This window comes from Pleurodeles waltl, chromosome 2_1 (genome assembly GCF_031143425.1).
Source record: "Pleurodeles waltl isolate 20211129_DDA chromosome 2_1, aPleWal1.hap1.20221129, whole genome shotgun sequence".
Classification (NCBI taxonomy): Eukaryota; Metazoa; Chordata; class Amphibia; order Caudata; family Salamandridae; genus Pleurodeles; species Pleurodeles waltl.
In genome coordinates this window covers 670454617-670598795 of record NC_090438.1, presented here as the reverse complement: position 1 = coordinate 670598795, position 144179 = coordinate 670454617, and positions in this window count along the sequence as shown.

Below are 144179 nucleotides of genomic sequence, written 5' to 3'. Positions count from 1 at the left end.
CCTCACATTTCTGTGGCAGAAAGTTCTGGAATCTGAGAGGAGCCACGAATTTCCTTCCACCCAGCGTTCCCCCAAGTCTTCCGTTAAAAATGATACCTCACTTATGTGGGTAGGCCTAGCGCCCGCGACAGGCAATGCCCCAAAGCGCAACGTGGACACATCCAATTTTTTGAAAGAAAACAGAGGTGTTTTTTGCAATGTGCCTACCTGTAGATTTTGGCCTCTAGCTCAGCCGGCACCTAGGGAAACCTACCAAACCTGTGCATTTTTGAAAACTAGAGACCTAGGGGAATCCAAGATGGGGTGACTTGTGGGGCTCTGACTAGGTTTTGTTACCCAGAATCCTTTGCAAACCTCAAAATTTGGCTTAAAAAAACACATATTCCTCACATTTCTGTGGCAGAAAGTTCTGGAATCTGAGAGAAGCCACAAATTCCCTTCCACCCAGCGTTCCCCCAAGTCTCCCGATAAAAATGATACCTCACTTGTGTGGGTAGGCCTAGCGCCTGCAACAGGAAATGCCCCAAAGCGCAACGTGGACACATCCAATTTTTTGAAAGAAAAGAGGTGTTTTTTGCAAAGTGCCTACCTGTAGATTTTGGCCTCTAGCTCAGCCGGCACCTAGGGAAACCTACCAAACCTGTGCATTTTTGAAAACTAGAGACCTAGGGGAATCCAAAATGGGGTGACTTGTGGGGCTCTGACCAGCTTCTGTTACCCAGAATCCTTTGCAAACCTCAAAATTTGGCTAAAAAACACATGTTCCTCACATTTCTGTGGCAAAAAGTTCTGGAATCTGAGAGGAGCCACAAATTTCCTTCCATCCAGCGTTCCCCCAAGTCTCCCGATAAAAATGATACCTACCTTGTGTGGGTAGGCCTAGCGCCCGCGACAGGAAATGCCCCAAAGCGCAACGTGGACACATCCAATGTTTTGAAAGAAAACTGAGGTGTTTTTGGCAAAGTGCCTACCTGTAGATTTTGGCCTCTAGCTCAGCCGGCACCTAGGGAAACCTACCAAACCTGTGCATTTTTTAAAACTAGAGACCTAGGGGAATCCAAGATGGGGTGACTTGTGGGGCTCGGACCAGGTTCTGTTACCCAGAATCCTTTGCAAACCTCAAAATTTGGCTTAAAAAAACACATATTCCTCACATTTCTGTGGCAGAAACTTCTGGAATCTGAGAGGAGCCACAAATTTCCTTCCACCCAGCGTTCCCCCAAGTCTCCCGATAAAAATGATACCGCACCTGTGTGGGTAGGCCTAGCGCCCGCGACAGGAAATGCCCCAAAGCGCAACATCCAATTTTTTCAAAGAAAACAGAGGTGTTTTTTTGCAAAGTGCCTATCTGTAGATTTTGGCCTCTAGCTCAGCCGGCACCTAGGGAAACCTACCAAACCTGTGCATTTTTGAAAACTAGAGACCTAGGGGAATCCAAGATGGGGTGGCTTGTGGGGCTCTGACCAGGTTCTGTTACCCAGAATCCTGTGCAAACCTCAAAATGTGGCTAAAAAAACACATGTTCCACACATTTCTGTGGCAGAAAGTTCTGGAATCTGAGAGGACCCACAAATTTCCTTACACCCAGCGTTCCCCCAAGTCTCCCGATAAAAATGATACCGCACCTGTGTGGGTAGGCCTAGCGCCCGCGACAGGAAATGCCCCAAAGCGCAACATCCAATTTTTTGAAAGAAAACAGAGGTGTTTTTTGCAAAGTGCCTACCTGTAGATTTTGGCCTCTAGCTCAGCCGGCACCTAGGGAAACCTACCAAACCTGTGCATTTTTTAAACCTAGAGACCGAGGGGAATCCAAGATGGGGTTACTTGTGGGGCTCTGACCAGGTTCTGTTACCCAGAATCCTTTGCAAACCTCAAAATTTGGCTAAAAAAACACATGTTCCTCTAATTTCTGTGGCAGAAAGTTCTGGAATCTGAGAGGAGCCACAAATGTCCTTCCACCCAGCGTTCCCCCAAGTCTCCCGATAAAAATGATACCTCACTTGTGTGGGTAGGCCTAACGCCCGCGACAGGAAATGCCCCAAAGCGCAACGTGGACACATCCCATCTTTTGAAAGAAAACAGTGCCTACCTGTGGATTTTGGCCTGTAGCTCAGCCGGCACCTAGGGAAACCTACCAAACCTGTGCATGTTTGAAAACTAGAGACCTAGGGGAATCTAAGATGGGGTGACTTGTGGGGCTCTGACCAGGTTCTGTTACCCAGAATCCTTTGCAAACCTCAAAATTTGGCTAAAAAAACACATGTTCCTCACATTTCTGTGGCAGAAAGTTATGGAATCTGAGAGGAGCCACAACTTTCCTTCCACCCAGCGTTCCCCAAAGTCTTCAGATAAAAATGATACCTCACTTGTGTGGGTAGACCTAGCGCCCGCGACAGAAAATGCCCCAAAGCGCAACGTGGACACATCCAATTTTTTGAAAGAAAACAGAGGTGTTTTTTGCAAAGTGCCTACCTGTAGATTTTGGCCTCTAGTTCAGCCGGCACCTAGGAAAACCTACCAAACCTGTGCATTTTTTAAAACTAGAGACCTAGGGGAATCCAAGATGGGGTGACTTGTGGGGCTCGGACCAGGTTCTGTTACCCAGAATCCTTTGCAAACCTCAAAATTTGGCTAAAAAAACACATGTTCCTCATATTTCTGTGGCAGAAAGTTCTGGAATCTGAGAGGAGCCACAAATTTCCTTCCACCCACCGTTCCCCCAAGTCTTCCGATAAAAATGATACCTCACTTGTGTGGGTAGGCCTAGCGCCCGCGACAGGCAATGCCCCAAAGCGCAACGTGGACACATCCAATTTTTTGAAAGAAAACAGAGGTGTTTTTTGCAAAGGGCCTACCTGTAGATTTTGGCCTCTAGCTCAGCAGGCACCTAGGGAAACCTACCAAACCTGTGCATTTTTGAAACCTACAGACCTAGGGGAATCCAAGATGGGGTTACTTGTGGGGCTCCGACCAGGTTCTGTTACCCAGAATCCTTTGCAAACCTCAAAATTTGGCTAGAAAAACACATGTTCCTCACATTTCTGTGGCAGAAAGTTCTGGAATCTGAGAGGAGCCACAAATTTCCTTCCACCCAGCGTTCCCCCAAGTCTCCCGATAAAAATGATACCTCACTTGTGTGGGTAGGCGTAGCGCCCGCGACAAGAAATGCCCCAAAGCGCAACGTGGACACATCCAATTTTTTGAAAGAAAACAGAGGTGTTTTTTGCAAAGTGCCTACCTGTAGATTTTGGCCTCTAGTTCAGCCGGCACCTAGGAAAACCTACCAAACCTGTGCATTTTTGAAAACTAGAGACCTAGGGGAAACTAAGATGGGGTGACTTGTGGGGCTCTGACCAGGTTCTGTTACCCAGAATCCTTTGCAAACCTCAAAATTTGGCTAAAAAAACACATGTTCCTCACATTTCTGTGGCAGAAAGTTCTGGAATCTGAGAGGAGCCACAAATTTCCTTCCACCCACCGTTCCCCCAAGTCTTCCGATAAAAATGATACCTCACTTGTGTGGGTAGGCCTAGCGCCCGCGACAGGCAATGCCCCAAAGCGCAACGTGGACACATCCAATTTTTTGAAAGAAAACAGAGGTGTTTTTTGCAAAGGGCCTACCTGTAGATTTTGGCCTCTAGCTCAGCAGGCACCTAGGGAAACCTACCAAACCTGTGCATTTTTTAAAACTAGAGACCTAGGGGAATCCAAGATGGGGTGACTTGTGGGGCTCTGACCAGGTTCTGTTACCCAGAATCCTTTGCAAACCTCAAAATTTGGCTAAAAAAACACATGTTCCTCACATTTCTGTGGCAGAAAGTTCTGGAACCTGAGAGGAGCCACAAATTTCCTTCCACCCAGCGTTCCCCCAAGTCTCCCGATAAAAATGATACCGCACCTGTGTGGGTAGGCCTAGCGCCCGCGACAGGAAATGCCCCAAAGCGCAACATCCAATTTTTTCAAAGAAAACAGAGGTGTTTTTTTGCAAAGTGCCTATCTGTAGATTTTGGCCTCTAGCTCAGCCGGCACCTAGGGAAACCTACCAAACCTGTGCATTTTTGAAAACTAGAGACCTAGGGGAATCCAAGATGGGGTGACTTGTGGGGCTCTGACCAGGTTCTGTTACCCAGAATCCTGTGCAAACCTCAAAATGTGGCTAAAAAAACACATGTTCCACACATTTCTGTGGCAGAAAGTTCTGGAATCTGAGAGGACCCACAAATTTCCTTACACCCAGCGTTCCCCCAAGTCTCCCGATAAAAATGATACCGCACCTGTGTGGGTAGGCCTAGCGCCCGCGACAGGAAATGCCCCAAAGCGCAACATCCAATTTTTTGAAAGAAAACAGAGGTGTTTTTTGCAAAGTGCCTACCTGTAGATTTTGGCCTCTAGCTCAGCCGGCACCTAGGGAAACCTACCAAACCTGTGCATTTTTTAAACCTAGAGACCGAGGGGAATCCAAGATGGGGTTACTTGTGGGGCTCTGACCAGGTTCTGTTACCCAGAATCCTTTGCAAACCTCAAAATTTGGCTAAAAAAAACACATGTTCCTCTCATTTCTGTGGCAGAAAGTTCTGGAATCTGAGAGGAGCCACAAATGTCCTTCCACCCAGCGTTCCCCCAAGTCTCCCGATAAAAATGATACCTCACTTGTGTGGGTAGGCCTAACGCCCGCGACAGGAAATGCCCCAAAGCGCAACGTGGACACATCCCATCTTTTGAAAGAAAACAGTGCCTACCTGTGGATTTTGGCCTGTAGCTCAGCCGGCACCTAGGGAAACCTACCAAACCTGTGCATGTTTGAAAACTAGAGACCTAGGGGAATCTAAGATGGGGTGACTTGTGGGGCTCTGACCAGGTTCTGTTACCCAGAATCCTTTGCAAACCTCAAAATTTGGCTAAAAAAACACATGTTCCTCACATTTCTGTGGCAGAAAGTTCTGGAATCTGAGAGGAGCCACAACTTTCCTTCCACCCAGCGTTCCCCAAAGTCTTCAGATAAAAATGATACCTCACTTGTGTGGGTAGACCTAGCGCCCGCGACAGGAAATGCCCCAAAGCGCAACGTGGACACATCCAATTTTTTGAAAGAAAACAGAGGTGTTTTTTGCAAAGTGCCTACCTGTAGATTTTGGCCTCTAGTTCAGCCGGCACCTAGGGAAACCTACCAAACCTGTGCATTTTTGAAAACTAGAGACCTAGGGGAAACTAAGATGGGGTGACTTGTGGGGCTCTGACCAGGTTCTGTTACCCAGAATCCTTTGCAAACCTCAAAATTTGGCTAAAAAAACACATGTTCCTCACATTTCTGTGGCAGAAAGTTCTGGAATCTGAGAGGAGCCACGAATTTCCTTCCACCCAGCGTTCCCCCAAGTCTTCCGATAAAAATGATACCTCACTTATGTGGGTAGGCCTAGCGCCCGCGACAGGCAATGCCCCAAAGCGCAACGTGGACACATCCAATTTTTTGAAAGAAAACAGAGGTGTTTTTTGCAATGTGCCTACCTGTAGATTTTGGCCTCTAGCTCAGCCGGCACCTAGGGAAACCTACCAAACCTGTGCATTTTTTAAAACTAGAGACCTAGGGGAATCCAAGATGGGGTGACTTGTGGGGCTCTGACTAGGTTTTGTTACCCAGAATCCTTTGCAAACCTCAAAATTTGGCTTAAAAAAACACATGTTCCTCACATTTCTGTGGCAGAAAGTTCTGGAATCTGAGAGAAGCCACAAATTCCCTTCCACCCAGCGTTCCCCCAAGTCTCCCGATAAAAATGATACCTCACTTGTGTGGGTAGGCCTAGCGCCTGCAACAGGAAATGCCCCAAAGCGCAACGTGGACACATCCAATTTTTTGAAAGAAAAGAGGTGTTTTTTGCAAAGTGCCTACCTGTAGATTTTGGCCTCTAGCTTAGCCGGCACCTAGGGAAACCTACCAAACCTGTGCATTTTTGAAAACTAGAGACCTAGGGGAATCCAAAATGGGGTGACTTGTGGGTCTCTGACCAGCTTCTGTTACCCAGAATCCTTTGCAAACCTCAAAATGTGGCTAAAAAACACATGTTCCTCACATTTCTGTGGCAGAAAGTTCTGGAATCTGAGAGGAGCCACAAATTTCCTTCCATCCAGCGTTCCCCCAAGTCTCCCGATAAAAATGATACCTCACTTGTGTGGGTAGGCCTAGAGCCCGCGACAGGAAATGCCCCAAAGCGCAACGTGGACACATCCAATGTTTTGAAAGAAAACAGAGGTGTTTTTTGCAAAGTGCCTACCTGTAGATTTTGGCCTCTAGCTCAGCCGGCACCTAGGGAAACCTACCAAACCTGTGCATTTTTTTAAACTAGAGACCTAGGGGAATCCAAGATGGGGTGACTTGTGGGGCTCGGACCAGGTTCTGTTACCCAGAATCCTTTGCAAACCTCAAAATTTGGCTTAAAAAAACACATATTCCTCACATTTCTGTGGCAGAAAGTTCTGGAACCTGAGAGGAGCCACAAATTTCCTTCCACCCAGCGTTCCCCCAAGTCTCCCGATAAAAATGATACCGCACCTGTGTGGGTAGGCCTAGCGCCCGCGACAGGAAATGCCCCAAAGCGCAACATCCAATTTTTTCAAAGAAAACAGAGGTGTTTTTTTGCAAAGTGCCTATCTGTAGATTTTGGCCTCTAGCTCAGCCGGCACCTAGGGAAACCTACCAAACCTGTGCATTTTTGAAAACTAGAGACCTAGGGGAATCCAAGATGGGGTGACTTGTGGGGCTCTGACCAGGTTCTGTTACCCAGAATCCTGTGCAAACCTCAAAATGTGGCTAAAAAAACACATGTTCCACACATTTCTGTGGCAGAAAGTTCTGGAATCTGAGAGGACCCACAAATTTCCTTCCACCCAGCGTTCCCCCAAGTCTCCCGATAAAAATGATACCGCACCTGTGTGGGTAGGCCTAGCGCCCGCGACAGGAAATGCCCCAAAGCGCAACATCCAATTTTTTGAAAGAAAACAGAGGTGTTTTTTGCAAAGTGCCCACCTGTAGATTTTGGCCTCTAGCTCAGCCGGCACCTAGGGAAACCTACCAAACCTGTGCATTTTTGAAACCTAGAGACCGAGGGGAATCCAAGATGGGGTTACTTGTGGGGCTCTGACCAGGTTCTGTTACCCAGAATCCTTTGCAAACCTCAAAATTTGGCTAAAAAAAACACATGTTCCTCTCATTTCTGTGGCAGAAAGTTCTGGAATCTGAGAGGAGCCACAAATGTCCTTCCACCCAGCGTTCCCCCAAGTCTCCCGATGAAAATGATACCTCACTTGTGTGGGTAGGCCTAACGCCCGCGACAGGAAATGCCCCAAAGCGCAACGTGGACACATCCCATCTTTTGAAAGAAAACAGTGCCTACCTGTGGATTTTGGCCTGTAGCTCAGCCGGCACCTAGGGAAACCTACCAAACCTGTGCATGTTTGAAAACTAGAGACCTAGGGGAATCTAAGATGGGGTGACTTGTGGGGCTCTGACCAGGTTCTGTTACCCAGAATCCTTTGCAAACCTCAAAATTTGGCTAAAAAAACACATGTTCCTCACATTTCTGTGGCAGAAAGTTCTGGAATCTGAGAGGAGCCACAACTTTCCTTCCACCCAGCGTTCCCCAAAGTCGTCAGATAAAAATGATACCTCACTTGTGTGGGTAGACCTAGCGCCCGCGACAGGAAATGCCCCAAAGCGCAACGTGGACACATCCAATTTTTTGAAAGAAAACAGAGATGTTTTTTGCAAAGTGCCTACCTGTAGATTTTGGCCTCTAGTTCAGCCGGCACCTAGGAAAACCTACCAAACCTGTGCATTTTTTAAAACTAGAGACCTAGGGGAATCCAAGATGGGGTGACTTGTGGGGCTCGGACCAGGTTCTGTTACCCAGAATCCTTTGCAAACCTCAAAATTTGGCTAAAAAAACACATGTTCCTCATATTTCTGTGGCAGAAAGTTCTGGAATCTGAGAGGAGCCACAAATTTCCTTCCACCCACCGTTCCCCCAAGTCTTCCGATAAAAATGATACCTCACTTGTGTGGGTAGGCCTAGCGCCCGCGACAGGCAATGCCCCAAAGCGCAACGTGGACACATCCAATTTTTTGAAAGAAAACAGAGGTGTTTTTTGCAAAGGGCCTACCTGTAGATTTTGGCCTCTAGCTCAGCAGGCACCTATGGAAACCTACCAAACCTGTGCATTTTTTAAAACTAGAGACCTAGGGGAATCCAAGATGGGGTGACTTGTGGGGCTCTGACCAGGTTCTGTTACCCAGAATCCTTTGCAAACCTCAAAATTTGGCTAAAAAAACACATGTTCCTCACATTTCTGTGGCAGAAAGTTCTGGAATCTGAGAGGAGCCACAAATTTCCTTCCACCCAGCGTTCCCCCAAGTCTCCCGATAAAAATGATACCTCACTTGTGTGGGTAGGCGTAGCGCCCGCGACAAGAAATGCCCCAAAGCGCAACGTGGACACATCCAATTTTTTGAAAGAAAACAGAGGTGTTTTTTGCAAAGTGCCTACCTGTAGATTTTGGCCTCTAGCTCAGCCGGCACCTAGGGAAACCTACCAAACCTGTGCATTTTTGAAAACTAGAGACCTAGGGGAAACTAAGATGGGGTGACTTGTGGGGCTCTGACCAGGTTCTGTTACCCAGAATCCTTTGCAAACCTCAAAATTTGGCTAACAAAACACATGTTCCTCACATTTCTGTGGCAGAAAGTTCTGGAATCTGAGAGGAGCCACAAATTTCCTTCCACCCAGCGTTCCCCCAAGTCTTCCGATAAAAATGATACCTCACTTGTGTGGGTAGGCCTAGCGCCCGCGACAGGCAATGCCCCAAAGCGCAACGTGGACACATCCAATTTTTTTAAAGAAAACAGAGGTGTTTTTTGCAATGTGCCTACCTGTAGATTTTGGCCTCTAGCTCAGCCAGCACCTAGGGAAACCTACCAAACCTGTGCATTTTTTAAAACTAGAGACCTAGGGGAATCCAAGATGGGGTGACTTGTGGGGCTCTGACCAGGTTTTGTTACCCAGAATCCTTTGCAAACCTCAAAATTTGGCTTAAAAAAACACATATTCCTCACATTTCTTTGGCAGAAAGTTCTGGAATCTGAGAGTAGCCACAAATTCCCTTCCACCCAGCGTTCCCCCAAGTCTCCCGATAAAAATGATACCTCACTTGTGTGGGTAGGCCTAGCGCCCGCAACAGGAAATGCCCCAAAGCGCAACGTGGACACATCCAATTTTTTGAAAGAAAAGAGGTGTTTTTTGCAAAGTGCCTACCTGTAGATTTTGGCCTCTAGCTCAGCCGGCACCTAGGGAAACCTACCAAACCTGTGCAGTTTTGAAAACTAGAGACCTAGGGGAATCCAAGATGGGGTGACTTGTGGGGCTCTGACCAGGTTCTGTTACCCAGAATCCTTTGCAAACCTCAAAATTTGGCTAAAAAACACATGTTCCTCACATTTCTGTGGCAGAAAGTTCTGGAATCTGAGAGGAGCCACGAATTTCCTTCCACCCAGCGTTCCCCCAAGTCTCCCGATAAAAATGATACCTCACTTGTGTGGGTAGGCCTAGCGCCCGCGACAGGAAATGCCCCAAAGCGCAACGTGGACACATCCAATTTTTTGAAAGAAAACAGAGGTGTTTTTTGCAAAGTGCCTACCTGTAGATTTTGGCCTCTAGCTCAGCCGGCACCTAGGGAAACCTACCAAACCTGTGCATTGTTGAAAACTAGAGACCTAGGGGAATCCAAGATGGGGTGACTTGTGGGGCTCGGACCAGGTTCTGTTACCCAGAATCCTTTGGAAACCTCAAAATTTGGCTAAAAAAAAACCATGTTCCTCACATTTCTGTGGCAGAAAGTTCTGGAATCTGAGAGGAGCCACACATTTCCTTCCAACAAGCGTTCCCCCAAGTCTTCCGATAAAAATGATACCTCACTTGTGTGGGTAGGCCTAGCGCCCGCGACAGGCAATGCCCCGAAGCGCAACGTGGACACATCCAATTTTTTGAAAGAAAACAGAGGTGTTTTTTGCAAAGTGCCTACCTGTAGATTTTGGCCTCTAGCTCAGCCGGCACCTAGGGAAACCTACCAAACCTGTGCATGTTTGAAAACTAGAGACCTAGGGGAATCCAAGATGGGGTGACTTGTGGGGCTCTGACCAGGTTCTGTTACCCAGAATCCTTTGCAAACCTCAAAATTTGGCTAAAAAACACATGTTCCTCACATTTCTGTGGCAGAAAGTTCTGGAATCTGAGAGGAGCCACAAATTTCCTCCCACCCAGCGTTCCCCCAAGTCTCCCGATAAAAATGATACCTCACTTGTGTGGGTAGGCCTAGCGCCCGCGACAGGAAATGCCCCAAAGCGCAACGTGGACACATCCAATTTTTTGAAAGAAAACAGAGGTGTTTTTTGCAAAGTGCCTACCTGTAGATTTTGGCCTCTAGCTCAGCCGGCACCTAGGGAAACCTACCAAACCTGTGCATTTTTGAAAACTAGAGACTTAGGGGAATCGTAGATGGGGTGACTTGTGGGGCTCTGACCAGGTTCTGTTACACAGAATCCTTTGCAAACCTCAAAATGTGGCTAAAAAAACACATGTTCCTCACATTTCTGTGGCAGAAAGTTCTGGAATCTGAGAGGAGCCACAAATTTCCTCCCACCCAGCGTTCCCCCAAGTCTCCCGATAAAAATGATACCTCACTTGTGTGGGTAGGCCTAGCGCCCGCGACAGGAAATGCCCCAAAGCGCAACATCCAATTTTTTGAAAGAAAACAGAGGTGTTTTTTGCAAAGTGCCTACCTGTAGATTTTGGCCTCTAGCTCAGCCGGCACCTAGGGAAACCTACCAAACCTGTGCATTTTTTAAAACTAGAGACCTAGGGGAATCCAAGATGTGGTGACTTGTGGGGCTCGGACCAGGTTCTGTTACCCAGAATCCTTTGCAAACCTCAAAATTTGGCTAAAAAAACACATGTTCCTCATATTTCTGTGGCAGAAAGTTCTGGAATCTGAGAGGAGCCACAAATTTCCTTCCACCCAGCGTTCCCCAAAGTCTTCAGATAAAAATGATACCTCACTTGTGTGGGTAGGCCTAACGCCCGCGACAGGAAATGCCCCAAAGCGCAACGTGGACACATCCCATCTTTTGAAAGAAAACAGTGCCTACCTGTGGATTTTGGCCTGTAGCTCAGCCGGCACCTAGGGAAACCTACCAAACCTGTGCATGTTTGAAAACTAGAGACCTAGGGGAATCTAAGATGGGGTGACTTGTGGGGCTCTGACCAGGTTCTGTTACCCAGAATCCTTTGCAAACCTCAAAATTTGGCTAAAAAAACACATGTTCCTCACATTTCTGTGGCAGAAAGTTCTGGAATCTGAGAGGAGCCACAACTTTCCTTCCACCCAGCGTTCCCCAAAGTCTTCAGATAAAAATGATACCTCACTTGTGTGGGTAGACCTAGCGCCCGCGACAGGAAATGCCCCAAAGCGCAACGTGGACACATCCAATTTTTTGAAAGAAAACAGAGGTGTTTTTTGCAAAGTGCCTACCTGTAGATTTTGGCCTCTAGTTCAGCCGGCACCTAGGGAAACCTACCAAACCTGTGCATTTTTGAAAACTAGAGACCTAGGGGAAACTAAGATGGGGTGACTTGTGGGGCTCTGACCAGGTTCTGTTACCCAGAATCCTTTGCAAACCTCAAAATTTGGCTAAAAAAACACATGTTCCTCACATTTCTGTGGCAGAAAGTTCTGGAATCTGAGAGGAGCCATGAATTTCCTTCCACCCAGCGTTCCCCCAAGTCTTCCGATAAAAATGATACCTCACTTATGTGGGTAGGCCTAGCGCCCGCGACAGGCAATGCCCCAAAGCGCAACGTGGACACATCCAATTTTTTGAAAGAAAACAGAGGTGTTTTTTGCAATGTGCCTACCTGTAGATTTTGGCCTCTAGCTCAGCCGGCACCTAGGGAAACCTACCAAACCTGTGCATTTTTTAAAACTAGAGACCTAGGGGAATCCAAGATGGGGTGACTTGTGGGGCTCTGACTAGGTTTTGTTACCCAGAATCCTTTGCAAACCTCAAAATTTGGCTTAAAAAAACACATGTTCCTCACATTTCTGTGGCAGAAAGTTCTGGAATCTGAGAGAAGCCACAAATTCCCTTCCACCCAGCGTTCCCCCAAGTCTCCCGATAAAAATGATACCTCACTTGTGTGGGTAGGCCTAGCGCCTGCAACAGGAAATGCCCCAAAGCGCAACGTGGACACATCCAATTTTTTGAAAGAAAAGAGGTGTTTTTTGCAAAGTGCCTACCTGTAGATTTTGGCCTCTAGCTTAGCCGGCACCTAGGGAAACCTACCAAACCTGTGCATTTTTGAAAACTAGAGACCTAGGGGAATCCAAAATGGGGTGACTTGTGGGTCTCTGACCAGCTTCTGTTACCCAGAATCCTTTGCAAACCTCAAAATGTGGCTAAAAAACACATGTTCCTCACATTTCTGTGGCAGAAAGTTCTGGAATCTGAGAGGAGCCACAAATTTCCTTCCATCCAGCGTTCCCCCAAGTCTCCCGATAAAAATGATACCTCACTTGTGTGGGTAGGCCTAGAGCCCGCGACAGGAAATGCCCCAAAGCGCAACGTGGACACATCCAATGTTTTGAAAGAAAACAGAGGTGTTTTTTGCAAAGTGCCTACCTGTAGATTTTGGCCTCTAGCTCAGCCGGCACCTAGGGAAACCTACCAAACCTGTGCATTTTTTTAAACTAGAGACCTAGGGGAATCCAAGATGGGGTGACTTGTGGGGCTCGGACCAGGTTCTGTTACCCAGAATCCTTTGCAAACCTCAAAATTTGGCTTAAAAAAACACATATTCCTCACATTTCTGTGGCAGAAAGTTCTGGAACCTGAGAGGAGCCACAAATTTCCTTCCACCCAGCGTTCCCCCAAGTCTCCCGATAAAAATGATACCGCACCTGTGTGGGTAGGCCTAGCGCCCGCGACAGGAAATGCCCCAAAGCGCAACATCCAATTTTTTCAAAGAAAACAGAGGTGTTTTTTTGCAAAGTGCCTATCTGTAGATTTTGGCCTCTAGCTCAGCCGGCACCTAGGGAAACCTACCAAACCTGTGCATTTTTGAAAACTAGAGACCTAGGGGAATCCAAGATGGGGTGACTTGTGGGGCTCTGACCAGGTTCTGTTACCCAGAATCCTGTGCAAACCTCAAAATGTGGCTAAAAAAACACATGTTCCACACATTTCTGTGGCAGAAAGTTCTGGAATCTGAGAGGACCCACAAATTTCCTTCCACCCAGCGTTCCCCCAAGTCTCCCGATAAAAATGATACCGCACCTGTGTGGGTAGGCCTAGCGCCCGCGACAGGAAATGCCCCAAAGCGCAACATCCAATTTTTTGAAAGAAAACAGAGGTGTTTTTTGCAAAGTGCCCACCTGTAGATTTTGGCCTCTAGCTCAGCCGGCACCTAGGGAAACCTACCAAACCTGTGCATTTTTGAAACCTAGAGACCGAGGGGAATCCAAGATGGGGTTACTTGTGGGGCTCTGACCAGGTTCTGTTACCCAGAATCCTTTGCAAACCTCAAAATTTGGCTAAAAAAACACATGTTCCTCTCATTTCTGTGGCAGAAAGTTCTGGAATCTGAGAGGAGCCACAAATGTCCTTCCACCCAGCGTTCCCCCAAGTCTCCCGATGAAAATGATACCTCACTTGTGTGGGTAGGCCTAACGCCCGCGACAGGAAATGCCCCAAAGCGCAACATGGACACATCCCATCTTTTGAAAGAAAACAGTGCCTACCTGTGGATTTTGGCCTGTAGCTCAGCCGGCACCTAGGGAAACCTACCAAACCTGTGCATGTTTGAAAACTAGAGACCTAGGGGAATCTAAGATGGGGTGACTTGTGGGGCTCTGACCAGGTTCTGTTACCCAGAATCCTTTGCAAACCTCAAAATTTGGCTAAAAAAACACATGTTCCTCACATTTCTGTGGCAGAAAGTTCTGGAATCTGAGAGGAGCCACAACTTTCCTTCCACCCAGCGTTCCCCAAAGTCGTCAGATAAAAATGATACCTCACTTGTGTGGGTAGACCTAGCGCCCGCGACAGGAAATGCCCCAAAGCGCAACGTGGACACATCCAATTTTTTGAAAGAAAACAGAGATGTTTTTTGCAAAGTGCCTACCTGTAGATTTTGGCCTCTAGTTCAGCCGGCACCTAGGAAAACCTACCAAACCTGTGCATTTTTTAAAACTAGAGACCTAGGGGAATCCAAGATGGGGTGACTTGTGGGGCTCGGACCAGGTTCTGTTACCCAGAATCCTTTGCAAACCTCAAAATTTGGCTAAAAAAACACATGTTCCTCATATTTCTGTGGCAGAAAGTTCTGGAATCTGAGAGGAGCCACAAATTTCCTTCAACCCACCGTTCCCCCAAGTCTTCCGATAAAAATGATACCTCACTTGTGTGGGTAGGCCTAGCGCCCGCGACAGGCAATGCCCCAAAGCGCAACGTGGACACATCCAATTTTTTGAAAGAAAACAGAGGTGTTTTTTGCAAAGGGCCTACCTGTAGATTTTGGCCTCTAGCTCAGCAGGCACCTATGGAAACCTACCAAACCTGTGCATTTTTTAAAACTAGAGACCTAGGGGAATCCAAGATGGGGTGACTTGTGGGGCTCTGACCAGGTTCTGTTACCCAGAATCCTTTGCAAACCTCAAAATTTGGCTAAAAAAACACATGTTCCTCACATTTCTGTGGCAGAAAGTTCTGGAATCTGAGAGGAGCCACAAATTTCCTTCCACCCAGCGTTCCCCCAAGTCTCCCGATAAAAATGATACCTCACTTGTGTGGGTAGGCGTAGCGCCCGCGACAAGAAATGCCCCAAAGCGCAACGTGGACACATCCAATTTTTTGAAAGAAAACAGAGGTGTTTTTTGCAAAGTGCCTACCTGTAGATTTTGGCCTCTAGCTCAGCCGGCACCTAGGGAAACCTACCAAACCTGTGCATTTTTGAAAACTAGAGACCTAGGGGAAACTAAGATGGGGTGACTTGTGGGGCTCTGACCAGGTTCTGTTACCCAGAATCCTTTGCAAACCTCAAAATTTGGCTAACAAAACACATGTTCCTCACATTTCTGTGGCAGAAAGTTCTGGAATCTGAGAGGAGCCACAAATTTCCTTCCACCCAGCGTTCCCCCAAGTCTTCCGATAAAAATGATACCTCACTTGTGTGGGTAGGCCTAGCGCCCGCGACAGGCAATGCCCCAAAGCGCAACGTGGACACATCCAATTTTTTTAAAGAAAACAGAGGTGTTTTTTGCAATGTGCCTACCTGTAGATTTTGGCCTCTAGCTCAGCCAGCACCTAGGGAAACCTACCAAACCTGTGCATTTTTTAAAACTAGAGACCTAGGGGAATCCAAGATGGGGTGACTTGTGGGGCTCTGACCAGGTTTTGTTACCCAGAATCCTTTGCAAACCTCAAAATTTGGCTTAAAAAAACACATATTCCTCACATTTCTTTGGCAGAAAGTTCTGGAATCTGAGAGTAGCCACAAATTCCCTTCCACCCAGCGTTCCCCCAAGTCTCCCGATAAAAATGATACCTCACTTGTGTGGGTAGGCCTAGCGCCCGCAACAGGAAATGCCCCAAAGCGCAACGTGGACACATCCAATTTTTTGAAAGAAAAGAGGTGTTTTTTGCAAAGTGCCTACCTGTAGATTTTGGCCTCTAGCTCAGCCGGCACCTAGGGAAACCTACCAAACCTGTGCAGTTTTGAAAACTAGAGACCTAGGGGAATCCAAGATGGGGTGACTTGTGGGGCTCTGACCAGGTTCTGTTACCCAGAATCCTTTGCAAACCTCAAAATTTGGCTAAAAAACACATGTTCCTCACATTTCTGTGGCAGAAAGTTCTGGAATCTGAGAGGAGCCACGAATTTCCTTCCACCCAGCGTTCCCCCAAGTCTCCCGATAAAAATGATACCTCACTTGTGTGGGTAGGCCTAGCGCCCGCGACAGGAAATGCCCCAAAGCGCAACGTGGACACATCCAATTTTTTGAAAGAAAACAGAGGTGTTTTTTGCAAAGTGCCTACCTGTAGATTTTGGCCTCTAGCTCAGCCGGCACCTAGGGAAACCTACCAAACCTGTGCATTGTTGAAAACTAGAGACCTAGGGGAATCCAAGATGGGGTGACTTGTGGGGCTCGGACCAGGTTCTGTTACCCAGAATCCTTTGGAAACCTCAAAATTTGGCTAAAAAAAACCATGTTCCTCACATTTCTGTGGCAGAAAGTTCTGGAATCTGAGAGGAGCCACACATTTCCTTCCAACAAGCGTTCCCCCAAGTCTTCCGATAAAAATGATACCTCACTTGTGTGGGTAGGCCTAGCGCCCGCGACAGGCAATGCCCCGAAGCGCAACGTGGACACATCCAATTTTTTGAAAGAAAACAGAGGTGTTTTTTGCAAAGTGCCTACCTGTAGATTTTGGCCTCTAGCTCAGCCGGCACCTAGGGAAACCTACCAAACCTGTGCATGTTTGAAAACTAGAGACCTAGGGGAATCCAAGATGGGGTGACTTGTGGGGCTCTGACCAGGTTCTGTTACCCAGAATCCTTTGCAAACCTCAAAATTTGGCTAAAAAACACATGTTCCTCACATTTCTGTGGCAGAAAGTTCTGGAATCTGAGAGGAGCCACAAATTTCCTCCCACCCAGCGTTCCCCCAAGTCTCCCGATAAAAATGATACCTCACTTGTGTGGGTAGGCCTAGCGCCCGCGACAGGAAATGCCCCAAAGCGCAACGTGGACACATCCAATTTTTTGAAAGAAAACAGAGGTGTTTTTTGCAAAGTGCCTACCTGTAGATTTTGGCCTCTAGCTCAGCCGGCACCTAGGGAAACCTACCAAACCTGTGCATTTTTGAAAACTAGAGACTTAGGGGAATCGTAGATGGGGTGACTTGTGGGGCTCTGACCAGGTTCTGTTACACAGAATCCTTTGCAAACCTCAAAATGTGGCTAAAAAAACACATGTTCCTCACATTTCTGTGGCAGAAAGTTCTGGAATCTGAGAGGAGCCACAAATTTCCTCCCACCCAGCGTTCCCCCAAGTCTCCCGATAAAAATGATACCTCACTTGTGTGGGTAGGCCTAGCGCCCGCGACAGGAAATGCCCCAAAGCGCAACATCCAATTTTTTGAAAGAAAACAGAGGTGTTTTTTGCAAAGTGCCTACCTGTAGATTTTGGCCTCTAGCTCAGCCGGCACCTAGGGAAACCTACCAAACCTGTGCATTTTTTAAAACTAGAGACCTAGGGGAATCCAAGATGTGGTGACTTGTGGGGCTCGGACCAGGTTCTGTTACCCAGAATCCTTTGCAAACCTCAAAATTTGGCTAAAAAAACACATGTTCCTCATATTTCTGTGGCAGAAAGTTCTGGAATCTGAGAGGAGCCACAAATTTCCTTCCACCCAGCGTTCCCCCAAGTCTCCCGATAAAAATGATACCTCACTTGTGTGGGTAGGCCTAGCGCCCGCGACAGGAAATGCCCCAAAGCGCAACGTGGACACATCCAATTTTTTGAAAGAAAACAGAGGTGTTTTTTGCAAAGTGCCTACCTGTAGATTTTGGCCTCTAGCTCAGCCGGCACCTAGGGAAACCTACCAAACCTGTGCATTGTTGAAAACTAGAGACCTAGGGGAATCCAAGATGGGGTGACTTGTGGGGCTCGGACCAGGTTCTGTTACCCAGAATCCTTTGCAAACCTCAAAATTTGGCTAAAAAAAACCATGTTCCTCACATTTCTGTGGCAGAAAGTTCTGGAATCTGAGAGGAGCCACAAATTTCCTTCCACCCAGCGTTCCCCCAAGTCTTCCGATAAAAATTATACCTCACTTGTGTGGGTAGGCCTAGCGCCCGCGACAGGCAATGCCCCGAAGCGCAACGTGGACACATCCAATTTTTTGAAAGAAAACAGAGGTGTTTTTTGCAAAGTGCCTACCTGTAGATTTTGGCCTCTAGCTCAGCCGGCACCTAGGGAAACCTACCAAACCTGTGCATGTTTGAAAACTAGAGACCTAGGGGAATCCAAGATGGGGTGACTTGTGGGGCTCTGACCAGGTTCTGTTACCCAGAGTCCTTTGCAAACCTCAAAATTTGGCTAAAAAACACATGTTCCTCACATTTCTGTGGCAGAAAGTTCTGGAATCTGAGAGGAGCCACAAATTTCCTTCCACCCAGCGTTCCCCCAAGTCTCCCGATAAAAATGATACCTCACTTGTGTGGGTAGGCCTAGCGCCCGCGACAGGAAATGCCCCAAAGCGCAACGTGGACACATCCAATTTTTTGAAAGAAAACAGAGGTGTTTTTTGCAAAGTGCCTACCTGTAGATTTTGGCCTCTAGCTCAGCCGGCACCTAGGGAAACCTACCAAACCTGTGCATTGTTGAAAACTAGAGACCTAGGGGAATCCAAGATGGAGTGACTTGTGGGGCTCGGACCAGGTTCTGTTACCCAGAATCCTTTGCAAACCTCAAAATTTGGCTAAAAAAAACCATGTTCCTCACATTTCTGTGGCAGAAAGTTCTGGAATCTGAGAGGAGCCACAAATTTCCTTCCACCCAGCGTTCCCCCAAGTCTTTCGATAAAAATTATACCTCACTTGTGTGGGTAGGCCTAGCGCCCGCGACAGGCAATGCCCCGAAGCGCAACGTGGACACATCCAATTTTTTGAAAGAAAACAGAGGTGTTTTTTGCAAAGTGCCTACCTGTAGATTTTGGCCTCTAGCTCAGCCGGCACCTAGGGAAACCTACCAAACCTGTGCATGTTTGAAAACTAGAGACCTAGGGAAATCCAAGATGGGGTGACTTGTGGGGCTCTGACCAGGTTCTGTTACCCAGAGTCCTTTGCAAACCTCAAAATTTGGCTAAAAAACACATGTTCCTCACATTTCTGTGGCAGAAAGTTCTGGAATCTGAGAGGAGCCACAAATTTCCTTCCACCCAGCGTTCCCCCAAGTCTCCCGATAAAAATGATACCTCACTTGTGTGGGTAGGCCTAGCGCCCGCGACAGGAAATGCCCCAAAGCGCAACGTGGACACATCCAATTTTTTGAAAGAAAACAGAGGTGTTTTTTGCAAAGTGCCTACCTGTAGATTTTGGCCTCTAGCTCAGCCGGCACCTAGGGAAACCTACCAAACCTGTGCATTTTTGAAAACTAGAGACTTAGGGGAATCCAAGATGGGGTGACTTGTGGGGCTCTGACCAGGATCTGTTACACAGAATCCTTTGCAAACCTCAAAATGTGGCTAAAAAAACACATGTTCCTCATATTTCTGTGGCAGAAAGTTCTGGAATCTGAGAGGAGCCACAAATTTCCTCCCACCCAGCGTTCCCCCAAGTCTCCCGATAAAAATGATACCTCACTTGTGTGGGTAGGCCTAGCGCCCGCGACAGGAAATGCCCCAAAGCGCAACATCCAATTTTTTGAAAGAAAACAGAGGTGTTTTTTGCAAAGTGCCTACCTGTAGATTTTGGCCTCTAGCTCAGCCGGCACCTAGGGAAACCTACCAAACCTGTGCATTTTTGAAAACTAGAGACCTAGGGGAATCCAAGATGGGGTGACTTGTGGGGCTCTGACTAGGTTTTGTTACCCAGAATCCTTTGCAAACCTCAAAATTTGGCTTAAAAAAACACATATTCCTCACATTTCTGTGGCAGAAAGTTCTGGAATCTGAGAGAAGCCACAAATTCCCTTCCACCCAGCGTTCCCCCAAGTCTCCCGATAAAAATGATACCTCACTTGTGTGGGTAGGCCTAGCGCCTGCAACAGGAAATGCCCCAAAGCGCAACGTGGACACATCCAATTTTTTGAAAGAAAAGAGGTGTTTTTTGCAAAGTGCCTACCTGTAGATTTTGGCCTCTAGCTCAGCCGGCACCTAGGGAAACCTACCAAACCTGTGCATTTTTGAAAACTAGAGACCTAGGGGAATCCAAAATGGGGTGACTTGTGGGGCTCTGACCAGCTTCTGTTACCCAGAATCCTTTGCAAACCTCAAAATTTGGCTAAAAAACACATGTTCCTCACATTTCTGTGGCAGAAAGTTCTGGAATCTGAGAGGAGCCACAAATTTCCTTCCATCCAGCGTTCCCCCAAGTCTCCCGATAAAAATGATACCTCACTTGTGTGGGTAGGCCTAGCGCCCGCGACAGGAAATGCCCCAAAGCGCAACGTGGACACATCCAATGTTTTGAAAGAAAACTGAGGTGTTTTTGGCAAAGTGCCTACCTGTAGATTTTGGCCTCTAGCTCAGCCGGCACCTAGGGAAACCTACCAAACCTGTGCATTTTTTAAAACTAGAGACCTAGGGGAATCCAAGATGGGGTGACTTGTGGGGCTCGGACCAGGTTCTGTTACCCAGAATCCTTTGCAAACCTCAAAATTTGGCTTAAAAAAACACATATTCCTCACATTTCTGTGGCAGAAACTTCTGGAATCTGAGAGGAGCCACAAATTTCCTTCCACCCAGCGTTCCCCCAAGTCTCCCGATAAAAATGATACCGCACCTGTGTGGGTAGGCCTAGCGCCCGCGACAGGAAATGCCCCAAAGCGCAACATCCAATTTTTTCAAAGAAAACAGAGGTGTTTTTTTGCAAAGTGCCTATCTGTAGATTTTGGCCTCTAGCTCAGCCGGCACCTAGGGAAACCTACCAAACCTGTGCATTTTTGAAAACTAGAGACCTAGGGGAATCCAAGATGGGGTGGCTTGTGGGGCTCTGACCAGGTTCTGTTACCCAGAATCCTGTGCAAACCTCAAAATGTGGCTAAAAAAACACATGTTCCACACATTTCTGTGGCAGAAAGTTCTGGAATCTGAGAGGACCCACAAATTTCCTTACACCCAGCGTTCCCCCAAGTCTCCCGATAAAAATGATACCGCACCTGTGTGGGTAGGCCTAGCGCCCGCGACAGGAAATGCCCCAAAGCGCAACATCCAATTTTTTGAAAGAAAACAGAGGTGTTTTTTGCAAAGTGCCTACCTGTAGATTTTGGCCTCTAGCTCAGCCGGCACCTAGGGAAACCTACCAAACCTGTGCATTTTTTAAACCTAGAGACCGAGGGGAATCCAAGATGGGGTTACTTGTGGGGCTCTGACCAGGTTCTGTTACCCAGAATCCTTTGCAAACCTCAAAATTTGGCTAAAAAAACACATGTTCCTCTAATTTCTGTGGCAGAAAGTTCTGGAATCTGAGAGGAGCCACAAATGTCCTTCCACCCAGCGTTCCCCCAAGTCTCCCGATAAAAATGATACCTCACTTGTGTGGGTAGGCCTAACGCCCGCGACAGGAAATGCCCCAAAGCGCAACGTGGACACATCCCATCTTTTGAAAGAAAACAGTGCCTACCTGTGGATTTTGGCCTGTAGCTCAGCCGGCACCTAGGGAAACCTACCAAACCTGTGCATGTTTGAAAACTAGAGACCTAGGGGAATCTAAGATGGGGTGACTTGTGGGGCTCTGACCAGGTTCTGTTACCCAGAATCCTTTGCAAACCTCAAAATTTGGCTAAAAAAACACATGTTCCTCACATTTCTGTGGCAGAAAGTTATGGAATCTGAGAGGAGCCACAACTTTCCTTCCACCCAGCGTTCCCCAAAGTCTTCAGATAAAAATGATACCTCACTTGTGTGGGTAGACCTAGCGCCCGCGACAGAAAATGCCCCAAAGCGCAACGTGGACACATCCAATTTTTTGAAAGAAAACAGAGGTGTTTTTTGCAAAGTGCCTACCTGTAGATTTTGGCCTCTAGTTCAGCCGGCACCTAGGAAAACCTACCAAACCTGTGCATTTTTTAAAACTAGAGACCTAGGGGAATCCAAGATGGGGTGACTTGTGGGGCTCGGACCAGGTTCTGTTACCCAGAATCCTTTGCAAACCTCAAAATTTGGCTAAAAAAACACATGTTCCTCATATTTCTGTGGCAGAAAGTTCTGGAATCTGAGAGGAGCCACAAATTTCCTTCCACCCACCGTTCCCCCAAGTCTTCCGATAAAAATGATACCTCACTTGTGTGGGTAGGCCTAGCGCCCGCGACAGGCAATGCCCCAAAGCGCAACGTGGACACATCCAATTTTTTGAAAGAAAACAGAGGTGTTTTTTGCAAAGGGCCTACCTGTAGATTTTGGCCTCTAGCTCAGCAGGCACCTAGGGAAACCTACCAAACCTGTGCATTTTTTAAAACTAGAGACCTAGGGGAATCCAAGATGGGGTGACTTGTGGGGCTCTGACCAGGTTCTGTTACCCAGAATCCTTTGCAAACCTCAAAATTTGGCTAAAAAAACACATGTTCCTCACATTTCTGTGGCAGAAAGTTCTGGAATCTGAGAGGAGCCACAAATTTCCTTCCACCCAGCGTTCCCCCAAGTCTCCCGATAAAAATGATACCTCACTTGTGTGGGTAGGCGTAGCGCCCGCGACAAGAAATGCCCCAAAGCGCAACGTGGACACATCCAATTTTTTGAAAGAAAACAGAGGTGTTTTTTGCAAAGTGCCTACCTGTAGATTTTGGCCTCTAGTTCAGCCGGCACCTAGGAAAACCTACCAAACCTGTGCATTTTTGAAAACTAGAGACCTAGGGGAAACTAAGATGGGGTGACTTGTGGGGCTCTGACCAGGTTCTGTTACCCAGAATCCTTTGCAAACCTCAAAATTTGGCTAAAAAAACACATGTTCCTCACATTTCTGTGGCAGAAAGTTCTGGAATCTGAGAGGAGCCACAAATTTCCTTCCACCCACCGTTCCCCCAAGTCTTCCGATAAAAATGATACCTCACTTGTGTGGGTAGGCCTAGCGCCCGCGACAGGCAATGCCCCAAAGTGCAACGTGGACACATCCAATTTTTTGAAAGAAAACAGAGGTGTTTTTTGCAAAGGGCCTACCTGTAGATTTTGGCCTCTAGCTCAGCAGGCACCTAGGGAAACCTACCAAACCTGTGCATTTTTTAAAACTAGAGACCTAGGGGAATCCAAGATGGGGTGACTTGTGGGGCTCTGACCAGGTTCTGTTACCCAGAATCCTTTGCAAACCTCAAAATTTGGCTAAAAAAACACATGTTCCTCACATTTCTGTGGCAGAAAGTTCTGGAACCTGAGAGGAGCCACAAATTTCCTTCCACCCAGCGTTCCCCCAAGTCTCCCGATAAAAATGATACCGCACCTGTGTGGGTAGGCCTAGCGCCCGCGACAGGAAATGCCCCAAAGCGCAACATCCAATTTTTTCAAAGAAAACAGAGGTGTTTTTTTGCAAAGTGCCTATCTGTAGATTTTGGCCTCTAGCTCAGCCGGCACCTAGGGAAACCTACCAAACCTGTGCATTTTTGAAAACTAGAGACCTAGGGGAATCCAAGATGGGGTGACTTGTGGGGCTCTGACCAGGTTCTGTTACCCAGAATCCTGTGCAAACCTCAAAATGTGGCTAAAAAAACACATGTTCCACACATTTCTGTGGCAGAAAGTTCTGGAATCTGAGAGGACCCACAAATTTCCTTACACCCAGCGTTCCCCCAAGTCTCCCGATAAAAATGATACCGCACCTGTGTGGGTAGGCCTAGCGCCCGCGACAGGAAATGCCCCAAAGCGCAACATCCAATTTTTTGAAAGAAAACAGAGGTGTTTTTTGCAAAGTGCCTACCTGTAGATTTTGGCCTCTAGCTCAGCCGGCACCTAGGGAAACCTACCAAACCTGTGCATTTTTTAAACCTAGAGACCGAGGGGAATCCAAGATGGGGTTACTTGTGGGGCTCTGACCAGGTTCTGTTACCCAGAATCCTTTGCAAACCTCAAAATTTGGCTAAAAAAACACATGTTCCTCTCATTTCTGTGGCAGAAAGTTCTGGAATCTGAGAGGAGCCACAAATGTCCTTCCACCCAGCGTTCCCCCAAGTCTCCCGATAAAAATGATACCTCACTTGTGTGGGTAGGCCTAACGCCCGCGACAGGAAATGCCCCAAAGCGCAACGTGGACACATCCCATCTTTTGAAAGAAAACAGTGCCTACCTGTGGATTTTGGCCTGTAGCTCAGCCGGCACCTAGGGAAACCTACCAAACCTGTGCATGTTTGAAAACTAGAGACCTAGGGGAATCTAAGATGGGGTGACTTGTGGGGCTCTGACCAGGTTCTGTTACCCAGAATCCTTTGCAAACCTCAAAATTTGGCTAAAAAAACACATGTTCCTCACATTTCTGTGGCAGAAAGTTCTGGAATCTGAGAGGAGCCACAACTTTCCTTCCACCCAGCGTTCCCCAAAGTCTTCAGATAAAAATGATACCTCACTTGTGTGGGTAGACCTAGCGCCCGCGACAGGAAATGCCCCAAAGCGCAACGTGGACACATCCAATTTTTTGAAAGAAAACAGAGGTGTTTTTTGCAAAGTGCCTACCTGTAGATTTTGGCCTCTAGTTCAGCCGGCACCTAGGGAAACCTACCAAACCTGTGCATTTTTGAAAACTAGAGACCTAGGGGAAACTAAGATGGGGTGACTTGTGGGGCTCTGACCAGGTTCTGTTACCCAGAATCCTTTGCAAACCTCAAAATTTGGCTAAAAAAACACATGTTCCTCACATTTCTGTGGCAGAAAGTTCTGGAATCTGAGAGGAGCCACGAATTTCCTTCCACCCAGCGTTCCCCCAAGTCTTCCGATAAAAATGATACCTCACTTATGTGGGTAGGCCTAGCGCCCGCGACAGGCAATGCCCCAAAGCGCAACGTGGACACATCCAATTTTTTGAAAGAAAACAGAGGTGTTTTTTGCAATGTGCCTACCTGTAGATTTTGGCCTCTAGCTCAGCCGGCACCTAGGGAAACCTACCAAACCTGTGCATTTTTTAAAACTAGAGACCTAGGGGAATCCAAGATGGGGTGACTTGTGGGGCTCTGACTAGGTTTTGTTACCCAGAATCCTTTGCAAACCTCAAAATTTGGCTTAAAAAAACACATGTTCCTCACATTTCTGTGGCAGAAAGTTCTGGAATCTGAGAGAAGCCACAAATTCCCTTCCACCCAGCGTTCCCCCAAGTCTCCCGATAAAAATGATACCTCACTTGTGTGGGTAGGCCTAGCGCCTGCAACAGGAAATGCCCCAAAGCGCAACGTGGACACATCCAATTTTTTGAAAGAAAAGAGGTGTTTTTTGCAAAGTGCCTACCTGTAGATTTTGGCCTCTAGCTTAGCCGGCACCTAGGGAAACCTACCAAACCTGTGCATTTTTGAAAACTAGAGACCTAGGGGAATCCAAAATGGGGTGACTTGTGGGTCTCTGACCAGCTTCTGTTACCCAGAATCCTTTGCAAACCTCAAAATGTGGCTAAAAAACACATGTTCCTCACATTTCTGTGGCAGAAAGTTCTGGAATCTGAGAGGAGCCACAAATTTCCTTCCATCCAGCGTTCCCCCAAGTCTCCCGATAAAAATGATACCTCACTTGTGTGGGTAGGCCTAGAGCCCGCGACAGGAAATGCCCCAAAGCGCAACGTGGACACATCCAATGTTTTGAAAGAAAACAGAGGTGTTTTTTGCAAAGTGCCTACCTGTAGATTTTGGCCTCTAGCTCAGCCGGCACCTAGGGAAACCTACCAAACCTGTGCATTTTTTTAAACTAGAGACCTAGGGGAATCCAAGATGGGGTGACTTGTGGGGCTCGGACCAGGTTCTGTTACCCAGAATCCTTTGCAAACCTCAAAATTTGGCTTAAAAAAACACATATTCCTCACATTTCTGTGGCAGAAAGTTCTGGAACCTGAGAGGAGCCACAAATTTCCTTCCACCCAGCGTTCCCCCAAGTCTCCCGATAAAAATGACACCGCACCTGTGTGGGTAGGCCTAGCGCCCGCGACAGGAAATGCCCCAAAGCGCAACATCCAATTTTTTCAAAGAAAACAGAGGTGTTTTTTTGCAAAGTGCCTATCTGTAGATTTTGGCCTCTAGCTCAGCCGGCACCTAGGGAAACCTACCAAACCTGTGCATTTTTGAAAACTAGAGACCTAGGGGAATCCAAGATGGGGTGACTTGTGGGGCTCTGACCAGGTTCTGTTACCCAGAATCCTGTGCAAACCTCAAAATGTGGCTAAAAAAACACATGTTCCACACATTTCTGTGGCAGAAAGTTCTGGAATCTGAGAGGACCCACAAATTTCCTTCCACCCAGCGTTCCCCCAAGTCTCCCGATAAAAATGATACCGCACCTGTGTGGGTAGGCCTAGCGCCCGCGACAGGAAATGCCCCAAAGCGCAACATCCAATTTTTTGAAAGAAAACAGAGGTGTTTTTTGCAAAGTGCCCACCTGTAGATTTTGGCCTCTAGCTCAGCCGGCACCTAGGGAAACCTACCAAACCTGTGCATTTTTGAAACCTAGAGACCGAGGGGAATCCAAGATGGGGTTACTTGTGGGGCTCTGACCAGGTTCTGTTACCCAGAATCCTTTGCAAACCTCAAAATTTGGCTAAAAAAACACATGTTCCTCTCATTTCTGTGGCAGAAAGTTCTGGAATCTGAGAGGAGCCACAAATGTCCTTCCACCCAGCGTTCCCCCAAGTCTCCCGATGAAAATGATACCTCACTTGTGTGGGTAGGCCTAACGCCCGCGACAGGAAATGCCCCAAAGCGCAACGTGGACACATCCCATCTTTTGAAAGAAAACAGTGCCTACCTGTGGATTTTGGCCTGTAGCTCAGCCGGCACCTAGGGAAACCTACCAAACCTGTGCATGTTTGAAAACTAGAGACCTAGGGGAATCTAAGATGGGGTGACTTGTGGGGCTCTGACCAGGTTCTGTTACCCAGAATCCTTTGCAAACCTCAAAATTTGGCTAAAAAAACACATGTTCCTCACATTTCTGTGGCAGAAAGTTCTGGAATCTGAGAGGAGCCACAACTTTCCTTCCACCCAGCGTTCCCCAAAGTCTTCAGATAAAAATGATACCTCACTTGTGTGGGTAGACCTAGCGCCCGCGACAGGAAATGCCCCAAAGCGCAACGTGGACACATCCAATTTTTTGAAAGAAAACAGAGATGTTTTTTGCAAAGTGCCTACCTGTAGATTTTGGCCTCTAGTTCAGCCGGCACCTAGGAAAACCTACCAAACCTGTGCATTTTTTAAAACTAGAGACCTAGGGGAATCCAAGATGGGGTGACTTGTGGGGCTCGGACCAGGTTCTGTTACCCAGAATCCTTTGCAAACCTCAAAATTTGGCTAAAAAAACACATGTTCCTCATATTTCTGTGGCAGAAAGTTCTGGAATCTGAGAGGAGCCACAAATTTCCTTCCACCCACCGTTCCCCCAAGTCTTCCGATAAAAATGATACCTCACTTGTGTGGGTAGGCCTAGCGCCCGCGACAGGCAATGCCCCAAAGCGCAACGTGGACACATCCAATTTTTTGAAAGAAAACAGAGGTGTTTTTTGCAAAGGGCCTACCTGTAGATTTTGGCCTCTAGCTCAGCAGGCACCTATGGAAACCTACCAAACCTGTGCATTTTTTAAAACTAGAGACCTAGGGGAATCCAAGATGGGGTGACTTGTGGGGCTCTGACCAGGTTCTGTTACCCAGAATCCTTTGCAAACCTCAAAATTTGGCTAAAAAAACACATGTTCCTCACATTTCTGTGGCAGAAAGTTCTGGAATCTGAGAGGAGCCACAAATTTCCTTCCACCCAGCGTTCCCCCAAGTCTCCCGATAAAAATGATACCTCACTTGTGTGGGTAGGCGTAGCGCCCGCGACAAGAAATGCCCCAAAGCGCAACGTGGACACATCCAATTTTTTGAAAGAAAACAGAGGTGTTTTTTGCAAAGTGCCTACCTGTAGATTTTGGCCTCTAGCTCAGCCGGCACCTAGGGAAACCTACCAAACCTGTGCATTTTTGAAAACTAGAGACCTAGGGGAAACTAAGATGGGGTGACTTGTGGGGCTCTGACCAGGTTCTGTTACCCAGAATCCTTTGCAAACCTCAAAATTTGGCTAACAAAACACATGTTCCTCACATTTCTGTGGCAGAAAGTTCTGGAATCTGAGAGGAGCCACAAATTTCCTTCCACCCAGCGTTCCCCCAAGTCTTCCGATAAAAATGATACCTCACTTGTGTGGGTAGGCCTAGCGCCCGCGACAGGCAATGCCCCAAAGCGCAACGTGGACACATCCAATTTTTTTAAAGAAAACAGAGGTGTTTTTTGCAATGTGCCTACCTGTAGATTTTGGCCTCTAGCTCAGCCAGCACCTAGGGAAACCTACCAAACCTGTGCATTTTTTAAAACTAGAGACCTAGGGGAATCCAAGATGGGGTGACTTGTGGGGCTCTGACCAGGTTTTGTTACCCAGAATCCTTTGCAAACCTCAAAATTTGGCTTAAAAAAACACATATTCCTCACATTTCTTTGGCAGAAAGTTCTGGAATCTGAGAGTAGCCACAAATTCCCTTCCACCCAGCGTTCCCCCAAGTCTCCCGATAAAAATGATACCTCACTTGTGTGGGTAGGCCTAGCGCCCGCAACAGGAAATGCCCCAAAGCGCAACGTGGACACATCCAATTTTTTGAAAGAAAAGAGGTGTTTTTTGCAAAGTGCCTACCTGTAGATTTTGGCCTCTAGCTCAGCCGGCACCTAGGGAAACCTACCAAACCTGTGCAGTTTTGAAAACTAGAGACCTAGGGGAATCCAAGATGGGGTGACTTGTGGGGCTCTGACCAGGTTCTGTTACCCAGAATCCTTTGCAAACCTCAAAATTTGGCTAAAAAACACATGTTCCTCACATTTCTGTGGCAGAAAGTTCTGGAATCTGAGAGGAGCCACGAATTTCCTTCCACCCAGCGTTCCCCCAAGTCTCCCGATAAAAATGATACCTCACTTGTGTGGGTAGGCCTAGCGCCCGCGACAGGAAATGCCCCAAAGCGCAACGTGGACACATCCAATTTTTTTAAAGAAAACAGAGGTGTTTTTTGCAAAGTGCCTACCTGTAGATTTTGGCCTCTAGCTCAGCCGGCACCTAGGGAAACCTACCAAACCTGTGCATTGTTGAAAACTAGAGACCTAGGGGAATCCAAGATGGGGTGACTTGTGGGGCTCGGACCAGGTTCTGTTACCCAGAATCCTTTGGAAACCTCAAAATTTGGCTAAAAAAAACCATGTTCCTCACATTTCTGTGGCAGAAAGTTCTGGAATCTGAGAGGAGCCACACATTTCCTTCCAACAAGCGTTCCCCCAAGTCTTCCGATAAAAATGATACCTCACTTGTGTGGGTAGGCCTAGCGCCCGCGACAGGCAATGCCCCGAAGCGCAACGTGGACACATCCAATTTTTTGAAAGAAAACAGAGGTGTTTTTTGCAAAGTGCCTACCTGTAGATTTTGGCCTCTAGCTCAGCCGGCACCTAGGGAAACCTACCAAACCTGTGCATGTTTGAAAACTAGAGACCTAGGGGAATCCAAGATGGGGTGACTTGTGGGGCTCTGACCAGGTTCTGTTACCCAGAATCCTTTGCAAACCTCAAAATTTGGCTAAAAAACACATGTTCCTCACATTTCTGTGGCAGAAAGTTCTGGAATCTGAGAGGAGCCACAAATTTCCTCCCACCCAGCGTTCCCCCAAGTCTCCCGATAAAAATGATACCTCACTTGTGTGGGTAGGCCTAGCGCCCGCGACAGGAAATGCCCCAAAGCGCAACGTGGACACATCCAATTTTTTGAAAGAAAACAGAGGTGTTTTTTGCAAAGTGCCTACCTGTAGATTTTGGCCTCTAGCTCAGCCGGCACCTAGGGAAACCTACCAAACCTGTGCATTTTTGAAAACTAGAGACTTAGGGGAATCGTAGATGGGGTGACTTGTGGGGCTCTGACCAGGTTCTGTTACACAGAATCCTTTGCAAACCTCAAAATGTGGCTTAAAAAACACATGTTCCTCACATTTCTGTGGCAGAAAGTTCTGGAATCTGAGAGGAGCCACAAATTTCCTCCCACCCAGCGTTCCCCCAAGTCTCCCGATAAAAATGATACCTCACTTGTGTGGGTAGGCCTAGCGCCCGCGACAGGAAATGCCCCAAAGCGCAACATCCAATTTTTTGAAAGAAAACAGAGGTGTTTTTTGCAAAGTGCCTACCTGTAGATTTTGGCCTCTAGCTCAGCCGGCACCTAGGGAAACCTACCAAACCTGTGCATTTTTTAAAACTAGAGACCTAGGGGAATCCAAGATGTGGTGACTTGTGGGGCTCGGACCAGGTTCTGTTACCCAGAATCCTTTGCAAACCTCAAAATTTGGCTAAAAAAACACATGTTCCTCATATTTCTGTGGCAGAAAGTTCTGGAATCTGAGAGGAGCCACAAATTTCCTTCCACCCAGCGTTCCCCCAAGTCTCCCGATAAAAATGATACCTCACTTGTGTGGGTAGGCCTAGCGCCCGCGACAGGAAATGCCCCAAAGCGCAACGTGGACACATCCAATTTTTTGAAAGAAAACAGAGGTGTTTTTTGCAAAGTGCCTACCTGTAGATTTTGGCCTCTAGCTCAGCCGGCACCTAGGGAAACCTACCAAACCTGTGCATTGTTGAAAACTAGAGACCTAGGGGAATCCAAGATGGGGTGACTTGTGGGGCTCGGACCAGGTTCTGTTACCCAGAATCCTTTGCAAACCTCAAAATTTGGCTAAAAAAAACCATGTTCCTCACATTTCTGTGGCAGAAAGTTCTAGAATCTGAGAGGAGCCACAAATTTCCTTCCACCCAGCGTTCCCCCAAGTCTTCCGATAAAAATTATACCTCACTTGTGTGGGTAGGCCTAGCGCCCGCGACAGGCAATACCCCGAAGCGCAACGTGGACACATCCAATTTTTTGAAAGAAAACAGAGGTGTTTTTTGCAAAGTGCCTACCTGTAGATTTTGGCCTCTAGCTCAGCCGGCACCTAGGGAAACCTACCAAACCTGTGCATGTTTGAAAACTAGAGACCTAGGGGAATCCAAGATGGGGTGACTTGTGGGGCTCTGACCAGGTTCTGTTACCCAGAGTCCTTTGCAAACCTCAAAATTTGGCTAAAAAACACATGTTCCTCACATTTCTGTGGCAGAAAGTTCTGGAATCTGAGAGGAGCCACAAATTTCCTTCCACCCACCGTTCCCCCAAGTCTTCCGATAAAAATGATACCTCACTTGTGTGGGTAGGCCTAGCGCCCGCGACAGGCAATGCCCCAAAGCGCAACGTGGACACATCCAATTTTTTGAAAGAAAACAGAGGTGTTTTTTGCAAAGTGCCTACCTGTAGATTTTGGCCTCTAGTTCAGCCGGCACCTAGGAAAACCTACCAAACCTGTGCATTTTTGAAAACTAGAGACCTAGGGGAAACTAAGATGGGGTGACTTGTGGGGCTCTGACCAGGTTCTGTTACCCAGAATCCTTTGCAAACCTCAAAATTTGGCTAAAAAAACACATGTTCCTCACATTTCTGTGGCAGAAAGTTCTGGAATCTGAGAGGAGCCACAAATTTCCTTCCACCCACCGTTCCCCCAAGTCTTCCGATAAAAATGATACCTCACTTGTGTGGGTAGGCCTAGCGCCCGCGACAGGCAATGCCCCAAAGCGCAACGTGGACACATCCAATTTTTTGAAAGAAAACAGAGGTGTTTTTTGCAAAGGGCCTACCTGTAGATTTTGGCCTCTAGCTCAGCAGGCACCTAGGGAAACCTACCAAACCTGTGCATTTTTTAAAACTAGAGACCTAGGGGAATCCAAGATGGGGTGACTTGTGGGGCTCTGACCAGGTTCTGTTACCCAGAATCCTTTGCAAACCTCAAAATTTGGCTAAAAAAACACATGTTCCTCACATTTCTGTGGCAGAAAGTTCTGGAACCTGAGAGGAGCCACAAATTTCCTTCCACCCAGCGTTCCCCCAAGTCTCCCGATAAAAATGATACCGCACCTGTGTGGGTAGGCCTAGCGCCCGCGACAGGAAATGCCCCAAAGCGCAACATCCAATTTTTTCAAAGAAAACAGAGGTGTTTTTTTGCAAAGTGCCTATCTGTAGATTTTGGCCTCTAGCTCAGCCGGCACCTAGGGAAACCTACCAAACCTGTGCATTTTTGAAAACTAGAGACCTAGGGGAATCCAAGATGGGGTGACTTGTGGGGCTCTGACCAGGTTCTGTTACCCAGAATCCTGTGCAAACCTCAAAATGTGGCTAAAAAAACACATGTTCCACACATTTCTGTGGCAGAAAGTTCTGGAATCTGAGAGGACCCACAAATTTCCTTACACCCAGCGTTCCCCCAAGTCTCCCGATAAAAATGATACCGCACCTGTGTGGGTAGGCCTAGCGCCCGCGACAGGAAATGCCCCAAAGCGCAACATCCAATTTTTTGAAAGAAAACAGAGGTGTTTTTTGCAAAGTGCCTACCTGTAGATTTTGGCCTCTAGCTCAGCCGGCACCTAGGGAAACCTACCAAACCTGTGCATTTTTTAAACCTAGAGACCGAGGGGAATCCAAGATGGGGTTACTTGTGGGGCTCTGACCAGGTTCTGTTACCCAGAATCCTTTGCAAACCTCAAAATTTGGCTAAAAAAACACATGTTCCTCTCATTTCTGTGGCAGAAAGTTCTGGAATCTGAGAGGAGCCACAAATGTCCTTCCACCCAGCGTTCCCCCAAGTCTCCCGATAAAAATGATACCTCACTTGTGTGGGTAGGCCTAACGCCCGCGACAGGAAATGCCCCAAAGCGCAACGTGGACACATCCCATCTTTTGAAAGAAAACAGTGCCTACCTGTGGATTTTGGCCTGTAGCTCAGCCGGCACCTAGGGAAACCTACCAAACCTGTGCATGTTTGAAAACTAGAGACCTAGGGGAATCTAAGATGGGGTGACTTGTGGGGCTCTGACCAGGTTCTGTTACCTAGAATCCTTTGCAAACCTCAAAATTTGGCTAAAAAAACACATGTTCCTCACATTTCTGTGGCAGAAAGTTCTGGAATCTGAGAGGAGCCACAACTTTCCTTCCACCCAGCGTTCCCCAAAGTCTTCAGATAAAAATGATACCTCACTTGTGTGGGTAGACCTAGCGCCCGCGACAGGAAATGCCCCAAAGCGCAACGTGGACACATCCAATTTTTTGAAAGAAAACAGAGGTGTTTTTTGCAAAGTGCCTACCTGTAGATTTTGGCCTCTAGTTCAGCCGGCACCTAGGGAAACCTACCAAACCTGTGCATTTTTGAAAACTAGAGACCTAGGGGAAACTAAGATGGGGTGACTTGTGGGGCTCTGACCAGGTTCTGTTACCCAGAATCCTTTGCAAACCTCAAAATTTGGCTAAAAAAACACATGTTCCTCACATTTCTGTGGCAGAAAGTTCTGGAATCTGAGAGGAGCCACGAATTTCCTTCCACCCAGCGTTCCCCCAAGTCTTCCGATAAAAATGATACCTCACTTATGTGGGTAGGCCTAGCGCCCGCGACAGGCAATGCCCCAAAGCGCAACGTGGACACATCCAATTTTTTGAAAGAAAACAGAGGTGTTTTTTGCAATGTGCCTACCTGTAGATTTTGGCCTCTAGCTCAGCCGGCACCTAGGGAAACCTACCAAACCTGTGCATTTTTTAAAACTAGAGACCTAGGGGAATCCAAGATGGGGTGACTTGTGGGGCTCTGACTAGGTTTTGTTACCCAGAATCCTTTGCAAACCTCAAAATTTGGCTTAAAAAAACACATGTTCCTCACATTTCTGTGGCAGAAAGTTCTGGAATCTGAGAGAAGCCACAAATTCCCTTCCACCCAGCGTTCCCCCAAGTCTCCCGATAAAAATGATACCTCACTTGTGTGGGTAGGCCTAGCGCCTGCAACAGGAAATGCCCCAAAGCGCAACGTGGACACATCCAATTTTTTGAAAGAAAAGAGGTGTTTTTTGCAAAGTGCCTACCTGTAGATTTTGGCCTCTAGCTTAGCCGGCACCTAGGGAAACCTACCAAACCTGTGCATTTTTGAAAACTAGAGACCTAGGGGAATCCAAAATGGGGTGACTTGTGGGTCTCTGACCAGCTTCTGTTACCCAGAATCCTTTGCAAACCTCAAAATGTGGCTAAAAAACACATGTTCCTCACATTTCTGTGGCAGAAAGTTCTGGAATCTGAGAGGAGCCACAAATTTCCTTCCATCCAGCGTTCCCCCAAGTCTCCCGATAAAAATGATACCTCACTTGTGTGGGTAGGCCTAGAGCCCGCGACAGGAAATGCCCCAAAGCGCAACGTGGACACATCCAATGTTTTGAAAGAAAACAGAGGTGTTTTTTGCAAAGTGCCTACCTGTAGATTTTGGCCTCTAGCTCAGCCGGCACCTAGGGAAACCTACCAAACCTGTGCATTTTTTTAAACTAGAGACCTAGGGGAATCCAAGATGGGGTGACTTGTGGGGCTCGGACCAGGTTCTGTTACCCAGAATCCTTTGCAAACCTCAAAATTTGGCTTAAAAAAACACATATTCCTCACATTTCTGTGGCAGAAAGTTCTGGAACCTGAGAGGAGCCACAAATTTCCTTCCACCCAGCGTTCCCCCAAGTCTCCCGATAAAAATGACACCGCACCTGTGTGGGTAGGCCTAGCGCCCGCGACAGGAAATGCCCCAAAGCGCAACATCCAATTTTTTCAAAGAAAACAGAGGTGTTTTTTTGCAAAGTGCCTATCTGTAGATTTTGGCCTCTAGCTCAGCCGGCACCTAGGGAAACCTACCAAACCTGTGCATTTTTGAAAACTAGAGACCTAGGGGAATCCAAGATGGGGTGACTTGTGGGACTCTGACCAGGTTCTGTTACCCAGAATCCTGTGCAAACCTCAAAATGTGGCTAAAAAAACACATGTTCCACACATTTCTGTGGCAGAAAGTTCTGGAATCTGAGAGGACCCACAAATTTCCTTCCACCCAGCGTTCCCCCAAGTCTCCCGATAAAAATGATACCGCACCTGTGTGGGTAGGCCTAGCGCCCGCGACAGGAAATGCCCCAAAGCGCAACATCCAATTTTTTGAAAGAAAACAGAGGTGTTTTTTGCAAAGTGCCCACCTGTAGATTTTGGCCTCTAGCTCAGCCGGCACCTAGGGAAACCTACCAAACCTGTGCATTTTTGAAACCTAGAGACCGAGGGGAATCCAAGATGGGGTTACTTGTGGGGCTCTGACCAGGTTCTGTTACCCAGAATCCTTTGCAAACCTCAAAATTTGGCTAAAAAAACACATGTTCCTCTCATTTCTGTGGCAGAAAGTTCTGGAATCTGAGAGGAGCCACAAATGTCCTTCCACCCAGCGTTCCCCCAAGTCTCCCGATGAAAATGATACCTCACTTGTGTGGGTAGGCCTAACGCCCGCGACAGGAAATGCCCCAAAGCGCAACGTGGACACATCCCATCTTTTGAAAGAAAACAGTGCCTACCTGTGGATTTTGGCCTGTAGCTCAGCCGGCACCTAGGGAAACCTACCAAACCTGTGCATGTTTGAAAACTAGAGACCTAGGGGAATCTAAGATGGGGTGACTTGTGGGGCTCTGACCAGGTTCTGTTACCCAGAATCCTTTGCAAACCTCAAAATTTGGCTAAAAAAACACATGTTCCTCACATTTCTGTGGCAGAAAGTTCTGGAATCTGAGAGGAGCCACAACTTTCCTTCCACCCAGCGTTCCCCAAAGTCTTCAGATAAAAATGATACCTCACTTGTGTGGGTAGACCTAGCGCCCGCGACAGGAAATGCCCCAAAGCGCAACGTGGACACATCCAATTTTTTGAAAGAAAACAGAGATGTTTTTTGCAAAGTGCCTACCTGTAGATTTTGGCCTCTAGTTCAGCCGGCACCTAGGAAAACCTACCAAACCTGTGCATTTTTTAAAACTAGAGACCTAGGGGAATCCAAGATGGGGTGACTTGTGGGGCTCGGACCAGGTTCTGTTACCCAGAATCCTTTGCAAACCTCAAAATTTGGCTAAAAAAACACATGTTCCTCATATTTCTGTGGCAGAAAGTTCTGGAATCTGAGAGGAGCCACAAATTTCCTTCCACCCACCGTTCCCCCAAGTCTTCCGATAAAAATGATACCTCACTTGTGTGGGTAGGCCTAGCGCCCGCGACAGGCAATGCCCCAAAGCGCAACGTGGACACATCCAATTTTTTGAAAGAAAACAGAGGTGTTTTTTGCAAAGGGCCTACCTGTAGATTTTGGCCTCTAGCTCAGCAGGCACCTATGGAAACCTACCAAACCTGTGCATTTTTTAAAACTAGAGACCTAGGGGAATCCAAGATGGGGTGACTTGTGGGGCTCTGACCAGGTTCTGTTACCCAGAATCCTTTGCAAACCTCAAAATTTGGCTAAAAAAACACATGTTCCTCACATTTCTGTGGCAGAAAGTTCTGGAATCTGAGAGGAGCCACAAATTTCCTTCCACCCAGCGTTCCCCCAAGTCTCCCGATAAAAATGATACCTCACTTGTGTGGGTAGGCGTAGCGCCCGCGACAAGAAATGCCCCAAAGCGCAACGTGGACACATCCAATTTTTTGAAAGAAAACAGAGGTGTTTTTTGCAAAGTGCCTACCTGTAGATTTTGGCCTCTAGCTCAGCCGGCACCTAGGGAAACCTACCAAACCTGTGCATTTTTGAAAACTAGAGACCTAGGGGAAACTAAGATGGGGTGACTTGTGGGGCTCTGACCAGGTTCTGTTACCCAGAATCCTTTGCAAACCTCAAAATTTGGCTAACAAAACACATGTTCCTCACATTTCTGTGGCAGAAAGTTCTGGAATCTGAGAGGAGCCACAAATTTCCTTCCACCCAGCGTTCCCCCAAGTCTTCCGATAAAAATGATACCTCACTTGTGTGGGTAGGCCTAGCGCCCGCGACAGGCAATGCCCCAAAGCGCAACGTGGACACATCCAATTTTTTTAAAGAAAACAGAGGTGTTTTTTGCAATGTGCCTACCTGTAGATTTTGGCCTCTAGCTCAGCCAGCACCTAGGGAAACCTACCAAACCTGTGCATTTTTTAAAACTAGAGACCTAGGGGAATCCAAGATGGGGTGACTTGTGGGGCTCTGACCAGGTTTTGTTACCCAGAATCCTTTGCAAACCTCAAAATTTGGCTTAAAAAAACACATATTCCTCACATTTCTTTGGCAGAAAGTTCTGGAATCTGAGAGTAGCCACAAATTCCCTTCCACCCAGCGTTCCCCCAAGTCTCCCGATAAAAATGATACCTCACTTGTGTGGGTAGGCCTAGCGCCCGCAACAGGAAATGCCCCAAAGCGCAACGTGGACACATCCAATTTTTTGAAAGAAAAGAGGTGTTTTTTGCAAAGTGCCTACCTGTAGATTTTGGCCTCTAGCTCAGCCGGCACCTAGGGAAACCTACCAAACCTGTGCAGTTTTGAAAACTAGAGACCTAGGGGAATCCAAGATGGGGTGACTTGTGGGGCTCTGACCAGGTTCTGTTACCCAGAATCCTTTGCAAACCTCAAAATTTGGCTAAAAAACACATGTTCCTCACATTTCTGTGGCAGAAAGTTCTGGAATCTGAGAGGAGCCACGAATTTCCTTCCACCCAGCGTTCCCCCAAGTCTCCCGATAAAAATGATACCTCACTTGTGTGGGTAGGCCTAGCGCCCGCGACAGGAAATGCCCCAAAGCGCAACGTGGACACATCCAATTTTTTTAAAGAAAACAGAGGTGTTTTTTGCAAAGTGCCTACCTGTAGATTTTGGCCTCTAGCTCAGCCGGCACCTAGGGAAACCTACCAAACCTGTGCATTGTTGAAAACTAGAGACCTAGGGGAATCCAAGATGGGGTGACTTGTGGGGCTCGGACCAGGTTCTGTTACCCAGAATCCTTTGGAAACCTCAAAATTTGGCTAAAAAAAACCATGTTCCTCACATTTCTGTGGCAGAAAGTTCTGGAATCTGAGAGGAGCCACACATTTCCTTCCAACAAGCGTTCCCCCAAGTCTTCCGATAAAAATGATACCTCACTTGTGTGGGTAGGCCTAGCGCCCGCGACAGGCAATGCCCCGAAGCGCAACGTGGACACATCCAATTTTTTGAAAGAAAACAGAGGTGTTTTTTGCAAAGTGCCTACCTGTAGATTTTGGCCTCTAGCTCAGCCGGCACCTAGGGAAACCTACCAAACCTGTGCATGTTTGAAAACTAGAGACCTAGGGGAATCCAAGATGGGGTGACTTGTGGGGCTCTGACCAGGTTCTGTTACCCAGAATCCTTTGCAAACCTCAAAATTTGGCTAAAAAACACATGTTCCTCACATTTCTGTGGCAGAAAGTTCTGGAATCTGAGAGGAGCCACAAATTTCCTCCCACCCAGCGTTCCCCCAAGTCTCCCGATAAAAATGATACCTCACTTGTGTGGGTAGGCCTAGCGCCCGCGACAGGAAATGCCCCAAAGCGCAACGTGGACACATCCAATTTTTTGAAAGAAAACAGAGGTGTTTTTTGCAAAGTGCCTACCTGTAGATTTTGGCCTCTAGCTCAGCCGGCACCTAGGGAAACCTACCAAACCTGTGCATTTTTGAAAACTAGAGACTTAGGGGAATCGTAGATGGGGTGACTTGTGGGGCTCTGACCAGGTTCTGTTACACAGAATCCTTTGCAAACCTCAAAATGTGGCTAAAAAAACACATGTTCCTCACATTTCTGTGGCAGAAAGTTCTGGAATCTGAGAGGAGCCACAAATTTCCTCCCACCCAGCGTTCCCCCAAGTCTCCCGATAAAAATGATACCTCACTTGTGTGGGTAGGCCTAGCGCCCGCGACAGGAAATGCCCCAAAGCGCAACATCCAATTTTTTGAAAGAAAACAGAGGTGTTTTTTGCAAAGTGCCTACCTGTAGATTTTGGCCTCTAGCTCAGCCGGCACGTAGGGAAACCTACCAAACCTGTGCATTTTTTAAAACTAGAGACCTAGGGGAATCCAAGATGTGGTGACTTGTGGGGCTCGGACCAGGTTCTGTTACCCAGAATCCTTTGCAAACCTCAAAATTTGCCTAAAAAAACACATGTTCCTCATATTTCTGTGGCAGAAAGTTCTGGAATCTGAGAGGAGCCACAAATTTCCTTCCACCCAGCGTTCCCCCAAGTCTCCCGATAAAAATGATACCTCACTTGTGTGGGTAGGCCTAGCGCCCGCGACAGGAAATGCCCCAAAGCGCAACGTGGACACATCCAATTTTTTGAAAGAAAACAGAGGTGTTTTTTGCAAAGTGCCTACCTGTAGATTTTGGCCTCTAGCTCAGCCGGCACCTAGGGAAACCTACCAAACCTGTGCATTGTTGAAAACTAGAGACCTAGGGGAATCCAAGATGGGGTGACTTGTGGGGCTCGGACCAGGTTCTGTTACCCAGAATCCTTTGCAAACCTCAAAATTTGGCTAAAAAAAACCATGTTCCTCACATTTCTGTGGCAGAAAGTTCTGGAATCTGAGAGGAGCCACAAATTTCCTTCCACCCAGCGTTCCCCCAAGTCTTCCGATAAAAATTATACCTCACTTGTGTGGGTAGGCCTAGCGCCCGCGACAGGCAATACCCCGAAGCGCAACGTGGACACATCCAATTTTTTGAAAGAAAACAGAGGTGTTTTTTGCAAAGTGCCTACCTGTAGATTTTGGCCTCTAGCTCAGCCGGCACCTAGGGAAACCTACCAAACCTGTGCATGTTTGAAAACTAGAGACCTAGGGGAATCCAAGATGGGGTGACTTGTGGGGCTCTGACCAGGTTCTGTTACCCAGAGTCCTTTGCAAACCTCAAAATTTGGCTAAAAAACACATGTTCCTCACATTTCTGTGGCAGAAAGTTCTGGAATCTGAGAGGAGCCACAAATTTCCTTCCACCCAGCGTTCCCCCAAGTCTCCCGATAAAAATGATACCTCACTTGTGTGGGTAGGCCTAGCGCCCGCGACAGGAAATGCCCCAAAGCGCAACGTGGACACATCCAATTTTTTGAAAGAAAACAGAGGTGTTTTTTGCAAAGTGCCTACCTGTAGATTTTGGCCTCTAGCTCAGCCGGCACCTAGGGAAACCTACCAAACCTGTGCATTGTTGAAAACTAGAGACCTAGGGGAATCCAAGATGGAGTGACTTGTGGGGCTCGGACCAGGTTCTGTTACCCAGAATCCTTTGCAAACCTCAAAATTTGGCTAAAAAAAACCATGTTCCTCACATTTCTGTGGCAGAAAGTTCTGGAATCTGAGAGGAGCCACAAATTTCCTTCCACCCAGCGTTCCCCCAAGTCTTTCGATAAAAATTATACCTCACTTGTGTGGGTAGGCCTAGCGCCCGCGACAGGCAATGCCCCGAAGCGCAACGTGGACACATCCAATTTTTTGAAAGAAAACAGAGGTGTTTTTTGCAAAGTGCCTACCTGTAGATTTTGGCCTCTAGCTCAGCCGGCACCTAGGGAAACCTACCAAACCTGTGCATGTTTGAAAACTAGAGACCTAGGGGAATCCAAGATGGGGTGACTTGTGGGGCTCTGACCAGGTTCTGTTACCCAGAGTCCTTTGCAAACCTCAAAATTTGGCTAAAAAACACATGTTCCTCACATTTCTGTGGCAGAAAGTTCTGGAATCTGAGAGGAGCCACAAATTTCCTTCCACCCAGCGTTCCCCCAAGTCTCCCGATAAAAATGATACCTCACTTGTGTGGGTAGGCCTAGCGCCCGCGACAGGAAATGCCCCAAAGCGCAACGTGGACACATCCAATTTTTTGAAAGAAAACAGAGGTGTTTTTTGCAAAGTGCCTACCTGTAGATTTTGGCCTCTAGCTCAGCCGGCACCTAGGGAAACCTACCAAACCTGTGCATTTTTGAAAACTAGAGACTTAGGGGAATCCAAGATGGGGTGACTTGTGGGGCTCTGACCAGGATCTGTTACACAGAATCCTTTGCAAACCTCAAAATGTGGCTAAAAAAACACATGTTCCTCATATTTCTGTGGCAGAAAGTTCTGGAATCTGAGAGGAGCCACAAATTTCCTCCCACCCAGCGTTCCCCCAAGTCTCCCGATAAAAATGATACCTCACTTGTGTGGGTAGGCCTAGCGCCCGCGACAGGAAATGCCCCAAAGCGCAACATCCAATTTTTTGAAAGAAAACAGAGGTGTTTTTTGCAAAGTGCCTACCTGTAGATTTTGGCCTCTAGCTCAGCCGGCACCTAGGGAAACCTACCAAACCTGTGCATTTTTGAAAACTAGAGACTTAGGGGAATCCAAGATGGGGTGACTTGTGGGGCTCTGACCAGGTTCTGTTACACAGAATCCTTTGCAAACCTCAAAATGTGGCTAAAAAAAACACATGTTCCTCACATTTCTGTGGCAGAAAGTTCTGGAATCTGAGAGGAGCCACCAATTTCCTCCCACCCAGCGTTCCCCCAAGTCTCCCGATAAAAATGATACCTCACTTGTGTGGGTAGGCCTAGCGCCCGCAACAGGAAATACCCCAAAGCGCAACATCCAATTTTTTGAAAGAAAACAGAGGTGTTTTTTGCAAAGTGCCTACCTGTAGATTTTGGCCTCTAGCTCAGCCGGCACCTAGGGAAACCTACCAAACCTGTGCATTTTTTAAAACTAGAGACCTAGGGGAATCCAAGATGGGGTGACTTGTGGGGCTCTGACCAGGTTTTGTTACCCAGAATCCTTTGCAAACCTCAAAATTTGGCTTAAAAAAACACATATTCCTCACATTTCTGTGGCAGAAAGTTCTGGAATCTGAGAAAAGCCACAAATTCCCTTCCACCCAGCGTTCCCCCAAGTCTCCCGATAAAAATGATACCTCACTTGTGTGGGTAGGCCTAGCGCCCGCAACAGGAAATGCCCCAAAGCGCAACGTGGACACATCCAATTTTTTGAAAGAAAAGAGGTGTTTTTTGCAAAGTGCCTACCTGTAGATTTTGGCCTCTAGCTCAGCCGGCACCTAGGGAAACCTACCAAACCTGTGCAGTTTTGAAAACTAGAGACCTAGGGGAATCCAAGATGGGGTGACTTGTGGGGCTCTGACCAGGTTCTGTTACCCAGAATCCTTTGCAAACCTCAAAATTTGGCTAAAAAACACATGTTCCTCACATTTCTGTGGCAGAAAGTTCTGGAATCTGAGAGGAGCCACAAATTTCCTTCCACCCAGCGTTCCCCCAAGTCTCCCGATAAAAATGATACCTCACTTGTGTGGGTAGGCCTAGCGCCCGTGACAGGAAATGCCCCAAAGCGCAACGTGGACACATCCAATTTTTTGAAAGAAAACAGAGGTGTTTTTTGCAAAGTGCCTACCTGTAGATTTTGGCCTCTAGCTCAGCCGGCACCTAGGGAAACCTACCAAACCTGTGCATTGTTGAAAACTAGAGACCTAGGGGAATCCAAGATGGGGTGACTTGTGGGGCTCGGACCAGGTTCTGTTACCCAGAATCCTTTGCAAACCTCAAAATTTGGCTAAAAAAAACCATGTTCCTCACATTTCTGTGGCAGAAAGTTCTGGAATCTGAGAGGAGCCACAAATTTCCTTCCACCCAGCGTTCCCCCAAGTCTTCCGATAAAAATGATACCTCACTTGTGTGGGTAGGCCTAGCGCCCGCGACAGGCAATGCCCCGAAGCGCAACGTGGACACATCCAATTTTTTGAAAGAAAACAGAGGTGTTTTTTGCAAAGTGCCTACCTGTAGATTTTGGCCTCTAGCTCAGCCGGCACCTAGGGAAACCTACCAAACCTGTGCATTTTTTAAAACTAGAGACCTAGGGGAATCCAAGATGTGGTGACTTGTGGGGCTCGGACCAGGTTCTGTTACCCAGACTCCTTTGCAAACCTCAAAATTTGGCTAAAAAAACACATGTTCCTCATATTTCTGTGGCAGAAAGTTCTGAAATCTGAGAGGAGCCACAAATTTCCTTCCACCCAGCGTTCCCCCAAGTCTCCCGATAAAAATGATACCTCACTTGTGTGGGTAGGCCTAGCGCCCGCGACAGGAAATGCCCCAAAGCGCAACGTGGACACATCCAATTTTTTGAAAGAAAACAGAGGTGTTTTTTGCAAAGTGCCTACCTGTAGATTCTGATGGATACAACTACCTGTGGATTCCTCACCTAATGAATACTCCCATGGCGCCAGCATTCTACGGAAATCTTCTTACTAGTCTCTGCACGTCGACGAGGACGTCACTCTAGCCCACGCGACGCCGTCTGACGTCATACAGGCAATAAGAGGTCCTCGACGACGTGCGGACGTCAGTTCCCTTTTTTCCGTGCATTCGAAACGGTTATCTTCGAGGGAGCAACTGTTACTTTTTTGGTTACAGTGTATTTTTGCTGCGTAGTCTTTCGCTGTGGTAATAATGTCGCAGAGAAAGTCTGGATTTAAGCCTTGTCGTGAGTGTGGAGGCAAGATGTCGGTGACGGATCCTCATTCCGATTGCCTTTGGTGTTTGAGCTCCGACCACGACGTCTCGACTTGTGATTCATGCCAGCACATGAATCCAAAGGCCCTCAAGGAACGTGAGGCGAAGCTGTTTATGGCTAAATCGAAGGAGAAGCATCACAAGAAGTCTTCTTCTCCAAGACATCGGCGTCATCGAGACTCCCGGCGCCGTAGAGAATCTCGGCGTCATTCGAAGGAGACTCGTTCCAGGTCTTCGGATCGGCGCCGAAGGACATGGGAGATCAGTCCCACGGTTACGCCGCATCCTTCGACGCCGTTGCCCTCTCCGGCGTCTCCAACTTCACCTGGACAGGCGTCGGTGATTGAGGTATTGGAGCCTCAGGTGTTTTCTCCGGCGCAGACGCCGAGGCCGGCGTCGTGGTCGCCTCCGAGACAGGCACCTCAGTATTCGGCTTTTCCCACCCCTGGAGCCGATAGTTCCGCATTCTTGAATGCAATGTATGCCATCTTCCAATAGATGGCTCTAGGGGGTGCTCCGGCTGGGCCTTTGGCCTTTTCTTTGGGTGATCCGGCGCCTCTTCGGCCGGCACCCTTTATGCCCTTTCTCCCTTTTGGGAACGTGGGCTCGGCGCCAGTGTCGGCGCCGGTGGCCGCTCCGGTGGCTTCAGAAGGATTGGCCCCGGGGATTTCCATCCCGTCGACGTCGAAGTCGGGATTTCGGCCTGTGACTCCGGTGGGTCCATCTGCTTCAGCTGCTCTTTTGTCGGCGCCGAAGTTACCTGTGGCGCCGGACGCGGCGTCGGTGGCTTCTGAAGATCGGCGCCGATCTTCGACTTCGGCGGAGGCATTGTCGACTCCGTGTATTGAACAACGACTTCATTCCAGGAGACGTGCTCTCCGTGTATTAGAAGAGCAGGAGTACCAACGAGCCCTGGAGGAAGGAGAGCTAGAGGACTCGGGTGATGGGCTGCGTGGACTGGAGTCGGCCAGTGGGCTGGACACTTCCCCTGAGTGGGATCTTTCGTCCCCGGGGGAATATACTGAGGAGGCTGCTTCCTTTCATGCAGTGGTACGGAAGGCAGCTAGTTTTTTGGACCTGCCTTTGCCGGTGGTGGAGGCTAAACAAAACCTTTTAACAGAGGTGCTACATCCGGCCTCAGCTGCGGCGGAGCCTCTGTTGCCATTTAATGACGCTCTGCTGGATCCGGTGTTAGAGGTGTGGAAGAGGCCGGTATCTTCCCCAGCAGTTCACAGAGCCGTGGCCAGGAGGTATCGGGCGGCTCCGACTGACCCTGGGTTTCTATCTAGGCACCCTACGCCGGAGAGCTTGGTGGTGCAGGCCTCCTGTTCATCCAAGTCAGCGCCTGGTTCTTTCCCGACGGTGCCTGGGGACAGAGATTCAAAGAAGCTAGAGGCGCAGTCGAAGAAGATTTTTTCGTCCTGCAGTCTGGCGTTAAAAGCCACCAATGCAACCTGTATCCTGGGGAGGTATATTCATGCTCTGATGGATTACATTTCCTCATCGTTTACAGAGCTTCCCCAGGGTCTTTTGGATCTTGTCTCAAATGCCCAGGCTGCTGCGACCCAGATTATCCAGACGGGACTGGATACCACCGACTCGGTAGCCAGAGCAATGGGCACAACTGTGGTGGCAAGGAGACATGCCTGGCTCCGTAACTCGGGCTTTTCTGCAGATGTACAGTCCACATTGTTGGATCTCCCGTTTGATGGGGACAAACTGTTTGGAGCCAAGGCTGATTCGGCCTTGGAACGTTTTAAGGAAAGCAGGGCCACGGCTAAGTCGTTAGGGCTCCAAGCTCCTTCTTCCACGGCCTCTTCCAGATTTTTCAGGAGGTTTCGTGGATTTGGGCGTGGCTCTTCCTCCTCTTCCTTTCGGGGAAGATATCAGCAACCTGCCTCTTCCCATCCCTATAGATCTTTCAGGGGGAGAGGTAGGGTCCGCACCAGAGGAGCCTCTCAGCAGCACTCTGCCTCTTCCTCATCCTCTGGCGGTGTGCAGCAGGGGAAGCAGCCTTAAGCTTCCACCATTTCCCACTCACTCCTCTCCTGTAGGGGGAAGATTACAGCATTTTCTCACCAAATGGAAGACTGTTACAACGGACACTTGGGTTCTCAGTATTGTGGGAAAAGGCTACACCCTTCCCTTTCGGGAGTTCCCGCCCCTCATCCCGCCCGCCCTTCTTATTGTTCAGAAGAACACCTCCTGTTGCTAGAACAGGAGGTACAAGCCCTCCTTTCCAAGGGCGCGGTGGAGTTGGTCCCAGAGCAGGAAAGGGGTCGAGGATGTTACTCAAGGTATTTCCTGATTCCCAAGAAGGATGGTCGTTTGAGACCAATTCTGGACCTGAGGATCTTGAATTGGTTCCTCAAGCAGGAAAAATTCAAGATGCTGACCCTAGCACAGGTGCTTTTGGCGTTGAACAAGGAAGACTGGATGGTGTCTGTCGACTTGCAGGATGCTTACTTTCATATCCCGATACTCAAGTCACACAGGAAGTATCTCCGGTTTGTGGTGGGATCGCAACACTATCAGTTTGCGGTCCTTCCGTTTGGTCTTACTTCAGCACCTCGAGTCTTCACGAAGGTGATGTCGGTGGTTGCGGCAGAACTCAGAAGGAAGGGGATAGCAGTATTCCCTTACTTGGACGACTGGTTGATCAAAGCCAAGTCCCCGGAGCTTGTGTCGCATCATCTGCAGTCAACAACCCAGTTGTTGTTCGACCTGGGTTTTTCGGTGAACGAGCCCAAATCTCACCTAGAGCCCTCTCAGCGCCTCCTGTTCATAGGGGCAGTACTGGATACAACATTGGGTCGGGCCTTTCCTCCGCCTCAGCGGATTCAAGATATTCAGGATTTGGTTCCAATGTTTCAAAATGGAGCGGTAGTTCCAGTTCTCAAGGTCCTTCGTCTGCTCGGTCTTTTTGCCTCCTGCATTCTGTTGGTCATGCATGCTCGCTGGCACATGAGGGCTCTTCAGTGGTGCCTCCGAAGGCAGTGGTCTCAACACAAAGGGGATCTAGAGGGTACTGTCAAGATCTCTAGAGATGCTGCTGTGGATTTGAAGTGGTGGATTGCAAGCAACAATCTTTCACAAGGAAAGCCGTTCCAGCAGTCGCCACCAGTGGCCACAGTCATAACGGATGCTTCCACTCTAGGGTGGGGAGCTCATCTGGGGGATCTGGAGATCAAAGGTCTTTGGTCTCCAGAGGAACAGATGTTTCACATCAATCTGTTAGAGTTACGGGCTGTACGTCTGGCTCTCAAGGCCTTCCTCCCTTCCCTTCGTGGTCAGTCGGTACAGGTCCTAACGGACAATACTACCACGATGTGGTACATAAACAAGCAGGGAGGAGTGGGGTCGTACCTTCTCTGCAGAGAAGCTCTTCGACTATGGTCCTGGGCAAAGGACCATCAGATTTGCTTGATAGCAAACCATCTGGCCGGAGTCTTGAACGTGCGTGCGGACAGTCTCAGTCGCCATTTCTCGGCAGACCACGAGTGGCGTCTCCATCCAGATCAAGTCCGTTTAATCTTCCAGAGGTGGGGGTTTCCTCGGGTAGATCTGTTTGCCACTCGAGAGAACGCGCATTGTCCGTTGTTCTGCAGCCTCCAGTATCCGATGCAGGGAGCGTTGGGGGACGCGTTTCAAATAACCTGGTGCGGCCAGTTGCTTTACGCGTTTCCTCCCATACCCTTGATTCCTCGAGTATTGAGGAAGATTCGCCAGGACCGGGCTCTAGTCATCCTAATAGCTCCGGATTGGCCAAGGAGGGTATGGTACTCCGACCTTCTCCAACTCTCAATGTGCCCTCCGCTCCGTCTCCCTTTCAGGGCAGACCTCCTCTCGCAGTCGCAGGGGCAGGTTCTACACCCCAACCTCCAGAGTCTGCACCTACATGCCTGGAGATTGAACGGGGCAACCTGAGTTCCTTCTCTCTCCCGCCTGAGGTAGTGGATGTTATATTAGCGGCCAGGCGACACTCCACTAAATCTATCTACGCTAATAGATGGTCTAAATTTGTTGCGTGGTGTGGAGAGAGGCAGATTGATCCTTTGCATTCTCATCTATCGGACGTTTTGTCTTTTGCTCTGTCTCTAGCGCAGAAAGGTTGTGCAGTGGCTACCATTAAGGGTTATTTATCGGCCTTCTCAGCCTTCATATGTCTTCCAGACCAACCATCTTTATTTAAATCCCCTATTGTTATCAGATTCCTGAAAGGTCTTCTAAATAAATATCCTCCAAAGCCATTCGTTATGCCGCAATGGGATTTGTCCTTGGTCCTGACTTTCCTTATGGGGTCCCCTTTTGAACCTATGCATTCTTGCCCCTTAAGGTATTTGTTTTTTAAAAACAGTCTTCTTGATAGCTATAACATCAGCAAGGAGAGTGAGTGAGTTGCAGGCCTTATCAGTAAAGCCCCCTTATACAACTTTTTATGGGGATAAGGTGGTGTTGAGGACCAAGGCTGCTTTCCTCCCGAAGGTTGTTTCACCCTTCCATTTGGCTCAGGCAATTACTTTGTCCACGTTCTATCCTCCGCCTCATCCTTCCAAAGAGGAAGAAAGACTGCACCGTCTGGACCCAAAGAGAGCGTTGAGCTTCTTTATGGATAGAACAAAGGATTTTAGGCTGGAGGATCAGCTGTTTATTGGATACGTGGGCAAGAGGAGAGGAAAGGCAGTCCACAAGAGAACACTATCCAGGTGGGTTGTTCTTTGCATTAAAATCTGTTACTCTTTGGCAAAGAAGGATCCTCCTGAGGGCATTAGAGCTCATTCCACCAGAGCTAAGTCGGCCACTTCGGCCTTGGCCAGAGGTGTTCCTGTGGTCGACATCTGCAAGGCCGCAACTTGGTCGTCCCTTCACACTTTTGCAAAACATTACTGTTTGGATTCTGATGTTAGAAGGGACGGCCATTTTGCACGGTCAGTGCTGCAGGATTTCTTGGTTTGACCATTTAGGCACCCACCGCCGGGCGTGGTACTGCTTTGGGACTCTATTCATTAGGTGAGGAATCCACAGGTAGTTGTATCCATCAGAAGAACGAGTTACTTACCTTCGGTAACGACTTTTCTGGTGGATACATTAGCTACCTGTGGATTCCTCACGGTCCCACCCGCCTCCCCATTGCCTTTCTGGTCTTACCAAGTAATCCTTGAGTACGCTCCTCTTGGTCTTTGAGGGTGCAATAGATGTTGTATATAATATATTTATATATATGTATATATGTATATATCTTTGTGTATATACTTGATGTGTATATATATTTTAAAAAGAGAGAGTTATATATATATATAAAAGATTTACAGTTATTCATGCAATGTTGTGTATTTTTACAATATAATGGGATGTTGCCTTGCTCTTTCATTGCATTGCCTGGTTGTTCTCATGCACGTAAAAAATGATTGGTACTGACGTCCGCACGTCGTCGAGGACCTCTTATTGCCTGTATGACGTCAGACGGCGTCGCGTGGGCTAGACTGACGTCCTCGTCGACGTGCAGAGACTAGTAAGAAGATTTCCGTCGAATGCTGGCGCCATGGGAGTATTCATTAGGTGAGGAATCCACAGGTAGCTAATGTATCCACCAGAAAAGTCGTTACCGAAGGTAAGTAACTCGTTCTTTTGGCCTCTAGCTCAGCCGGCACCTAGGGAAACCTACCAAACCTGTGCATTGTTGAAAACTAGAGACCTAGGGGAATCCAAGATGGGGTGACTTGTGGGGCTCGGACCAGGTTCTGTTACCCAGAATCCTTTGCAAACCTCAAAATTTGGCTAAAAAAAACCATGTTCCTCACATTTCTGTGGCAGAAAGTTCTGGAATCTGAGAGGAGCCACAAATTTCCTTCCACCCAGCGTTCCCCCAAGTCTTCCGATAAAAATTATACCTCACTTGTGTGGGTAGGCCTAGCGCCCACGACAGGCAATGCCCTGAAGCGCAACGTGGACACATCCAATTTTTTGAAAGAAAACAGAGGTGTTTTTTTGCAAAGTGCCTACCTGTAGATTTTGGCCTCTAGCTCAGCCGGCACCTAGGGAAACCTACCAAACCTGTGCATGTTTGAAAACTAGAGACCTAGGGGAATCCAAGATGGGGTGACTTGTGGGGCTCTGACCAGGTTCTGTTACCCAGAATCCTTTGCAAACCTCAAAATTTGGCTAAAAAACACATGTTCCTCACATTTCTGTGGCAGAAAGTTCTGGAATCTGAGAGGAGCCACAAATTTCCTTCCACCCAGCGTTCCCCCAAGTCTCCCAATAAAAATGATACCTCACTTGTGTGGGTAGGCCTAGCGCCCGCGACAGGAAATGCCCCAAAGCGCAACGTGGACACATCCAATTTTTTGAAAGAAAACAGAGGTGTTTTTTGCAAAGTGCCTACCTGTAGATTTTGGCCTCTAGCTCAGCCGGCACCTAGGGAAACCTACCAAAACTGTGCATTTTTGAAAACTAGAGACTTAGGGGAATCCAAGATGGGGTGACTTGTGGGGCTCTGACCAGGATCTGTTACACAGAATCCTTTGCAAACCTCAAAATGTGGCTAAAAAAACACATGTTCCTCACATTTCTGTGGCAGAAAGTTCTGGAATCTGAGAGGAGCCACAAATTTCCTCCCACCCAGCGTTCCCCCAAGTCTCCCGATAAAAATGATACCTCACTTGTGTGGGTAGGCGTAGCGCCCGCGACAGGAAATGCCCCAAAGCGCAACATCCAATTTTTTGAAAGAAAACAGAGGTGTTTTTTGCAAAGTGCCTACCTGTAGATTTTGGCCTCTAGCTCAGCCGGCACCTAGGGATACCTACCAAACCTGTGCATTTTTGAAAACTAGAGACCTAGGGGAAACTAAGATGGGGTGACTTGTGGGGCTCTGACCAGGTTCTGTTACCCAGAATCCTTTGCAAACCTCAAAATTTGGCTACAAAAACACATGTTCCTCACATTTCTGTGGCAGAAAGTTCTGGAATCTGAGAGGATCCACAAATTTCCTTCCACCCAGCGTTCCCCCAAGTCTTCCGATAAAAATGATATCTCACTTGTGTGGGTAGGCCTAGCGCCCGCGACAGGCAATGCCCCAAAGCGCAACGTGGACACATCCAATTTTTTGAAAGAAAACAGAGGTGTTTTTTGCAATGTGCCTACCTGTAGATTTTGGCCTCTAGCTCAGCCGGCACCTAGGGAAACCTACCAAACCTGTGCATTTTTGAAAACTAGAGACCTAGGGGAATCCAAGATGGCGTGACTTGTGGGGCTCTGACCAGGTTTTGTTACCCAGAATCCTTTGCAAACCTCAAAATTTGGCTAAAAAAACACATATTCCTCACATTTCTGTGGCAGAAAGTTCTGGAATCTGAGAGAAGCCACAAATTCCCTTCCACCCAGCGTTCCCCCAAGTCTCCCGATAAAAATTATACCTCACTTGTGTGGGTAGGCCTAGCGCCCGCGACAGGAAATGCCCCAAAGCGCAACGTGGACACATCCAATTTTTTGAAAGAAAAGAGGTGTTTTTTGCAAAGTGCCTACCTGTAGATTTTGGCCTCTAGCTCAGCCGGCACCTAGGGTAACCTACCAAACCTGTGCATTTTTGAAAACTAGAGACCTAGGGGAAACTAAGATGGGGTGACTTGTGGGGCTCTGACCAGGTTCTGTTACCCAGAATCCTTTGCAAACCTCAAAATTTGGCTAAAAAAACACATGTTCCTCACATTTCTGTGGCAGAAAGTTCTGGAATCTGAGAGGAGCCACAAATTTCCTTCCACCCAGCGTTCCCCCAAGTCTTCCGATAAAAATGATACCTCACTTGTGTGGGTAGGCCTTGCGCCCGCGACAGGCAATGCCCCAAAGCGCAACGTGGACACATCCAATTTTTTGAAAGAAAACAGAGGTGTTTTTTGCAATGTGCCTACCTGTAGATTTTGGCCTCTAGCTCAGCCGGCACCTAGGGAAACCTACCAAACCTGTGCATTTTTGAAAACTAGAGACCTATGGGAATCCAAGATGGCGTGACTTGTGGGGCTCTGACCAGGTTTTGTTACCCAGAATCCTTTGCAAACCTCAAAATTTGGCTTAAAAAAACACATATTCCTCACATTTCTGTGGCAGAAAGTTCTGGAATCTGAGAGAAGCCACAAATTCCCTTCCACCCAGCGTTCCCCCAAGTCTCCCGATAAAAATGATACCTCACTTGTGTGGGTAAGCCTAGCGCCCGCAACAGGAAATGCCCCGAAGCGCAACGTGGACACATCCAATTTTTTGAAAGAAAAGAGGTGTTTTTTGCAAAGTGTCTACCTGTAGATTTTGGCCTCTAGCTCAGCCGGCACCTAGGGAAACCTACCACACCTGTGCATTTTTGAAAACTAGAGACCTAGGGGAATCCAAAATGGGGTGACTTGTGGGGCTCTGACCAGGTTCTGTTACCCAGAATCCTTTGCAAACCTCAAAAGTTGGCTAAAAAACACATGTTCCTCACATTTCTGTGGCAGAAAGTTCTGGAATCTGAGAGGAGCCACAAATTTCCTTCCACCCAGCGTTCCCCCAAGTCTCCCAATAAAAATGATACCTCACTTGTGTGGGTAGGCCTAGCGCCCGCGACAGGAAATGCCCCAAAGCGCAACGTGGACACATCCAATTTTTTGAAAGAAAACAGAGGTGTTTTTTGCAAAGTGCCTACCTGTAGATTTTGGCCTCTAGCTCAGCCGGCACCTAGGGAAACCTACCAAACCTGTGCATTTTTTAAAACTAGAGACTTAGGAGAATCCAAGATGGGGTGACTTGTGGGGCTCTGACCAGGATCTGTTACACAGAATCCTTTGCAAACCTCAAAATGTGGCTAAAAAAACACATGTTCCTCACATTTCTGTGGCAGAAAGTTCTGGAATCTGAGAGGAGCCACAAATTTCCTCCCACCCAGCGTTCCCCCAAGTCTCCCGATAAAAATGATACCTCACTTGTGTGGGTAGGCCTAGCGCCCACGACAGGAAATGCCCCAAAGCGCAACATCCAATTTTTTGAAAGAAAACAGAGGTGTTTTTTGCAAAGTGCCTACCTGTAGATTTTGGCCTCTAGCTCAGCCGGCACCTAGGGAAACCTACCAAACCTGTGCATTTTTGAAAACTAGAGACCTAGGGGAATCCAAGATGTGGGGCCTCGTGGGGCTCGGACCAGGTTCTGTTACCCAGAATCCTTTGCAAACCTCAAAATTTGGCTAAAAAAACACATGTTCCTCATATTTCTGTGGCAGAAAGTTCTGGGATCTGAGAGGAGCCACAAATTTCCTTCCACCCAGCGTTCCCCCAAGTCTTCCGATAAAAATAATACCTCACTTGTGTGGGTAGGCCTAGCGCCCGCAACAGGCAATGCCCCAAAGCGCAACGTGGACACATCCAATTTTTTGAAAGAAAACAGAGGTGTTTTTTGCAAAGGGCCTACCTGTAGATTTTGGCCTCTAGCTCAGCAGGCACCTAGGGAAACCTACCAAACCTGTGCATTTGTGAAAACTAGAGACCTAGGGGAATCCAAGATGGGGTGACTTGTGGGGCTCTGACCAGGTTCTGTTACCCAGAATCCTTTGCAAACCTCAAAATTTGGCTAAAAAAACACATGTTCCTCACATTTCTGTGGCAGAAAGTTCTGGAATCTGAGAGGATCCACAAATTTCCTTCCACCGAGCGTTCCCCCAAGTCTTCCGATAAAAATGATACCTCACTTGTGTGGGTAGGCCTAGCGCCCGCGACAGGCAATGCCCCAAAGCGCAACGTGGACACATCCAATTTTTTGAAAGAAAACAGAGGTGTTTTTTGCAATGTGCCTACCTGTAGATTTTGGCCTCTAGCTCAGCCGGCACCTAGGGAAACCTACCAAACCTGTGCATTTTTGAAAACTAGAGACCTAGGGGAATCCAAGATGGCGTGACTTGTGGGGCTCTGACCAGGTTTTGTTACCCAGAATCCTTTGCAAACCTCAAAATTTGGCTAAAAAAACACATATTCCTCACATTTCTGTGGCAGAAAGTTCTGGAATCTGAGAGAAGCCACAAATTCCCTTCCACCCAGCGTTCCCCCAAGTCTCCCGATAAAAATTATACCTCACTTGTGTGGGTAGGCCTAGCGCCCGCAACAGGAAATGCCCCAAAGCGCAACGTGGACACATCCAATTTTTTGAAAGAAAAGAGGTGTTTTTTGCAAAGTGCCTACCTGTAGATTTTGGCCTCTAGCTCAGCCGGCACCTAGGGAAACCTACCAAACCTGTGCATTTTTGAAAACTAGAGACCTAGGGGAAACTAAGATGGGGTGACTTGTGGGGCTCTGACCAGGTTCTGTTACCCAGAATCCTTTGCAAACCTCAAAATTTGGCTAAACAAACACATGTTCCTCACATTTCTGTGGCAGAAAGTTCTGGAATCTGAGAGGAGCCACAAATTTCCTTCCACCCAGGGTTCCTCCAAGTCTTCCGATAAAAATGATACCTCACTTGTGTGGGTAGGCCTTGCGCCCGCGACAGGCAATGCCCCAAAGCGCAACGTGGACACATCCAATTTTTTGAAAGAAAACAGAGGTGTTTTTTGCAACGTGCCTACCTGTAGATTTTGGCCTCTAGCTCAGCCGGCACCTAGGGAAACCTACCAAACCTGTGCATTTTTGAAAACTAGAGACCTAGGGGAATCCAAGATGGCGTGACTTGTGGGGCTCTGACCAGGTTTTGTTACCCAGAATCCTTTGCAAACCTCAAAATTTGGCTAAAAAAACACATATTCCTCACATTTCTGTGGCAGAAAGTTCTGGAATCTGAGAGAAGCCACAAATTCCCTTCCACCCAGCGTTCCCCCAAGTCTCCCGATAAAAATTATACCTCACTTGTGTGGGTAGGCCTAGCGCCCGCAACAGGAAATGCCCCAAAGCGCAACGTGGACCATCCAATTTTTTGAAAGAAAAGAGGTGTTTTTTGCAAAGTGCCTACCTGTAGATTTTGGCCTCTAGCTCAGCCGGCACCTAGGGAAACCTACCAAACCTGTGCATTTTTGAAAACTAGAGACCTAGGGGAAACTAAGATGGGGTGACTTGTGGGGCTCTGACCAGGTTCTGTTACCCAGAATCCTTTGCAAACCTCAAAATTTGGCTAAAAAAACAAATGTTCCTCACATTTCTGTGGCAGAAAGTTCTGGAATCTGAGAGGAGCCACAAATTTCCTTCCACCCAGCGTTCCTCCAAGTCTTCCGATAAAAATGATACCTCACTTGTGTGGGTAGGCCTTGCGCCCGCGACAGGCAATGCCCCAAAGCGCAACGTGGACACATCCAATTTTTTGAAAGAAAACAGAGGTGTTTTTTGCAATGTGCCTACCTGTAGATTTTGGCCTCTAGCTCAGCCGGCACCTAGGGAAACCTACCAAACCTGTGCATTTTTGAAAACTAGAGACCTATGGGAATCCAAGATGGCGTGACTTGTGGGGCTCTGACCAGGTTTTGTTACCCAGAATCCTTTGCAAACCACAAAATTTGGCTAAAAAAACACATATTCCTCACATTTCTGTGGCAGAAAGTTCTGGAATCTGAGAGAAGCCACAAATTCCCTTCCACCCAGCGTTCCCCCAAGTCTCCCGATAAAAATGATACCTCACTTGTGTGGGTAGGCCTAGCGCCCGCAACAGGAAATGCCCCAAAGCGCAACGTGGACACATCCAATTTTTTGAAAGAAAAGAGGTGTTTTTTGCAAAGTGTCTACCTGTAGATTTTGGCCTCTAGCTCAGCCGGCACCTAGGGAAACCTATCAAACCTGTGCATTTTTGAAAACTAGAGACCTAGGGGAATCCAAAATGGGGTGACTTGTGGGGCTCTGACCAGGTTCTGTTACCCAGAATCCTTTGCAAACCTCAAAATTTGGCTAAAAAACACATGTTCCTCACATTTCTGTGGCAGAAAGTTCTGGAATCTGAGAGGAGCCACAAATTTCCTTCCACCCAGCGTTCCCCCAAGTCTCCCGATAAAAATGATACCTCACTTGTGTGGGTAGGCCTAGCGCCCGCGACAGGAAATGCCCCAAAGCGCAACGTGGACACATCCAATTTTTTGAAAGAAAACAGAGGTGTTTTTTGCAAAGTGCCTACCTGTAGATTTTGGCCTCTAGCTCAGCCGGCACCTAGGGAAACCTACCAAACCTGTGCATTGTTGAAAACTAGAGACCTAGGGGAATCCAAGATGGGGTGACTTGTGGGGCTCGGACCAGGTTCTGTTACCCAGAATCCTTTGCAAACCTCAAAATTTGGCTAAAAAAAAACATGTTCCTCACATTTCTGTGGCAGAAAGTTCTGGAATCTGAGAGGAGCCACAAATTTCCTTCCACCCAGCGTTCCCCCAAGTCTCCCGATAAAAATGATACCTCACTTGTGTGGGTAGGCCTAGCGCCCGCGACAGGCAATGCCCCGAAGCGCAACGTGGACACATCCAATTTTTTGAAAAAAAACAGTGGTGTTTTTTGCAAAGTGCCTACCTGTAGATTTTGGCCTCTAGCTCAGCCGGCACCTAGGGAAACCTACCAAACCTGTGCATGTTTGAAAACTAGAGACCTAGGGGAATCCAAGATAGGGTGACTTGTGGGGCTCTGACCAGGTTCTGTTACCCAGAATCCTTTGCAAACCTCAAAATTTGGCTAAAAAACACATGTTCCTCACATTTCTGTGGCAGAAAGTTCTGGAATCTGAGAGGAGCCACAAATTTCCTTCCACCCAGCGTTCCCCCAAGTCTCCCGATAAAAATGATACCTCACTTGTGTGGGTAGGCCTAGCGCCCGCGACAGGAAATGCCCCAAAGCGCAACGTGGACACATCCAATTTTTTGAAAGAAAACAGAGGTGTTTTTTGCAAAGTGCCTACCTGTAGATTTTGGCCTCTAGCTCAGCCGGCACCTAGGGAAACCTACCAAACCTGTTCATTTTTGAAAACTAGAGACTTAGGGGAATCCAAGATGGGGTGACTTGTGGGGCTCTGACCAGGTTCTGTTACACAGAATCCTTTGCAAACCTCAAAATGTGGCTAAAAAAACACATGTTCCTCACATTTCTGTGGCAGAAAGTTCTGGAATCTGAGAGGAGCCACAAATTTCCTTCCACCCAGCGTTCCCCCAAGTCTCCCGATAAAAATGATACCTCACTTGTGTGGGTAGGCCTAGCGCCCGCGACAGGCAATGCCCCAAAGCGCAACGTGGACACATCCAATTTTTTGAAAGAAAACAGAGGTGTTTTTTGCAATGTGCCTACCTGTAGATTTTGGCCTCTAGCTCAGCCGGCACCTAGGGAAACCTACCAAACCTGTGCATTTTTGAAAACTAGAGACCTAGGGGAATCCAAGATGGCGTGACTTGTGGGGCTCTGACCAGGTTTTGTTACCCAGAATCCTTTGCAAACCTCAAAATTTGGCTAAAAAAACACATATTCCTCACATTTCTGTGGCAAAAAGTTCTGGAATCTGAGAGAAGCCACAAATTCCCTTCCACCCAGCGTTCCCCCAAGTCTCCCGATAAAAATTATACCTCACTTGTGTGGGTAGGCCTAGCGCCCGCAACAGGAAATGCCCCAAAGCGCAACGTGGACACATCCAATTTTTTGAAAGAAAAGAGGTGTTTTTTGCAAAGTGCCTACCTGTAGATTTTGGCCTCTAGCTCAGCCGGCACCTAGGGAAACCTACCAAACCTGTGCATTTTTGAAAACTAGAGACCTAGGGGAAACTAAGATGGGGTGACTTGTGGGGCTCTGACCAGGTTCTGTTACCCAGAATCCTTTGCAAACCTCAAAATTTGGCTAAAAAAACACATGTTCCTCACATTTCTGTGGCAGAAAGTTCTGGAATCTGAGAGGAGCCACAAATTTCCTTCCACCCAGCGTTCCTCCAAGTCTTCCGATAAAAATGATACCTCACTTGTGTGGGTAGGCCTTGCGCCCGCGACAGGCAATGCCCCAAAGCGCAACGTGGACACATCCAATTTTTTGAAAGAAAACAGAGGTGTTTTTTGCAATGTGCCTACCTGTAGATTTTGGCCTCTAGCTCAGCCGGCACCTAGGGAAACCTACCAAACCTGTGCATTTTTGAAAACTAGAGACCTAGGGGAATCCAAGATGGCGTGACTTGTGGGGCTCTGACCAGGTTTTGTTACCCAGAATCCTTTGCAAACCTCAAAATTTGGCTAAAAAAACACATATTCCTCACATTTCTGTGGCAGAAAGTTCTGGAATCTGAGAGAAGCCACAAATTCCCTTCCACCCAGCGTTCCCCCAAGTCTCCCGATAAAAATTATACCTCACTTGTGTGGGTAGGCCTAGCGCCCGCGACAGGAAATGCCCCAAAGCGCAACATCCAATTTTTTCAAAGAAAACAGAGGTGTTTTTTGCAAAGTGCCTATCTGTAGATTTTGGCCTCTAGCTCAGCCGGCACCTAGGGAAACCTACCAAACCTGTGCATTTTTTAAAACTAGAGACCTAGGGGAATCCAAGATGGGGTGACTTGTGGGGCTCTGACCAGGTTCTGTTACCCAGAATCCTGTGCAAACCTCAAAATGTGGCTAAAAAAACACATGTTCCTCACATTTCTGTGGCAGAAAGTTCTGGAATCTGAGAGGAGCCACAAATTTCCTTCCACCCAGCGTTCCCCCAAGTCTTCCGATACAAATGATACCTCACTTGTGTGGGTAGGCCTAGCGCCCGCGACAGGCAATACCCCAAAGCGCAACGTGGACACATCCAATTTTTTGAAAGAAAACAGAGCTGTTTTTTGCAATGTGCCTACCTATAGATTTTGGCCTCTGGCTCAGCCGGCACCTAGGGAAACCTACAAAACCTGTGCATTTTTGAAAACTAGAGACCTAGGGGAATCCAAGATGGGGTGACTTGTGGGGCTCTGACCAGGTTCTGTTACCCAGAATCATTTGCAAACCTCAAAATTTGGCTAAAAAAACACATGTTCCTCACATTTCTGTGGCAGAAAGTTCTGCAATCTGAGAGGAGCCACAGATTTCCTTCCACCCAGCGTTCTCCCAAGTCTCCCGATAAAAATGATACCTCACTTGTGTGGGTAGGCCTAGCGCCCGCGACAGGAAATGCCCCAAAGCGCAACGTGGACACATCCAATTTTTTGAAAGAAAACAGAGGTGTTTTTTGCAAAGTGCCTACCTGTAGATTTTGGCCTCTAGCTCAGCCGGCACCTAGGGAAACCTACCAAACCTGTGCATTTTTTAAAACTAGAGACTTAGTGGAATCCAAGATGGGGTGACTTGTGGGGCTCTGACCAGGTTCTGTTACCCAGAATCCTTTGCAAACCTCAAAATTTGGCTAAAAAAACACATGTTCCTCACATTTCTGTGGCAGAAAGTTCTGGAATCTGAGAGGAGCCACAAATTTCCTTCCACCCAGCGTTCCTCCAAGTCTTCCGATAAAAATGATACCTCACTTGTGTGGGTAGGCCTTGCGCCCGCGACAGGCAATGCCCCAAAGCGCAACGTGGACACATCCAATTTTTTGAAAGAAAACAGAGGTGTTTTTTGCAATGTGCCTACCTGTAGATTTTGGCCTCTAGCTCAGCCGGCACCTAGGGAAACCTACCAAACCTGTGCATGTTTGAAAACTAGAGACCTAGGGGAATCCAAGATGGCGTGACTTGTGGGGCTCTGACCAGGTTTTGTTACCCAGAATCCTTTGCAAACCTCAAAATGTGGCTAAAAAAACACATATTCCTCACATTTCTGTGGCAGAAAGTTCTGGAATCTGAGAGAAGCCACAAATTCCCTTCCACCCAGCATTCCCCCAAGTCTCCCGATAAAAATTATACCTCACTTGTGTGGGTAGGCCTAGCGCCCGCAACAGGAAATGCCCCAAAGCGCAACGTGAACCATCCAATTTTCTGAAAGAAAAGAGGTGTTTTTTGCAAAGTGCCTACCTGTAGATTTTGGCCTCTAGCTCAGCCGGCACCTAGGGAAACCTACCAAACCTGTGCATTTTTGAAAACTAGAGACCTAGGGGAAACTAAGATGGGGTGACTTGTGGGGCTCTGACCAGGTTCTGTTACCCAGAATCCTTTGCAAACCTCAAAATTTGGCTAAAAAAACAAATGTTCCTCACATTTCTGTGGCAGAAAGTTCTGGAATCTGAGAGGAGCCACAAATTTCCTTCCACCCAGCGTTCCTCCAAGTCTTCCGATAAAAATGATACCTCACTTGTGTGGGTAGGCCTTGCGCCCGCGACAGGCAATGCCCCAAAGCGCAACGTGGACACATCCAATTTTTTGAAAGAAAACAGAGGTGTTTTTTGAAATGTGCCTACCTGTAGATTTTGGCCTCTAGCTCAGCCGGCACCTAGGGAAACCTACCAAACCTGTGCATTTTTGAAAACTAGAGACCTATGGGAATCCAAGATGGCGTGACTTGTGGGGCTCTGACCAGGTTTTGTTACCCAGAATCCTTTGCAAACCTCAAAATTTGGCTTAAAAAAACACATATTCCTCACATTTCTGTTGCAGAAAGTTCTGGAATCTGAGAGAAGCCACAAATTCCCTTCCACCCAGCGTTCCCCCAAGTCTCCCGATAAAAATGATACCTCACTTGTGTGGGTAGGCCTAGCGCCCGCAACAGGAAATGCCCCAAAGCGCAACGTGGACACATCCAATTTTTTGAAAGAAAAGAGGTGTTTTTTGCAAAGTGTCTACCTGTAGATTTTGGCCTCTAGCTCAGCCGGCACCTAGGGAAACCTACCAAACCTGTGCATTTTTGAAAACTAGAGACCTAGGGGAATCCAAAATGGGGTGACTTGTGGGGCTCTGACCAGGTTCTGTTACCCAGAATCCTTTGCAAACCTCAAAATTTGGCTAAAAAACACATGTTCCTCACATTTCTGTGGCAGAAAGTTCTGGAATCTGAGAGGAGCCACAAATTTCCTTCCACCCAGCGTTCCCCCAAGTCTCCCGATAAAAATGATACCTCACTTGTGTGGGTAGGCCTAGCGTCCGCGACAGGAAATGCCCCAAAGCGCAACGTGGACACATCCAATTTTTTGAAAGAAAACAGAGGTGTTTTTTGCAAAGTGCCTACCTGTAGATTTTGGCCTCTAGCTCAGCCGGCACCTAGGGAAACCTACCAAACCTGTGCATTGTTGAAAACTAGAGACCTAGGGGAATCCAAGATGGGGTGACTTGTGGGGCTCGGACCAGGTTCTGTTACCCAGAATCCTTTGCAAACCTCAAAATTTGGCTAAAAAAAAACATGTTCCTCACATTTCTGTGGCAGAAAGTTCTGGAATCTGAGAGGAGCCACAAATTTCCTTCCACCCAGCGTTCCCCCAAGTCTCCCGATAAAAATGATACCTCACTTGTGTGGGTAGGCCTAGCGCCCGCGACAGGCAATGCCCCGAAGCGCAACGTGGACACATCCAATTTTTTGAAAGAAAACAGTGGTGTTTTTTGCAAAGTGCCTACCTGTAGATTTTGGCCTCTAGCTCAGCCGGCACCTAGGGAAACCTACCAAACCTGTGCATGTTTGAAAACTAGAGACCTAGGGGAATCCAAGATAGGGTGACTTGTGGGGCTCTGACCAGGTTCTGTTACCCAGAATCCTTTGCAAACCTCAAAATTTGGCTAAAAAACACATGTTCCTCACATTTCTGTGGCAGAAAGTTCTGGAATCTGAGAGGAGCCACAAATTTCCTTCCACCCAGCGTTCCCCCAAGTCTCCCGATAAAAATGATACCTCACTTGTGTGGCTAGGCCTAGCGCCCGCGACAGGAAATGCCCCAAAGCGCAACCTGGACACATCCAATTTTTTGAAAGAAAACAGAGGTGTTTTTTGCAAAGTGCCTACCTGTAGATTTTGGCCTCTAGCTCAGCCGGCACCTAGGGAAACCTACCAAACCTGTTCATTTTTGAAAACTAGAGACTTAGGGGAATCCAAGATGGGGTGACTTGTGGGGCTCTGACCAGGTTCTGTTACACAGAATCCTTTGCAAACCTCAAAATGTGGCTAAAAAAACACATGTTCCTCACATTTCTGTGGCAGAAAGTTCTGGAATCTGAGAGGAGCCACAAATTTCCTTCCACCCAGCGTTCCCCCAAGTCTCCCGATAAAAATGATACCTCACTTGTGTGGGTAGGCCTAGCGCCCGCGACAGGAAATGCCCCAAAGCGCAACATCCAATTTTTTCAAAGAAAACAGAGGTGTTTTTTGCAAAGTGCCTATCTGTAGATTTTGGCCTCTAGTTCAGCCGGCACCTAGGGAAACCTACCAAACCTGTGCATTTATGAAAACTAGAGACCTAGGGGAATCCAAGATGGGGTGACTTGTGGGGCTCTGACCAGGTTCTGTTACCCAGAATCCTGTGCAAACCTCAAAATGTGGCTAAAAAAACACATGTTCCTCACATTTCTGTGGCAGAAAGTTCTGGAATCTGAGAGGAGCCACAAATTTCCTTCCACCCAGCGTTCCCCCAAGTCTTCCGATACAAATGATACCTCACTTGTGTGGGTAGGCCAAGCGCCCGCGACAGGCAATACCCCAAAGCGCAACGTGGACACATCCAATTTTTTGAAAGAAAACAGAGCTGTTTTTTGCAATGTGCCTACCTATAGATTTTGGCCTCTGGCTCAGCCGGCACCTAGGGAAACCTACAAAACCTGTGCATTTTTGAAAACTAGAGACCTAGGGGAATCCAAGATGGGGTGACTTGTGGGGCTCTGACCAGGTTCTGTTACCCAGAATCATTTGCAAACCTCAAAATTTGGCTAAAAAAACACATGTTCCTCACATTTCTGTGGCAGAAAGTTCTGCAATCTGAGAGGAGCCACAGATTTCCTTCCACCCAGCGTTCTCCCAAGTCTCCCGATAAAAATGATACCTCACTTGTGTGGGTAGGCCTAGCGCCCGCGACAGGAAATGCCCCAAAGCGCAACGTGGACACATCCAATTTTTTGAAAGAAAACAGAGGTGTTTTTTGCAAAGTGCCTACCTGTAGATTTTGGCCTCTAGCTCAGCCGGCACCTAGGGAAACCTACCAAACCTGTGCATTTTTTAAAACTAGAGACTTAGTGGAATCCAAGATGGGGTGACTTGTGGGGCTCTGACAAGGTTCTGTTACCCAGAATCCTTTGCAAACCTCAAAATGTGGCTAAAAAAACACATGTTCCTCAGATTTCTGTGGCAGAAAGTTCTGGAATCTGAGAGGAGCCACAAATTTCCTTCCACCCAGCGTTCCCCCAAGTTTCCCGATAAAAATGATACCTCACCTGTGTGGGTAGGCCTAGCGCCCGCTACAGGAAATGCCCCAAAGCACAACATCCAATTTTTTCAAAGAAAACAGAGGTGTTTTTTTGCAAAGTGCCTATCTGTAGATTTTGGCCTCTAGCTCAGCCGGCACCTAGGGAAACCTACCAAACCTTTGCATTTTTGAAAACTAGAGACCTAGGGGAATCCAAGATGGGGTGACGTGTGGGGCTCTGACCAGGTTCTGTTACCCAGAATCCTGTGCAAACCTCAAAATGTGGCTAAAAAAACACAAGTTCCACACATTTCTGTGGCAGAAAGTTCTGGAATCTGAGAGGACCCACAAATTTCCTTCCACCCAGCGTTCCCCCAAGTCTCCCGATAAAAATGATACCTCACTTGTGTGGGTAGGCCTAGCGCCCGCGACAGGAAATGCGCCATAGCGCAACGTGGACACATCCAATTTTTTGAAAGAAAACAGAGGTGTTTTTTGCAAAGTGCCTACTTGTAGATTTTGGCCTCTAGCTCAGCCGGCACCTAGGGAAACCTACCAAACCTGTGCATTTTTGAAACCTAGCGACCGAGGGGAATCCAAGATGGGGTTACTTGTGGGGCTCTGACCAGGTTCTGTTACCCAGAATCCTTTGCAAACCTCAAAATTTGGCTAAAAAAACACATGTTCCTCACATTTCTGTGGCAGAAAGTTCTGGAATCTGAGAGGAGCCACAAATGTCCTTCCACCCAGCGTTCCCCCAAGTCTTCCGATAAAAATGATACCTCACTTGTGTGGGTAGGCCTAGCGCCCGCGACAGGAAATGCCCCAGAGCGCAACATCCAATTTTTTCAAAGAAAACAGAGGTGTTTTTTGCAAAGTGCCTACCTGTAGATGTTGGCCTCTAGCTCAGCCGTCACCTAGGGAAACCTACCAAACCTGTGCATTTTTGAAAACTAGAGACCTAGGGGAATCCAAGATGGGGTGACTTGTGGGGCTCTGACCAGGTTCTGTTACCCAGAATCCTGTGCAAACCTCAAAATGTGGCTAAAAAAACACATGTTCCTCACATTTCTGTGGCAGAAAGTTCTGGAATCTGAGAGGACCCACAAATTTCCTTCCACCCAGCGTTCCCCCAAGTCTCCCGATAAAAATGATACCTCACTTGTGTGGGTAGGCCTAGCGCCCGCGACAGGAAATGCCCCATAGCGCAACGTGGACACATCCAATTTTTTGAAAGAAAACAGAGGTGTTTTTTGCAAAGTGCCTACCTGTAGATTTTGGCCTCTAGCTCAGCCGGCACCTAGGGAAACCTACCAAACCTGTGCATTTTTTAAACCTAGCGACCGAGGGGAATCCAAGATGGGGTTACTTGTGGGGCTCTGACCAGGTTCTGTTACCCAGAATCCTTTGCAAACCTCAAAATTTGGCTAAAAAAACACATGTTCCTCACATTTCTGTGGCAGAAAGTTCTGGAATCTGAGAGGAGCCACAAATTTCCTTCCACCCAGCATTCCCCCAAGTCTCCCGATAAAAATGATACCTCACTTGTGTGGGTAGGCCTAATGCCCGCGACAGGAAATGCCCCAAAGCGCAACGTGGACACATCCAATCTTTTGAAAGAAAACAATGCCTACCTGTGGATTTTGGCCTGTAGCTCAGCCGGCACCTAGGGAAACCTACCAAACCTGTGCATTTTTGAAAACTAGAGACCTAGGGGAATCTAAGATGGGGTGACTTGTGGGGCTCTGACCAGGTTCTGTTACCCAGAATCCTTTGCAAACCTCAAAATTTGGCTAAAAAAACACATGTTCCTCACATTTCTGTGGCAGAAAGTTCTGGAATCTGAGAGGAGCCACAAATTTCCTGCCACCCAGCGTTCCCCAAAGTCTTCCGATAAAAATGATACCTCACTTGTGTTGGTAGGCCTAGCGCCCGCGACAGGAAATGCCCCAGAGCGCAACATGGACACATCCAATTTTTTGAAAGAAAACAGAGGTGTTTTTTGCAAAGTGGCTACCTGTAGATTTTGGCCTCTAGCTCAGCCGGCACCTAGGGAAACCTACCAAACCTGTGCATTTTTGAAAACTAGAGACCTAGGGGAATCCAAGATGGCGTCACTTGTGGGGCTCTGACCAGGTTCTGTTACCCAGAATCCTTTGCAAACCTCAAAATTTGGCTAAAAAAACACATGTTCCTCACATTTCTGTGGCAGAAAGTTCTGGAATCTGAGAGGAGCCACAAATTTCCTTCCACCCAGCGTTCCCCCAAGTCTCCCGATAAAAATGATACCTCACTTGTGTGGGTAGGCCTAGCGCCCGCTACAGGAAATGCCCCAAAGCGCAACGTGGACACATCCAATTTTTTGAAAGAAAACAGAGGTGTTTTTTGCAAAGTGCCTACCTGTAGATTTTGGCCTCTAGCTCAGCCGGCACCTAGGGAAACCTACCAAACCTGTGCATTTTTTAAAACTAGAGCCCTAGGGGAATCCAAGATGGGGTGACTTGTGGGGCTCTGACCAGGTTCTGTTACCCAGAATCCTTTGCAAACCTCAAAATTTGGCTAAAAAAACACATGTTCCTCACATTTCTGTGGCAGAAAGTTCTGGAATCTGAGACGAGCCACAAATTTCCTTCCACCCAGCGTTCCCCCAAGTCTCCCGATAAAAATGATACCTCACTTGTGTGGGTAGGCCAGGCGCCCGCGACAGGAAATGCCCCAAAGCGCAACGTGGACACATCCAATTTTTTGAAAGAAAACAGAGGTGTTTTTTGCAAAGTGCCTACCTGTAGATTTTGGCCTTTTGCTCAGCCGGCACCTAGGGAAACCTACCAAACCTGTGCATTTTTGAAACCTAGAGACCTAGGGGAATCCAAGATGGGGTTACTTGTGGGGCTCTGACCAGGTTCTGTTACCCAGAATCCTTTGCAAACCTCAAAATTTGGCTAAAAAAACACATGTTCCTCACATTTCTGTGGCAGAAAGTTCTGGAATCTGAGAGGAGCCACAAATGTCCTTCCACCCAGCGTTCCCCCAAGTCTCCCGATAAAAATGATACCTCACTTGTGTGGGTAGGCCTAGCGCCCGCGACAGGAAATGCCCCAGAGCGCAACATCCAATTTTTTCAAAGAAAACAGAGGTGTTTTTTGCAAAGTGCCTACCTGTAGATGTTGGCCTCTAGCTCAGCCGGCACCTAGGGAAACCTACCAAACCTGTGCATTTTTGAAAACTAGAGACCTAGGGGAATCCAAGATGGGGTGACTTGTGGGGCTCTGACCAGGTTCTGTTACCCAGAATCCTGTGCAAACCTCAAAATGTGGCTAAAAAAACACATGTTCCTCACATTTCTGTGGCAGAAAGTTCTGGAATCTGAGAGGACCCACAAATTTCCTTCCACCCAGCGTTCCCCCAAGTCTCCCGATAAAAATGATACCTCACTTGTGTGGGTAGGCCTAGCGCCCGCGACAGGAAATGCCCCATAGCGCAACGTGGACACATCCAATTTTTTGAAAGAAAACAGAGGTGTTTTTTGCAAAGTGCCTACCTGTAGATTTTGGCCTCTAGCTCAGCCGGCACCTAGGGAAACCTACCAAACCTGTGCATTTTTTAAACCTAGCGACCGAGGGGAATCTAAGATGGGGTTACTTGTGGGGCTCTGACCAGGTTCTGTTACCCAGAATCCTTTGCAAACCTCAAAATTTGGCTAAAAAAACACATGTTCCTCACATTTCTGTGGCAGAAAGTTCTGGAATCTGAGAGGAGCCACAAATTTCCTTCCACCCAGCATTCCCCCAAGTCTCCCGATAAAAATGATACCTCACTTGTGTGGGTAGGCCTAATGCCCGCGACAGGAAATGCCCCAAAGCGCAACGTGGACACATCCAATCTTTTGAAAGAAAACAGTGCCTACCTGTGGATTTTGGCCTGTAGCTCAGCCGGCCCCTAGGGAAACCTACCAAACCTGTGCATTTTTGAAAACTAGAGACCTAGGGGAATCTAAGATGGGGTGACTTGTGGGGCTCTGACCAGGTTCTGTTACCCAGAATCCTTTGCAAACCTCAAAATTTGGCTAAAAAAACACATGTTCCTCACATTTCTGTGGCAGAAAGTTCTGGAATCTGAGAGGAGCCACAAATTTCCTGCCACCCAGCGTTCCCCAAAGTCTTCCGATAAAAATGATACCTCACTTGTGTTGGTAGGCCTAGCGCCCGCGACAGGAAATGCCCCAGAGCGCAACATGGACACATCCAATTTTTTGAAAGAAAACAGAGGTGTTTTTTGCAAAGTGGCTACCTGTAGATTTTGCCCTCTAGCTCAGCCGGCACCTAGGGAAACCTACCAAACCTGTGCATTTTTGAAAACTAGAGACCTAGGGGAATCCAAGATGGCATGACTTGTGGGGCTCTGACCAGGTTCTGTTACCCAGAATCCTTTGCAAACCTCAAAATTTGGCTAAAAAAACACATGTTCCTCACATTTCTGTGGCAGAAAGTTCTGGAATCTGAGAGGAGCCACAAATTTCCTTCCACCCAGCGTTCCCCCAAGTCTCCCGATAAAAATGATACCTCACTTGTGTGGGTAGGCCTAGCGCCCGCTACAGGAAATGCCCCAAAGCGCAACGTGGACACATCCAATTTTTTGAAAGAAAACAGAGGTGTTTTTTGCAAAGTGCCTACCTGTAGATTTTGGCCTCTAGCTCAGCCGGCACCTAGGGAAACCTACCAAACCTGTGCATTTTTTAGAACTAGAGACCTAGGGGAATCCAAGATGGTGTGACTTGTGGGGCTCTGACCAGGTTCTGTTACCCAGAATCCTTTGCAAACCTCAAAATTTGGCTAAAAAAACACATGTTCCTCACATTTCTGTGGCAGAAAGTTCTGGAATCTGAGACGAGCCACAAATTTCCTTCCACCCAGCGTTCCCCCAAGTCTCCCGATAAAAATGATACCTCACTTGTGTGGGTAGGCCAGGCGCCCGCGACAGGAAATGCCCCAAAGCGCAACGTGGACACATCCAATTTTTTGAAAGAAAACAGAGGTGTTTTTTGCAAAGTGCCTACCTGTAGATTTTGGCCTCTAGCTCAGCCGGCACCTAGGGAAACCTACCAAACCTGTGCATCTTTAAAACTAGAGACTTAGTGGAATCCAAGATGGGGTGACTTGTGGGGCTCTGACAAGGTTCTGTTACCCAGAATCCTTTGCAAACCTCAAAATGTGGCTAAAAAAACACATGTTCCTCAGATTTCTGTGGCAGAAAGTTCTGGAATCTGAGAGGAGCCACAAATTTCCTTCCACCCAGCGTTCCCCCAAGTCTCCCGATAAAAATGATACCTCACCTGTGTGGGTAGGCCTAGCGCCCGCTACAGGAAATGCCCCAAAGCACAACATCCAATTTTTTCAAAGAAAACAGAGGTGTTTTTTTGCAAAGTGCCTATCTGTAGATTTTGGCCTCTAGCTCAGCCGGCACCTAGGGAAACCTACCAAACCTTTGCATTTTTGAAAACTAGAGACCTAGGGGAATCCAAGATGGGGTGACTTGTGGGGCTCTGACCAGGTTCTGTTACCCAGAAACCTGTGCAAACCTCAAAATGTGGCTAAAAAAACACAAGTTCCACACATTTCTGTGGCAGAAAGTTCTGGAATCTGAGAGGACCCACAAATTTCCTTCCACCCAGCGTTCCCCCAAGTCTCCCGATAAAAATGATACCTCACTTGTGTGGGTAGGCCTAGCGCCCGCGACAGGAAATGCCCCAAAGCGCAACGTGGACACATCCAATTTTTTGAAAGAAAACAGAGGTGTTTTTTGCAAAGTGCCTACCTGTAGATTTTGGCCTCTAGCTCAGCCGGCACCTAGGGAAACCTACCAAACCTGTGCATGTTTGAAAACTAGAGACCTAGGGGAATCTAAGATGGGGTGACTTGTGGGGCTCTGACCAGGTTCTGTTACCCAGAATCCTTTGCAAACCTCAAAATTTGGCTAAAAAAACACATGTTCCTCACATTTCTGTGGCAGAAAGTTCTGGAATCTGAGAGGACCCACAACTTTCCTTCCACCCAGCGTTCCCCAAAGTCTTCCGATAAAAATTATACCTCACTTGTGTGGGTAGGCCTAGCGCCCGCGACAGGAAATACCCCAAAGCGCAACGTGGACACATCCAATTTTTTTAAAGAAAACAGAGGTGTTCTTTGCAAAGTGCCTACCTGTAGATTTTGGCCTCTAGCTCAGCCGGCACCTAGGGAAACCTACCAAACCTGTGCATTTTTGAAAACTAGAGACCTAGGGGAATCCAAGATGTGGTGACTTGTGGGGATCAGACCAGGTTCTGTTACCCAGAATCCTTTGCAAACCTCAAAATTTGGCTAAAAAAACACATGTTCCTCATATTTCTGTGGCAGAAAGTTCTGGAATCTGAGAGGAGCCACAAATTTCCTTCCACCCAGCGTTCCCCCAAGTCTTCCGATAAAAATGATACCTCACTTGTGTGGGTAGGCCTAGCGCCCGCGTCAGGCAATGCCCCAAAGCGCAACGTGGACACATCCAATTTTTTTAAAGAAAACAGAGGTGTTTTTTGCAAAGGGCCTACCTGTAGATTTTGGCCTCTAGCTCAGCAGGCACCTAGGGAAACCTACCAAACCTGTGCATTTTTTAAAACTAGAGACCTAGGGGAATCCAAGATGGGGTGACTTGTGGGGCTCTGACCAGGTTCTGTTACCCAGAATCCTTTGCAAACCTCAAAATTTGGCTAAAAAAACACATGTTCCTCACATTTCTGTGGCAGAAAGTTCTGGAATCTGAGAGGAGCCACAAATTTCCTTCCACCCAGCGTTCCCCCAAGTCTCCCGATAAAAATGATACCTCACTTGTGTGGGTAGGCCCAGCGCCCGCAACAGGAAATGCCCCAAAGCGCAACGTGGACACATCCAATTTTTTGAAAGAAAAGAGGTGTTTTTTGCAAAGTGCCTACCTGTAGATTTTGGCCTCTAGCTCAGCCGGCACCTAGGGAAACCTACCAAACCTGTGCATTTTTGAAAACTAGAGACCTAGGGGAATCCAAGATGGGGTGACTTGTGGGGCTCTGACCAGGTTCTGTTACCCAGAATCCTTTGCAAACCTCAAAATTTGGCTAAAAAACACATGTTCCTCACATTTCTGTGGCAGAAAGTTCTGGAATCTGAGAGGACCCACAAATTTCCTTCCACCCAGCGTTCCCCCAAGTCTCCCGATAAAAATGATACCTCACTTGTGTGGGTAGGCCTAGCGCCCCCGACAGGAAATGCCCCAAAGCGCAACGTGGAAACATCCAATTTTTTTAAAGAAAACAGAGGTGTTTTTTGCAAAGTGCCTACCTGTAGATTTTGGCCTCTAGCTCAGCCGGCACCTAGGGAAACCTACCAAACCAGTGCATTTTTGAAACCTAGAGACCGAGGGGAATCCAAGATTAGGTTACTTGTGGGGCTCTGACCAGGTTCTGTTACCCAGAATCCTTTGCAAACCTCAAAATTTGGCTAAAAAAACACATGTTCCTCACATTTCTGTGGCAGAAAGTTCTGGAATCTGAGAGGAGCCACAAATGTCCTTCCACCCAGCGTTCCCCCAAGTCTCCCGATAAAAATGATACCTCACTTGTGTGGGTAGGCCTAGCGCCCGCGACAGGAAATGCCCCAGAGCGCAACATCCAATTTTTTCAAAGAAAACAGAGGTGTTTTTTGCAAAGTGCCTACCTGTAGATTTTGGCCTCTAGCTCAGCCGGCACCTAGGTAAACCTACCAAACCTGTGCATTTTTGTAAACTAGAGACCTAGGGGAATCCAAGATGGGGTGACTTGTGGGGCTCGGACCAGGTTCTGTTACCCAGAATCCTTTGCAAACCTCAACATTTGGCTAAAAAAAAACATGTTCCTCACATTTCTGTGGCAGAAAGTTCTGGAATCTGAGAGGAGCCACAAATTTCCTACCACCCAGCGTTCCCCCATGTCTTCCGATAAAAATGATACCTCACTTGTGTGGGTAGGCCTAGCGCCCGCGACAGGCAATGCCCCGAAGCGCAACGTGGACACATCCAATTTTTTGAAAGAAAACAGAGGTGTTTTTTGCAAAGTGCCTACCTGTAGATTTTGGCCTCTAGCTCAGCCGGCACCTAGGGAAACCTACCAAACCTGTGCATGTTTGAAAACTAGAGACCTAGGGGAATCCAAGATGGGGTGACTTGTGGGGCTCTGACCAGGTTCTGTTACCCAGAATCCTTTGCAAACCTCAAGATTTGGCTAAAAAAACACATGTTCCTCACATTTCTGTGGCAGAAAGTTCTGGAATCTGAGAGGAGCCACAAATTTCCTTCCACCCAGCGTTCCCCCAAGTCTCCCGATAAAAATGATACCTCACTTGTGTGGGTAGGCCTAGCGCCCGCGACAGGAAATGCCCCAAAGCGCAACGTGGACACATACAATTTTTTGAAAGAAAACAGAGGTGTTTTTTGCAAAGTGCCTACCTGTAGATTTTGGCCTCTAGCTCAGCCGGCACCTAGGGAAACCTACCAAACCTGTGCATTTTTGAAAACTAGAGACTTAGGGGAATCCAAGATGGGGTGACTTGTGGGGCTCTGACCAGGTTCTGTTACACAGAATCCTTTGCAAACCTCAAAATGTGGCTAAAAAATCACATGTTCCTCACATTTCTGTGGCAGAAAGTTCTGGAATCTGAGAGGAGCCACAAATTTCCTTCCACCCAGCGTTCCCCCAAGTCTCCCGATAAAAATGATACCTCACTTGTGTGGGTAGGCCTAGCGCCCGTGACAGGAAATGCCCCAAAGCGCAACACCCAATTTTTTCAAAGAAAACAGAGGTGTTTTTTGCAAAGTGCCTATCTGTAGATTTTGGCCTCTAGCTCAGCCGGCACCTAGGGAAACATACCAAACCTGTGCATTTTTGAAAACTAGAGACCTAGGGGAATCCAAGATGGGGTGTATTGTGGGGCTCTGACCAGTTTCTGTTACCCAGAATCCTGTGCAAACCTCAAAATGTGGCTAAAAAAACACATGTTCCTCACATTTCTGTGGCAGAAAGTTCTGGAATCTGAGAGGACCCACAAATTTCCTTCCACCCAGCGTTCCTCCAAGTCTCCCGATAAAAATGATACCTCACTTGTGTGGGTAGGCCTAGCGCCCCCGACAGGAAATGCCCCAAAGCGCAACGTGGAAACATCCAATTTTTTGAAAGAAAACAGAGGTGTTTTTTGCAAAGTGCCTACCTGTAAATTTTGGCCTCTAGCTCAGCCGGCACCTAGGGAAACCTACCAAACCTGTGCATTTTTTAAACCTAGAGACCGAGGGGAATCCAAGATGGGGTTACTTGTGGGGCTCTGACCAGGTTCTGTTACCCAGAATCCTTTGCAAACCTCAAAATTTGGCTAAAAAAACACATGTTCCTCACATTTCTGTGGCAGAAAGTTCTGGAATCTGAGAGGAGCCACAAATGTCCTTCCACCCAGCGTTCCCCCAAGTCTCCCGATAAAAATGATACCTCACTTGTGTGGGTAGGCCTAGCGCCCGCGACAGGAAATGCCCCAGAGCGCAACATCCAATTTTTTCAAAGAAAACAGAGGTGTTTTTTGCAAAGTGCCTACCTGTAGATGTTGGCCTCTAGCTCAGCCGGCACCTAGGGAAACCTACCAAACCTGTGCATTTTTGAAAACTAGAGACCTAGGGGAATCCAAGATGGGGTGACTTGTGGGGCTCTGACCAGGTTCTGTTACCCAGAATCCTGTGCAAACCTCAAAATGTGGCTAAAAAAACACATGTTCCTCACATTTCTGTGGCAGAAAGTTCTGGAATCTGAGAGGACCCACAAATTTCCTTCCACCCAGCGTTCCCCCAAGTCTCCCGATAAAAATGATACCTCACTTGTGTGGGTAGGCCTAGCGCCCGCGACAGGAAATGCCCCATAGCGCAACGTGGACACATCCAATTTTTTGAAAGAAAACAGAGGTGTTTTTTGCAAAGTGCCTACCTGTAGATTTTGGCCTCTAGCTCAGCCGGCACCTAGGGAAACCTACAAAACCTGTGCATTTTTTAAACCTAGCGACCGAGGGGAATCCAAGATGGGGTTACTTGTGGGGCTCTGACCAGGTTCTGTTACCCAGAATCCTTTGCAAACCTCAAAATTTGGCTAAAAAAACACATGTTCCTCACATTTCTGTGGCAGAAAGTTCTGGAATCTGAGAGGACCCACAAATTTCCTTCCACCCAGCGTTCCTCCAAGTCTCCCGATAAAAATGATACCTCACTTGTGTGGGTAGGCCTAGCGCCCCCGACAGGAAATGCCCCAAAGCGCAACATGGAAACATCCAATTTTTTGAAAGAAAACAGAGGTGTTTTTTGCAAAGTGCCTACCTGTAAATTTTGGCCTCTAGCTCAGCCGGCACCTAGGGAAAAACTACCAAACCTGTGCATTTTTGAAACCTAGAGACCGAGGGGAATCCAAGATGGGGTTACTTGTGGGGCTCTGACCAGGTTCTGTTACCCAGAATCCTTTGCAAACCTCAAAATTTGGCTAAAAAAACACATGTTCCTCACATTTCTGTGGCAGAAAGTTCTGGAATCTGAGAGGAGCCACAAATGTCCTTCCACCCAGCGTTCCCCCAAGTCTCCCGATAACAATGATACCTCACTTGTGTGGGTAGGCCTAGCGCCCGCGACAGGAAATTCCCCAGAGCGCAACATCCAATTTTTTCAAAGAAAACAGAGGTGTTTTTTGCAAAGTGCCTACCTGTAGATTTTGGCCTCTAGCTCAGCCGGCACCTAGGGAAACCTACCAAACCTGTGCATTTTTGAAAACTAGAGACCTAGGGGAATCCAAGATGGGGTGACTTGTGGGGCTCTGACCAGGTTATGTTACCCAGAATCCTGTGCAAACCTCAAAATGTGGCTAGAAAAACACATGTTCCTCACATTTCTGTGGCAGAAAGTTCTGGAATCTGAGAGGACCCACGAATTTCCTTCCACCCAGCGTTCCCCCAAGTCTCCCGATAAAAATGATACCTCACTTGTGTGGGTAGGCCTAGCGCCCGCGACAGGAAATGCCCCATAGCGCAACGTGGACACATCCAATTTTTTGAAAGAAAACAGAGGTGTTTTTTGCAAAGTGCCTACCTGTAGATTTTGGCCTCTAGCTCAGCCGGCACCTAGGGAAACCTACCAAACCTGTGCATTTTTTAAACCTAGCGACCGAGGGGAATCCAAGATGGGGTTAGTTGTTGGGCTCTGACCAGGTTCTGTTACCCAGAATCCTTTGCAAACCTCAAAATTTGGCTAAAAAAACACATGTTCCTCACATTTCTGTGGCAGAAAGTTCTGGAATCTGAGAGGAGCCACAAATTTCCTTCCACCCAGCATTCCCCCAAGTCTCCCGATAAAAATGATACCTCACTTGTGTGGGTAGGCCTAATGCCCGCGACAGGAAATGCCCCAAAGCGCAACGTGGACACATCCAATCTTTTGAAAGAAAACAGTGCCTACCTGTGGATTTTGGCCTGTAGCTCAGCCGGCCCCTAGGGAAACCTACCAAACCTGTGCATTTTTGAAAACTAGAGACCTAGGGGAATCTAAGATGGGGTGACTTGTGGGGCTCTGACCAGGTTCTGTTACCCAGAATCCTTTGCAAACCTCAAAATTTGGCTAAAAAAACACATGTTCCTCACATTTCTGTGGCAGAAAGTTCTGGAATCTGAGAGGAGCCACAAATTTCCTGCCACCCAGCGTTCCCCAAAGTCTTCCGATAAAAATGATACCTCACTTGTGTTGGTAGGCCTAGCGCCCGCGACAGGAAATGCCCCAGAGCGCAACATGGACACATCCAATTTTTTGAAAGAAAACAGAGGTGTTTTTTGCAAAGTGGCTACCTGTAGATTTTGGCCTCTAGCTCAGCCGGCACCTAGGGAAACCTACCAAACCTGTGCATTTTTGAAAACTAGAGACCTAGGGGAATCCAAGATGGCGTGACTTGTGGGGCTCTGACCAGGTTCTGTTACCCAGAATCCTTTGCAAACCTCAAAATTTGGCTAAAAAAACACATGTTCCTCACATTTCTGTGGCAGAAAGTTCTGGAATCTGAGAGGAGCCACAAATTTCCTTCCACCCAGCGTTCCCCCAAGTCTCCCGATAAAAATGATACCTCACTTGTGTGGGTAGGCCTAGCGCCCGCTACAGGAAATGCCCCAAAGCGCAACGTGGACACATCCAATTTTTTGAAAGAAAACAGAGGTGTTTTTTGCAAAGTGCCTACCTGTAGATTTTGGCCTCTAGCTCAGCCGGCACCTAGGGAAACCTACCAAACCTGTGCATTTTTTAGAACTAGAGACCTAGGGGAATCCAAGATGGGGTGACTTGTGGGGCTCTGACCAGGTTCTGTTACCCAGAATCCTTTGCAAACCTCAAAATTTGGCTAAAAAAACACATGTTCCTCACATTTCTGTGGCAGAAAGTTCTGGAATCTGAGAGGAGCCACAAATTTCCTTCCACCCAGCGTTCCCCCAAGTCTCCCGATAAAAATGATACCTCACTTGTGTGGGTAGGCCAGGCGCCCGCGACAGGAAATGCCCCAAAGCGCAACGTGGACACATCCAATTTTTTGAAAGAAAACAGAGGTGTTTTTTGCAAAGTGCCTACCTGTAGATTTTGGCCTCTAGCTCAGCCGGCACCTAGGGAAACCTACCAAACCTGTGCATTTTTGAAACCTAGAGACCTAGGGGAATCCAAGATGGGGTTACTTGTGGGGCTCTGACCAGGTTCTGTTACCCAGAATCCTTTGCAAACCTCAAAATTTGGCTAAAAAAACACATGTTCCTCACATTTCTGTGGCAGAAAGTTCTGGAATCTGAGAGGAGCCACAAATGTCCTTCCACCCAGCGTTCCCCCAAGTCTCCCGATAAAAATGATACCTCACTTGTGTGGGTAGGCCTAGCGCCCGCGACAGGAAATTCCCCAGAGCGCAACATCCAATTTTTTCAAAGAAAACAGAGGTGTTTTTTGCAAAGTGCCTACCTGTAGATTTTGTACTCTAGCTCAGCCGGCACCTAGGGAAACCTACCAAACCTGTGCATTTTTGAAAACTAGAGACCTAGGGGAATCCAAGATGGGGTGACTTGTGGGGCTCTGACCAGGTTCTGTTACCCAGAATCCTGTGCAAACCTCAAAATGTGCCTAAAAAAACACATGTTCCTCACATTTCTGTGGCAGAAAGTTCTGGAATCTGAGAGGACCCACGAATTTCCTTCCACCCAGCGTTCCCCCAAGTCTCCCGATAAAAATGATACCTCACTTGTGTGGGTAGGCCTAGCGCCCGCAACAGGAAATGCCCCATAGCGCAACGTGGACACATCCAATTTTTTGAAAGAAAACAGAGGTGTTTTTTGCAAAGTGCCTACCTGTAGATTTTGGCCTCTAGCTCAGCCGGCACCTAGGGAAACCTACCAAACCTGTGCATTTTTTAAACCTAGCGACCGAGGGGAATGCAAGATGGGGTTACTTGTGGGGCTCTGACCAGGTTCTGTTACACAGAATCCTTTGCAAACCTCAAAATGTGGCTAAAAAACACATGTTCCTCACATTTCTGTGGCAGAAAGTTCTGGAATCTGAGAGGAGCCACAAATGTCCTTCCACCCAGCGTTCCCCCAAGTCTCCCGATAAAAATGATACCTCACTTGTGTGGGTAGGCCTAGCGCCCGCGACAGGAAATGCCCCAGAGCGCAACATCCAATTTTTTCAAAGAAAACAGAGGTGTTTTTTGCAAAGTGCCTACCTGTAGATGTTGGCCTCTAGCTCAGCCGGCACCTAGGGAAACCTACCAAACCTGTGCATTTTTGAAAACTAGAGACCTAGGGGAATCCAAGATGGGGTGACTTGTGGGGCTCTGACCAGGTTCTGTTACACAGAATCCTGTGCAAACCTCAAAATGTGGCTAAAAAAACACATGTTCCTCACATTTCTGTGGCAGAAAGTTCTGGAATCTGAGAGGACCCACAAATTTCCTTCCACCCAGCGTTCCCCCAAGTCTCCCGATAAAAATGATACCTCACTTGTGTGGGTAGGCCTAGCGCCCGCGACAGGAAATGCCCCATAGCGCAACGTGGACACATCCAATTTTTTGAAAGAAAACAGAGGTGTTTTTTGCAAAGTGCCTACCTGTAGATTTTGGCCTCTAGCTCAGCCGGCACCTAGGGAAACCTACCAAACCTGTGCATTTTTGAAACCTAGCGACCGAGGGGAATCCAAGATGGGGTTACTTGTGGGGCTCTGACCAGGTTCTGTTACCCAGAATCCTTTGCAAACCTCAAAATTTGGCTAAAAAAACACATGTTCCTCACATTTCTGTGGCAGAAAGTTCTGGAATCTGAGAGGAGCCACAAATGTCCTTCCACCCAGCGTTCCCCCAAGTCTTCCGATAAAAATGATACCTCACTTGTGTGGGTAGGCCTAGCGCCCGCGACAGGAAATGCCCCAGAGCGCAACATCCAATTTTTTCAAAGAAAACAGAGGTGTTTTTTGCAAAGTGCCTACCTGTAGATGTTGGCCTCTAGCTCAGCCGGCACCTAGGGAAACCTACCAAACCTGTGCATTTTTGAAAACTAGAGACCTAGGGGAATCCAAGATGGGGTGACTTGTGGGGCTCTGACCAGGTTCTGTTACCCAGAATCCTGTGCAAACCTCAAAATGTGGCTAAAAAAACACATGTTCCTCACATTTCTGTGGCAGAAAGTTCTGGAATCTGAGAGGACCCACAAATTTCCTTCCACCCAGCGTTCCCCCAAGTCTCCCGATAAAAATGATACCTCACTTGTGTGGGTAGGCCTAGCGCCCGCGACAGGAAATGCCCCATAGCGCAACGTGGACACATCCAATTTTTTGAAAGAAAACAGAGGTGTTTTTTGCAAAGTGCCTACCTGTAGATTTTGGCCTCTAGCTCAGCCGGCACCTAGGGAAACCTACCAAACCTGTGCATTTTTGAAACCTAGCGACCGAGGGGAATCCAAGATGGGGTTACTTGTGGGGCTCTGACCAGGTTCTGTTACCCAGAATCCTTTGCAAACCTCAAAATTTGGCTAAAAAAACACATGTTCCTCACATTTCTGTGGCAGAAAGTTCTGGAATCTGAGAGGAGCCACAAATGTCCTTCCACCCAGCGTTCCCCCAAGTCTTCCGATAAAAATGATACCTCACTTGTGTGGGTAGGCCTAGCGCCCGCGACAGGAAATGCCCCAGAGCGCAACATCCAATTTTTTCAAAGAAAACAGAGGTGTTTTTTGCAAAGTGCCTACCTGTAGATGTTGGCCTCTAGCTCAGCCGGCACCTAGGGAAACCTACCAAACCTGTGCATTTTTGAAAACTAGAGACCTAGGGGAATCCAAGATGGGGTGACTTGTGGGGCTCTGACCAGGTTCTGTTACCCAGAATCCTGTGCAAACCTCAAAATGTGGCTAAAAAAACACATGTTCCTCACATTTCTGTGGCAGAAAGTTCTGGAATCTGAGAGGACCCACAAATTTCCTTCCACCCAGCGTTCCCCCAAGTCTCCCGATAAAAATGATACCTCACTTGTGTGGGTAGGCCTAGCGCCCGCGACAGGAAATGCCCCATAGCGCAACGTGGACACATCCAATTTTTTGAAAGAAAACAGAGGTGTTTTTTGCAAAGTGCCTACCTGTAGATTTTGGCCTCTAGCTCAGCCGGCACCTAGGGAAACCTACCAAACCTGTGCATTTTTTAAACCTAGCGACCAAGGGGAATCCAAGATGGGGTTACTTGTGGGGCTCTGACCAGGTTCTGTTACCCAGAATCCTTTGCAAACCTCAAAATTTGGCTAAAAAAACACATGTTCCTCACATTTCTGTGGCAGAAAGTTCTGGAATCTGAGAGGAGCCACAAATTTCCTTCCACCCAGCATTCCCCCAAGTCTCCCGATAAAAATGATACCTCACTTGTGTGGGTAGGCCTAATGCCCGCGACAGGAAATGCCCCAAAGCGCAACGTGGACACATCCAATCTTTTGAAAGAAAACAATGCCTACCTGTGGATTTTGGCCTGTAGCTCAGCCGGCACCTAGGGAAACCTACCAAACCTGTGCATTTTTGAAAACTAGAGACCTAGGGGAATCTAAGATGGGGTGACTTGTGGGGCTCTGACCAGGTTCTGTTACCCAGAATCCTTTGCAAACCTCAAAATTTGGCTAAAAAAACACATGTTCCTCACATTTCTGTGGCAGAAAGTTCTGGAATCTGAGAGGAGCCACAAATTTCCTTCCACCCAGCGTTCCCCCAAGTCTCCCGATAAAAATGATACCTCACTTGTGTGGGTAGGCCTAGCGCCCGCGACAGGAAATGCCCCAAAGCGCAACGTGGACACATCCAATTTTTTGAAAGAAAACAGAGGTGTTTTTTGCAAAGTGCCTACCTGTAGATTTTGGCCTCTAGCTCAGCCGGCACCTAGGGAAACCTACCAAACCTGTGCATTTTTTAAAACTAGAGACCTAGGGGAATCCAAGATGGGGTGACTTGTGGGGCTCTGACCAGGTTCTGTTACCCAGAATCCTTTGCAAACCTCAAAATTTGGCTAAAAAAACACATGTTCCTCACATTTCTGTGGCAGAAAGTTCTGGAATCTGAGACGAGCCACAAATTTCCTTCCACCCAGCGTTCCCCCAAGTCTCCCGATAAAAATGATACCTCACTTGTGTGGGTAGGCCAGGCGCCCGCGACAGGAAATGCCCCAAAGCGCAACGTGGACACATCCAATTTTTTGAAAGAAAACAGAGGTGTTTTTTGCAAAGTGCCTACCTGTAGATTTTGGCCTTTTGCTCAGCCGGCACCTAGGGAAACCTACCAAACCTGTGCATTTTTTAAACCTAGAGACCTAGGGGAATCCAAGATGGGGTTACTTGTGGGGCTCTGACCAGGTTCTGTTACCCAGAATCCTTTGCAAACCTCAAAATTTGGCTAAAAAAACACATGTTCCTCACATTTCTGTGGCAGAAAGTTCTGGAATCTGAGAGGAGCCACAAATGTCCTTCCACCCAGCGTTCCCCCAAGTCTCCCGATAAAAATGATACCTCACTTGTGTGGGTAGGCCTAGCGCCCGCGACAGGAAATGCCCCAGAGCGCAACATCCAATTTTTTCAAAGAAAACAGAGGTGTTTTTTGCAAAGTGCCTACCTGTAGATGTTGGCCTCTAGCTCAGCCGGCACCTAGGGAAACCTACCAAACCTGTGCATTTTTGAAAACTAGAGACCTAGGGGAATCCAAGATGGGGTGACTTGTGGGGCTCTGACCAGGTTCTGTTACCCAGAATCCTGTGCAAACCTCAAAATGTGGCTAAAAAAACACATGTTCCTCACATTTCTGTGGCAGAAAGTTCTGGAATCTGAGAGGAGCCACAAATTTCCTTCCACCCAGCGTTCCCCCAAGTCTCCCGATAAAAATGATACCTCACTTGTGTGGGTAGGCCTAGCGCCCGCGACAGGAAATGCCCCATAGCGCAACGTGGACACATCCAATTTTTTGAAAGAAAACATAGGTGTTTTTTGCAAAGTGCCTACCTGTAGATTTTGGCCTCTAGCTCAGCCGGCACCTAGGGAAACCTACCAAACCTGTGCATTTTTTAAACCTAGCGACCGAGGGGAATCCAAGATGGGGTTACTTGTGGGGCTCTGACCAGGTTCTGTTACCCAGAATCCTTTGCAAACCTCAAAATTTGGCTAAAAAAACACATGTTCCTCACATTTCTGTGGCAGAAAGTTCTGGAATCTGAGAGGAGCCACAAATTTCCTTCCACCCAGCATTCCCCCAAGTCTCCCGATAAAAATGATACCTCACTTGTGTGGGTAGGCCTAATGCCCGCGACAGGAAATGCCCCAAAGCGCAACGTGGACACATCCAATCTTTTGAAAGAAAACAGTGCCTACCTGTGGATTTTGGCCTGTAGCTCAGCCGGCCCCTAGGGAAACCTACCAAACCTGTGCATTTTTTAAAACTAGAGACCTAGGGGAATCTAAGATGGGGTGACTTGTGGGGCTCTGACCAGGTTCTGTTACCCAGAATCCTTTGCAAACCTCAAAATTTGGCTAAAAAAACACATGTTCCTCACATTTCTGTGGCAGAAAGTTCTGGAATCTGAGAGGAGCCACAAATTTCCTGCCACCCAGCGTTCCCCAAAGTCTTCCGATAAAAATGATACCTCACTTGTGTTGGTAGGCCTAGCGCCCGCGACAGGAAATGCCCCAGAGCGCAACATGGACACATCCAATTTTTTGAAAGAAAACAGAGGTGTTTTTTGCAAAGTGGCTACCTGTAGATTTTGGCCTCTAGCTCAGCCGGCACCTAGGGAAACCTACCAAACCTGTGCATTTTTGAAAACTAGAGACCTAGGGGAATCCAAGATGGCGTGACTTGTGGGGCTCTGACCAGGTTCTGTTACCCAGAATCCTTTGCAAACCTCAAAATTTGGCTAAAAAAACACATGTTCCTCACATTTCTGTGGCAGAAAGTTCTGGAATCTGAGAGGAGCCACAAATTTCCTTCCACCCAGCGTTCCCCCAAGTCTCCCGATAAAAATGATACCTCACTTGTGTGGGTAGGCCTAGCGCCCGCTACAGGAAATGCCCCAAAGCGCAACGTGGACACATCCAATTTTTTGAAAGAAAACAGAGGTGTTTTTTGCAAAGTGCCTACCTGTAGATTTTGGCCTCTAGCTCAGCCGGCACCTAGGGAAACCTACCAAACCTGTGCATTTTTTAGAACTAGAGACCTAGGGGAATCCAAGATGGGGTGACTTGTGGGGCTCTGACCAGGTTCTGTTACCCAGAATCCTTTGCAAACCTCAAAATTTGGCTAAAAAAACACATGTTCCTCACATTTCTGTGGCAGAAAGTTCTGGAATCTGAGACGAGCCACAAATTTCCTTCCACCCAGCGTTCCCCCAAGTCTCCCGATAAAAATGATACCTCACTTGTGTGGGTAGGCCAGGCGCCCGCGACAGGAAATGCCCCAAAGCGCAACGTGGACACATCCAATTTTTTGAAAGAAAACAGAGGTGTTTTTTGCAAAGTGCCTACCTGTAGATTTTGGCCTCTAGCTCAGCCGGCACCTAGGGAAACCTACCAAACCTGTGCATTTTTGAAACCTAGAGACCTAGGGGAATCCAAGATGGGGTTACTTGTGGGGCTCTGACCAGGTTCTGTTACCCAGAATCCTTTGCAAACCTCAAAATTTGGCTAAAAAAACACATGTTCCTCACATTTCTGTGGCAGAAAGTTCTGGAATCTGAGAGGAGCCACAAATGTCCTTCCACCCAGCGTTCCCCCAAGTCTCCCGATAAAAATGATACCTCACTTGTGTGGGTAGGCCTAGCGCCCGCGACAGGAAATTCCCCAGAGCGCAACATCCAATTTTTTCAAAGAAAACAGAGGTGTTTTTTTTGCAAAGTGCCTACCTGTAGATTTTGGCCTCTAGCTCAGCCGGCACCTAGGGAAACCTACCAAACCTGTGCATTTTTGAAAACTAGAGACCTAGGGGAATCCAAGATGGGGTGACTTGTGGGGCTCTGACCAGGTTCTGTTACCCAGAATCCTGTGCAAACCTCAAAATGTGTCTAAAGAAACACATGTTCCTCACATTTCTGTGGCAGAAAGTTCTGGAATCTGAGAGGACCCACGAATTTCCTTCCACCCAGCGTTCCCCCAAGTCTCCCGATAAAAATGATACCTCACTTGTGTGGGTAGGCCTAGCGCCCGCAACAGGAAATGCCCCATAGCGCAACGTGGACACATCCAATTTTTTGAAAGAAAACAGAGGTGTTTTTTGCAAAGTGCCTACCTGTAGATTTTGGCCTCTAGCTCAGCCGGCACCTAGGGAAACCTACCAAACCTGTGCATTTTTTAAACCTAGCGACCGAGGGGAATGCAAGATGGGGTTACTTGTGGGGCTCTGACCAGGTTCTGTTACACAGAATCCTTTGCAAACCTCAAAATGTGGCTAAAAAAACACATGTTCCTCACATTTCTGTGGCAGAAAGTTCTGGAATCTGAGAGGAGCCACAAATGTCCTTCCACCCAGCGTTCCCCCAAGTCTCCCGATAAAAATGATACCTCACTTGTGTGGGTAGGCCTAGCGCCCGCGACAGGAAATGCCCCAGAGCGCAACATCCAATTTTTTCAAAGAAAACAGAGGTGTTTTTTTGCAAAGTGCCTACCTGTAGATGTTGGCCTCTAGCTCAGCCGGCACCTAGGGAAACCTACCAAACCTGTGCATTTTTGAAAACTAGAGACCTAGGGGAATCCAAGATGGGGTGACTTGTGGGGCTCTGACCAGGTTCTGTTACCCAGAATCCTGTGCAAACCTCAAAATGTAGCTAAAAAAACACATGTTCCTCACATTTCTGTGGCAGAAAGTTCTGGAATCTGAGAGGACCCACAAATTTCCTTCCACCCAGCGTTCCCCCAAGTCTCCCGATAAAAATGATACCTCACTTGTGTGGGTAGGCCTAGCGTCCGCGACAGGAAATGCCCCATAGCGCAACGTGGACACATCCAATTTTTTGAAAGAAAACAGAGGTGTTTTTTGCAAAGTGCCTACCTGTAGATTTTGGCCTCTAGCTCAGCCTGCACCTAGGGAAACCTACCAAACCTGTGCATTTTTTAAACCTAGCGACCGAGGGGAATCCAAGATGGGGTTACTTGTGGGGCTCTGACCAGGTTCTGTTACCCAGAATCCTTTGCAAACCTCAAAATTTGGCTAAAAAAACACATGTTCCTCACATTTCTGTGGCAGAAAGTTCTGGAATCTGAGAGGAGCCACAAATTTCCTTCCACCCAGCGTTCCCCCAAGTCTTCCGATAAAAATGATACCTCACTTGTGTGGGTAGGCCTAGCGCCCGCGACAGGAAATGCCCCAGAGCGCAACATCCAATTTTTTCAAAGAAAACAGAGGTGTTTTTTGCAAAGTGCCTACCTGTAGATGTTGGCCTCTAGCTCAGCCGGCACCTAGGGAAACCTACCAAACCTGTGCATTTTTGAAAACTAGAGACCTAGGGGAATCCAAGATGGGGTGACTTGTGGGGCTCTGACCAGGTTCTGTTACCCAGAATCCTGTGCAAACCTCAAAATGTGGCTAAAAAAACACATGTTCCTCACATTTCTGTGGCAGAAAGTTCTGGAATCTGAGAGGACCCACAAATTTCCTTCCACCCAGCGTTCCCCCAAGTCTCCCGATAAAAATGATACCTCACTTGTGTGGGTAGGCCTAGCGCCCGCGACAGGAAATGCCCCATAGCGCAACGTGGACACATCCAATTTTTTGAAAGAAAACAGAGGTGTTTTTTGCAAAGTGCCTACCTGTAGATTTTGGCCTCTAGCTCAGCCGGCACCTAGGGAAACCTACCAAACCTGTGCATTTTTTAAACCTAGCGACCGAGGGGAATACAAGATGGGGTTACTTGTGGGGCTCTGACCAGGTTCTGTTACCCAGAATCCTTTGCAAACCTCAAAATTTGGCTAAAAAAACACATGTTCCTCACATTTCTGTGGCAGAAAGTTCTGGAATCTGAGAGGAGCCACAAATTTCCTTCCACCCAGCATTCCCCCAAGTCTCCCGATAAAAATGTTACCTCACTTGTGTGGGTAGGCCTAATGCCCGCGACAGGAAATGCCCCAAAGCGCAACGTGGACACATCCAATCTTTTGAAAGAAAACAATGCCTACCTGTGGATTTTGGCCTGTAGCTCAGCCGGCACCTAGGGAAACCTACCAATCCTGTGCATTTTTGAAAACTAGAGACCTAGGGGAATCTAAGATGGGGTGACTTGTGGGGCTCTGACCAGGTTCTGTTACCCAGAATCCTTTGCAAACCTCAAAATTTGGCTAAAAAAACACATGTTCCTCACATTTCTGTGGCAGAAAGTTCTGGAATATGAGAGGAGCCACAAATTTCCTGCCACCCAGCGTTCCCCAAAGTCTTCCGATAAAAATGATACCTCACTTGTGTTGGTAGGCCTAGCGCCCGCGACAGGAAATGCCCCAGAGCGCAACATGGACACATCCAATTTTTTGAAAGAAAACAGAGGTGTTTTTTGCAAAGTGGCTACCTGTAGATTTTGGCCTCTAGCTCAGCCGGCACCTAGGGAAACCTACCAAACCTGTGCATTTTTGAAAACTAGAGACCTAGGGGAATCCAAGATGGCGTCACTTGTGGGGCTCTGACCAGGTTCTGTTACCCAGAATCCTTTGCAAACCTCAAAATTTGGCTAAAAAAACACATGTTCCTCACATTTCTGTGGCAGAAAGTTCTGGAATCTGAGAGGAGCCACAAATTTCCTTCCACCCAGCGTTCCCCCAAGTCTCCCGATAAAAATGATACCTCACTTGTGTGGGTAGGCCTAGCGCCCGCTCCAGGAAATGCCCCAAAGCGCAACGTGGACACATCCAATTTTTTGAAAGAAAACAGAGGTGTTTTTTGCAAAGTGCCTACCTGTAGATTTTGGCCTCTAGCTCAGCCGGCACCTAGGGAAACCTACCAAACCTGTGCATTTTTTAAAACTAGAGACCTAGGGGAATCCAAGATGGGGTGACTTGTGGGGCTCTGACCAGGTTCTGTTACCCAGAATCCTTTGCAAACCTCAAAATTTGGCTAAAAAAACACATGTTCCTCACATTTCTGTGGCAGAAAGTTCTGGAATCTGAGACGAGCCACAAATTTCCTTCCACCCAGCGTTCCCCCAAGTCTCCCGATAAAAATGATACCTCACTTGTGTGGGTAGGCCAGGCGCCCGCGACAGGAAATGCCCCAAAGCGCAACGTGGACACATCCAATTTTTTGAAAGAAAACAGAGGTGTTTTTTGCAAAGTGCCTACCTGTAGATTTTGGCCTTTTGCTCAGCCGGCACCTAGTGAAACCTACCAAACCTGTGCATTTTTGAAACCTAGAGACCTAGGGGAATCCAAGATGGGGTTACTTGTGGGGCTCTGACCAGGTTCTGTTACCCAGAATCCTTTGCAAACCTCAAAATTTGGCTAAAAAAACACATGTTCCTCACATTTCTGTGGCAGAAAGTTCTGGAATCTGAGAGGAGCCACAAATGTCCTTCCACCCAGCGTTCCCCCAAGTCTCCCGATAAAAATGATACCTCACTTGTGTGGGTAGGCCTAGCGCCCGCGACAGGAAATTCCCCAGAGCGCAACATCCAATTTTTTCAAAGAAAACAGAGGTGTTTTTTGCAAAGTGCCTACCTGTAGATTTTGGCCTCTAGCTCAGCCGGCACCTAGGGAAACCTACCAAACCTGTGCATTTTTGAAAACTAGAGACCTAGGGGAATCCAAGATGGGGTGACTTGTGGGGCTCTGACCAGGTTCTGTTACCCAGAATCCTGTGCAAACCTCAAAATGTGGCTAAAAAAACACATGTTCCTCACATTTCTGTGGCAGAAAGTTCTGGAATCTGAGAGGACCCACGAATTTCCTTCCACCCAGCGTTCCCCCAAGTCTCCCGATAAAAATGATACCTCACTTGTGTGGGTAGGCCTAGCGCCCGCGACAGGAAATGCCCCATAGCGCAACGTGGACACATCCAATTTTTTGAAAGAAAACAGAGGTGTTTTTTGCAAAGTGCCTACCTGTAGATTTTGGCCTCTAGCTCAGCCGGCACCTAGGGAAACCTACCAAACCTGTGCATTTTTTAAACCTAGCGACCGAGGGGAATCCAAGATGGGGTTACTTGTGGGGCTCTGACCAGGTTCTGTTACACAGAATCCTTTGCAAACCTCAAAATGTGGCTAAAAAAACACATGTTCCTCACATTTCTGTGGCAGAAAGTTCTGGAATCTGAGAGGAGCCACAAATGTCCTTCCACCCAGCGTTCCCCCAAGTCTCCCGATAAAAATGATACCTCACTTGTGTGGGTAGGCCTAGCGCCCGCGACAGGAAATGCCCCAGAGCGCAACATCCAATTTTTTCAAAGAAAACAGAGGTGTTTTTTTGCAAAGTGCCTACCTGTAGATGTTGGCCTCTAGCTCAGCCGGCACCTAGGGAAACCTACCAAACCTGTGCATTTTTGAAAACTAGAGACCTAGGGGAATCCAAGATGCGGTGACTTGTGGGGCTCTGACCAGGTTCTGTTACCCAGAATCCTGTGCAAACCTCAAAATGTGGCTAAAAAAACACATGTTCCTCACATTTCTGTGGCAGAAAGTTCTGGAATCTGAGAGGAGCCACAAATTTCCTTCCACCCAGCGTTCCCCCAAGTCTCCCGATAAAAATGATACCTCACTTGTGTGGGTAGGCCTAGCGCCCGCGACAGGAAATGCCCCATAGCGCAACGTGGACACATCCAATTTTTTGAAAGAAAACAGAGGTGTTTTTTGCAAAGTGCCTACCTGTAGATTTTGGCCTCTAGCTCAGCCGGCACCTAGGGAAACCTACCAAACCTGTGCATTTTTGAAACCTAGCGACCGAGGGGAATCCAAGATGGGGTTACTTGTGGGGCTCTGACCAGGTTCTGTTACCCAGAATCCTTTGCAAACCTCAAAATTTGGCTAAAAAAACACATGTTCCTCACATTTCTGTGGCAGAAAGTTCTGGAATCTGAGAGGAGCCACAAATTTCCTTCCACCCAGCATTCCCCCAAGTCTCCCGATAAAAATGATACCTCACTTGTGTGGGTAGGCCTAATGCCCGCGACAGGAAATGCCCCAAAGCGCAACGTGGACACATCCAATCTTTTGAAAGAAAACAGTGCCTACCTGTGGATTTTGGCCTGTAGCTCAGCCGGCACCTAGGGAAACCTACCAAACCTGTGCATTTTTGAAAACTAGAGACCTAGGGGAATCTAAGATGGGGTGACTTGTGGTGCTCTGACCAGGTTCTGTTACCCAGAATCCTTTGCAAACCTCAAAATTTGGCTAAAAAAACACATGTTCCTCACATTTCTGTGGCAGAAAGTTCTGGAATCTGAGAGGAGCCACAAATTTCCTGCCACCCAGCGTTCCCCAAAGTCTTCCGATAAAAATGATACCTCACTTGTGTTGGTAGGCCTAGCGCCTGCGACAGGAAATGCCCCAGAGCGCAACATGGACACATCCAATTTTTTGAAAGAAAACAGAGGTGTTTTTTGCAAAGTGGCTACCTGTAGATTTTGGCCTCTAGCTCAGCCGGCACCTAGGGAAACCTACCAAACCTGTGCATTTTTGAAAACTAGAGACCTAGGGGAATCCAAGATGGCGTGACTTGTGGGGCTCTGACCAGGTTCTGTTACCCAGAATCCTTTGCAAACCTCAAAATTTGGCTAAAAAAACACATGTTCCTCACATTTCTGTGGCAGAAAGTTCTGGAATCTGAGAGGAGCCACAAATGTCCTTCCACCCAGCGTTCCCCCAAGTCTCCCGATAAAAATGATACCTCACTTGTGTGGGTAGGCCTAGCGCCCGCTACAGGAAATGCCCCAAAGCGCAACGTGGACACATCCAATTTTTTGAAAGAAAACAGAGGTGTTTTTTGCAAAGTGCCTACCTGTAGATTTTGGCCTCTAGCTCAGCCGGCACCTAGGGAAACCTACCAAACCTGTGCATTTTTTAAAACTAGAGACCTAGGGGAATCCAAGATGGGGTGACTTGTGGGGCTCTGACCAGGTTCTGTTACCCAGAATCCTTTGCAAACCTCAAAATTTGGCTAAAAAAACACATGTTCCTCACATTTCTGTGGCAGAAAGTTCTGGAATCTGAGACGAGCCACAAATTTCCTTCCACCCAGCGTTCCCCCAAGTCTCCCGATAAAAATGATACCTCACTTGTGTGGGTAGGCCAGGCGCCCGCGACAGGAAATGCCCCAAAGAGCAACGTGGACACATCCCATCTTTTGAAAGAAAACAGTGCCTACCTGTGGATTTTGGCCTGTAGCTCAGCCGGCACCTAGGGAAACCTACCAAACCTGTGCATTTTTTAAAACTAGAGACCTAGGGGAATCTAAGATGGGGTGACTTGTGGGGCTCTGACCAGGTTCTGTTACCCAGAATCCTTTGCAAACCTCAAAATTTGGCTAAAAAAACACATGTTCCTCACATTTCTGTGGCAGGAAGTTCTGGAATCTGAGAGGAGCCACAAATTTCCTTCCACCCAGCGTTCCCCCAAGTCTTCCGATAAAAATGATACCTCACTTGTGTGGGTAGGCCAACCGCCCGCGACAGGAAATGCCCCAAAACGCAACGTGGACACATCCAATTTTTTGAAAGAAAACAGAGGTGTTTTTTGCAAAGTGCCTACCTGTAGATTTTGGCCTCTAGCTCAGCCGGCACCTAGGGAAACCTACCAAACCTGTGCATTTTTGAAACCTAGAGACCTAGGGGAATCCAAGATGGGGTTACTTGTGGGGCTCTGACCAGGTTCTGTTACCCAGAATCCTTTGCAAACCTCAAAATTTGGCTAAAAAAACACATGTTCCTCACATTTCTGTGGCAGAAAGTTCTGGAATCTGAGAGGAGCCACAAATTTCCTTCCACCCAGCGTTCCCCCAAGTCTCCCGATAAAAATGATACCTCACTTGTGTGGGTAGGCCTAACGCCCGCGACAGGAAATGCCCCAAAGCGCAACGTGGACACATCCCATCTTTTGAAAGAAAACAGTGCCTACCTATGGATTTTGGCCTCTAGCTCAGCCGGCACCTAGAGAAACCTACCAAACCTGTGCATTTTTTAAACCTAGAGACCTAGGGGAATCCAAGATGGGGTTACTTGTGGGGCTCTGACCAGGTTCTGTTACCCAGAATCCTTTGCAAACCTCAAAATTTGGCTAAAAAAACACATGTTCCTCACATTTCTGTGGCAGAAAGTTCTGGAATCTTAGAGGAGCCACAAATTTCCTTCCACCCAGCGTTCCCCCAAGTCTCCCGATACAAATGATACCTCACTTGTGTGGGTAGGCCTAGCGCCCGCGACAGGAAATGCCCCAAAGCGCAACGTGGACACATCCAATTTTTTGAAAGAAAACAGAGGTGTTTTTTGCAAAGTGCCTACTTGTAGATTTTGGCCTCTAGCTCAGCCGGCACCTAGCGAAACCTACCAAACCTGTGCATTTTTGAAACCTAGAGACCTAGGGGAATCCAAGATGGGGTTACTTGTGGGGCTCTGACCAGGTTCTGTTACCCATAATCCTTTGCAAACCTCAAAATTTGGCTAAAAAAACACATGTTCCTCACATTTCTGTGGCAGAAAGTTCTGGAATCTGAGAGGAGCCACAAATTTCCTTCCACCCAGCGTTCCCCCAAGTCTCCCGATAAAAATGATACCTCACTTGTGTGGGTAGGCCTAACGCCTGCGACAGGAAATGCCCCAAAGAGCAACGTGGACACATCCCATCTTTTGAAAGAAAACAGTGCCTACCTGTGGATTTTGGCCTGTAGCTCAGCCGGCACCTAGGGAAAACTACCAAACCTGTGCCTTTTTTAAAACTAGAGACCTAGGGGAATCTAAGATGGGGTGACTTGTGGGGCTCTGACCAGGTTCTGTTACCCAGAATCCTTTGCAAACCTCAAAATTTGGCTAAAAAAACACATGTTCCTCACATTTCTGTGGCAGGAAGTTCTGGAATCTGAGAGGAGCCACAAATTTCCTTCCACCCAGCGTTCCCCCAAGTCTCCCGATAAAAATGATACCTCACTTGTGTGGGTAGGCCTAGCGCCCGCGACAGGAAATGCCCCAAAGCGCAACGTGGACACATCCAATTTTTTGAAAGAAAACAGAGGTGTTTTTTGCAAAGTGCCTACCTGTAGATTTTGGCCTCTAGCTCAGCCGGCACCTAGGGAAACCTACCAAACCTGTGCATTTTTGAAACCTAGAGACCTAGGGGAATCCAAGATGGGGTTACTTGTGGGGCTCTGACCAGGTTCTGTTACCCAGAATCCTTTGCAAACCTCAAAATTTGGCTAAAAAAACACATGTTCCTCACATTTCTGTGGCAGAAAGTTCTGGAATCTGAGAGGAGCCACATATTTCCTTCCACCCAGCGTTCCCCCAAGTCTCCCGATAAAAATGATACCTCACTTGTGTGGGTAGGCCTAACGCCCGCGACAGGAAATGCCCCAAAGCGCAACGTGGACACATCCCATCTTTTGAAAGAAAACAGTGCCTACCTGTGGATTTTGGCCTCTAGCTCAGCCGGCACCTAGGGAAACCTACCAAACCTGTGCATTTTTTAAACCTAGAGACCTAGGGGAATCCAAGATGGGGTTACTTGTGGGGCTCTGACCAGGTTCTGTTACCCAGAATCCTTTGCAAACCTCAAAATTTGGCTAAAAAAACACATGTTCCTCACATTTCTGTGGCAGAAAGTTCTGGAATCTGAGAGGAGCCACAAATTTCCTTCCACCCAGCGTTCCCCCAAGTCTCCCGATAAAAATGATACCTCACTTGTGTGGGTAGGCCTAGCGCCCGCGACAGGAAATGCCCCAAAGCGCTACGTGGACACATCCAATTTTTTGAAAGAAAACAGAGGTGTTTTTTGCAAAGTGCCTACCTGTAGATTTTGGCCTCTAGCTCAGCCGGCACCTAGGGAAACCTACCAAACCTGTGCATTTTTGAAACCTAGAGACCTAGGGGAATCCAAGATGGCGTTACTTGTGGGGCTCTGACCAGGTTCTGTTACCCAGAATCCTTTGCAAACCTCAAAATTTGGCTAAAAAAACACATGTTCCTCACATTTCTGTGGCAGAAAGTTCTGGAATCTGAGAGGAGCCACAAATTTCCTTCCACCCAGCGTTCCCCCAAGTCTCCCGATAAAAATGATACCTCACTTGTGTGGGTAGGCCTAGCGCCCGCTCCAGGAAATGCCCCAAAGCGCAACGTGGACACATCCAATTTTTTGAAAGAAAACAGAGGTGTTTTTTGCAAAGTGCCTACCTGTAGATTTTGGCCTCTAGCTCAGCCGGCACCTAGGGAAACCTACCAAACCTGTGCATTTTTTAAAACTAGAGACCTAGGGGAATCCAAGATGGGGTGACTTGTGGGGCTCTGACCAGGTTCTGTTACCCAGAATCCTTTGCAAACCTCAAAATTTGGCTAAAAAAACACATGTTCCTCACATTTCTGTGGCAGAAAGTTCTGGAATCTGAGACGAGCCACAAATTTCCTTCCACCCAGCGTTCCCCCAAGTCTCCCGATAAAAATGATACCTCACTTGTGTGGGTAGGCCAGGCGCCCGCGACAGGAAATGCCCCAAAGCGCAACGTGGACACATCCAATTTTTTGAAAGAAAACAGAGGTGTTTTTTGCAAAGTGCCTACCTGTAGATTTTGGCCTTTTGCTCAGCCGGCACCTAGTGAAACCTACCAAACCTGTGCATTTTTTAAACCTAGAGACCTAGGGGAATCCAAGATGGGGTTACTTGTGGGGCTCTGACCAGGTTCTGTTACCCAGAATCCTTTGCAAACCTCAAAATTTGGCTAAAAAAACACATGTTCCTCACATTTCTGTGGCAGAAAGTTCTGGAATCTGAGAGGAGCCACAAATGTCCTTCCACCCAGCGTTCCCCCAAGTCTCCCGATAAAAATGATACCTCACTTGTGTGGGTAGGCCTAGCGCCCGCGACAGGAAATTCCCCAGAGCGCAACATCCAATTTTTTCAAAGAAAACAGAGGTGTTTTTTGCAAAGTGCCTACCTGTAGATTTTGGCCTCTAGCTCAGCCGGCACCTAGGGAAACCTACCAAACCTGTGCATTTTTGAAAACTAGAGACCTAGGGGAATCCAAGATGGGGTGACTTGTGGGGCTCTGACCAGGTTCTGTTACCCAGAATCCTGTGCAAACCTCAAAATGTGGCTAAAAAAACACATGTTCCTCACATTTCTGTGGCAGAAAGTTCTGGAATCTGAGAGGACCCACGAATTTCCTTCCACCCAGCGTTCCCCCAAGTCTCCCGATAAAAATGATACCTCACTTGTGTGGGTAGGCCTAGCGCCCGCGACAGGAAATGCCCCATAGCGCAACGTGGACACATCCAATTTTTTCAAAGAAAACAGAGGTGTTTTTTGCAAAGTGCCTACCTGTAGATTTTGGCCTCTAGCTCAGCCGGCACCTAGGGAAACCTACCAAACCTGTGCATTTTTTAAAACTAGAGACCTAGGGGAATCCAAGATGGGGTTACTTGTGGGGCTCTGACCAGGTTCTGTTACCCAGAATCCTTTGCAAACCTCAAAATTTGGCTAAAAAAACACATGTTCCTCACATTTCTGTGGCAGAAAGTTCTGGAATCTGAGAGGAGCCACAAATGTCCTTCCACCCAGCGTTCCCCCAAGTCTCCCGATAAAAATGATACCTCACTTGTGTGGGTAGGCCTAGCGCCCGCGACAGGAAATTCCCCAGAGCGCAACATCCAATTTTTTCAAAGAAAACAGAGGTGTTTTTTGCAAAGTGCCTACCTGTAGATTTTGACCTCTAGCTCAGCCGGCACCTAGGGAAACCTACCAAACCTGTGCATTTTTGAAAACTAGAGACCTAGGGGAATCCAAGATGGGGTGACTTGTGGGTCTCGGACCAGGTTCTGTTACCCAGAATCCTGTGCAAACCTCAAAATGTGGCTAAAAAAACACATGTTCCTCACATTTCTGTGGCAGAAAGTTCTGGAATCTGAGAGGACCCACGAATTTCCTTCCACCCAGCGTTCCCCCAAGTCTCCCGATAAAAATGATACCTCACTTGTGTGGGTAGGCCTAGCGCCCGCGACAGGAAATGCCCCATAGCGCAACGTGGACACATCCAATTTTTTGAAAGAAAACAGAGGTGTTTTTTGCAAAGTGCCTACCTGTAGATTTTGGCCTCTAGCTCAGCCGGCACCTAGGGAAACCTACCAAACCTGTGCATTTTTTAAACCTAGCAACCGAGGGGAATCCAAGATGGGGTTACTTGTGGGGCTCTGACCAGGTTCTGTTACACAGAATCCTTTGCAAACCTCAAAATGTGGCTAAAAAAACACATGTTCCTCACATTTCTGTGGCAGAAAGTTCTGGAATCTGAGAGGAGCCACAAATGTCCTTCCACCCAGCGTTCCCCCAAGTCTCCCGATAAAAATGATACCTCACTTGTGTGGGTAGGCCTAGCGCCCGCGACAGGAAATGCCCCAGAGCGCAACATCCAATTTTTTCAAAGAAAACAGAGGTGTTTTTTGCAAAGTGCCTACCTGTAGATGTTGGCCTCTAGCTCAGCCGGCACCTAGGGAAACCTACCAAACCTGTGCATTTTTGAAAACTAGAGACCTAGGGGAATCCAAGATGCGGTGACTTGTGGGGCTCTGACCAGGTTCTGTTACCCAGAATCCTGTGCAAACCTCAAAATGTGGCTAAAAAAACACATGTTCCTCACATTTCTGTGGCAGAAAGTTCTGGAATCTGAGAGGAGCCACAAATTTCCTTCCACCCAGCGTTCCCCCAAGTCTCCCGATAAAAATGATACCTCACTTGTGTGGGTAGGCCTAGCGCCCGCGACAGGAAATGCCCCATAGCGCAACGTGGACACATCCAATTTTTTGAAAGAAAACAGAGGTGTTTTTTGCAAAGTGCCTACCTGTAGATTTTGGCCTCTAGCTCAGCCGGCACCTAGGGAAACCTACCAAACCTGTGCATTTTTGAAACCTAGCGACCGAGGGGAATCCAAGATGGGGTTACTTGTGGGGCTCTGACCAGGTTCTGTTACCCAGAATCCTTTGCAAACCTCAAAATTTGGCTAAAAAAACACATGTTCCTCACATTTCTGTGGCAGAAAGTTCTGGAATCTGAGAGGAGCCACAAATTTCCTTCCACCCAGCATTCCCCCAAGTCTCCCGATAAAAATGATACCTCACTTGTGTTGGTAGGCCTAGCGCCTGCGACAGGAAATGCCCCAGAGCGCAACATGGACACATCCAATTTTTTGAAAGAAAACAGAGGTGTTTTTTGCAAAGTGGCTACCTGTAGATTTTGGCCTCTAGCTCAGCCGGCACCTAGGGAAACCTACCAAACCTGTGCATTTTTTAAAACTAGAGACCTAGGGGAATCCAAGATGGGGTGACTTGTGGGGCTCTGACCAGGTTCTGTTACCCAGAATCCTTTGCAAACCTCAAAATTTGGCTAAAAAAACACATGTTCCTCACATTTCTGTGGCAGAAAGTTCTGGAATCTGAGACGAGCCACAAATTTCCTTCCACCCAGCGTTCCCCCAAGTCTCCCGATAAAAATGATACCTCACTTGTGTGGGTAGGCCAGGCGCCCGCGACAGGAAATGCCCCAAAGAGCAACGTGGACACATCCCATCTTTTGAAAGAAAACAGTGCCTACCTGTGGATTTTGGCCTGTAGCTCAGCCGGCACCTAGGGAAACCTACCAAACCTGTGCATTTTTTAAAACTAGAGACCTAGGGGAATCTAAGATGGGGTGACTTGTGGGGCTCTGACCAGGTTCTGTTACCCAGAATCCTTTGCAAACCTCAAAATTTGGCTAAAAAAACACATGTTCCTCACATTTCTGTGGCAGGAAGTTCTGGAATCTGAGAGGAGCCACAAATTTCCTTCCACCCAGCGTTCCCCCAAGTCTTCCGATAAAAATGATACCTCACTTGTGTGGGTAGGCCAACCGCCCGCGACAGGAAATGCCCCAAAACGCAACGTGGACACATCCAATTTTTTGAAAGAAAACAGAGGTGTTTTTTGCAAAGTGCCTACCTGTAGATTTTGGCCTCTAGCTCAGCCGGCACCTAGGGAAACCTACCAAACCTGTGCATTTTTGAAACCTAGAGACCTAGGGGAATCCAAGATGGGGTTACTTGTGGGGCTCTGACCAGGTTCTGTTACCCAGAATCCTTTGCAAACCTCAAAATTTGGCTAAAAAAACACATGTTCCTCACATTTCTGTGGCAGAAAGTTCTGGAATCTGAGAGGAGCCACAAATTTCCTTCCACCCAGCGTTCCCCCAAGTCTCCCGATAAAAATGATACCTCACTTGTGTGGGTAGGCCTAACGCCCGCGACAGGAAATGCCCCAAAGCGCAACGTGGACACATCCCATCTTTTGAAAGAAAACAGTGCCTACCTATGGATTTTGGCCTCTAGCTCAGCCGGCACCTAGGGAAACCTACCAAACCTGTGCATTTTTTAAACCTAGAGACCTAGGGGAATCCAAGATGGGGTTACTTGTGGGGCTCTGACCAGGTTCTGTTACCCAGAATCCTTTGCAAACCTCAAAATTTGGCTAAAAAAACACATGTTCCTCACATTTCTGTGGCAGAAAGTTCTGGAATCTTAGAGGAGCCACAAATTTCCTTCCACCCAGCGTTCCCCCAAGTCTCCCGATACAAATGATACCTCACTTGTGTGGGTAGGCCTAGCGCCCGCGACAGGAAATGCCCCAAAGCGCAACGTGGACACATCCAATTTTTTGAAAGAAAACAGAGGTGTTTTTTGCAAAGTGCCTACTTGTAGATTTTGGCCTCTAGCTCAGCCGGCACCTAGCGAAACCTACCAAACCTGTGCATTTTTGAAACCTAGAGACCTAGGGGAATCCAAGATGGGGTTACTTGTGGGGCTCTGACCAGGTTCTGTTACCCATAATCCTTTGCAAACCTCAAAATTTGGCTAAAAAAACACATGTTCCTCACATTTCTGTGGCAGAAAGTTCTGGAATCTGAGAGGAGCCACAAATTTCCTTCCACCCAGCGTTCCCCCAAGTCTCCCGATAAAAATGATACCTCACTTGTGTGGGTAGGCCTAACGCCTGCGACAGGAAATGCCCCAAAGAGCAACGTGGACACATCCCATCTTTTGAAAGAAAACAGTGCCTACCTGTGGATTTTGGCCTGTAGCTCAGCCGGCACCTAGGGAAAACTACCAAACCTGTGCCTTTTTTAAAACTAGAGACCTAGGGGAATCTAAGATGGGGTGACTTGTGGGGCTCTGACCAGGTTCTGTTACCCAGAATCCTTTGCAAACCTCAAAATTTGGCTAAAAAAACACATGTTCCTCACATTTCTGTGGCAGGAAGTTCTGGAATCTGAGAGGAGCCACAAATTTCCTTCCACCCAGCGTTCCCCCAAGTCTCCCGATAAAAATGATACCTCACTTGTGTGGGTAGGCCTAGCGCCCGCGACAGGAAATGCCCCAAAGCGCAACGTGGACACATCCAATTTTTTGAAAGAAAACAGAGGTGTTTTTTGCAAAGTGCCTACCTGTAGATTTTGGCCTCTAGCTCAGCCGGCACCTAGGGAAACCTACCAAACCTGTGCATTTTTGAAACCTAGAGACCTAGGGGAATCCAAGATGGGGTTACTTGTGGGGCTCTGACCAGGTTCTGTTACCCAGAATCCTTTGCAAACCTCAAAATTTGGCTAAAAAAACACATGTTCCTCACATTTCTGTGGCAGAAAGTTCTGGAATCTGAGAGGAGCCACAAATTTCCTTCCACCCAGCGTTCCCCCAAGTCTCCCGATAAAAATGATACCTCACTTGTGTGGGTAGGCCTAATGCCCGCGACAGGAAATGCCCCAAAGCGCAACGTGGACACATCCAATCTTTTGAAAGAAAACAATGCCTACCTGTGGATTTTGGCCTTTAGCTCAGCCGGCACCTAGGGAAACCTACCAAACCTGTGCATTTTTGAAAACTAGAGACCTAGGGGAATCTAAGATGGGGTGACTTGTGGGGCTCTGACCAGGTTCTGTTACCCAGAATCCTTTGCAAACCTCAAAATTTGGCTAAAAAAACACATGTTCCTCACATTTCTGTGGCAGAAAGTTCTGGAATCTGAGAGGAGCCACAAATTTCCTGCCACCCAGCGTTCCCCAAAGTCTTCCGATAAAAATGATACCTCACTTGTGTTGGTAGGCCTAGCGCCCGCGACAGGAAATGCCCCAGAGCGCAACATGGACACATCCAATTTTTTTAAAGAAAACAGAGGTGTTTTTTGCAAAGTGCCTACCTGTAGATTTTGGCCTCTAGCTCAGCCGGCACCTAGGGAAACCTACCAAACCTGTGCATTTTTTAAAACTAGAGACCATGGGAATCCAAGATGGGGTGACTTGTGGGGCTCTGACCAGGTTCTGTTACCCAGAATCCTTTGCAAACCTCAAAATTTGGCTAAAAAAACACATGTTCCTCACATTTCTGTGGCAGAAAGTTCTGGAATCTGAGACGAGCCACAAATTTCCTTCCACCCAGCGTTCCCCCAAGTCTCCCGATAAAAATGATACCTCACTTGTGTGGGTAGGCCTGGCGCCCGCGACAGGAAATGCCCCAAAGCGCAACGTGGACACATCCAATTTTTTGAAAGAAAAGAGAGGTGTTTTTTGCAAAGTGCCTACCTGTAGATTTTGGCCTTTTGCTCAGCCGGCACCTAGGGAAACCTACCAAACCTGTGCATTTTTGAAACCTAGAGACCTAGGGGAATCCAAGATGGGGTTACTTGTGGGGCTCTGACCAGGTTCTGTTACCCAGAATCCTTTGCAAACCTCAAAATTTGGCTAAAAAAACACATGTTCCTCACATTTCTGTGGCAGAAAGTTCTGGAATCTGAGAGGAGCCACAAATGTCCTTCCACCCAGCGTTCCCCCAAGTCTCCCGATAAAAATGATACCTCACTTGTGTGGGTAGGCCTAGCGCCCGCGACAGGAAATTCCCCAGAGCGCAACATCCAATTTTTTCAAAGAAAACAGAGGTGTTTTTTGCAAAGTGCCTACCTGTAGATTTTGGCCTCTAGCTCAGCCGGCACCTAGGGAAACCTACCAAACCTGTGCATTTTTGAAAACTAGAGACCTAGGGGAATCCAAGATGGGGTGACTTGTGGGGCTCTGACCAGGTTCTGTTACCCAGAATCCTGTGCAAACCTCAAAATGTGGCTAAAAAAACACATGCTCCTCACATTTCTGTGGCAGAAAGTTCAGGAATCTGAGAGGACCCACGAATTTCCTTCCACCCAGCGTTCCCCCAAGTCTCCCGATAAAAATGATACCTCACTTGTGTGGGTAGGCCTAGCGCCCGCGACAGGAAATGCCCCATAGCGCAACGTGGACACATCCAATTTTTTGAAAGAAAACAGAGGTGTTTTTTGCAAAGTGCCTACCTGTAGAGTTTGGCCTCTAGCTCAGCCGGCACCTAGGGAAACCTACCAAACCTGTGCATTTTTTAAACCTAGCGACCGAGGGGAATCCAAGATGGGGTTACTTGTGGGGCTCTGACCAGGTTCTGTTACACAGAATCCTTTGCAAACCTCAAAATGTGGCTAAAAAAACACATGTTCCTCACATTTCTGTGGCAGAAAGTTCTGGAATCTGAGAGGAGCCACAAATGTCCTTCCACCCAGCGTTCCCCCAAGTCTCCCGATAAAAATGATACCTCACTTGTGTGGGTAGGCCTAGCGCCCGCGACAGGAAATGCCCCAGAGCGCAACATCCAATTTTTTCAAAGAAAACAGAGGTGTTTTTTGCAAAGTGCCTACCTGTAGATGTTGGCCACTAGCTCAGCCGGCACCTAGGGAAACCTACCAAACCTGTGCATTTTTGAAAACTAGAGACCTAGGGGAATCCAAGATGCGGTGACTTGTGGGGCTCTGACCAGGTTCTGTTACCCAGAATCCTGTGCAAACCTCAAAATGTGGCTAAAAAAACACATGTTCCTCACATTTCTGTGGCAGAAAGTTCTGGAATCTGAGAGGAGCCACAAATTTCCTTCCACCCAGCGTTCCCTTAAGTCTCCCGATAAAAATGATACCTCACTTGTGTGGGTAGGCCTAGCGCCCGCGACAGGAAATGCCCCATAGCGCAACGTGGACACATCCAATTTTTTGAAAGAAAACATAGGTGTTTTTTGCAAAGTGCCTACCTGTAGATTTTGGCCTCTAGCTCAGCCGGCACCTAGGGAAACCTACCAAACCTGTGCATTTTTGAAACCTAGCGACCGAGGGGAATCCAAGATGGGGTTACTTGTGGGGCTCTGACCAGGTTCTGTTACCCAGAATCCTTTGCAAACCTCAAAATTTGGCTAAAAAAACACATGTTCCTCACATTTCTGTGGCAGAAAGTTCTGGAATCTGAGAGGAGCCACAAATTTCCTTCCACCCAGCATTCCCCCAAGTCTCCCGATAAAAATGATACCTCACTTGTGTGGGTAGGCCTAATGCCCGCGACAGGAAATGCCCCGAAGCGCAACGTTGACACATCCAATCTTTTGAAAGAAAACAGTGCCTACCTGTGGATTTTGGCCTGTAGCTCAGCCGGCACCTAGGGAAACCTACCAAACCTGTGCATTTTTGAAAACTAGAGACCTAGGGGAATCTAAGATGGGGTGACTTGTGGGGCTCTGACCAGGTTCTGTTACCCAGAATCCTTTGCAAACCTCAAAATTTGGCTAAAAAAACACATGTTCCTCACATTTCTGTGGCAGAAAGTTCTGGAATCTGAGAGGAGCCACAAATTTCCTGCCACCCAGCGTTCCCCAAAGTCTTCCGATAAAAATGATACCTCACTTGTGTTGGTAGGCCTAGCGCCTGCGACAGGAAATGCCCCAGAGCGCAACATGGACACATCCAATTTTTTGAAAGAAAACAGAGGTGTTTTTTGCAAAGTGGCTACCTGTAGATTTTGGCCTCTAGCTCAGCCGGCACCTAGGGAAACCTACCAAACCTGTGCATTTTTGAAAACTAGAGACCTAGGGGAATCCAAGATGGCGTGACTTGTGGGGCTCTGACCAGGTTCTGTTACCCAGAATCCTTTGCAAACCTCAAAATTTGGCTAAAAAAACACATGTTCCTCACATTTCTGTGGCAGAAAGTTCTGGAATCTGAGAGGAGCCACAAATGTCCTTCCACCCAGCGTTCCCCCAAGTCTCCCGATAAAAATGATACCTCACTTGTGTGGGTAGGCCTAGCGCCCGCTACAGGAAATGCCCCAAAGCGCAACGTGGACACATTCAATTTTTTGAAAGAAAACAGAGGTGTTTTTTGCAAAGTGCCTACCTGTAGATTTTGGCCTCTAGCTCAGCCGGCACCTAGGGAAACCTACCAAACCTGTGCATTTTTTTAAACTAGAGACCTAGGGGAATCCAAGATGGGGTGACTTGTGGGGCTCTGACCAGGTTCTGTTACCCAGAATCCTTTGCAAACCTCAAAATTTGGCTAAAAAAACACATGTTCCTCACATTTCTGTGGCAGAAAGTTCTGGAATCTGAGAGGAGCCACAAATTTCCTTCCACCCAGCGTTCCCCCAAGTCTCCCGATAAAAATGATACCTCACTTGTGTGGGTAGGCCAGGCGCCCGCGACAGGAAATGCCCCAAAGAGCAACGTGGACACATCCCATCTTTTGAAAGAAAACAGTGCCTACCTGTGGATTTTGGCCTGTAGCTCAGCCGGCACCTAGGGAAACCTACCAAACCTGTGCATTTTTTAAAACTAGAGACCTAGGGGAATCTAAGATGGGGTGACTTGTGGGGCTCTGACCAGGTTCTGTTACCCAGAATCCTTTGCAAACCTCAAAATTTGGCTAAAAAAACAAATTTTCCTCACATTTCTGTGGCAGGAAGTTCTGGAATCTGAGAGGAGCCACAAATTTCCTTCCACCCAGCGTTCCCCCAAGTCTTCCGATAAAAATGATACCTCACTTGTGTGGGTAGGCCAACCGCCCGCGACAGGAAATGCCCCAAAGCGCAACGTGGACACATCCAATTTTTTGAAAGAAAACAGAGGTGTTTTTTGCAAAGTGCCTACCTGTAGATTTTGGCCTCTAGCTCAGCCGGCACCTAGGGAAACCTACCAAACCTGTGCATTTTGTAAACCTAGAGACCAAGGGGAATCCAAGATCGGGTTACTTGTGGGGCTCTGACCAGGTTCTGTTACCCAGAATCCTTTGCAAACCTCAAAATTTGGCTAAAAAAACACATGTTCCTCACATTTCTGTGGCAGAAAGTTCTGGAATCTGAGAGGAGCCACAAATTTCCTTCCACCCAGCGTTCCCCCAAGTCTCCCGATAAAAATGATACCTCACTTGTGTGGGTAGGCCTAGCGCCCGCGACAGGAAATGCCCCAAAGCGCAACGTGGACACATCCAATTTTTTGAAAGAAAACAGAGGTGTTTTTTGCAAAGTGCCTACCTGTAGATTTTGGCCTCTAGCTCAGCCGGCACCTAGGGAAACCTACCAAACCTGTGCATTTTTGAAACCTAGAGACCTAGGGGAATCCAAGATGGGGCTACTTGTGGGGCTCTGACCAGGTTCTGTTACCCAGAATCCTTTGCAAACCTCAAAATTTGGCTAAAAAAACACATGTTCCTCACATTTCTGTGGCAGAAAGTTCTGGAATCTGAGAGGAGCCACAAATTTCCTTCCACCCAGCGTTCCCCCAAGTCTCCCGATAAAAATGATACCTCACTTGTGTGGGTAGGCCTAACGCCCGCGACAGGAAATGCCCCAAAGCGCAACGTGGACACATCCCATCTTTTGAAAGAAAACAGTGCCTACCTATGGATTTTGGCCTCTAGCTCAGCCGGCACCTAGGGAAACCTACCAAACCTGTGCATTTTTTAAACCTAGAGACCTAGGGGAATCCAAGATGGGGTTACTTGTGGGGCTCTGACCAGGTTCTGTTACCCAGAATCCTTTGCAAACCTCAAAATTTGGCTAAAAAAACACATGTTCCTCACATTTCTGTGGCAGAAAGTTCTGGAATCTGAGAGGAGCCACAAATTTCCTTCCACCCAGCGTTCCCCCAAGTCTCCCGATACAAATGATACCTCACTTGTGTGGGTAGGCCTAGCGCCCGCGACAGGAAATGCCCCAAAGCGCTACGTGGACACATCCAATTTTTTGAAAGAAAACAGAGGTGTTTTTTGCAAAGTGCCTACCTGTAGATTTTGGCCTCTAGCTCAGCCGGCACCTAGGGAAACCTACCAAACCTGTGCATTTTTGAAACCTAGAGACCTAGGGGAATCCAAGATGGGGTTACTTGTGGGGCTCTGACCAGGTTCTGTTACCCATAATCCTTTGCAAACCTCAAAATTTGGCTAAAAAAACACATGTTCCTCACATTTCTGTGGCAGAAAGTTCTGGAATCTGAGAGGAGCCACAAATTTCCTTCCACCCAGCGTTCCCCCAAGTCTCCCGATAAAAATGATACCTCACTTGTGTGGGTAGGCCTAACGCCTGCGACAGGAAATGCCCCAAAGAGCAACGTGGACACATCCCATCTTTTGAAAGAAAACAGTGCCTACCTGTGGATTTTGGCCTGTAGCTCAGCCGGCACCTAGGGAAAACTACCAAACCTGTGCCTTTTTTAAAACTAGAGACCTAGGGGAATCTAAGATGGGGTGACTTGTGGGGCTCTGACCAGGTTCTGTTACCCAGAATCCTTTGCAAACCTCAAAATTTGGCTAAAAAAACACATGTTCCTCACATTTCTGTGGCAGGAAGTTCTGGAATCTGAGAGGAGCCACAAATTTCCTTCCACCCAGCGTTCCCCCAAGTCTCCCGATAAAAATGATACTTCACTTGTGTGGGTAGGCCTAGCGCCCGCGACAGGAAATGCCCCAAAGCGCAACGTGGACACATCCAATTTTTTGAAAGAAAACAGAGGTGTTTTTTGCAAAGTGCCTACCTGTAGATTTTGGCCTCTAGCTCAGCCGGCACCTAGGGAAACCTACCAAACCTGTGCATTTTTGAAACCTAGAGACCTAGGGGAATCCAAGATGGGGTTACTTGTGGGGCTCTGACCAGGTTCTGTTACCCAGAATCCTTTGCAAACCTCAAAATTTGGCTAAAAAAACACATGTTCCTCACATTTCTGTGGCAGAAAGTTCTGGAATCTGAGAGGAGCCACAAATTTCCTTCCACCCAGCGTTCCCCCAAGTCTCCCGATAAAAATTATACCTCACTTGTGTGGGTAGGCCTAACGCCCGCGACAGGAAATGCCCCAAAGCGCAACGTGGACACATCCCATCTTTTGAAAGAAAACAGTGCCTACCTGTGGATTTTGGCCTATAGCTCAGCCGGCACCTAGGGAAACCTACCAAACCTGTGCATTTTTTAAACCTAGAGACCTAGGGGAATCCAAGATGGGGTTACTTGTGGGGCTCTGACCAGGTTCTGTTACCCAGAATCCTTTGCAAACCTCAAAATTTGGCTAAAAAAACACATGTTCCTCACATTTCTGTGCCAGAAAGTTCTGGAATCTGAGAGGAGCCACAAATTTCCTTCCACCCAGCGTTCCCCCAAGTCTCCCGATAAAAATGATACCTCACTTGTGTGGGTAGGCCTAGCGCCCGCGACAGGAAATGCCCCAAAGCGCTACGTGGACACATCCAATTTTTTGAAAGAAAACAGAGGTGTTTTTTGCAAAGTGCCTACCTGTAGATTTTGGCCTCTAGCTCAGCCGGCACCTAGGGAAACCTACCAAACCTGTGCATTTTTGAAACCTAGAGACCTAGGGGAATCCAAGATGGCGTTACTTGTGGGGCTCTGACCAGGTTCTGTTACCCAGAATCCTTTGCAAACCTCAAAATTTGGCTAAAAAAACACATGTTCCTCACATTTCTGTGGCAGAAAGTTCTGGAATCTGAGAGGAGCCACAAATTTCCTTCCACCCAGCGTTCCCCCAAGTCTCCCGATAAAAATGATACCTCACTTGTGTGGGTAGGCCTAACGCCTGCGACAGGAAATGCCCCAAAGAGCAACGTGGACACATCCCATCTTTTGAAAGAAAACAGTGCCTACCTGTGGATTTTGGCCTGTAGCTCAGCCGGCACCTAGGGAAAACTACCAAACCTGTGCCTTTTTTAAAACTAGAGACCTAGGGGAATCCAAGATGGGGTTACTTGTGGGGCTCTGACCAGGTTCTGTTACCCAGAATCCTTTGCAAACCTCAAAATTTGGCTAAAAAAACACATGTTCCTCACATTTCTGTGGCAGAAAGTTCTGGAATCTGAGAGGAGCCACAAATTTCCTTCCACCCAGCGTTCCCCCAAGTCTCCCGATAAAAATGATACCTCACTTGTGTGGGTAGGCCTAGCGCCCGCGACAGGAAATGCCCCAAAGCGCAACGTGGACACATCCAATTTTTTGAAAGAAAACAGAGGTGTTTTTTGCAAAGTGCCTACCTGTAGATTTCGGCCTCAAGCTCAGCCGGCACCTAGGGAAACCTACCAAACCTGTGCATTTTTTAAAACTAGAGACCTAGGGGAATCCAAGATGCGGTGACTTGTGGGGCTCTGACCAGGTTCTGTTACCCAGAATCCTTTGCAAACCTCAAAATTTGGCTAAAAAAACACATGTTCCTCACATTTCTGTGGCAGAAAGTTCTGGAATCTGAGAGGAGCCACAAATGTCCTTCCACCCAGCGTTCCCCCAAGTCTCCCGATAAAAATGATACCTCACTTGTGTGGGTAGGCCAGGCGCCCGCGACAGGAAATCCCCCAAAGCGCAACGTGGACACATCCAATTTTTTGAAAGAAAACAGAGGTGTTTTTTGCAAAGTGCCTACCTGTAGATTTTGGCCTCTAGCTCAGCCGGCACCTAGGGAAACCTACCAAACCTGTGCATTTTTGAAACCTAGAGACCTAGGGGAATCCAAGATGGGGTTACTTGTGGGGCTCTGACCAGGTTCTGTTACCCAGAATCCTTTGCAAACCTCAAAATTTGGCTAAAAAAACACATGTTCCTCACATTTCTGTGGCAGAAAGTTCTGGAATCTGAGAGGAGCCACAAATTTCCTTCCACCCAGTGTTCCCCCAAGTCTCCCGATAAAAATGATACCTCACTTGTGTGGGTAGGCCTAACGCCTGCGACAGGAAATGCCCCAAAGAGCAACGTGGACACATCCCATCTTTTGAAAGAAAACAGTGCCTACCTGTGGATTTTGGCCTGTAGCTCAGCCGGCACCTAGGGAAACCTACCAAACCTGTGCATTTTTTAAAACTAGAGACCTAGGGGAATCTAAGATGGGGTGACTTGTGGGGCTCTGACCAGGTTCTGTTACCCAGAATCCTTTGCAAACCTCAAAATTTGGCTAAAAAAACACATGTTCCTCACATTTCTGTGGCAGGAAGTTCTGGAATCTGAGAGGAGCCACAAATTTCCTTCCACCCAGCGTTCCCCCAAGTCTTCCGATAAAAATGATACCTCACTTGTGTGGGTAGGCCAACCGCCCGCGACAGGAAATGCCCCAAAACGCAACGTGGACACATCCAATTTTTTGAAAGAAAACAGAGGTGTTTTTTGCAAAGTGCCTACCTGTAGATTTTGGCCTCTAGCTCAGCCGGCACCTAGGGAAACCTACCAAACCTGTGCATTTTTTAAACCTAGAGACCTAGGGGAATCCAAGATGGGGTTACTTGTGGGGCTCTGACCAGGTTCTGTTACCCAGAATCCTTTGCAAACCTCAAAATTTGGCTAAAAAAACACATGTTCCTCACATTTCTGTGGCAGAAAGTTCTGGAATCTGAGAGGAGCCACAAATTTCCTTCCACCCAGCGTTCCCCCAAGTCTCCCGATAAAAATGATACCTCACTTGTGTGGGTAGGCCTAACGCCTGCGACAGGAAATGCCCCAAAGAGCAACGTGGACACATCCCATCTTTTGAAAGAAAACAGTGCCTACCTGTGGATTTTGGCCTGTAGCTCAGCCGGCACCTAGGGAAACCTACCAAACCTGTGCCTTTTTTAAAACTAGAGACCTAGGGGAATCTAAGATGGGGTGACTTGTGGGGCTCTGACCAGGTTCTGTTACCCAGAATCCTTTGCAAACCTCAAAATTTGGCTAAAAAAACACATGTTCCTCACATTTCTGTGGCAGGAAGTTCTGGAATCTGAGAGGAGCCACAAATTTCCTTCCACCCAGCGTTCCCCCAAGTCTCCCGATAAAAATGATACCTCACTTGTGTGGGTAGGCCTAGCGCCCGCGACAGGAAATGCCCCAAAGCGCAACGTGGACACATCCAATTTTTTAAAAGAAAACAGAGGTGTTTTTTGCAAAGTGCCTACCTGTAGATTTTGGCCTCTAGCTCAGCCGGCACCTAGGGAAACCTACCAAACCTGTGCATTTTTTAAAACTAGAGACCTAGGGGAATCCAAGATGGGGTGACTTGTGGGGCTCTGACCAGGTTCTGTTACCCAGAATCCTTTGCAAACCTCAAAATTTGGCTAAAAAAACACATGTTCCTCACATTTCTGTGGCAGAAAGTTCTGGAATCTGAGACGAGCCACAAATTTCCTTCCACCCAGCGTTCCCCCAAGTCTCCCGATAAAAATGATACCTCACTTGTGTGGGTAGGCCAGGCGCCCGCGACAGGAAATGCCCCAAAGCGCAACGTGGACACATCCAATTTTTTGAAAGAAAACAGAGGTGTTTTTTGCAAAGTGCCTACCTGTAGATTTTGGCCTCTAGCTCAGCCGGCACCTAGGGAAACCTACCAAACCTGTGCATTTTTGAAACCTAGAGACCTAGGGGAATCCAAGATGGGGTTACTTGTGGGGCTCTGACCAGGTTCTGTTACCCAGAATCCTTTGCAAACCTCAAAATTTGGCTAAAAAAACACATGTTCCTCACATTTCTGTGGCAGAAAGTTCTGGAATCTGAGAGGAGCCACAAATTTCCTTCCACCCAGCGTTCCCCCAAGTCTCCCGATAAAAATGATACCTCACTTGTGTGGGTAGGCCTATAGCCTGCGACAGGAAATGCCCCAAAGAGCAACATGGACACATCCCATCTTTTGAAAGAAAACAGTGCCTACCTGTGGATTTTGGCCTGTAGCTCAGCCGGCACCTAGGGAAACCTACCAAACCTGTGCATTTTTTAAAACTAGAGACCTAGGGGAATCCAAGATGGGGTGACTTGTGGGACTCTGACCAGGTTCTGTTACCCAGAATCCTTTGCAAATCTCAAAATTTGGCTAAAAAAACACATGTTCCTCACATTTCTGTGGCAGAAAGTTCTGGAATCTGAGACGAGCCACAAATTCCCTTCCACCCAGCGTTCCCCCAAGTCTCCCGATAAAAATGATACCTCACTTGTGTGGGTAGGCCAGGCGCCCGCGACAGGAAATGCCCCAAAGCGCAACGTGGACACATCCAATTTTTTGAAAGAAAACAGAGGTGTTTTTTGCAAAGTGCCTACCTGTAGATTTTGGCCTCTAGCTCAGCCGGCACCTAGGGAAACCTACCAAACCTGTGCATTTTTGAAACCTAGAGACCTAGGGGAATCCAAGATGGGGTTACTTGTGGGGCTCTGACCAGGTTCTGTTACCCAGAATCCTTTGCAAACCTCAAAATTTGGCTAAAAAAACACATGTTCCTCACATTTCTGTGGCAGAAAGTTCTGGAATCTGAGAGGAGCCACAAATTTCCTTCCACCCAGCGTTCCCCCAAGTCTCCCGATAAAAATGATACCTCACTTGTGTGGGTAGGCCTAACGCCTGCGACAGGAAATGCCCCAAAGAGCAACGTGGACACATCCCATCTTTTGAAAGAAAACAGTGCCTACCTGTGGATTTTGGCCTGTAGCTCAGCCGGCACCTAGGGAAACCTACCAAACCTGTGCATTTTTTAAAACTAGAGACCTAGGGGAATCTAAGATGGGGTGACTTGTGGGGCTCTGACCAGGTTCTGTTACCCAGAATCCTTTGCAAACCTCAAAATTTGGCTAAAAAAACACATGTTCCTCACATTTCTGTGGCAGGAAGTTCTGGAATCTGAGAGGAGCCACAAATTTCCTTCCACCCAGCGTTCCCCCAAGTCTTCCGATAAAAATGATACCTCACTTGTGTGGGTAGGCCAACCGCCCGCGACAGGAAATGCCCCAAAACGCAACGTGGACACATCCAATTTTTTGAAAGAAAACAGAGGTGTTTTTTGCAAAGTGCCTACCTGTAGATTTTGGCCTCTAGCTCAGCCGGCACCTAGGGAAACCTACCAAACCTGTGCATTTTTTAAACCTAGAGACCTAGGGGAATCCAAGATGGGGTTACTTGTGGGGCTCTGACCAGGTTCTGTTACCCAGAATCCTTTGCAAACCTCAAAATTTGGCTAAAAAAACACATGTTCCTCACATTTCTGTGGCAGAAAGTTCTGGAATCTGAGAGGAGCCACAAATTTCCTTCCACCCAGCGTTCCCCCAAGTCTCCAGATAAAAATGATACCTCACTTGTGTGGGTAGGCCTAACGCCTGCGACAGGAAATGCCCCAAAGAGCAACGTGGACACATCCCATCTTTTGAAAGAAAACAGTGCCTACCTGTGGATTTTGGCCTGTAGCTCAGCCGGCACCTAGGGAAACCTACCAAACCTGTGCCTTTTTTAAAACTAGAGACCTAGGGGAATCTAAGATGGGGTGACTTGTGGGGCTCTGACCAGGTTCTGTTACCCAGAATCCTTTGCAAACCTCAAAATTTGGCTAAAAAAACACATGTTCCTCACATTTCTGTGGCAGGAAGTTCTGGAATCTGAGAGGAGCCACAAATTTCCTTCCACCCAGCGTTCCCCCAAGTCTCCCGATAAAAATGATACCTCACTTGTGTGGGTAGGCCTAGCGCCCGCGACAGGAAATGCCCCAAAGCGCAACGTGGACACATCCAATTTTTTGAAAGAAAACAGAGGTGTTTTTTGCAAAGTGCCTACCTGTAGATTTTGGCCTCTAGCTCAGCCGGCACCTAGGGAAACCTACCAAACCTGTGCATTTTTTAAAACTAGAGACCTAGGGGAATCCAAGATGGGGTGACTTGTGGGGCTCTGACCAGGTTCTGTTACCCAGAATCCTTTGCAAACCTCAAAATTTGGCTAAAAAAACACATGTTCCTCACATTTCTGTGGCAGAAAGTTCTGGAATCTGAGACGAGCCACAAATTTCCTTCCACCCAGCGTTCCCCCAAGTCTCCCGATAAAAATGATACCTCACTTGTGTGGGTAGGCCAGGCGCCCGCGACAGGAAATGCCCCAAAGCGCAACGTGGACACATCCAATTTTTTGAAAGAAAACAGAGGTGTTTTTTGCAAAGTGCCTACCTGTAGATTTTGGCCTCTAGATCAGCCGGCACCTAGGGAAACCTACCAAACCTGTGCATTTTTTAAACCTAGAGACCTAGGGGAATCCAAGATGGGGTTACTTGTGGGGCTCTGACCAGGTTCTGTTACCCAGAATCCTTTGCAAACCTCAAAATTTGGCTAAAAAAACACATGTTCCTCACATTTCTGTGGCAGAAAGTTCTGGAATCTGAGAGGAGCCACAAATTTCCTTCCACCCAGCGTTCCCCCAAGTCTCCCGATAAAAATGATACCTCACTTGTGTGGGTAGGCCTAACGCCTGCGACAGGAAATGCCCCAAAGAGCAACGTGGACACATCCCATCTTTTGAAAGAAAACAGTGCCTACCTGTGGATTTTGGCCTGTAGCTCAGCCGGCACCTAGGGAAACCTACCAAACCTGTGCATTTTTTAAAACTAGAGACCTAGGGGAATCTAAGATGGGGTGACTTGTGGGGCTCTGACCAGGTTCTGTTACCCAGAATCCTTTGCAAACCTCAAAATTTGGCTAAAAAAACACATGTTCCTCACATTTCTGTGGCAGGAAGTTCTGGAATCTGAGAGGAGCCACAAATTTCCTTCCACCCAGCGTTCCCCCAAGTCTTCCGATAAAAATGATACCTCACTTGTGTGGGTAGGCCAACCGCCCGCGACAGGAAATGCCCCAAAACGCAACGTGGACACATCCAATTTTTTGAAAGAAAACAGAGGTGTTTTTTGCAAAGTGCCTACCTGTAGATTTTGGCCTCTAGCTCAGCCGGCACCTAGGGAAACCTACCAAACCTGTGCATTTTTTAAACCTAGAGACCTAGGGGAATCCAAGATGGGGTTACTTGTGGGGCTCTGACCAGGTTCTGTTACCCAGAATCCTTTGCAAACCTCAAAATTTGGCTAAAAAAACACATGTTCCTCACATTTCTGTGGCAGAAAGTTCTGGAATCTGAGAGGAGCCACAAATTTCCTTCCACCCAGCGTTCCCCCAAGTCTCCCGATAAAAATGATACCTCACTTGTGTGGGTAGGCCTAACGCCTGCGACAGGAAATGCCCCAAAGAGCAACGTGGACACATCCCATCTTTTGAAAGAAAACAGTGCCTACCTGTGGATTTTGGCCTGTAGCTCAGCCGGCACCTAGGGAAACCTACCAAACCTGTGCCTTTTTTAAAACTAGAGACCTAGGGGAATCTAAGATGGGGTGACTTGTGGGGCTCTGACCAGGTTCTGTTACCCAGAATCCTTTGCAAACCTCAAAATTTGGCTAAAAAAACACATGTTCCTCACATTTCTGTGGCAGGAAGTTCTGGAATCTGAGAGGAGCCACAAATTTCCTTCCACCCAGCGTTCCCCCAAGTCTCCCGATAAAAATGATACCTCACTTGTGTGGGTAGGCCTAGCGCCCGCGACAGGAAATGCCCCAAAGCGCAACGTGGACACATCCAATTTTTTGAAAGAAAACAGAGGTGTTTTTTGCAAAGTGCCTACCTGTAGATTTTGGCCTCTAGCTCAGCCGGCACCTAGGGAAACCTACCAAACCTGTGCATTTTTTAAAACTAGAGACCTAGGGGAATCCAAGATGGGGTGACTTGTGGGGCTCTGACCAGGTTCTGTTACCCAGAATCCTTTGCAAACCTCAAAATTTGGCTAAAAAAACACATGTTCCTCACATTTCTGTGGCAGAAAGTTCTGGAATCTGAGACGAGCCACAAATTTCCTTCCACCCAGCGTTCCCCCAAGTCTCCCGATAAAAATGATACCTCACTTGTGTGGGTAGGCCAGGCGCCCGCGACAGGAAATGCCCCAAAGCGCAACGTGGACACATCCAATTTTTTGAAAGAAAACAGAGGTGTTTTTTGCAAAGTGCCTACCTGTAGATTTTGGCCTCTAGATCAGCCGGCACCTAGGGAAACCTACCAAACCTGTGCATTTTTTAAACCTAGAGACCTAGGGGAATCCAAGATGGGGTTACTTGTGGGGCTCTGACCAGGTTCTGTTACCCAGAATCCTTTGCAAACCTCAAAATTTGGCTAAAAAAACACATGTTCCTCACATTTCTGTGGCAGAAAGTTCTGGAATCTGAGAGGAGCCACAAATTTCCTTCCACCCAGCGTTCCCCCAAGTCTCCCGATAAAAATGATACCTCACTTGTGTGGGTAGGCCTAACGCCTGCGACAGGAAATGCCCCAAAGAGCAACGTGGACACATCCCATCTTTTGAAAGAAAACAGTGCCTACCTGTGGATTTTGGCCTGTAGCTCAGCCGGCACCTAGGGAAACCTACCAAACCTGTGCATTTTTTAAAACTAGAGACCTAGGGGAATCTAAGATGGGGTGACTTGTGGGGCTCTGACCAGGTTCTGTTACCCAGAATCCTTTGCAAACCTCAAAATTTGGCTAAAAAAACACATGTTCCTCACATTTCTGTGGCAGGAAGTTCTGGAATCTGAGAGGAGCCACAAATTTCCTTCCACCCAGCGTTCCCCCAAGTCTTCCGATAAAAATGATACCTCACTTGTGTGGGTAGGCCAACCGCCCGCGACAGGAAATGCCCCAAAACGCAACGTGGACACATCCAATTTTTTGAAAGAAAACAGAGGTGTTTTTTGCAAAGTGCCTACCTGTAGATTTTGGCCTCTAGCTCAGCCGGCACCTAGGGAAACCTACCAAACCTGTGCATTTTTTAAACCTAGAGACCTAGGGGAATCCAAGATGGGGTTACTTGTGGGGCTCTGACCAGGTTCTGTTACCCAGAATCCTTTGCAAACCTCAAAATTTGGCTAAAAAAACACATGTTCCTCACATTTCTGTGGCAGAAAGTTCTGGAATCTGAGAGGAGCCACAAATTTCCTTCCACCCAGCGTTCCCCCAAGTCTCCCGATAAAAATGATACCTCACTTGTGTGGGTAGGCCTAACGCCTGCGACAGGAAATGCCCCAAAGAGCAACGTGGACACATCCCATCTTTTGAAAGAAAACAGTGCCTACCTGTGGATTTTGGCCTGTAGCTCAGCCGGCACCTAGGGAAACCTACCAAACCTGTGCCTTTTTTAAAACTAGAGACCTAGGGGAATCTAAGATGGGGTGACTTGTGGGGCTCTGACCAGGTTCTGTTACCCAGAATCCTTTGCAAACCTCAAAATTTGGCTAAAAAAACACATGTTCCTCACATTTCTGTGGCAGGAAGTTCTGGAATCTGAGAGGAGCCACAAATTTCCTTCCACCCAGCGTTCCCCCAAGTCTCCCGATAAAAATGATACCTCACTTGTGTGGGTAGGCCTAGCGCCCGCGACAGGAAATGCCCCAAAGCGCAACGTGGACACATCCAATTTTTTGAAAGAAAACAGAGGTGTTTTTTGCAAAGTGCCTACCTGTAGATTTTGGCCTCTAGCTCAGCCGGCACCTAGGGAAACCTACCAAACCTGTGCATTTTTTAAAACTAGAGACCTAGGGGAATCCAAGATGGGGTGACTTGTGGGGCTCTGACCAGGTTCTGTTACCCAGAATCCTTTGCAAACCTCAAAATTTGGCTAAAAAAACACATGTTCCTCACATTTCTGTGGCAGAAAGTTCTGGAATCTGAGACGAGCCACAAATTTCCTTCCACCCAGCGTTCCCCCAAGTCTCCCGATAAAAATGATACCTCACTTGTGTGGGTAGGCCAGGCGCCCGCGACAGGAAATGCCCCAAAGCGCAACGTGGACACATCCCATCTTTTGAAAGAAAACAGTGCCTACCTGTGGATTTTGGCCTGTAGCTCAGCCGGCACCTAGGGAAACCTACCAAACCTGTGCATTTTTGAAAACTAGAGACCTAGGGGAATCTAAAATGGGGTGACTTGTGGGGCTCTGACCAGGTTCTGTTACCCAGAATCCTTTGCAAACCTCAAAATTTGGCTAAAAAAACACATGTTCCTCACATATCTGTGGCAGGAAGTTCTGGAATCTGAGAGGAGCCACAAATTTCCTTCCACCCAGCGTTCCCCCAAGTCTTCCGATAAAAATGATACCTCACTTGTGTGGGTAGGCCTAGCGCCCGCGACAGGAAATGCCCCAAAGCGCAACGTGGACACATCCAATTTTTTGAAAGAAAACAGATGTGTTTTCTGCAAAGTGCCTACCTGTAGATTTTGGCCTCTAGCTCAGCCGGCACCTAGGGAAACCTACCAAACCTGTGCATTTTTTAAAACTAGAGACCTAGGGGAATCCAAGATGGGGTGACTTGTGGGGCTCTGACCAGGTTCTGTTACCCAGAATCCTTTGCAAACCTCAAAATTTGGCTAAAAAAACACATGTTCCTCACATTTCTGTGGCAGAAAGTTCTGGAATCTGAGACGAGCCACAAATTTCCTTCCACCCAGCGTTCCCCCAAGTCTCCCGATAAAAATGATACCTCACTTGTGTGGGTAGGCCAGGCGCCCGCGACAGGAAATGCCCCAAAGCGCAACGTGGACACATCCAATTTTTTGAAAGAAAACAGAGGTGTTTTTTGCAAAGTGCCTACCTGTAAATTTTGGCCTCTAGCTCAGCCGGCACCTAGGGAAACCTACCAAACCTGTGCATTTTTTAAACCTAGAGACCTAGGGGAATCCAAGATGGGGTTACTTGTGGGGCTCTGACCAGGTTCTGTTACCCAGAATCCTTTGCAAACCTCAAAATTTGGCTAAAAAAACACATGTTCCTCACATTTCTGTGGCAGAAAGTTCTGGAATCAGAGAGGAGCCACAAATTTCCTTCCACCCAGCGTTCCCCCAAGTCTCCCGATAAAAATGATACCTCACTTGTGTGGGTAGGCCTAACGCCTGCGACAGGAAATGCCCCAAAGAGCAACGTGGACACATCCCATCTTTTGAAAGAAAACAGTGCCTACCTGTGGATTTTGGCCTGTAGCTCAGCCGGCACCTAGGGAAACCTACCAAACCTGTGCATTTTTTAAAACTAGAGACCTAGGGGAATCTAAGATGGGGTGACTTGTGGGGCTCTGACCAGGTTCTGTTACCCAGAATCCTTTGCAAACCTCAAAATTTGGCTAAAAAAACACATGTTCCTCACATTTCTGTGGCAGGAAGTTCTGGAATCTGAGAGGAGCCACAAATTTCCTTCCACCCAGCGTTCCCCCAAGTCTTCCGATAAAAATGATACCTCACTTGTGTGGGTAGGCCAACCGCCCGCGACAGGAAATGCCCCAAAGCGCAACGTGGACACATCCAATTTTTTGAAAGAAAACAGAGGTGTTTTTTGCAAAGTGCCTACCTGTAGATTTTGGCCTCTAGCTCAGCCGGCACCTAGGGAAACCTACCAAACCTGTGCATTTTGTAAACCTAGAGACCAAGGGGAATCCAAGATGGGGTTACTTGTGGGGCTCTGACCAGGTTCTGTTACCCAGAATCCTTTGCAAACCTCAAAATTTGGCTAAAAAAACACATGTTCCTCACATTTCTGTGGCAGAAAGTTCTGGAATCTGAGAGGAGCCACAAATTTCCTTCCACCCAGCGTTCCCCCAAGTCTCCCGATAAAAATGATACCTCACTTGTGTGGGTAGGCCTAGCGCCCGCGACAGGAAATGCCCCAAAGCGCAACGTGGACACATCCAATTTTTTTAAAGAAAACAGAGGTGTTTTTTGCAAAGTGCCTACCTGTAGATTTTGGCCTCTAGCTCAGCCGGCACCTAGGGAAACCTACCAAACCTGTGCATTTTTGAAACCTAGAGACCTAGGGGAATCCAAGATGGGGCTACTTGTGGGGCTCTGACCAGGTTCTGTTACCCAGAATCCTTTGCAAACCTCAAAATTTGGCTAAAAAAACACATGTTCCTCACATTTCTGTGGCAGAAAGTTCTGGAATCTGAGAGGAGCCACAAATTTCCTTCCACCCAGCGTTCCCCCAAGTCTCCCGATAAAAATGATACCTCACTTGTGTGGGTAGGCCTAACGCCCGCGACAGGAAATGCCCCAAAGCGCAACGTGGACACATCCCATCTTTTGAAAGAAAACAGTGCCTACCTATGGATTTTGGCCTCTAGCTCAGCCGGCACCTAGGGAAACCTACCAAACCTGTGCATTTTTTAAACCTAGAGACCTAGGGGAATCCAAGATGGGGTTACTTGTGGGGCTCTGACCAGGTTCTGTTACCCAGAATCCTTTGCAAACCTCAAAATTTGGCTAAAAAAACACATGTTCCTCACATTTCTGTGGCAGAAAGTTCTGGAATCTGAGAGGAGCCACAAATTTCCTTCCACCCAGCGTTCCCCCAAGTCTCCCGATACAAATGATACCTCACTTGTGTGGGTAGGCCTAGCGCCCGCGACGGGAAATGCCCCAAAGCGCTACGTGGACACATCCAATTTTTTGAAAGAAAACAGAGGTGTTTTTTGCAAAGTGCCTACCTGTAGATTTTGGCCTCTAGCTCAGCCGGCACCTAGGGAAACCTACCAAACCTGTGCATTTTTGAAACCTAGAGACCTAGGGGAATCCAAGATGGGGTTACTTGTGGGGCTCTGACCAGGTTCTGTTACCCATAATCCTTTGCAAACCTCAAAATTTGGCTAAAAAAACACATGTTCCTCACATTTCTGTGGCAGAAAGTTCTGGAATCTGAGAGGAGCCACAAATTTCCTTCCACCCAGCGTTCCCCCAAGTCTCCCGATAAAAATGATACCTCACTTGTGTGGGTAGGCCTAACGCCTGCGACAGGAAATGCCCCAAAGAGCAACGTGGACACATCCCATCTTTTGAAAGAAAACAGTGCCTACCTGTGGATTTTGGCCTGTAGCTCAGCCGGCACCTAGGGAAAACTACCAAACCTGTGCCTTTTTTAAAACTAGAGACCTAGGGGAATCTAAGATGGGGTGACTTGTGGGGCTCTGACCAGGTTCTGTTACCCAGAATCCTTTGCAAACCTCAAAATTTGGCTAAAAAAACACATGTTCCTCACATTTCTGTGGCAGGAAGTTCTGGAATCTGAGAGGAGCCACAAATTTCCTTCCACCCAGCGTTCCCCCAAGTCTCCCGATAAAAATGATACTTCACTTGTGTGGGTAGGCCTAGCGCCCGCGACAGGAAATGCCCCAAAGCGCAACGTGGACACATCCAATTTTTTGAAAGAAAACAGAGGTGTTTTTTGCAAAGTGCCTACCTGTAGATTTTGGCCTCTAGCTCAGCCGGCACCTAGGGAAACCTACCAAACCTGTGCATTTTTTAAACCTAGAGACCTAGGGGAATCCAAGATGGGGTTACTTGTGGGGCTCTGACCAGGTTCTGTTACCCAGAATCCTTTGCAAACCTCAAAATTTGGCTAAAAAAACACATGTTCCTCACATTTCTGTGGCAGAAAGTTCTGGAATCTGAGAGGAGCCACAAATTTCCTTCCACCCAGCGTTCCCCCAAGTCTCCCGATAAAAATTATACCTCACTTGTGTGGGTAGGCCTAACGCCTGCGACAGGAAATGCCCCAAAGCGCAACGTGGACACATCCCATCTTTTGAAAGAAAACAGTGCCTACCTGTGGATTTTGGCCTATAGCTCAGCCGGCACCTAGGGAAACCTACCAAACCTGTGCATTTTTTAAACCTAGAGACCTAGGGGAATCCAAGATGGGGTTACTTGTGGAGCTCTGACCAGGTTCTGTTACCCAGAATCCTTTGCAAACCTCAAAATTTGGCTAAAAAAACACATGTTCCTCACATTTCTGTGGCAGAAAGTTCTGGAATCTGAGAGGAGCCACAAATTTCCTTCCACCCAGCGTTCCCCCAAGTCTCCCGATAAAAATGATACCTCACTTGTGTGGGTAGGCCTAGCGCCCGCGACAGGAAATGCCCCAAAGCGCTACGTGGACACATCCAATTTTTTGAAAGAAAACAGAGGTGTTTTTTGCAAAGTGCCTACCTGTAGATTTTGGCCTCTAGCTCAGCCGGCACCTAGGGAAACCTACCAAACCTGTGCATTTTTGAAACCTAGAGACCTAGGGGAATCCAAGATGGCGTTACTTGTGGGGCTCTGACCAGGTTCTGTTACCCAGAATCCTTTGCAAACCTCAAAATTTGGCTAAAAAAACACATGTTCCTCACATTTCTGTGGCAGAAAGTTCTGGAATCTGAGAGGAGCCACAAATTTCCTTCCACCCAGCGTTCCCCCAAGTCTCCCGATAAAAATGATACCTCACTTGTGTGGGTAGGCCTAACGCCTGCGACAGGAAATGCCCCAAAGAGCAACGTGGACACATCCCATCTTTTGAAAGAAAACAGTGCCTACCTGTGGATTTTGGCCTGTAGCTCAGCCGGCACCTAGGGAAAACTACCAAACCTGTGCCTTTTTTAAAACTAGAGACCTAGGGGAATCCAAGATGGGGTTACTTGTGGTGCTCTGACCAGGTTCTGTTACCCAGAATCCTTTGCAAACCTCAAAATTTGGCTAAAAAAACACATGTTCCTCACATTTCTGTGGCAGAAAGTTCTGGAATCTGAGAGGAGCCACAAATTTCCTTCCACCCAGCGTTCCCCCAAGTCTCCCGATAAAAATGATACCTCACTTGTGTGGGTAGGCCTAGCGCCCGCGACAGGAAATGCCCCAAAGCGCAACGTGGACACATCCAATTTTTTGAAAGAAAACAGAGGTGTTTTTTGCAAAGTACCTACCTGTAGATTTCGGCCTCAAGCTCAGCCGGCACCTAGGGAAACCTACCAAACCTGTGCATTTTTTAAAACTAGAGACCTAGGGGAATCCAAGATGCGGTGACTTGTGGGGCTCTGACCAGGTTCTGTTACCCAGAATCCTTTGCAAACCTCAAAATTTGGCTAAAAAAACACATGTTCCTCACATTTCTGTGGCAGAAAGTTCTGGAATCTGAGACGAGCCACAAATTTCCTTCCACCCAGCGTTCCCCCAAGTCTCCCGATAAAAATGATACCTCACTTGTGTGGGTAGGCCAGGCGCCCGCGACAGGAAATGCCCCAAAGCGCAACGTGGACACATCCAATTTTTTGAAAGAAAACAGAGGTGTTTTTTGCAAAGTGCCTACCTGTAAATTTTGGCCTCTAGCTCAGCCGGCACCTAGGGAAACCTACCAAACCTGTGCATTTTTTAAACCTAGAGACCTAGGGGAATCCAAGATGGGGTTACTTGTGGGGCTCTGACCAGGTTCTGTTACCCAGAATCCTTTGCAAACCTCAAAATTTGGCTAAAAAAACACATGTTCCTCACATTTCTGTGGCAGAAAGTTCTGGAATCTGAGAGGAGCCACAAATTTCCTTCCACCCAGCGTTCCCCCAAGTCTCCCGATAAAAATGATACCTCACTTGTGTGGGTAGGCCTAACGCCTGCGACAGGAAATGCCCCAAAGAGCAACGTGGACACATCCCATCTTTTGAAAGAAAACAGTGCCTACCTGTGGATTTTGGCCTGTAGCTCAGCCGGCACCTAGGGAAACCTACCAAACCTGTGCATTTTTTAAAACTAGAGACCTAGGGGAATCTAAGATGGGGTGACTTGTGGGGCTCTGACCAGGTTCTGTTACCCAGAATCCTTTGCAAACCTCAAAATTTGGCTAAAAAAACACATGTTCCTCACATTTCTGTGGCAGGAAGTTCTGGAATCTGAGAGGAGCCACAAATTTCCTTCCACCCAGCGTTCCCCCAAGTCTTCCGATAAAAATGATACCTCACTTGTGTGGGTAGGCCAACCGCCCGCGACAGGAAATGCCCCAAAACGCAACGTGGACACATCCAATTTTTTGAAAGAAAACAGAGGTGTTTTTTGCAAAGTGCCTACCTGTAGATTTTGGCCTCTAGCTCAGCCGGCACCTAGGGAAACCTACCAAACCTGTGCATTTTTTAAACCTAGAGACCTAGGGGAATCCAAGATGGGGTTACTTGTGGGGCTCTGACCAGGTTCTGTTACCCAGAATCCTTTGCAAACCTCAAAATTTGGCTAAAAAAACACATGTTCCTCACATTTCTGTGGCAGAAAGTTCTGGAATCTGAGAGGAGCCACAGATTTCCTTCCACCCAGCGTTCCCCCAAGTCTCCCGATAAAAATGATACCTCACTTGTGTGGGTAGGCCTAACGCCTGCGACAGGAAATGCCCCAAAGAGCAACGTGGACACATCCCATCTTTTGAAAGAAAACAGTGCCTACCTGTGGATTTTGGCCTGTAGCTCAGCCGGCACCTAGGGAAACCTACCAAACCTGTGCCTTTTTTAAAACTAGAGACCTAGGGGAATCTAAGATGGGGTGACTTGTGGGGCTCTGACCAGGTTCTGTTACCCAGAATCCTTTGCAAACCTCAAAATTTGGCTAAAAAAACACATGTTACTCACATTTCTGTGGCAGGAAGTTCTGGAATCTGAGAGGAGCCACAAATTTCCTTCCACCCAGCGTTCCCCCAAGTCTCCCGATAAAAATGATACCTCACTTGTGTGGGTAGGCCTAGCGCCCGCGACAGGAAATGCCCCAAAGCGCAACGTGGACACATCCAATTTTTTGAAAGAAAACAGAGGTGTTTTTTGCAAAGTGCCTACCTGTAGATTTTGGCCTCTAGCTCAGCCGGCACCTAGGGAAACCTACCAAACCTGTGCATTTTTTAAAACTAGAGACCTAGGGGAATCCAAGATGGGGTGACTTGTGGGGCTCTGACCAGGTTCTGTTACCCAGAATCCTTTGCAAACCTCAAAATTTGGCTAAAAAAACACATGTTCCTCACATTTCTGTGGCAGAAAGTTCTGGAATCTGAGACGAGCCACAAATTTCCTTCCACCCAGCGTTCCCCCAAGTCTCCCGATAAAAATGATACCTCACTTGTGTGGGTAGGCCAGGCGCCCGCGACAGGAAATGCCCCAAAGCGCAACGTGGACACATCCAATTTTTTGAAAGAAAACAGAGGTGTTTTTTGCAAAGTGCCTACCTGTAGATTTTGGCCTCTAGATCAGCCGGCACCTAGGGAAACCTACCAAACCTGTGCATTTTTTAAACCTAGAGACCTAGGGGAATCCAAGATGGGGTTACTTGTGGGGCTCTGACCAGGTTCTGTTACCCAGAATCCTTTGCAAACCTCAAAATTTGGCTAAAAAAACACATGTTCCTCACATTTCTGTGGCAGAAAGTTCTGGAATCTGAGAGGAGCCACAAATTTCCTTCCACCCAGCGTTCCCCCAAGTCTCCCGATAAAAATGATACCTCACTTGTGTGGGTAGGCCTAACGCCTGCGACAGGAAATGCCCCAAAGAGCAACGTGGACACATCCCATCTTTTGAAAGAAAACAGTGCCTACCTGTGGATTTTGGCCTGTAGCTCAGCCGGCACCTAGGGAAACCTACCAAACCTGTGCATTTTTTAAAACTAGAGACCTAGGGGAATCTAAGATGGGGTGACTTGTGGGGCTCTGACCAGGTTCTGTTACCCAGAATCCTTTGCAAACCTCAAAATTTGGCTAAAAAAACACATGTTCCTCACATTTCTGTGGCAGGAAGTTCTGGAATCTGAGAGGAGCCACAAATTTCCTTCCACCCAGCGTTCCCCCAAGTCTTCCGATAAAAATGATACCTCACTTGTGTGGGTAGGCCAACCGCCCGCGACAGGAAATGCCCCAAAACGCAACGTGGACACATCCAATTTTTTGAAAGAAAACAGAGGTGTTTTTTGCAAAGTGCCTACCTGTAGATTTTGGCCTCTAGCTCAGCCGGCACCTAGGGAAACCTACCAAACCTGTGCATTTTTTAAACCTAGAGACCTAGGGGAATCCAAGATGGGGTTACTTGTGGGGCTCTGACCAGGTTCTGTTACCCAGAATCCTTTGCAAACCTCAAAATTTGGCTAAAAAAACACATGTTCCTCACATTTCTGTGGCAGAAAGTTCTGGAATCTGAGAGGAGCCACAAATTTCCTTCCACCCAGCGTTCCCCCAAGTCTCCCGATAAAAATGATACCTCACTTGTGTGGGTAGGCCTAACGCCTGCGACAGGAAATGCCCCAAAGAGCAACGTGGACACATCCCATCTTTTGAAAGAAAACAGTGCCTACCTGTGGATTTTGGCCTGTAGCTCAGCCGGCACCTAGGGAAACCTACCAAACCTGTGCCTTTTTTAAAACTAGAGACCTAGGGGAATCTAAGATGGGGTGACTTGTGGGGCTCTGACCAGGTTCTGTTACCCAGAATCCTTTGCAAACCTCAAAATTTGGCTAAAAAAACACATGTTCCTCACATTTCTGTGGCAGGAAGTTCTGGAATCTGAGAGGAGCCACAAATTTCCTTCCACCCAGCGTTCCCCCAAGTCTCCCGATAAAAATGATACCTCACTTGTGTGGGTAGGCCTAGCGCCCGCGACAGGAAATGCCCCAAAGCGCAACGTGGACACATCCAATTTTTTGAAAGAAAACAGAGGTGTTTTTTGCAAAGTGCCTACCTGTAGATTTTGGCCTCTAGCTCAGCCGGCACCTAGGGAAACCTACCAAACCTGTGCATTTTTTAAAACTAGAGACCTAGGGGAATCCAAGATGGGGTGACTTGTGGGGCTCTGACCAGGTTCTGTTACCCAGAATCCTTTGCAAACCTCAAAATTTGGCTAAAAAAACACATGTTCCTCACATTTCTGTGGCAGAAAGTTCTGGAATCTGAGACGAGCCACAAATTTCCTTCCACCCAGCGTTCCCCCAAGTCTCCCGATAAAAATGATACCTCACTTGTGTGGGTAGGCCAGGCGCCCGCGACAGGAAATGCCCCAAAGCGCAACGTGGACACATCCCATCTTTTGAAAGAAAACAGTGCCTACCTGTGGATTTTGGCCTGTAGCTCAGCCGGCACCTAGGGAAACCTACCAAACCTGTGCATTTTTGAAAACTAGAGACCTAGGGGAATCTAAAATGGGGTGACTTGTGGGGCTCTGACCAGGTTCTGTTACCCAGAATCCTTTGCAAACCTCAAAATTTGGCTAAAAAAACACATGTTCCTCACATATCTGTGGCAGGAAGTTCTGGAATCTGAGAGGAGCCACAAATTTCCTTCCACCCAGCGTTCCCCCAAGTCTTCCGATAAAAATGATACCTCACTTGTGTGGGTAGGCCTAGCGCCCGCGACAGGAAATGCCCCAAAGCGCAACGTGGACACATCCAATTTTTTGAAAGAAAACAGATGTGTTTTCTGCAAAGTGCCTACCTGTAGATTTTGGCCTCTAGCTCAGCCGGCACCTAGGGAAACCTACCAAACCTGTGCATTTTTTAAAACTAGAGACCTAGGGGAATCCAAGATGGGGTGACTTGTGGGGCTCTGACCAGGTTCTGTTACCCAGAATCCTTTGCAAACCTCAAAATTTGGCTAAAAAAACACATGTTCCTCACATTTCTGTGGCAGAAAGTTCTGGAATCTGAGACGAGCCACAAATTTCCTTCCACCCAGCGTTCCCCCAAGTCTCCCGATAAAAATGATACCTCACTTGTGTGGGTAGGCCAGGCGCCCGCGACAGGAAATGCCCCAAAGCGCAACGTGGACACATCCAATTTTTTGAAAGAAAACAGAGGTGTTTTTTGCAAAGTGCCTACCTGTAAATTTTGGCCTCTAGCTCAGCCGGCACCTAGGGAAACCTACCAAACCTGTGCATTTTTTAAACCTAGAGACCTAGGGGAATCCAAGATGGGGTTACTTGTGGGGCTCTGACCAGGTTCTGTTACCCAGAATCCTTTGCAAACCTCAAAATTTGGCTAAAAAAACACATGTTCCTCACATTTCTGTGGCAGAAAGTTCTGGAATCAGAGAGGAGCCACAAATTTCCTTCCACCCAGCGTTCCCCCAAGTCTCCCGATAAAAATGATACCTCACTTGTGTGGGTAGGCCTAACGCCTGCGACAGGAAATGCCCCAAAGAGCAACGTGGACACATCCCATCTTTTGAAAGAAAACAGTGCCTACCTGTGGATTTTGGCCTGTAGCTCAGCCGGCACCTAGGGAAACCTACCAAACCTGTGCATTTTTTAAAACTAGAGACCTAGGGGAATCTAAGATGGGGTGACTTGTGGGGCTCTGACCAGGTTCTGTTACCCAGAATCCTTTGCAAACCTCAAAATTTGGCTAAAAAAACACATGTTCCTCACATTTCTGTGGCAGGAAGTTCTGGAATCTGAGAGGAGCCACAAATTTCCTTCCACCCAGCGTTCCCCCAAGTCTTCCGATAAAAATGATACCTCACTTGTGTGGGTAGGCCAACCGCCCGTGACAGGAAATGCCCCAAAGAGCAACGTGGACACATCCAATTTTTTGAAAGAAAACAGAGGTGTTTTTTGCAAAGTGCCTACCTGTAGATTTTGGCCTCTAGCTCAGCCGGCACCTAGGGAAACCTACCAAACCTGTGCATTCTTGAAACCTAGAGACCTAGGGGAATCCAAGATGGGGTTACTTGTGGGGCTCTGACCAGGTTCTGTTACCCAGAATCCTTTGCAAACCTCAAAATTTGGCTAAAAAAACACATGTTCCTCACATTTCTGTGGCAGAAAGTTCTGGAATCTGAGAGGAGCCACAAATTTCCTTCCACCCAGCGTTCCCCCAAGTCTCCCGATAAAAATGATACCTCACTTGTGTGGGTAGGCCTAGCGCCCGCGACAGGAAATGCCCCAAAGCGCAACGTGGACACATCCAATTTTTTGAAAGAAAACAGAGGTGTTTTTTGCAAAGTGCCTACCTGTAGATTTCGGCCTCAAGCTCAGCCGGCACCTAGGGAAACCTACCAAACCTGTGCATTTTTTAAAACTAGAGACCTAGGGGAATCCAAGATGGGGTGACTTGTGGGGCTCTGACCAGGTTCTGTTACCCAGAATCCTTTGCAAACCTCAAAATTTGGCTAAAAAAACACATGTTCCTCACATTTCTGTGGCAGAAAGTTCTGGAATCTGAGACGAGCCACAAATTCCCTTCCACCCAGCGTTCCCCCAAGTCTCCCGATAAAAATGATACCTCACTTGTGTGGGTAGGCCAGGCGCCCGCGACAGGAAATGCCCCAAAGCGCAACGTGGACACATCCAATTTTTTGAAAGAAAACAGAGGTGTTTTTTGCAAAGTGCCTACCTGTAGATTTTGGCCTCTAGCTCAGCCGGCACCTAGGGAAACCTACCAAACCTGTGCATTTTTTAAACCTAGAGACCTAGGGGAATCCAAGATGGGGTTACTTGTGGGGCTCTGACCAGGTTCTGTTACCCAGAATCCTTTGCAAACCTCAAAATTTGGCTAAAAAAACACATGTTCCTCACATTTCTGTGGCAGAAAGTTCTGGAATCTGAGAGGAGCCACAAATTTCCTTCCACCCAGCGTTCCCCCAAGTCTCCCGATAAAAATGATACCTCACTTGTGTGGGTAGGCCTAACGCCCGCGACAGGAAATGCCCCAAAGAGCAACGTGGACACATCCCATCTTTTGAAAGAAAACAGTGCCTACCTGTGGATTTTGGCCTGTAGCTCAGCCGGCACCTAGGGAAACCTACCAAACCTGTGCATTTTTTAAAACTAGAGACCTAGGGGAATCTAAGATGGGGTGACTTGTGGGGCTCTGACCAGGTTCTGTTACCCAGAATCCTTTGCAAACCTCAAAATTTGGCTAAAAAAACACATGTTCCTCACATTTCTGTGGCAGGAAGTTCTGGAATCTGAGAGGAGCCACAAATTTCCTTCCACCCAGCGTTCCCCCAAGTCTTCCGATAAAAATGATACCTCACTTGTGTGGGTAGGCCAACCGCCCGCGACAGGAAATGCCCCAAAACGCAACGTGGACACATCCAATTTTTTGAAAGAAAACAGAGGTGTTTTTTGCAAAGTGCCTACCTGTAGATTTTGGCCTCTAGCTCAGCCGGCACCTAGGGAAACCTACCAAACCTGTGCATTTTTTAAACCTAGAGACCTAGGGGAATCCAAGATGGGGTTACTTGTGGGGCTCTGACCAGGTTCTGTTACCCAGAATCCTTTGCAAACCTCAAAATTTGGCTAAAAAAACACATGTTCCTCACATTTCTGTGGCAGAAAGTTCTGGAATCTGAGAGGAGCCACAAATTTCCTTCCACCCAGCGTTCCCCCAAGTCTCCCGATAAAAATGATACCTCACTTGTGTGGGTAGGCCTAACGCCTGCGACAGGAAATGCCCCAAAGAGCAACGTGGACACATCCCATCTTTTGAAAGAAAACAGTGCCTACCTGTGGATTTTGGCCTGTAGCTCAGCCGGCACCTAGGGAAACCTACCAAACCTGTGCCTTTTTTAAAACTAGAGACCTAGGGGAATCTAAGATGGGGTGACTTGTGGGGCTCTGACCAGGTTCTGTTACCCAGAATCCTTTGCAAACCTCAAAATTTGGCTAAAAAAACACATGTTCCTCACATTTCTGTGGCAGGAAGTTCTGGAATCTGAGAGGAGCCACAAATTTCCTTCCACCCAGCGTTCCCCCAAGTCTCCCGATAAAAATGATACCTCACTTGTGTGGGTAGGCCTAGCGCCCGCGACAGGAAATGCCCCAAAGCGCAACGTGGACACATCCAATTTTTTGAAAGAAAACAGAGGTGTTTTTTGCAAAGTGCCTACCTGTAGATTTTGGCCTCTAGCTCAGCCGGCACCTAGGGAAACCTACCAAACCTGTGCATTTTTTAAAACTAGAGACCTAGGGGAATCCAAGATGGGGTGACTTGTGGGGCTCTGACCAGGTTCTGTTACCCAGAATCCTTTGCAAACCTCAAAATTTGGCTAAAAAAACACATGTTCCTCACATTTCTGTGGCAGAAAGTTCTGGAATCTGAGACGAGCCACAAATTTCCTTCCACCCAGCGTTCCCCCAAGTCTCCCGATAAAAATGATACCTCACTTGTGTGGGTAGGCCAGGCGCCCGCGACAGGAAATGCCCCAAAGCGCAACGTGGACACATCCAATTTTTTGAAAGAAAACAGAGGTGTTTTTTGCAAAGTGCCTACCTGTAGATTTTGGCCTCTAGCTCAGCCGGCACCTAGGGAAACCTACCAAACCTGTGCATTTTTGAAACCTAGAGACCTAGGGGAATCCAAGATGGGGTTACTTGTGGGGCTCTGACCAGGTTCTGTTACCCAGAATCCTTTGCAAACCTCAAAATTTGGCTAAAAAAACACATGTTCCTCACATTTCTGTGGCAGAAAGTTCTGGAATCTGAGAGGAGCCACAAATTTCCTTCCACCCAGCGTTCCCCCAAGTCTCCCGATAAAAATGATACCTCACTTGTGTGGGTAGGCCTAACGCCTGCGACAGGAAATGCCCCAAAGAGCAACGTGGACACATCCCATCTTTTGAAAGAAAACAGTGCCTACCTGTGGATTTTGGCCTGTAGCTCAGCCGGCACCTAGGGAAACCTACCAAACCTGTGCATTTTTTAAAACTAGAGACCTAGGGGAATCTAAGATGGGGTGACTTGTGGGGCTCTGACCAGGTTCTGTTACCCAGAATCCTTTGCAAACCTCAAAATTTGGCTAAAAAACACATGTTCCTCACATTTCTGTGGCAGGAAGTTCTGGAATCTGAGAGGAGCCACAAATTTCCTTCCACCCAGCGTTCCCCCAAGTCTTCCGATAAAAATGATACCTCACTTGTGTGGGTAGGCCAACCGCCCGCGACAGGAAATGCCCCAAAACGCAACGTGGACACATCCAATTTTTTGAAAGAAAACAGAGGTGTTTTTTGCAAAGTGCCTACCTGTAGATTTTGGCCTCTAGCTCAGCCGGCACCTAGGGAAACCTACCAAACCTGTGCATTTTTTAAACCTAGAGACCTAGGGGAATCCAAGATGGGGTTACTTGTGGGGCTCTGACCAGGTTCTGTTACCCAGAATCCTTTGCAAACCTCAAAATTTGGCTAAAAAAACACATGTTCCTCACATTTCTGTGGCAGAAAGTTCTGGAATCTGAGAGGAGCCACAAATTTCCTTCCACCCAGCGTTCCCCCAAGTCTCCCGATAAAAATGATACCTCACTTGTGTGGGTAGGCATAACGCCTGCGACAGGAAATGCCCCAAAGAGCAACGTGGACACATCCCATCTTTTGAAAGAAAACAGTGCCTACCTGTGGATTTTGGCCTGTAGCTCAGCCGGCACCTAGGGAAACCTACCAAACCTATGCCTTTTTTAAAACTAGAGACCTAGGGGAATCCAAGATGGGGTGACTTGTGGGGCTCTGACCAGGTTCTGTTACCCAGAATCCTTTGCAAACCTCAAAATTTGGCTAAAAAACCACATGTTCCTCACATTTCTGTGGCAGGAAGTTCTGGAATCTGAGAGGAGCCACAAATTTCCTTCCACCCAGCGTTCCCCCAAGTCTTCCGATAAAAATGATACCTCACTTGTGTGGGTAGGCCAACCGCCCGCGACAGGAAATGCCCCAAAACGCAACGTGGACACATCCAATTTTTTGAAAGAAAACAGAGGTGTTTTTTGCAAAGTGCCTACCTGTAGATTTTGGCCTCTAGCTCAGCCGGCACCTAGGGAAACCTACCAAACCTGTGCATTTTTTAAACCTAGAGACCTAGGGGAATCCAAGATGGGGTTACTTGTGGGGCTCTGACCAGGTTCTGTTACCCAGAATCCTTTGCAAACCTCAAAATTTGGCTAAAAAAACACATGTTCCTCACATTTCTGTGGCAGAAAGTTCTGGAATCTGAGAGGAGCCACAAATTTCCTTCCACCCAGCGTTCCCCCAAGTCTCCCGATAAAAATGATACCTCACTTGTGTGGGTAGGCCTAACGCCTGCGACAGGAAATGCCCCAAAGAGCAACGTGGACACATCCCATCTTTTGAAAGAAAACAGTGCCTACCTGTGGATTTTGGCCTGTAGCTCAGCCGGCACCTAGGGAAACCTACCAAACCTGTGCCTTTTTTAAAACTAGAGACCTAGGGGAATCTAAGATGGGGTGACTTGTGGGGCTCTGACCAGGTTCTGTTACCCAGAATCCTTTGCAAACCTCAAAATTTGGCTAAAAAAACACATGTTCCTCACATTTCTGTGGCAGGAAGTTCTGGAATCTGAGAGGAGCCACAAATTTCCTTCCACCCAGCGTTCCCCCAAGTCTCCCGATAAAAATGATACCTCACTTGTGTGGGTAGGCCTAGCGCCCGCAACAGGAAATGCCCCAAAGCGCAACGTGGACACATCCAATTTTTTGAAAGAAAACAGAGGTGTTTTTTGCAAAGTGCCTACCTGTAGATTTTGGCCTCTAGCTCAGCCGGCACCTAGGGAAACCTACCAAACCTGTGCATTTTTTAAAACTAGAGACCTAGGGGAATCCAAGATGGGGTGACTTGTGGGGCTCTGACCAGGTTCTGTTACCCAGAATCCTTTGCAAACCTCAAAATTTGGCTAAAAAAACACATGTTCCTCACATTTCTGTGGCAGAAAGTTCTGGAATCTGAGACGAGCCACAAATTTCCTTCCACCCAGCGTTCCCCCAAGTCTCCCGATAAAAATGATACCTCACTTGTGTGGGTAGGCCAGGCGCCCGCGACAGGAAATGCCCCAAAGCGTAACGTGGACACATCCAATTTTTTGAAAGAAAACAGAGGTGTTTTTTGCAAAGTGCCTACCTGTAGATTTTGGCCTCTAGATCAGCCGGCACCTAGGGAAACCTACCAAACCTGTGCATTTTTGAAACCTAGAGACCTAGGGGAATCCAAGATGGGGTTACTTGTGGGGCTCTGACCAGGTTCTGTTACCCAGAATCCTTTGCAAACCTCAAAATTTGGCTAAAAAAACACATGTTCCTCACATTTCTGTGGCAGAAAGTTCTGGAATCTGAGAGGAGCCACAAATTTCCTTCCACCCAGCGTTCCCCCAAGTCTCCCGATAAAAATGATACCTCACTTGTGTGGGTAGGCCTAACGCCTGCGACAGGAAATGCCCCAAAGAGCAACGTGGACACATCCCATCTTTTGAAAGAAAACAGTGCCTACCTGTGGATTTTGGCCTGTAGCTCAGCCGGCACCTAGGGAAACCTACCAAACCTGTGCATTTTTTAAAACTAGAGACCTAGGGGAATCTAAGATGGGGTGACTTGTGGGGCTCTGACCAGGTTCTGTTACCCAGAATCCTTTGCAAACCTCAAAATTTGGCTAAAAAAACACATGTTCCTCACATTTCTGTGGCAGGAAGTTCTGGAATCTGAGAGGAGCCACAAATTTCCTTCCACCCAGCGTTCCCCCAAGTCTTCCGATAAAAATGATACCTCACTTGTGTGGGTAGGCCAACCGCCCGCGACAGGAAATGCCCCAAAACGCAACGTGGACACATCCAATTTTTTGAAAGAAAACAGAGGTGTTTTTTGCAAAGTGCCTACCTGTAGATTTTGGCCTCTAGCTCAGCCGGCACCTAGGGAAACCTACCAAACCTGTGCATTTTTTAAACCTAGAGACCTAGGGGAATCCAAGATGGGGTTACTTGTGGGGCTCTGACCAGGTTCTGTTACCCAGAATCCTTTGCAAACCTCAAAATTTGGCTAAAAAAACACATGTTCCTCACATTTCTGTGGCAGAAAGTTCTGGAATCTGAGAGGAGCCACAAATTTCCTTCCACCCAGCGTTCCCCCAAGTCTCCCGATAAAAATGATACCTCACTTGTGTGGGTAGGCCTAACGCCTGCGACAGGAAATGCCCCAAAGAGGAACGTGGACACATCCCATCTTTTGAAAGAAAACAGTGCCTACCTGTGGATTTTGGCCTGTAGCTCAGCCGGCACCTAGGGAAACCTACCAAACCTGTGCCTTTTTTAAAACTAGAGACCTAGGGGAATCTAAGATGGGGTGACTTGTGGGGCTCTGACCAGGTTCTGTTACCCAGAATCCTTTGCAAACCTCAAAATTTGGCTAAAAAAACACATGTTCCTCACATTTCTGTGGCAGGAAGTTCTGGAATCTGAGAGGAGCCACAAATTTCCTTCCACCCAGCGTTCCCCCAAGTCTCCCGATAAAAATGATACCTCACTTGTGTGGGTAGGCCTAGCGCCCGCGACAGGAAATTCCCCAAAGCGCAACGTGGACACATCCAATTTTTTGAAAGAAAACAGAGGTGTTTTTTGCAAAGTGCCTACCTGTAGATTTTGGCCTCTAGCTCAGCCGGCACCTAGGGAAACCTACCAAACCTGTGCATTTTTTAAAACTAGAGACCTAGGGGAATCCAAGATGGGGTGACTTGTGGGGCTCTGACCAGGTTCTGTTACCCAGAATCCTTTGCAAACCTCAAAATTTGGCTAAAAAAACACATGTTCCTCACATTTCTGTGGCAGAAAGTTCTGGAATCTGAGACGAGCCACAAATTTCCTTCCACCCAGCGTTCCCCCAAGTCTCCCGATAAAAATGATACCTCACTTGTGTGGGTAGGCCAGGCGCCCGCGACAGGAAATGCCCCAAAGCGCAACGTGGACACATCCCATCTTTTGAAAGAAAACAGTGCCTACCTGTGGATTTTGGCCTGTAGCTCAGCCGGCACCTAGGGAAACCTACCAAACCTGTGCATTTTTGAAAACTAGAGACCTAGGGGAATCTAAAATGGGGTGACTTGTGGGGCTCTGACCAGGTTCTGTTACCCAGAATCCTTTGCAAACCTCAAAATTTGGCTAAAAAAACACATGTTCCTCACATATCTGTGGCAGGAAGTTCTGGAATCTGAGAGGAGCCACAAATTTCCTTCCACCCAGCGTTCCCCCAAGTCTTCCGATAAAAATGATACCTCACTTGTGTGGGTAGGCCTAGCGCCCGCGACAGGAAATGCCCCAAAGCACAACGTGGACACATCCAATTTTTTGAAAGAAAACAGATGTGTTTTCTGCAAAGTGCCTACCTGTAGATTTTGGCCTCTAGCTCAGCCGGCACCTAGGGAAACCTACCAAACCTGTGCATTTTTTAAAACTAGAGACCTAGGGGAATCCAAGATGGGGTGACTTGTGGGGCTCTGACCAGGTTCTGTTACCCAGAATCCTTTGCAAACCTCAAAATTTGGCTAAAAAAACACATGTTCCTCACATTTCTGTGGCAGAAAGTTCTGGAATCTGAGAGGAGCCACAAATTTCCTTCCACCCAGCGTTCCCCCAAGTCTCCCGATAAAAATGATACCTCACTTGTGTGGGTAGGCCAGGCGCCCGCGACAGGAAATGCCCCAAAGCGCAACGTGGACACATCCAATTTTTTGAAAGAAAACAGAGGTGTTTTTTGCAAAGTGCCTACCTGTAAATTTTGGCCTCTAGCTCAGCCGGCACCTAGGGAAACCTACCAAACCTGTGCATTTTTTAAACCTAGAGACCTAGGGGAATCCAAGATGGGGTTACTTGTGGGGCTCTGACCAGGTTCTGTTACCCAGAATCCTTTGCAAACCTCAAAATTTGGCTAAAAAAACACATGTTCCTCACATTTCTGTGGCAGAAAGTTCTGGAATCAGAGAGGAGCCACAAATTTCCTTCCACCCAGCGTTCCCCCAAGTCTCCCGATAAAAATGATACCTCACTTGTGTGGGTAGGCCTAACGCCTGCGACAGGAAATGCCCCAAAGAGCAACGTGGACACATCCCATCTTTTGAAAGAAAACAGTGCCTACCTGTGGATTTTGGCCTGTAGCTCAGCCGGCACCTAGGGAAACCTACCAAACCTGTGCATTTTTTAAAACTAGAGACCTAGGGGAATCTAAGATGGGGTGACTTGTGGGGCTCTGACCAGGTTCTGTTACCCAGAATCCTTTGCAAACCTCAAAATTTGGCTAAAAAAACACATGTTCCTCACATTTCTGTGGCAGGAAGTTCTGGAATCTGAGAGGAGCCACAAATTTCCTTCCACCCAGCGTTCCCCCAAGTCTTCCGATAAAAATGATACCTCACTTGTGTGGGTAGGCCAACCGCCCGTGACAGGAAATGCCCCAAAGAGCAACGTGGACACATCCAATTTTTTGAAAGAAAACAGAGGTGTTTTTTGCAAAGTGCCTACCTGTAGATTTTGGCCTCTAGCTCAGCCGGCACCTAGGGAAACCTACCAAACCTGTGCATTTTGTAAACCTAGAGACCAAGGGGAATCCAAGATGTGTTTACTTGTGGGGCTCTGACCAGGTTCTGTTACCCAGAATCCTTTGCAAACCTCAAAATTTGGCTAAAAAAACACATGTTCCTCACATTTCTGTGGCAGAAAGTTCTGGAATCTGAGAGGAGCCACAAATTTCCTTCCACCCAGCGTTCCCCCAAGTCTCCCGATAAAAATGATACCTCACTTGTGTGGGTAGGCCTAGCGCCCGCGACAGGAAATGCCCCAAAGCACAACGTGGACACATCCAATTTTTTGAAAGAAAACAGAGGTGTTTTTTGCAAAGTGCCTACCTGTAGATTTTGGCCTCTAGCTCAGCCGGCACCTATGGAAACCTACCAAACCTGTGCATTCTTGAAACCTAGAGACCTAGGGGAATCCAAGATGGGGTTACTTGTGGGGCTCTGACCAGGTTCTGTTACCCAGAATCCTTTGCAAACCTCAAAATTTGGCTAAAAAAACACATGTTCCTCACATTTCTGTGGCAGAAAGTTCTGGAATCTGAGAGGAGCCACAAATTTCCTTCCACCCAGCGTTCCCCCAAGTCTCCCGATAAAAATGATACCTCACTTGTGTGGGTAGGCCTAGCGCCCGCGACAGGAAATGCCCCAAAGCGCTACGTGGACACATCCAATTTTTTGAAAGAAAACAGAGGTGTTTTTTGCAAAGTGCCTACCTGTAGATTTTGGCCTCTAGCTCAGCCGGCACCTAGGGAAACCTACCAAACCTGTGCATTTTTGAAACCTAGAGACCTAGGGGAATCCAAGATGGGGTTACTTGTGGGGCTCTGACCAGGTTCTGTTACCCAGAATCCTTTGCAAACCTCAAAATTTGGCTAAAAAAACACATGTTCCTCACATTTCTGTGGCAGAAAGTTCTGGAATCTGAGAGGAGCCACAAATTTCCTTCCACCCAGCGTTCCCCCAAGTCTCCCGATAAAAATGATACCTCACTTGTGTGGGTAGGCCTAACGCCCGCGACAGGAAATGCCCCAAAGCGCAACGTGGACACATCCCATCTTTTGAAAGAAAACAGTGCCTACCTGTGGATTTTGGCCTCTAGCTCAGCCGGCACCTAGGGAAACCTACCAAACCTGTGCATTTTTTAAACCTAGAGACCTAGGGGAATCCAAGATGGGGTTACTTGTGGGGCTCTGACCAGGTTCTGTTACCCAGAATCCTTTGCAAACCTCAAAATTTGGCTAAAAAAACACATGTTCCTCACATTTCTGTGGCAGAAAGTTCTGGAATCTGAGAGGAGCCACAAATTTCCTTCCACCCAGCGTTCCCCCAAGTCTCCCGATAAAAATGATACCTCACTTGTGTGTGAGTAGGCCTAGCGCCCGCGACAGGAAATGCCCCAAAGCGCTACGTGGACACATCCAATTTTTTGAAAGAAAACAGAGGTGTTTTTTGCAAAGTGCCTACCTGTAGATTTTGGCCTCTAGCTCAGCCGGCACCTAGGGAAACCTACCAAACCTGTGCATTTTTGAAACCTAGAGACCTAGGGGAATCCAAGATGGGGTTACTTGTGGGGCTCTGACCAGGTTCTGTTACCCAGAATCCTTTGCAAACCTCAAAATTTGGCTAAAAAAACACATGTTCCTCACATTTCTGTGGCAGAAAGTTCTGGAATCTGAGAGGAGCCACAAATTTCCTTCCACCCAGCGTTCCCCCAAGTCTCCCGATAAAAATGATACCTCACTTGTGTGGGTAGGCCTAACGCCTGCGACAGGAAATGCCCCAAAGAGCAACGTGGACACATCCCATCTTTTGAAAGAAAACAGTGCCTACCTGTGGATTTTGGCCTGTAGCTCAGCCGGCACCTAGGGAAAACTACCAAACCTGTGCCTTTTTTAAAACTAGAGACCTAGGGGAATCTAAGATGGGGTGACTTGTGGGGCTCTGACCAGGTTCTGTTACCCAGAATCCTTTGCAAACCTCAAAATTTGGCTAAAAAAACACATGTTCCTCACATTTCTGTGGCAGAAAGTTCTGGAATCTGAGAGGAGCCACAAATTTCCTTCCACCCAGCGTTCCCCCAAGTCTCCCGATAAAAATGATACCTCACTTGTGTGGGTAGGCCTAGCGCCCGCGACAGGAAATGCCCCAAAGCGCAACGTGGACACATCCAATTTTTTGAAAGAAAACAGAGGTGTTTTTTGCAAAGTGCCTACCTGTAGATTTTGGCCTCTAGCTCAGCCGGCACCTAGGGAAACCTACCAAACCTGTGCATTTTTGAAACCTAGAGACCTAGGGGAATCCAAGATGGGGTTACTTGTGGGGCTCTGACCAGGTTCTGTTACCCAGAATCCTTTGCAAACCTCAAAATTTGGCTAAAAAAACACATGTTCCTCACATTTCTGTGGCAGAAAGTTATGGAATCTGAGAGGAGCCACAAATTTCCTTCCACCCAGCGTTCCCCCAAGTCTCCCGATAAAAATGATACCTCACTTGTGTGGGTAGGCCTAACGCCCGCGACAGGAAATGCCCCAAAGCGCAACGTGGACACATCCCATCTTTTGAAAGAAAACAGTGCCTACCTGTGGATTTTAGCCTCTAGCTCAGCCGGCACCTAGGGAAACCTACCAAACCTGTGCATTTTTTAAACCTAGAGACCTAGGGGAATCCAAGATGGGGTTACTTGTGGGGCTCTGACCAGGTTCTGTTACCCAGAATCCTTTGCAAACCTCAAAATTTGGCTAAAAAAACACATGTTCCTCACATTTCTGTGGCAGAAAGTTCTGGAATCTGAGAGGAGCCACAAATTTCCTTCCACCCAGCGTTCCCCCAAGTCTCCCGATAAAAATGATACCTCACTTGTGTGGGTAGGCCTAACGCCTGCGACAGGAAATGCCCCAAAGAGCAACGTGGACACATCCCATCTTTTGAAAGAAAACAGTGCCTACCTGTGGATTTTGGCCTGTAGCTCAGCCGGCACCTAGGGAAACCTACCAAACCTGTGCCTTTTTTAAAACTAGAGACCTAGGGGAATCTAAGATGGGGTGACTTGTGGGGCTCTGACCAGGTTCTGTTACCCAGAATCCTTTGCAAACCTCAAAATTTTGCTAAAAAAACACATGTTCCTCACATTTCTGTGGCAGGAAGTTCTGGAATCTGAGAGGAGCCACAAATTTCCTTCCACCCAGCGTTCCCCCAAGTCTCCCGATAAAAATGATACCTCACTTGTGTGGGTAGGCCTAGCGCCCGCGACAGGAAATGCCCCAAAGCGCAACGTGGACACATCCAATTTTTTGAAAGAAAACAGAGGTGTTTTTTGCAAAGTGCCTACCTGTAGATTTTGGCCTCTAGCTCAGCCGGCACCTAGGGAAAGCTACCAAACCTGTGCATTTTTTAAAACTAGAGACCTAGGGGAATCCAAGATGGGGTGACTTGTGGGGCTCTGACCAGGTTCTGTTACCCAGAATCCTTTGCAAACCTCAAAATTTGGCTAAAAAAACACATGTTCCTCACATTTCTGTGGCAGAAAGTTCTGGAATCTGAGACGAGCCACAAATTTCCTTCCACCCAGCGTTCCCCCAAGTCTCCCGATAAAAATGATACCTCACTTGTGTGGGTAGGCCAGGCGCCCGCGACAGGAAATGCCCCAAAGCGCAACGTGGACACATCCAATTTTTTGAAAGAAAACAGAGGTGTTTTTTGCAAAGTGCCTACCTGTAGATTTTGGCCTCTAGCTCAGCCGGCACCTAGGGAAACCTACCAAACCTGTGCATTTTTGAAACCTAGAGACCTAGGGGAATCCAAGATGGGGTTACTTGTGGGGCTCTGACCAGGTTCTGTTACCCAGAATCCTTTGCAAACCTCAAAATTTGGCTAAAAAAACACATGTTCCTCACATTTCTGTGGCAGAAAGTTCTGGAATCTGAGAGGAGCCACAAATTTCCTTCCACCCAGCGTTCCCCCAAGTCTCCCGATAAAAATGATACCTCACTTGTGTGGGTAGGCCTAACGCCTGCGACAGGAAATGCCCCAAAGAGCAACGTGGACACATCCCATCTTTTGAAAGAAAACAGTGCCTACCTGTGGATTTTGGCCTGTAGCTCAGCCGGCACCTAGGGAAACCTACCAAACCTGTGCCTTTTTTAAAACTAGAGACCTAGGGGAATCCAAGATGGGGTTACTTGTGGGGCTCTGACCAGGTTCTGTTACCCAGAATCCTTTGCAAACCTCAAAATTTGGCTAAAAAAACACATGTTCCTCACATTTCTGTGGCAGAAAGTTCTGGAATCTGAGAGGAGCCACAAATTTCCTTCCACCCAGCGTTCCCCCAAGTCTTCCGATAAAAATGATACCTCACTTGTGTGGGTAGGCCAACCGCCCGTGACAGGAAATGCCCCAAAGAGCAACGTGGACACATCCAATTTTTTGAAAGAAAACAGAGGTGTTTTTTGCAAAGTGCCTACCTGTAGATTTTGGCCTCTAGCTCAGCCGGCACCTAGGGAAACCTACCAAACCTGTGCATTTTGTAAACCTAGAGACCAAGGGGAATCCAAGATGTGTTTACTTGTGGGGCTCTGACCAGGTTCTGTTACCCAGAATCCTTTGCAAACCTCAAAATTTGGCTAAAAAAACACATGTTCCTCACATTTCTGTGGCAGAAAGTTCTGGAATCTGAGAGGAGCCACAAATTTCCTTCCACCCAGCGTTCCCCCAAGTCTCCCGATAAAAATGATACCTCACTTGTGTGGGTAGGCCTAGCGCCCGCGACAGGAAATGCCCCAAAGCACAACGTGGACACATCCAATTTTTTTAAAGAAAACAGAGGTGTTTTTTGCAAAGTGCCTACCTGTAGATTTTGGCCTCTAGCTCAGCCGGCACCTAGGGAAACCTACCAAACCTGTGCATTCTTGAAACCTAGAGACCTAGGGGAATCCAAGATGGGGTTACTTGTGGGGCTCTGACCAGGTTCTGTTACCCAGAATCCTTTGCAAACCTCAAAATTTGGCTAAAAAAACACATGTTCCTCACATTTCTGTGGCAGAAAGTTCTGGAATCTGAGAGGAGCCACAAATTTCCTTCCACCCAGCGTTCCCCCAAGTCTCCCGATAAAAATGATACCTCACTTGTGTGGGTAGGCCTAACGCCCGCGACAGGAAATGCCCCAAAGCGCAACGTGGACACATCCCATCTTTTGAAAGAAAACAGTGCCTACCTGTGGATTTTGGCCTCTAGCTCAGCCGGCACCTAGGGAAACCTACCAAACCTGTGCATTTTTTAAGCCTAGAGACCTAGGGGAATCCAAGATGGGGTTACTTGTGGGGCTCTGACCAGGTTCTGTTACCCAGAATCCTTTGCAAACCTCAAAATTTGGCTAAAAAAACACATGTTCCTCACATTTCTGTGGCAGAAAGTTCTGGAATCTGAGAGGAGCCACAAATTTCCTTCCACCCAGCGTTCCCCCAAGTCTCCCGATAAAAATGATACCTCACTTGTGTGGGTAGGCCTAACGCCTGCGACAGGAAATGCCCCAAAGAGCAACGTGGACACATCCCATCTTTTGAAAGAAAACAGTGCCTACCTGTGGATTTTGGCCTGTAGCTCAGCCGGCACCTAGGGAAAACTACCAAACCTGTGCCTTTTTTAAAACTAGAGACCTAGGGGAATCTAAGATGGGGTGACTTGTGGGGCTCTGACCAGGTTCTGTTACCCAGAATCCTTTGCAAACCTCAAAATTTGGCTAAAAAAACACATGTTCCTCACATTTCTGTGGCAGGAAGTTCTGGAATCTGAGAGGAGCCAGAAATTTCCTTCCACTCAGCGTTCCCCCAAGTCTCCCGATAAAAATGATACCTCACTTGTGTGGGTAGGCCTAGCGCCCGCGACAGGAAATGCCCCAAAGCGCAACGTGGACACATCCAATTTTTTGAAAGAAAACAGAGGTGTTTTTTGCAAAGTGCCTACCTGTAGATTTTGGCCTCTAGCTCAGCCGGCACCTAGGGAAACCTACCAAACCTGTGCATTTTTTAAAACTAGAGACCTAGGGGAATCCAAGATGGGGTGACTTGTGGGGCTCTGACCAGGTTCTGTTACCCAGAATCCTTTGCAAACCTCAAAATTTGGCTAAAAAAAACACATGTTCCTCACATTTCTGTGGCAGAAAGTTCTGGAATCTGAGACGAGCCACAAATTTCCTTCCACCCAGCGTTCCCCCAAGTCTCCCGATTAAAATGATACCTCACTTGTGTGGGTAGGCCAGGCGCCCGCGACAGGAAATGCCCCAAAGCGCAACGTGGACACATCCAATTTTTTGAAAGAAAACAGAGGTGTTTTTTGCAAAGTGCCTACCTGTAGATTTTGGCCTCTAGCTCAGCCGGCACCTAGGGAAACCTACCAAACCTGTGCATTTTTGAAACCTAGAGACCTAGGGGAATCCAAGATGGGGTTACTTGTGGGGCTCTGACCAGGTTCTGTTACCCAGAATCCTTTGCAAACCTCAAAATTTGGCTAAAAAAACACATGTTCCTCACATTTCTGTGGCAGAAAGTTCTGGAATCTGAGAGGAGCCACAAATTTCCTTCCACCCAGCGTTCCCCCAAGTCTCCCGATAAAAATGATACCTCACTTGTGTGGGTAGGCCTAACGCCCGCGACAGGAAATGCCCCAAAGAGCAACGTGGACACATCCCATCTTTTGAAAGAAAACAGTGCCTACCTGTGGATTTTGGCCTGTAGCTCAGCCGGCACCTAGGGAAAACTACCAAACCTGTGCCTTTTTTAAAACTAGAGACCTAGGGGAATCTAAGATGGGGTGACTTGTGGGGCTCTGACCAGGTTCTGTTACCCAGAATCCTTTGCAAACCTCAAAATTTGGCTAAAAAAACACATGTTCCTCACATTTCTGTGGCAGGAAGTTCTGGAATCTGAGAGGAGCCAGAAATTTCCTTCCACTCAGCGTTCCCCCAAGTCTCCCGATAAAAATGATACCTCACTTGTGTGGGTAGGCCTAGCGCCCGCGACAGGAAATGCCCCAAAGCGCAACGTGGACACATCCAATTTTTTGAAAGAAAACAGAGGTGTTTTTTGCAAAGTGCCTACCTGTAGATTTTGGCCTCTAGCTCAGCCGGCACCTAGGGAAACCTACCAAACCTGTGCATTTTTTAAAACTAGAGACCTAGGGGAATCCAAGATGGGGTGACTTGTGGGGCTCTGACCAGGTTCTGTTACCCAGAATCCTTTGCAAACCTCAAAATTTGGCTAAAAAAAACACATGTTCCTCACATTTCTGTGGCAGAAAGTTCTGGAATCTGAGACGAGCCACAAATTTCCTTCCACCCAGCGTTCCCCCAAGTCTCCCGATTAAAATGATACCTCACTTGTGTGGGTAGGCCAGGCGCCCGCGACAGGAAATGCCCCAAAGCGCAACGTGGACACATCCAATTTTTTGAAAGAAAACAGAGGTGTTTTTTGCAAAGTGCCTACCTGTAGATTTTGGCCTCTAGCTCAGCCGGCACCTAGGGAAACCTACCAAACCTGTGCATTTTTGAAACCTAGAGACCTAGGGGAATCCAAGATGGGGTTACTTGTGGGGCTCTGACCAGGTTCTGTTACCCAGAATCCTTTGCAAACCTCAAAATTTGGCTAAAAAAACACATGTTCCTCACATTTCTGTGGCAGAAAGTTCTGGAATCTGAGAGGAGCCACAAATTTCCTTCCACCCAGCGTTCCCCCAAGTCTCCCGATAAAAATGATACCTCACTTGTGTGGGTAGGCCTAACGCCTGCGACAGGAAATGCCCCAAAGAGCAACGTGGACACATCCCATCTTTTGAAAGAAAACAGTGCCTACCTGTGGATTTTGGCCTGTAGCTCAGCCGGCACCTGGGGAAACCTACCAAACCTGTGCATTTTTTAAAACTAGAGACCTAGGGGAATCTAAGATGGGGTGACTTGTGGGGCTCTGACCAGGTTCTGTTACCCAGAATCCTTTGCAAACCTCAAAATTTGGCTAAAAAAACACATGTTCCTCACATTTCTGTGGCAGGAAGTTCTGGAATCTGAGAGGAGCCACAAATTTCCTTCCACCCAGCGTTCCCCCAAGTCTTCCGATAAAAATGATACCTCACTTGTGTGGGTAGGCCAACCGCCCGCAACAGGAAATGCCCCAAAGCGCAACGTGGACACATCCAATTTTTTGAAAGAAAACAGAGGTGTTTTTTGAAAAGTGCCTACCTGTAGATTTTGGCCTCTAGCTCAGCCGGCACCTAGGGAAACCTACCAAACCTGTGCATTTTTGAAACCTAGAGACCTAGGGGAATCCAAGATGGGGTTACTTGTGGGGCTCTGACCAGGTTCTGTTACCCAGAATCCTTTGCAAACCTCAAAATTTGGCTAAAAAAACACATGTTCCTCACATTTCTGTGGCAGAAAGTTCTGGAATCTGAGAGGAGCCACAAATTTCCTTCCACCCAGCGTTCCCCCAAGTCTCCCGATAAAAATGATACCTCACTTGTGTGGGTAGGCCTAACGCCTGCGACAGGAAATGCCCCAAAGAGCAACGTGGACACATCCCATCTTTTGAAAGAAAACAGTGCCTACCTGTGGATTTTGGCCTGTAGCTCAGCCGGCACCTAGGGAAACCTACCAAACCTGTGCCTTTTTTAAAACTAGAGACCTAGGGGAATCTAAGATGGGGTGACTTGTGGGGCTCTGACCAGGTTCTGTTACCCAGAATCCTTTGCAAACCTCAAAATTTGGCTAAAAAAACACATGTTCCTCACATTTCTGTGGCAGGAAGTTCTGGAATCTGAGAGGAGCCACAAATTTCCTTCCACCCAGCGTTCCCCCAAGTCTCCCGATAAAAATGATACCTCACTTGTGTGGGTAGGCCTAGCGCCCGCGACAGGAAATGCCCCAAAGCGCAACGTGGACACATCCAATTTTTTGAAAGAAAACAGAGGTGTTTTTTGCAAAGTGCCTACCTGTAGATTTTGGCCTCTAGCTCAGCCGGCACCTAGGGAAACCTACCAAACCTGTGCATTTTTTAAAACTAGAGACCTAGGGGAATCCAAGATGGGGTGACTTGTGGGGCTCTGACCAGGTTCTGTTACCCAGAATCCTTTGCAAACCTCAAAATTTGGCTAAAAAAACACATGTTCCTCACATTTCTGTGGCAGAAAGTTCTGGAATCTGAGACGAGCCACAAATTTCCTTCCACCCAGCGTTCCCCCAAGTCTCCCGATAAAAATGATACCGCACTTGTGTGGGTAGGCCAGGCGCCCGCGACAGGAAATGCCCCAAAGCGCAACGTGGACACATCCCATCTTTTGAAAGAAAACAGTGCCTACCTGTGGATTTTGGCCTGTAGCTCAGTCGGCACCTAGGGAAACCTACCAAACCTGTGCATTTTTGAAAACTAGAGACCTAGGGGAATCTAAAATGGGGTGACTTGTGGGGCTCTGACCAGGTTCTGTTACCCAGAATCCTTTGCAAACCTCAAAATTTGGCTAAAAAAACACATGTTCCTCACATTTCTGTGGCAGGAAGTTCTGGAATCTGAGAGGAGCCACAAATTTCCTTCCACCCAGCGTTCCCCCAAGTCTTCCGATAAAAATGATACCTCACTTGTGTGGGTAGGCCTAGCGCCCGCGACAGGAAATGCCCCAAAGCGCAACGTGGACACATCCAATTTTTTTAAAGAAAACAGATGTGTTTTCTGCAAAGTGCCTACCTGTAGATTTTGGCCTCTAGCTCAGCCGGCACCTAGGGAAACCTACCAAACCTGTGCATTTTTTAAAACTAGAGACCTAGGGGAATCCAAGATGGGGTGACTTGTGGGGCTTGGACCAGGTTCTGTTACCCAGAATCCTTTGCAAACCTAAAAATTTGGCTAAAAAAACACATGTTCCTCACATTTCTGTCGCAGAAAGTTCTGGAATCGGAGAGGAGCCACAAATTTCCTTCCACCCAGCGTTCCCCCAAGTCTTCCGATAAAAATGATACCTCACTTGTGCGGGTAGGCCTAGCGCCCGCGACAGGCAATGCCCCAAAGCGCAACGTGGACACATCCAATTTTTTTAAAGAAAACAGAGGTGTTTTTTGCAAAGTGCCTACCTGTAGATTTTGGCCTCTAGCTCAGCCGACACCTAGGGAAACCTTCCAAACCTGTGCATTTTTTAAAACTAGAGACCTAGGGGAATCCAAGATGGGGTGACTTGTGGGGCTCTGACCAGGTTCTGTTACTCAGAATCCTTTGCAAACCTCAAAATTTGGCTAAAAAAACACATGTTCCTCACATTTCTGTGGCAGAAAGTTCTGGAATCTGAGAGGAGCCACAAATTTCCTTCCACCCAGCTTTCCCCCAAGTCTTCCGATAAAAATGATACCTCACTTGTGTGGGTAGGCCTAGCGCCCGCGACAGGAGATGCCCCAAAGCGCAACGTGGACACATCCAATTTTTTGAAAGAAAACAGGGGTGTTTTTTGCAAAGTGCCTACCTGTAGATTTTGGCCTCTAGCTCAGCCGGCACCTAGGGAAACCTACCAAACCTGTGCATTTTTTAAAACTAGAGACCTAGGGGAATCCAAGATGGGGTGACTTGTGGGGCTCTGACCAGGTTCTGTTACCCAGAATCCTTTGCAAACCTCAAAATTTGGCTAAAAAAACACATGTTCCTCACATTTCTGTGGCAGAAAGTTCTGGAATCTGAGAGGAGCCACAAATTTCCTTCCACCCAGCGTTCCCCCAAGTCTCCCGATAAAAATGATACCTCACTTGTGTGGGTAGGCCTAACGCCTGCGACAGGAAATGCCCCAAAGCGCAACGTGGAAACATCCCATCTTTTGAAAGAAAACAGTGCCTACCTGTGGATTTTGGCCTGTAGCTCAGCCGGCACCTAGGGAAACCTACCAAACCTGTGCATTTTTGAAAACTAGAGACCTAGGGGAATCCAAGATGGGGTGACTTTTGGGGCTCTGACCAGGTTCTGTTACCCAGAATCCTTTGCAAACCTCAAATTTTGGCTTAAAAAAACACATGTTCCTCACATTTCTGTGGCAGAAACTTCTGGAATCTGAGAGCAGCCACAAATTCCCTTCCACCCAGCGTTCCCCCAAGTCTCCCGATAAAAATGATACCTCACTTGTGTGGGTAGGCCTAGCGCCCGCGACAGGAAATGCCCCAAAGCGCAACGTGGACACATCCAATTTTTTGAAAGAAAACAGTGGTGTTTTTTGCAAAGTGCCTACCTGTAGATTTTGGCCTCTAGCTCAGCCGGCACCTAGGGAAACCTACGAAACCTGTGCATTTTTGAAAACTAGAGACCTAGGGGAATCTAAGATGGGGTGACTTGTGGGGCTCTGACCAGGTTCTGTTACCCAGAATCCTTTGCAAACCTCAAAATTTGGCTAAGAAAACACATGTTCCTCACATTTCTGTGGCAGAAAGTTCTGGAATCTGAGAGGAGCCACAAATTTCCTTCCACCCTGCTTTCCCCCAAGTCTTCCGATAAAAATGATACCT